The sequence below is a fragment of the Neovison vison genome, chromosome 5 (genome assembly GCF_020171115.1).
Source record: "Neovison vison isolate M4711 chromosome 5, ASM_NN_V1, whole genome shotgun sequence".
NCBI lineage: Eukaryota > Metazoa > Chordata > Mammalia > Carnivora > Mustelidae > Neogale > Neogale vison.
The window spans coordinates 144740734-144884912 of NC_058095.1; the positions used below are offsets into that span (position 1 = coordinate 144740734).

Sequence of the window (144179 nt, forward strand, 5' to 3'; positions counted from 1 at the left end):
AAGGCAGTCGTCCAACCAACTGAGCCACCCAGGCGTCCCTAAATAAGCTTATTTTTGAGAATAAATCTTGAGCAGAATTATTCCATAGATCTTCCAACATAATACAATAAATTTATCAGACAATAACAAAATTACCAAATTATATTCATTTTATTGCATCATTTCACTCTAAAATAACTTCTGGTTTTGACATTAGATATATGATCACATCAATCACACCTTGTCTTATTTGCACAGAGGAAGAGACACAGAGAGAAATCTGATCCCATATGCACCCCAATAAGAGATGATTTTCTAGAGAACCATTTATCACATTAAGACCACACCCTTCTCTGGACCACACCCTTCTCTGGTCCTTGAAATCTACCTACTTAATCATTCCCTGATTTCCCCATACCTCTTCATGAACTCACTCTAGATTTATTTATTTTGCACAGAAATTTTGCAAACCAGGGCGCATGCATTTCCGTTTATATGCTATCTGCATGCAGTATGCCCAATGTTAAATATGTTGTTTTGGGGATGTGTGTGTGTGTGTGTGTGTGTGTGTGTGTGTACGTGAGACAGAGAGACAGAGAGACAGGGAGAGAGAAAGAGAGAAATGTTCCTTTGGTGGGGTAGAGGTAGGGATTGTGGCATGATTTGCAATGAAAACACAGCACTGAGTAGGTACAGTTGTACTGAAATCATAGATTGGTGGAGAATCAAGATTAATTTAAGTAAGTTCTTCCTTTTTACACTTTCTTTGGGCCTTTCCACAGGGATATCTCCACTTTGCCACACTTCTAGAGTTTTTGGTTCCTCCAGTCATTCTCAAGACCTCTGTAGCTCTTGAGATACCTCTTGATGTATTTTTTTAAAGGTATATTAAGAATAAACAACCAATATGCAGAATATAGGAGAATTTTCATTAGTTATATAACTATGTAGCAAGTAATCATCACATGTTTAAAGAAAGACAGTTAAATCTGAATATATCAAATGCAGTTCTAAAATGAAGTTGTCAGTCGTAGTATAAAGAACACAGTTTCAAAGTTTCAGATTATTGAAAAGATTTTTACAAATCTGTGGTATAATTTAAAAGTTGAGAAAAATTTAATGTTACCTTGATGCCTGAAACAGTGCAAGGGATGGTCATATTTGACTTATTAACTATTATAACTATTAAAATATTATAGTATCTATTTTTCAAAAAACATTATCATTTCTCTATTATGGTTTTTGATTTTCTAAGCTTAAAAAATAAAACTATTTTAGAGTGGAAATCAGAAACTGAAGTTACATAAGAAAAGACACAGTACCTGCATACCTATTCAGAGACACATATCACAGAAAAGTATTCAAACAAAACAGACTAATGCTTAAAAATTCTATTCTGAAATAAGTCAATCAGAGAAAGACAATTATCATATGATCTCTCTGATATGAAGAATTTGAGAGGCAGGACAAGGGGTCGTGGAGGAAAGGGAGAGAAGAAAATGAAGCAAGGTGGGACTTGGGAGGGAGACAAAGTATGAGACTTTTAATCTCGGGAAACAAATTGAGGATTGCCTGGGGGGGTTTGGGGGGGTCGGGGGAGGGATAGGGTGGCTGGGTTATGGACATTGGGAAGGGTATATGCTATGGTGAGTGCTATGAATTGTGTAAGACTGATGATTCACAGACCTATACCCCTGAAGCAAGTAATACATTATATGTTAATTTTTAAAAAAAGAACCATCTATTAAAAAAAATTCCATTCTACTGTCAATAATGTACATATGACTTACTTGGTTTGTTCTTGAAGTTTACAGATGATGTAGTAAAAGAATATTTCGTTAAATTATTTCTTATAAGGGTCTCTTTCATAACAGTTGTGATAAATTCATGCTGATAGGGAATTATAAGAAATTTCCCAAAATATTTTTAAAAGGGAAAAAAAAGCCAATTTCCCTTTTCCTCTCCTCCATGATTTCTTTTTAACACATTAATGATTTTAGATACCTGAGTTAAATGCTATCAGTATTTATGAACAAAAGCATTCAATTTTTTCAGTTACAACTTCATGATTTTGATATGCAGTAGGGAAAGAAATAGGAAGCAGTACATCAAATGTGTAGAGCCACAAAAATTAAATTGTAATCATTCAAGGGGAAAAAAGAAGCACGGAGGAAGAGTGTAGCACAGTCTCCTTTTGTCTTTCAAGTCTCTGTGATTTTGTCTCTGGTTTTCAGTCTGTGAGATCCTTCTTCAATCCTTTCAGCTGGACAACTGCTCACTCCAGGGATTAAGTCCATATGGGTTCAAACCTTGCAGTGTGCAGAAAGAGAGTCCCTTTTCTCCAAAAGTCTCACTCTACTTTTTGACTGGGGGGTTGAGATGGGGGGAACCCACCTGACAATCATCCTGAGAGTATTTTTTTAAAAAAGGAAAAATTTGACTAGAAGGAAAAAAAATACATAAAGATATACTCTTCCCCACTCTCCCTTTAACCAAAGATTTCACATTTTTGTTGAGAATCACCTAAAATATCATTTGAGGTTAAGTCAAAATTTATCCTGTGGATTAAGATAAGAAAAATTTCTAAGAGACAGAACTTAACTTCAAAATTTTAACTTCGGACAACAACAAAAATTACTTATTTATCCAAGGCATTCAGAAATACAGTGTCAAAAATAAATAAATCTTTTATAAAAGCATTATATGATTTCACATTATAATTAACTATTTTGAAATATTATGGAGATAGAAATTTGTGTAGAAATATACACAAGTAATATAAATATGTGTTTGCTTTTTTGACTTTTTTGGGTATTATTTTCTTATATAGGAAGCAGCAGCCTATAAGGTTTTTATCTCTGTATAAATAAGAGGGTTTTTTTTTAAAGATTTTATTTATTTATTTGACAGATGGAGATCACAGAGAAGCAGGCAGAGAGAGGAAGAAGCAGGCTCCCTACTGAGCAGAGAGCCCAATGCGGGGCTTGATCCCAGGACCCTGGGACCATGACCTGAGCTGAAGGCAGAGGTTTTAACCCACTGAGCCACCTAGGCGCCCCATAAATAAGAGTTTTAAACAACACATTTATATCATGTCTTGGAAAATATCAATGAATTGAAATTTATTAGTGGAGGAAACTGGGGATTGTGGTTCTGGTCTGTTTGGTTACTAGGAAAATTATTCACTAACACTTAGATGTACTAAATAAAAGAACAATTAAAATTGAGCAATCTATACCATGCTCATGGATGGAAAGAAATAATGTCATTACTGTGGCTTTCCCCACAAATCATTCTGTAAAATGAATGGGATTCCAAAATCAAAATAACTTCTGTAACAGATTTTCCTAAAAGCTTATATGAATAAATGAAGACCCTCACATAATTAAGTATGTTTTATTAAAGGTTTAAAAAGAGTGACTAGGGACCCCTGGGTGGCTTCAAATAGAAACTTAAGTTCACTATTGTTTAACAGATGTTTCAAATGTAAGATCAAGGTCAAAATAAGCATCACTCGGCATTCACAGCCCTATTTGTTTTTGACTTCTGAGCATATATACTATTTTTTTTAAATGAGGTTTCTTTTTTCTCTGTCCTCAATCCATCTCTCACTTTCACCATATTTAGTGATTATATTTGTGATAAAATCAAGTGCCATTCTGCAGGACACGGAAGTCTTGCTCTGTTGTTAATATACTTTGTGGTAAACAATCCAGATTCTGACAAAAGATTCAGATAATAATTACTCTTTTAATTTATTATTATACATATTCTAGAGGACATGCATGAATAGATGAAATAAGTACTAGCTACATACTATTTAATTACATCCACTTTTTCTCTTCTGTCTCATTCCCTCCATTACTGAAGTTAGTCTCATGCTCACTTTTATTTTCCTGTAGGTTGAATAAAACTACGTGAATGCAGTTTTAAATATGTACCTGTTCACTGTTTTGAGAAATGCCATATTTAATACTGGCTATGCTGGGGGAAAGCAACCCTAAAAATCGTAGCACTCTTATGAACTTGGATGGAATATCATAAAAGGCTAAATTTATCCTTCTACTAAGTTATATTTTAAATCTTTTATGTTCATGGCCCTGAAGACAGTAATGTAATTAGTGTCAAAATTTTCAAACAAGGCTATTTGCTATTAACTAGCCAAAGGGTAGTAATTCCTATCAGTCAGTGGTTAAAATAACAATTATTCTATTCAGCAATACTGATCTCAAGTTTTATACATCCCTAAGTTGTAGTAATGTAACAGACTTAAAAATCCACCTAGAGTATAATGCTTACACTAATACAAAAATGTCTTGGAAAAATGAACATTTTCTTTGTGAAACACTACAATAGCCAAGATCTGGAAACAATCTAAGTGTTTATGGATGGATGACTGGATAAAGAAGATGTGTTATACATATATAAGGGAATACTACTCAATCATAAAAGAGAATGAAATCTTGCCATTTGTAACACCATGGATTAATGTTGAGGGCATTATGCTGTGTGAAGTAAATCAGGTAAAGAAAGACAAATACTGCCTGATTTCACTTATATGTGGAATCTAAACAAAGAAACAAAACATAACCCAGACCAATACAGAGATTAAGAGAGTAAGAGAGTTGGAGAGGGGAGCAAAATGGGTAAAGGAGATTAAGAGGTACAGAGTTCCAGTTTTAAGATAAATAAGTCATGGCAATATAATGTACAGTGATAAATTGTATTAATTTTAAAAAGTGACAGTGACAAATGTTCCCAAGACTTAACGGTGGTCATCATTTCAAAATGTATACAAATATATACAAATGTGGAATCACTGTGTTGTATACCCAAAACTAATATAATATTTTATCTCAATTATACCTCAATAAGAAAAAAAAAAAAAAACCTCATTGAATGAAAAAAGAAAAAAAAAAGATGCACCTTGGTTCTTTAGGATCAAAGGAGGTATAATAGAAGACATGATTTATGGTCTAAAAAAAACAAAATTTGCTTTTAGCATTTCCAGAAGAACCACATTTATCCTCTCCTTGGATCTGCATTAGCTTTTACAATAAATTTTATTATTTGCTTAATTCTATTATATTCCTGGTCTAATGCCATGATGAATTAAACTTTGTTTATTGATATTCTAGTGCTTTTCAAATATCTAATTATAATAAACACACTGAATTTTGTTACATCTCATCTCTTTTCTCAGAGAGTGATTAAGAATGCAGATTAATAATATGAGAAGATAACATTGTTCTAGTAGGTCTGATGTATATTCTTTTTTTCTTTAAGAATTTATTTATTTATTTACTTATTTTAGGGAGATGGAGAGAACGAGTGAGAGTATGAGAAGAGGGGAGGGTCAGAGGGAAAAGAAGAAGCAGACAGGACGTCCCACTGGGGACTTAATCCCAAAACCAGACAGATGCCTAACTGACTGAATGAACCACCCAGGTCCTGCTTGATATGTATTCTTATTCTTATGTTTTGGGGTGGAACATAGGGAATTGGCTAGATTTGGAGACAAAAAAAAAAAAAAAGCCATAAAAAAATTGCTTTGACTAATGCCCCTTGTACCTGGTACTTCCCATCCCCCACCATTCAAAGCTTGACTCCAATGGCTCATCATCTCATTGTCTATTAATGTGATCTCACCAGATTAACTATACTGTTTCAGTTTTGCTTTAATTTAGGCCAATTAACCAACCTTCTGTATGTTCTAAGCAGCTATGATGACCACATTATTTGTAAGAAACTGTCCTTACATGTATATTTGCATTTTATTGGATACTTTCACACCTGTCCTTGTCTATCCCAGTACACAGCTGTTCTCATCTATTCTGAGATCCATATCATTCCTTTTAAAAATTACTCTCCTCTTAGCTCCATGAATATGTAATTCTTTCTAATTACTCCAGTTTGTCTAGGACAAAAGTATTATAAATGATTAATTAATATTTGATGTTTATTTTTCCAGTAAATGAATTTTCAACGTTATTTTATTTCCAGATGGTAAAGGCAATAGCAAAAATGAATGAACAATATCAAATGAACTGCAGATATACTTCTACTGTGTATGCTATGGAAGGCAATTTTGCCTTTTATGTATTTATATATTTCTTGATAACAGATTTTTATGTTGGAAAAAAGTTACAATTTTATCACATGATATTAGCAGTCAGTTTGTTAAAACTTCAAGTGGTTTGCCTCTCTAAATATCACCACCAGATTCATTGAAACCATTTCTAATATCCATTAGTTGGTATTTCCAGGTATTATTTTATTTCATAGATTTTATCTACTTAAAAGTAAAAGCATATAAGAATTTCCATTTTTAATCTGCACTATAATGAGGAAAACTGAGAATAAAATACATTTTCATCCAGAATATATAGAGGTAAACTTTATTTTTTAAAAAATTTTTACATTTAAATTCAATTAGCCAATTTAATTAGCCATCATTAGTTTCAGATATAGAGTTCAGTAATTCATCAGTGCATGTAACACCCAGTGCTCATCACATCGTGTGTCCTCCTTAATATCTATCATCTGATTACCCCATCCCCCCTATTGACTCCCTCTCCAGCAACCCTCAGTTTGTTTCAATAGTTAATAGTCTCTCATAGCTTTTCTCCCTCTTTGAAGACTTCCCATTCATTTTCCCTCCCTTCCCCTATGATCCTCTGCACTGTTTCTTATATTCCACACATAAGGAAAACCATACGGTAATCGTCTTTCTCTGACTTATTTTGCTCAGCATAATACCCTCCAGTTCCATCCACATTGATGTAAATAGTAAGTATTCATCCTTTCTGATGGCCGAGTAATATATATATATATTACTCAGTACATACATATACATATTGCTATTATATTATATATATATTTTATATATACACTATATTTATATATAATATAAATTATATATTTATATATATACTTATATATATTTATATATAAGTATAATATACTTATATACTCATATATTATACTTATATATATTTATATAAGTATATATTATGTATACTTTATATATATTTTTATATATTATTTATAATATATACTTATATATTATACTTATATATATTTATATTTATATATACTTATATATACTTATTATATATATATACTATATATTATATATGTACTGAGTAATATATTACTCAGTACATACATATACATATTACTCTATACATACATATAGATACAAACATATATATATATAAAATATATCTATTAGTCAGTACATACATATACATATTACTCTATACATACATATAGATACATACATATATATATGAATATATATATATATATATATATATATATATACCGCTTCTTTATCCATTCATCTGTTGATAGATATTTCAGCTCTTTCCACTGTTTGGCTGTTATGGATAAGGCTGCTATAAACATTGGGGGTACAGGTGGTCCCTCAGATCAATACATTTGTATCTTTGGGGTAAATACTTGGTAGTGCAATTGCTGGGTGGTAGGGTAGTTCTATTTTTAACTTCTTGAGGAACCTCCATACTATTTTCCAGAATGGCTGCACTAGCTTCATTCCCACCAACAGTGTAAGAGGATTCCCCACTTTCTGCATCCTCGCCAACATTTGTTGTTTTCTGACTTGTTAATTTTACCCATTCTGACTGGTGTGAGGTGGTTTCTCTTTGTGGCTTTGATTTGCATTTCCGAAGCCAAGTGACATAGAACATTTTTCCATGTGTCTGTTGGCCATTTGTATGTCTTCTTTGGAGAAATGTCTGTTTATGTCTTCTGTCTATTTCTTCACTGGATTGTTTGTTTCTTGGGTGTTGAGTTTGTTAAGCTTTCTACAGATCTTGGATACAAGCCCTTTTTCTGATATGTCATTTACAAATATCTTCTCCTATTCCATAGGTTGCCTTTTAGTTTTGTTGACTGTTTCCTTTGCTTGCAGAAGCTTTTTATCTTGATGAAGTCCCAATAGTTCATTTTTACTTTTGTTTCCCTTTCCTTTGGAGACATGGAGATTAATTGACCATAGAGTTGAGGGTCCATTTCTGGGTTCTCTATCCTCTTCCATTGATGTATGTGTCTGTTTTTGTATCAGTACCGTACTGTTTTGATGATTACAGCTTTGTAATATAACTTGAAGCCTGGAATTGGGATGCTTCCAGCTTTGGTTTCTTTTTAACACTCCTTTCTGGTTCCATACAAACTTCAGGATTATTCCTTCCAGATCTGTGAAAGATGTTGATTGTGTTTTGATAAGGATTACATTGAATGTATAGATTGTTTTGGATAGCATAGGTGTTTCAACAATATTTATTTTTCCAATCCTGAGCATGGAAGGTTTTTCCATTTCTTTGTGTCTTCTTCAATTTCATTCATAAGTGTTCTGTAGTTTTCAGGTTACAGATTTTTTACCTTTTTGATTAGGTTGATTCTTAAGTATATGGTTTAGGGGCATTGTAAATGGGATTGATTCCTTAATTTCTCTTTCTTCTGTCTCATTTTTAGTGTATAGAAATGTAGCTGATTTCTGGGCATTGATTTTACATCCCACCGTGTTGCTGAATTCCTGTATGAGTTCTAGAAATTTTGGGCTGGAGTCTTTTGAGTTTTCCACATAAAGTATCATATCATCTGTGACGAGTGAGAGTTTGACTTCTTCTTTGCCAGTTTGACTGCCTTTTAATTATTTTTGTTGTCTGATTGCTGAGGTTAAGACTCCTAATACTATGTTGAACAACAATGGTGAGGGGGGCATCCCTGTCATGTTTCCTGACAGAGGTAAACTTTATAAACAAATATCACATTTATTCCTGAGAAAGAGAAGAATGGATTTTTCAAAGAGATAACTATTTCCAATCCTAATTACTTACATATCAACACCATCAAAAAGTTGGGAGCAAACACAAACACATGGACACACACACACACAGAAATATAGAATTCTACGTTCTTCCCAGAAATGAGTAAGCCTGAAGTAAGCGTCTGATTCACAATGTGTTTGATAATAGTGTTTCTAAAAAGGGAATAGGTTATTTTTAAGCATGGATGCTCCTCTAGATGACATGAAAAAAAATTCAAAATGAAATTTTCTGAAATATAGTATGGGTACTCCTTTTATTTAAATGTGCTCATATACTCAACTAATTTTTATATGTTTAACTGAGCAATGTATTCTATAATAAAATTACAATATGAAAACCCTTGCTTTTTAGGAATAATGTAGCTAAATCTATTTTATCATTGTTTTGATTATTGAATATGAGAATTATTATAAAGTGCATTAAAGGAATACATTATAAAATACATGTTGGGTGTATTCTCCACATGTGAAATTAATTATTCAAAAAATAAGACACCACCCCAGAGTAGGGAGCAAGCATTATATTTCACGTGATTTCTTTTGAACTTAAGCTTTGGGTGCCTGGGTGACTTGATTGAGTGTGTAACTTGGTTTTGGCTTGTGTCATGATCTCATGAGTGGTTGGATTGAGAGCCATGTTGGGCTCTGCGCTTAGTGGAGAGTCTGTTTGAAGATCCTCTCCCTCTGTACTTCATCACTCTCTCTCAAATAAAGAAATAAGTCTCTTAAAAAATAAATGAATTTCAGCCTTTTTAAATTATTTGGAATGTTAAACAATATTCTCTGATTTCTACTTTTTAAAACTTTTCTAGCTTTAGTGAGATATAATTGACACAGGACTTGATTTTTTTGAATGGGGAGTGTATTAGCAATGCAATATATTGAATATTGAACATACCATCTAATTTATTTTATGATCTTTTTACATTTTGAAAGGTTTACTGGAATTATTTATCATTTTTAAGTGACTTTGGGGATGTTTAACAATAACACTTTTCCCTTTGTCCTACCAGCTCAGATGGGATCATTTGGAACTCTTTATCATAAGTACCTGGTAGAGTTATTTGTGGTAAACTTCATGAATGTACAGGGACCCCTAAGACTATACCTCCAGGAGTTTCTCATTTTCAATTTAATCCACATTCATCTTTCATAATATTTGTAAAATTATAATTTATGTGTTCTTAACATTTTATAGTTCTAGGAAATTTTGTTCCAGGTAAGCAAAATCTCAGTTGTATTTTTTTGGATATGTATGTCTCTCCAAATGTTGGGATGACAGTTTCCCTTTCACCCCAGATCCCTGAGGTTACCAAGAGAAATTATTGGCTTTCAGTTTGACTTTTTTCCTTTTTGTAAGAACAGGATTAATGTCTTCCACGTTCTTTATATATCAGAGATGAAACTGGAAGTGTGTTTTATTTTTCATCACTGCTATACAAAACAAAATGTATCAGCAAAGGGTTTGAATGTTTTGATTTTTGTTATTAAATACATATATTTGTGCTCTTGTAACTGTTTATTTTTTATTTTTTTATTTTTTTTATTTTTTATTTTTTATTTTTTATTTTATTATTTATTTTTTATTTATTTTATATTTTATTTATTATTTATTTTTTATTTTTATTTTTTATTTATTCCTGAGAAAGAGAAGAATGGATTTTTCAAAGAGATAACTATTTCCAATCCTAATTACTTACATATCAACACCATCAAAAAGTTGGGAGCAAACATATTTTTCTTAGCAAGAAAGAATAAATTTTACTGTTAAATATGTAGATCTAAATATGAGGAAAAGTGAGTAGATCAGTATTGCAGCAATCTAAGTGTATTTTTTATTATTAAACAATGCATGCTATTTTAATGTTGAATAACCAATTTTGGTCACATTTTGAAACCACAAAATAACACTTTATCAGCGATAGTGGCTGATTGACTCATTGGGTATTTACTATACAAATATGTTATTTCTGGGGAAACAAGATTCCCAGGAAATAAAGAGAAAGTTTTCCAGAAAATCAAGGTACAATATATGTGTGTCATATCACTATTTAGGTAGACTTTAAGGTTGGTGTAAGAATGTTAAAAAGTATGCCCTGAGGTAAGAGTTATTTTAGAAAGATAGAAGAAAAGTGGATAAATAATAAATCTCAGAAAATGAGAAAAAGTCATTAAAAATACTAATGAATAGGATGATTTTCAGATTACTATCATGGAAAAATACAATAACCATATTTTTCAAATATGTATCAGTTAACTAATTTTGGTTTTCAGATATTTTTGTTTTCATAGACGATGAATACTTAAAAAGTCTTCCCTTTATCATCATATGAACTAAATTTAGTTTTGTCTAAATAGTTTAAATCTATTAATGCTAATATTTATAAATAAAATTTATAATTTCTAAATTGACAAATCAAATGTAACAACTTTTTTTTTTTTAAAGATTTTATTTATTTAACAGACAGAGATCACAAGTAGGCAGAGAGGCAGGCAGAGAGAGAGGAGGAAGCAGGCTCCCTGCTGAGCAGAGAGCCCCATGCAGGGCTCGATCCCAGGACCCTGGGATCATGACCTGAGCTGAAGGCAGAGGCTTTAACCCACTGAGCCACCCAGGCACCCCTAAATGTAAAACTTTTTAAAAGTTGTTTAATTATTCTTATATACTGTTACCTGGGCATTAAATATATTCTGTCTTCCTTATTCCCAGGAGCTTAACCTATGTATTGTTATCCAAATATTTTCAGTCAATTACCCTCATGTAACACATGATCTGGACTAGTTGAATCAGAGCACCTTCATTCCCTAATGACATGTTAACATGGGTATTAAATCTGGCAATTCGGAGACAACCACAGGACTTTTACTGGGAATTATGTTTCACATACAATTTCCAAGCTGATGGTGAGTATGGCTGGATATTTGATGGGTATTCAAATTTATCCTGAGAACTTTAAAGGTAGGAAAAAGTGAAATTACAGAAAACAGATCAAAGAAATGGAAAGAGTCTGGAACTGGAGTGACATTACTGATCACTTTTGATCTTTTGAACACACAGATACACTGACCAAAAAATTGTCCATAATTTCTATGCATATTAAGTCAGTTTGAATTGAATGTCTTGCTATCAAACATATCTGTCAAAGATGACTATTTCAACAAAGATAAAATTATGACTTGCCTCCTACAGATCTGAAATGAACATGTATTAAAAGTTTTCTTTTTAGCTCATTATAAAAGATGAAATGAAGCAGGTGTTTACATAAAATTTAAAGAATGCAAAAAGAAGACACAATTATGGACCAAGCATAGTAAACTAAACTTGGTAATGTTTACTGAACTTTTTTTTTTTTTTTTTTTTTTTCCCCTCTGTGGGGATGGAGTGTGAATCTCTTCACAGGACAGAATTATTTGCATCTGCATTGCCATTAATTTTCCACAAAATACCTAGTTTAATATAGCTCAAACCAACAGAAGTCTAGAAGCTGGTAAGCCAGAAAAGTATGTGGCCATTATAAACAGTGACAGATTTTCCACTGCAGATATTGTAGGACAAATGAAACTTACTTCTCCTTTTATAACTTCATAGAACACTTCCTCTTTCTCCATCCTCTTGAAGGGTTTCCTTGTAGACATAGTGAATCTGACTATAACACTGCATATAGAGATACATCTCATTAAAGATTAAGCCCAGTCTCCAGTTTTTACAATCTCTATTTATCTCAAGTTTTCAGACTAGATTAACTTTTAGATATGTAAAAATGCTCCACCAGAATTAGCTCTGAGGAGTCTCTAAGGAGATGTACCAGAGACTATCAGGAGGCCTTTGTCTCTTGAGAAGAAAAAGAAATTTCATTGTTCTTTCTTCTGCTTTATTGTTTAAATTTGCGTGATTGTCTTTTTTATATGAATGCAAATATGAACGCTTACTGAGTAATTAACTGTTTCTTTATTTCTCTTCTACGTTGGTACAGAAGTGTTTTTGCTAGCAGAAATGATTTATCCAAAAACACACAGAAATAATTTTTGCTTATTCCATATTTACTTACATATCTTAGTGGATACATATGCTATAGGGATTATAATTTTCGGATGTCTTTAAAAAAAGAGAGAGGTGATGATGGATCAATTTTTACCCAATTTTTATTTTGATGTAGTTCTTTAAAAATTAATTTACTCTTTTGTTATTTATTAGTTATGATGCTCTTATTTTGATTTAATTTTATTCTTATATGTATGAGAAAACAATCCCTTAATTTGAGATACTCAAATACATTAATCTAGAATATACATTTACTAAAATATCATATGTTCTATTTCCCATATATGCATACAAATATAGCTTTTTTGTTGCAACTTTCATCAAATTTTGTTGTGTTCTTCCTCAGTCATTTGAAAGAGACCACATTATTTTAAGTTCCATTTCTATCTACTTAAAAAGTTGATTCCTTGATGTTCATTTATTGAATTTTCAGAGTTGAAGTTGAAAACTTGTTTTATTTCATCCTTTACACAAGTTTATTATATTTTATTTTCCATCTGTCCTGAAATTTTAGAGCTAAATTTTTATAGTCTTTATGGATTTATTCTTGTTATATTATTTCTGTCAAGAATATTTACTCATGCACATATTTATTAAATAAGATTCACATAAAATATTCAACCTTTTGCTTTAGAATTAATTCAGTGCTCTTTGCATGTCACTGTATTCTAAGACTTTGCTATTCTTAAGTTCTTTAGTTCTTTTTTTTTTTTTTTTAATGTCTGATCTATTTGCTACTCTTAGAAAATCTAATTTTGGGGGCACCTGAGTGGCTCAGTCAATTAAGTGTCTGCCTTCAGCTTAGGTCATTATCCCAGGATCCTGGGATCCAGCCCCGCCTCAGGCTCCCTGCTTACTGGGGAGTCTGCTTCTCCTTCTCCCTCTGCTTGCCATTCTCCCTGTTTGTGCTCTCTCTCTCTCTCTCACTCCTTCAAATAAATAAATAAAATCTTAAAAAAAAAAAAAAGAGAGAGAGGATCTCATATTTGACTGGACTCAGACTTATAGGTAAAAACTTAGTCTCTGTCTCTTGGTGATTTGTTTCTGGCATTTTTCTTTGGCCTCCGTCATTCTCTTGGCCAGAAGTTTAGCATATTCTGCAGTCTTTTCCTTATTTTTCTTAGTATGCTGTTTCTTCAGAGTGATATGCCGACATTTGTGTTGGAGGACAGGTGAAGTAACAAGATGCTAAATCTTGGGCCCTTTGGTGCTAGCTTTCTTACCTTCTTTGTTTAGGGATTTTTCTCACAACATACAGGCAGATGTCATCTTCTTTAGAAAGTTTGAAAATTTTGTGAATTCAGCTAGCTTTTTTGGATCCCAGGCAATGAGGCACAGTAGTATCAGTGAGTCCAGGTATATCCTTCTCTCTCTCTCTCTCTTTTTTTTTTTTTTTTTTTAACAATGATCAAGTTGAGAACACTGAGATTGGGATCCACTATGCAGTCTCATACAAATTTGGGCTCGCGTTTACCAGTCCTCCCTGGTCTGTAGCAGGGATACCCCTGACTCAGGAACAGGTGGACATGGGCATGGGTTAAGACACTCTGTTTCATGAGGAAGCCTTGTTTGTTGTTGCCACCACTGATTCGGACCATACAACCCTTCCTTTCTTCACCCAGAGCATCAGCAGCAACTTTTGTGCCATACACTTCTCATAAAAGTTGTGAAGTTTGGATTTATTATCCAGTTCACTGAATTTCTCCAGAGATTCAGAGGCTGAGAAAGAGATGCTGAGCTTTATCCTAAAGGAGTCTATCACTTCTGAAGTGCTGTAAGAAAGAGTTTTAGTTCTTAATTTTACTTCATCATACTGTAGTATTGAATTAAAAAATATGTCAAGAGTTCAAAATCTATTTTATGTTTCCTTTTCCTTTTTTTTTTTTTGGCCTGGAATATGGTAAAGCCTATGAATCTACATTAATTGTTTTTTTTTTTTAAACCAGAAAATAATTATTTTCATTAGAGTAATAGTATAAATACTTAAATGTATAATAATAAAATACAACCAGAAAGATTTATAACGAAAAATAGCAGGCATTCCTTGTGCTTTTCAATTTTTGCTCTGCAGGTGAAGCAGTGTGTGATTCTTTTTATATTCCATGTGACTTTTGTTTCTTCTATATTTTCAATATTGTGTTTAGATGGCTATTCCTTGTATTTTGAATTCTCAACAATACTGACTTTTTTTTTTAAAGATTTTATTTATTTATTTGACAGAGAGAGAGATCACAAGTAGGTAGAGAGTCAGGCAGAGGCAGAGGGGGAAGCAGGCTCCTTGCTGAGCAGAGAGCCCGATGAGGGGCTCGATCCTAGGGCCCTGAGATCATGATCTGAGCCGAAGGCAGAGACTTTAATCCACTGAGCCACCCAAGCACCCCTCAACCATATTGATTTAAAACAATGAATGATAAGTAGTATCCCTCATAAACCACCCAGTATTGTTTCTCACAGATTTACAACTTCCTTATATTTAATTAATATTTTCATGTACTAATTACCAATTCATCAAAATACCCAATATGCAGTGTGTTTAATATAGTTAAAATCATCTATAAACTACTTGATTTCTTTAAAAATATCTTTCCTACATCTTTCCATCTTCTTTTTTTTTTTTTGTTTTCTTTAAATATTTACTTATTTGACAGAGAGAGACACACAGTGAGAGAAGGAACACAAGCATGAGGAGCGGGAGAGGGAGAAGCAGGCTTTTCACTCAGCAGGGAGCCTGATGTGGGGCTGGATCCCAGGACTCTGGGATCATGACCTCAGCCAAAGGCAGATACTTAATGACTGAGACACCCAGGCACCCTATTTTTTTTTTTAAGATTTTATTTTATTTACTTATTTGAGAGAGAGAAAGATAGCATGAAAGCAGGGAGAGGGAGAGGCACAAGCAGACCCCACGCTCAGCATGAAGCCTGACTAGGGGTTAGATTCCACAAGGTTGAGATCATAACCTAAGCTGAAATCAAGGTTCGGATACTAACCAACTGGGATTTTCGATTTGCTAGTTTTGCTGATTTGCTATGTAACGTCCTTGACCTAATACTTTAGAGAAAGCTGTATAACTTTAGCTAAAACAGTAATTCTCAGCCTTAGTTATTTGACTCTTAAGACATAATGTGAGTTGATTTCTCCTCTTTGAGAATCATGTGAGCCCGAACTTTCAAATTGTTCTATTGTCATTACTGCTTTTAATATATCAGTAATGAAACATTTCCAACTCATTAACATTTGTAACTTAGTGGCTTTTAGAGTTAAACCATCTGGTATTTTCATATTTTACTTAACCAACTTCACATATTGAGATTACCTCTAGAATGGTTTATCCTCTTATTTATTATGTTTTTTTTATCTTCATTTCCATTAGTATTAGACAGTACCATTAAAAACGTTTATTTTTCTTTCAACTCACTCCAGTGTTAAAAGAAATACACTAATCTAAGCAATCTTTTAGTGAATTCTAGTAAATAAAATGAGTACAGGTGATTCAAGAATCAATTTGTCACTGTGTCCCACCTTTAGGAGTATTTGGTGCACATGTGTGCTTGAACTGTGCTTTGGAAAAACAAATGTTTTTGCAGTGTTGGTGTGAAGGATGTTTCTAGAAGTACCAGACACTGTAAGTGCCCTGCCAACATCTCTGGAACTTGCTATTTTTTTTTTTTTCTTCTTGTGTACTGGTCAGAATCTAAATTCTAGGACCTACAAATCTTTGTCTGAGGTTTGGTCTGGCCACCCAAGTCTTGCTGTTTATAGAGAAGTCTGGAAGTACCATGGGTTTAACCAATTATTGACAAAATTTTGGGGGTAAACAATCTAGCTTCTTCTTTCTCAGAGACCATTACAATTAGAACTCTCATCTGTGTTTAATTAGGACGGTACCCAGGTAGGAGGAAATACACTGGGATGCCTGGGTGGCTCAGTCAGTTGAGCCGCTGCCTTCAGCTCAGGTCATGATCCCAGGGTCCTAGGATCGAGTCCCACGTTGGGCTCCTTGTCCAGCAGGGAGCCTGCTTCTCTCCCTCTGCCTGCCACTCTGCCTGCTTGTGCTCTCTCTCTCTGACAAATAAATACAATCTTAAAAAAAAAAAAAAAGAAGAAAAAGAGAAAAAAAGAAGGAAATGCACTGGCCAGTGTAATATTTTTGGAATTTTCCAAAAATAAAGAATATTTGAAAATTCTCATAGACAGCTAATTTTCTTTACTATCATTAACAAACTTAAAAATAAACTAACTTACATTGTCAGATCAGTCAAATGCCAAGCCAAGGAATAGTGTGACAGTTAAATAGATTTTATATAAACATTGAAAGTTCCCCTCTTCTTCAGTGACTAGAGTTAACTATGATTAAAAAAAAAAAAAAAATCGGCTGAGGATCTCATGATTGAGTATCTAAATTGCTGCAATGGTTGAATTCACAGCCCTGCAAGTCCCTATAGAGTCAGTCCCTAATAAGGAAGGAGTGCCTTTCTGCCACATGGAATGCTGACATGTGAGTGAATGTGCTAGATATCTTTAATTCCCAGATTCCCCTGAAACCTCTGGGTAAGCAAAAATTGCAAAAGAATAGTTACCTTTGTCCAGAGACTATATAGAGGTATTTCCTCGGTTTAAATAACTTTCTAGATGGTGTTTATTTTATCAAGAATTGTGAAATGTCTGACATTTCTCCTATTTGCCAGCTAACATGTCAGTATACCACAGTCTTATGGATTCTAGTAAAAAACAAAACAAAACAACAACAACAAAAAAACAAAAAAACCCACAAAATTCCTGTATCGGAGACAAAAGTTTGTATTACTCAAACCATACTAAGTATGAATGGATTTCCTTCTTTCTCTCAGTAAGACAAAAAGAATACTCTGTCTGTATACCTCAGAATGTTTAGTTTTCTACTCTACTGTCAGAGCCCTGAGAAGATTGTTTTTCTTGGCTCTTTATAATGGGAAGCTCATGGAATTCCTGGAGCTAAAATCTACAGTAGTTCGTGTGTATGAAGTGTTGCTATGGTGTCAGTCCCTTGGAGTTTTTCATGCTAGCCACACTCAAGCCTCCAACAATTATTGAGAGTTCTGATTGAAGGTTCTTAACAGTTTATAGCTCCAGAAGCTTCTCTGTTCTAGGTAAGCACCTCATAGCTATAATTCTTTTTATTCATCTATCCTTGATTTTCTGATAGGTCCAAGAAAAAGAAATCAAGATTTTTTTCCTTCAACTTTCTCAGTTTTTTTTTTTTTCTTTCTTGTTTTGAGAAAAGGAGTGACAAATTCCAAGCTCTAACATGTCAGCACTGAAACCAGTACTATTTATTTATGACTTGCCTGAACTTCAGCAACAACTTGCTAACTAGTCTGTTTGTACTCTTCCTGTCTACCCTGATTTTGCAACACAGAATCTAGAATTGGCTTTCAGAATCATAAATTTCCAATGGATTCTCATCATACCTATAATAAATATAAAATCCTATCTGCAGTCCTCAAGACCTGCATGGCCAGGTGTCTTCATACCCTACTTGTCTCGCCATTCACCAAAATATTGCTTTGCTGTGTTGAACAAGCCAAACTTGCTCCAAATTCTGGACTATTATACTTTCTGTTTTCTCTACCTTGAATTCTGATCAGGTAACTCGGGCCCTCATTTCATATGGGTTTCTCGAAAGTTGTCTTCATCACCATAGTCTTGCTATCAGTTCTACCTAAAATCAATACCCAAATAAACCCACTGCATCATTTACTGTTTTCTTTTTCTTCATGATATTAACACTTTCAGAAATTAGATGATATAATGAAGTATCTATGCATTAAGCCCTAGGAGGGTAGGGAACTTTTCTTTCTTGTTCACTACTTATTGCAAACATGGCATCTAAAGTATGTATGACATGGTAGGTGATCAATAGTATTGATTTTATAAATGAATGAATCTCTGACATCCAGAGTAGTGTGCTTTAAAATGTTGGTCAATGAAATTGATGGGAACATAAGATAAGTAAAAGGCCTTTATATGTGAAATATTCTGAGTTTTATAAGATTAATAGTTTTGTAAATTATTCATCATTCCTTTGGTGTCTCTGTTGCTTATTATAGGATTTGGATTTCTACAGTGATTTCAGAAGTTTTAACTAAAATGGGATTGTAAAAATACATGACAACACAGATGAATTAAATAAATACAAAGTATCATACTACTCCTTTGAGGCAGGGTTTTTACTGTTACTTTTCTATCTGCTTCTGTGGGTTATTGAATTAGTAAATCATTCTAAGATTATGCAGCTTAAATTGGCCTTGTCTTTTTGTTAGCCCACAAATATTAGGTAAAATATTTTAAAATTCCACCATCACATTCAATGAAGAACGTATGGTGGTCACATTTAAAAATTGTATAATAAACTATTTGTTTTATAGATATGTCTTGCATAATCAGAACTCTGAAGGGAGAATTTCAAATGTTGAAATACTGGATGTGGAAATTATAGTATAAATTTTTGTAATTGTTCAAATTTTTATTTCTTTACACCCATAAATTCACAGTTTGTCAGTGAATTTGATTATTTTAATTCCTTAGACTATACTGCTCTGCTTTTGACACTAACATTATTTCATTTATGTCTATGTCATTAGAATTTATAGCTGATTTCATCAGTTTTATTTAAACTATAATATGCCATATGTCATACCTGAAAATATTATTAGTTTTTAAAAAATGTAGCAATGAAAACTATAGCTTTCCATTTTTTGACGAGGTAAAGAAACAATATCATTCATGCTGTCATTTCTCCAACTCATTCTTGAAGAGTTCACGGAATTCTCGAAGAGACAAATTTGTCAAAATAAAATGAATGTTAGGGGAAGATTTAGGGAGCTTTAGAAAGTGGATGGGTTGACATTTATGTGGTAACTGGTACTCGGAGAAGATGGAAGAGTCCCATCGATAGGAAATAATGGAAAGAGTGGGCAAATGTGTTTTAGGTAATCCTTTTAATTCTTTCTGGTAGTGACTAGAGGACATTCAGATAACAAACAGCTGAGTACCTGGCAGATTTACCAGACTGACCTCTGATTTATTTATTTATTTTTAGCCTTGGAATTGTGTCAATGGTTGACAACATGAACATCAACACTGGCTGTCCCCTTAGTATTCCCTTCCACCTATTAACTTACATATTTTAAGAATTAGAGTTATATAATATATTTCTACAATATTTTTAATGTCTGTAAAATCAATCCAAATATTAGCTGAGAAATTTGAACTAGTCTTTGAAAGCTCTCTATTGTTTTATAAAGTTAAGAAAATGAATCTTTGGACCATTGGGGGAATATGTTAATTTCTCTTTTATTTCTTTAGAGATAGGTAAGAGCTTTGCTGGAGGGCAAGCAGCTAAGAGTGAATTAGAATTGCATAATGACTATTCCATTAAGTTTCCTTTGATGATTTGATTTTAATTCTTCAATATTAATATTGGTTTTTGATGTTAAAAAAGGAACTAAATTTTTCTTGGAAAATACTGCTAGAATATTTGTCTTTACTTATAGTCTGGCTTGACACATTGAATAACTGATTGGTGAGTATGAAATAAATGCAACTGAATGTTTGGAGAATGCCTACATTCATTAGTTATATCACTAAAAATAGCCACAGGAATTTACATATGTCCTTTTCCATATCCATTTATCGGAAAATTGATGATGAAGAACCTAACACCATCTAATTCAACAATTCTCATTTTTTAAATTTCATATAGGCAAACAACAAATATGAGATTGTTTGCCTCTTCTCATTTCCACCATATACAATGTCACAATCCTAATATTAGCTTTGAATATCTGAGAGAGAAATAAGAAAAATTGGGATATGAGTTTAGATGGTGATATGTCCCCAATTTTAAGCAGGTCATACTTATTTTCAGTTCTGGCTTTGACATACATATTGGTGGTTTGATGTTGAGTGGTTTATTTAACCTACCTTAACCTCAGTTACAAATTTCATTTGTCAAACACAGAATGTGAGTCCAGTTTTCAGAGTTGGCAGGCTCCAGTGAGATTAGTATGGCAAAATAAGCACAAAATCAGGCACTTAGAACTCAAAGCATGCAAATTAAGGATGAGAATTAACATAAACTAATTAACAAATTATTGAGCCAAAAAATGGTTTTTACATGTCAATAACTAGACATTATAGTTAGATTATGTGTGTATAGTGAATACCCTATCTTGGAAAAGTGAAATAATTCACTGTCAAAAGTATAAATGGAAAATTATTGCATTTAAATTTTATATAATCAATACATGTAAACCCAAAACACTATTACACATTATGACATGCTGCATGTTGTGACTTTTATGATTTATTTAGCTGATAAATTTTTATTAGAATCAGAAATAGTTTCACAAATCTTTCGTTTTTCTATTTCTTGGCTGGTTGAAGAGTACATTTATTTATTTTGGTGTACTTGGGAGCATGCATGATTACTTTGCCCTTAATAAATATTTCACTATAGTAACTAAATTGGCACCTTTTTTGTTCTACTCTTAAAATTTTTTAGACTATTGACCCTTCTAGGTTGATTGTCCTTTTCTGACAACCTATCAATATCAAACAAATACTGTTTCATGCTCTTTGTGGAATGGTCAAGATGTATTGGTTAGAAACACAAGTATATCTATAAACTTCATATGACCTTAACTTGTACCAATAATATGCCATATAGTTTATGAAGAAATGTGTTTATGGATTACATAGAGTTATTCATATGATATTGGATGACATGAAATTTTTAAATAAATGCCTCCAAAATGTCACCCATGCTGTGTGAAGACATGAAAGCAAGCTCATTTTTCCATATCTGTATTTTTACTAGTGTGAGCATGTAGGTTTGCCCTTTGGTACTTAGTTCTTTATCTTGTTCTGTTTGCTGATTATTTTAGAAATTAGATATTACTTAATAACCCAAGATAATTTTGTTCTTATGCCTGGAAACCAGGTGATTTATTTTTCTCCAGCAGTAATACTTTACCAAAATATGAGCAAATACTAGGGTCTATCAAAATGAAATGACTTTATGGATGGTAAAAGGTGACGTTTTGGCAGCCAAATAATTTTTCCTATGTGTTGATGTAATATGTAAAACTTCAATTCTTTTCTGTTTGCAAGTAATCATCTTCTTACTGTGTCCTCATATGGCAGAGAGAAAAAAAGCTCTGATCTTTCTTCCTTTTTTATTATACACCAATCCCATCATGAAGGCTCTAACTTTATGACCTTATCTACAACCTAATTACCTCCCAAAGCCTCACTTCTAAATGCCATCACATTGCAGGATAGGGCTTCAACATATGAATTGTGGGAATGGTGTTCCAACCTTCAGTCCAAAAAAAAAAAAAAAAAAAAAAGTTATTATGGGATCCCAGAAAAAAGGAATACTTTAAGACAAGTATTAATATATCAGATAAATGTTTTGGAATTAGAAAGAGATTTATGGGCACACCCAGAATGGCTAGATAATCCACACAGAATAAAATGAACAAATAGAACAGACATGACACTGTATGGGCTGTTCAAGGAATAAGGATAATTTGGTATGTCATGAGCTATTTATGCATGGGAAAGAGCACTGGCAGGTTTTGTGAAAGGGACCCCTCACTGTGCTAGAACTTTCATAACTCTTATATATTAGTCTATTTTCGAATTTCCTTAGTTCTCTACTTATGAAATCCTGGTTTTTCCTTGAAGGAATCTGGGTAAAAATAAAACCTTTCCACACTCTTTCAAAAATGAAATTCAAATAATTTATTTGTGTTATCAATTGCCATGTACAATTAGGTTATAATATAGATTTTCTCTACCCTGGTAGTAGGCAGTGGAGGAATGCTCCAGTCCTGGTTAAATACATAGGGATAATTTCAACCTCTTTAGGTTTTCAATGCACTTCTTATCTTAGGCAGAATTATAAGATGACCCCTCAAGATCCCTTTTTTTCTTGTGTACATACAGTTTTTCTCTACATTATTAAATCAAACAGCAGATTAGGTGCTGATATGAAGGGATTTGAGGACATCTTTCAAGTCACAAATCAGTTATTGATAAAATATAATATTATCCTTGACAGGTCTAACCTAATTAGATGGTCACTTAAAAGCAACTTAGCTCCTCCTAATGAAAAAGATGTAGGGGTGCCTGGGTGGCTCAGTTGACTGAGCATCTAACTCTTGGTTTCACTTAGGTCATGATCTCAAGATCATGAGGTTGAGCCTAGGGTCAGGCTTTGAACTCAGTGCAGAGTGCACTCTGCTTCAGATTCTTTCTCCCTCCCACTCACTCTTCTCTCTCAAATAAATAAATAAAATCTGGAAGGAAGGAAGGAAGGAAGGGAGATTGGGAGGGAGGGAGGGAAGGAAAGAAAGATGCAAAGCATGAGAAGGAATGAGTAAGAGTAAGAGTCTCCATTTCTGGCTATTAATATCACATGACATTAAAGGGGTCACATGACAAGGAAGTCCCATAACTGCTAGAGACTGGATTTTGACAACTTGAATGACCTTAAAGTGATTTTTCTTATTGCCTAAAAAAACATGGACTGGTCTTCACCGTGATTTCAGCCCGCAAATCTTTGAGCATAGAGTCTAGTTATCTTGCGACCAGATTCTTGACCAACAGAAATTATGAAATAATAAATGGGTGTTGTTTAAGCCTGTAAAGTAATATTTCTTTGCCATACAGCAATAGAAACCTAAACTGTTTATCTATGTTCTTCACAATGCACAGTGTTAGGAATGATTTTTTTTTTTTTTTGGTAGTGCCTGGAAAATAAAATGTTTTATTTTATATACTTAATATATGGAAACTAGTGGTAACAAGTTCACTAGTGACTAAGTTTAAACCACAAATATTAGAGATATACTAGGGATGGCTCATAATGAATGGAATTTTGATGGCATGCATTATGCTATTTGTTTCTGTTTATCCTAAAGACCAACATAATCAATTACTTAACTCTTGGGAGCCTCATTACTATTGGCTATGCTCATCACTATTTATGTATTAAAGAATTGCATTAGTGAGTCGCTTGGGTGGCTCAGTTTTTTAAGCATCTGACTCTAGATCTCAGCTCAGGTCTTGATCTCAGGTCCTGAGTTCAAGACTCGTCTTAGGCTCCATGATGAGTGTGGAGTCTACTTAAAGAAAAAAAAGAAAAAAAGAATTGCATTAGCACTAATCACAATCAATTGATAGTAACTCTTTGGCAATTAGCTGACAAAGTAAAATCATGACTACATAATCAATTTGTATTTAATTACCAAAAATATCAACTATCAAAATATCACTTCCAGATATATAATGAATGAAATTACCTTGACTTCAAAAAAGAACTCTGCTACTATTTTGTTGAAGACATAGATAGTATAACTCAAGGAAATGGTTGTAAAATGGTTGTAATGGTTGTAACTGTAGCTAAATATTTATATGTCTGGATATGCTCCCTTTCTCTTTCTCCATTCATATGTAGTTTTTTTGATAGTCTTCCCAATGGGAGATGCTATTGTTTAATGACATGTATTTAGCACTAAAAAGAGATTAGCTTTGTTTCAGAACTTGGAAACTAATCAGGATCCTACATTGAGTTTGGAGAGGGGTGGGGGGAGAGAAGAATCAGTACGACAGTAAATTTTCAAGTCAACGTTTCTATTAGTCCTGCTTAGACAATGTAAATAAGCTGAACTTATTACTTACTGACCTGGACTATATATTGCCATCTTGTATAAATAAGTAGATTCCTACCTCTTCTTTCTATAAATTCATGCATTGTTTGCATGTCTGTTTCTCTGATTCCCCAGAAAATGGTTTCACTTTTGCTCTACTTTTTTTGCTCTATCTTCCTTGATAATACCACCTCTTCTAATATTTGTAAAGTTTTTAGAGGTATTCTACTTTCAGATTTACATACAGTTTCAAATGTTAATTGTTTATTGACTCTGTTACTGTTATGTAATGCTCATTTTCATTTCAAAATCTCCTTTGTTATCTATGTACATATTTATTCCCTGAATTATATACTGGGTGAAAAACAACTTGAGTGTTCCTTACATTTTGCTCCACTCACTGGTAATTAATGTCACTGCCTATTTTCCTCTGGTCATGGTCTTCAAATAAATATTTCCTCTGACCTCTAAGTAATAACAGGAAATACCTTTCTTTCTGTCTTCTTCTTCCCTTTTTTTTTCCTGGTAGAAATAACACATTTCAAGAAAAGGAGAAGTTAGAATGATAAACTTTTTTTTTTATGATACAGTCTTTGAAATTACTACTTTTTCAAAAATTCTAACTCCCATTCCAAGCAATAAGATAAAGGGGCAACTCAACTGTATTTAATGAGTTGAAACAAACACACAATCTCATTTTAGTTAAATGAGATGCAAAGTTAATTATCATACTTCTAGTCCTCTCTGATATTCTGGGAGTTATATTTACACAATGCAAACAGAAACAAAGCAAGTTGAAAATTTTGGTCCATCAATCTTCAAGATGATTTCAAAAATTGTTTCTGAAAAATAAAGGTAATCAAATGCACTCTCCAAAGCCACCTATAGTTTTTGTATTCTTGTAGACTGGTAAAATTGGTTCAAATAAAATTAAGTCTTATAAATTAAAATCTGGCCAGTACCAAATACCAATTTTAATTATTTTATTTCAATTACTTCAACAAAAAGTTATAAATTTATTCTAAATCAAAAGAGTTATGAAATGTGGCTTAATGTTTAACTAAAATGTTTAATTGTTTAGAGTTGATATTTGGTACCTTCATATGTATATTTCATATATATATTTATATTTCAAATTATATATATACACATACACAATACTTTTTTCATATATATGATATTTGAATATCTTTTGACATTTTTGAAATGTAAAACACTTAAATAACGTTTGTTTTTTTCAGTCTTGTATGTCTAGTACAGTATATAGGACATAGGGCATTTCAGCAGATATGATCTTTTATTTAAAAAGAATTACTGCATCTCTTAATATGTTTTTTAAAATGTGTATTTGTGACGCAGGTTGGCAGTTTGACTCAGAATATTTGTAAAAATAGGGAAATACTTATGATTTTTTTAAAATTTACTTTCCAAGTCTTTAACATGTTTCTCACAAAATCTAAAATAATCTCAGTAGTGCACCTACTGATATGATTCTTAAAATAGAAACAGGTTACCTCAGAAATTTTCAGTATATTTCTTCCAACAGATGTATTACATCAAACAATTAAAATAAATGTCAATTAAGTGCAAGGAGCAGACAAGTATTTTCCATATATATGTATAATTAGTATGTTAATCCCCAATCAATCTTTTAGTTTATGTCATGCTCTTTTTACCCCTCCAAAAGGACTAAACATTCCTATTATCCCTATTTCACAAGTTTCATTTTCAGCTGAAAATTCATTATGTTACTATGTCCTTATGACTTCTGATTTTCATTAGAGATCATTATACTATGGGGAAATAACCATATCTCAGAGACAATATAAGCATGGTCTTCTTAGCTTTGATTACTTAGCATTGTGTTTTTAAATTAATGTCTAAACACTGAGATCAATTAACATTTTCAAGGAAAATATTTTCTGCACAACAAATTGCATTTAAATTGTCTTGTGGGAAGTTCATTGTCATAATGTGTAATTTAAGAAAATTCTTATCACTGCTTGGTTATGATAAAATGGAAAGTCTGATAAACATTAACTCCTACAAACAGATAAGAAAGTAGGAAATGAAAGTTCTCTTTAAGTTGTTGAAATGTTTTAGAATTGATTTTCATGTCAGATGATTAATGTAATAACAAAGTATGGCAGAATGCTTAAGGAATAATAAAGAGAAAATAAAATCGAGTGTCTTGCTTCTCTGGAACGTATTGTACAGTGGCTAACACAGCTTTTCTTAGGCAGTAATAATGCTAAGAAAAAATTCAGTACTTTTTTCGGATGGCTTATAACAAGTAGGAACGTATATTTAACATATTTGGATCAGAGAATAAAAAATTATTGAGAAAATTAAAAAAAAAAAACAGCCAGAAACTAAAAAACAAAAGAAAACAAAACAAAAAACAAACAAACAAAAAACCCCACCACATTTTACCTAGTTATATATGAATTCAATTCTGCAGCAACCGTTGGTCCTTAGGCTCCAATGAGCAGATGTTTCAAACATATTTGGGAAACTTAAGTAACTCCGGGAAATGGATACCTCAGCTTTTCACATCCAACCCATCTTCACTTTTGAACCGCAAATTGCAGTTCTGATTATAATTGGGAAAAGTGCTTGTTCCTCCAATGACATGAATAGATACTGAAAACAACACTGAGGATGATGCTGAATGATAGACTGAAAAATAAACCCAAATATCAGCCCCGTGGCTCAGCCTGATGTTGGCTTCCAGTGCAAGCACTTCCAACTTCACCATAAGGAAAAATACCAAAGGTGAAAGTGAGTAAAGCATCTGATAATTAGAAGCAGAGGTAGTATTAAAAACTAAATGCACATGAAACTGCAACATCCTTTCTAGAGCTGACAGAACACATCATATATCATTGACACCAAACATCAGGCAATGCAGATGTTGTCTGGATCACTGGAAATAATTAAAATGCTTTTTAAGAATTCTACTTATATTTTCATCATATGTTGACTGTTTTTATTCATAAAATATATCTGGATACGGTGCATCTTTTGTTGGTTACCCCAACAAATACATGATGTTGTTAGCTCCTTATGGCCTGATCTACTACATATTTTAGATATATACTGTTCTTTGTAACAGGTATATTGTAACTTCTAAGTTACATACGTAAGTCACAGACCTAGGTATGCGAGTACTGGATTTGACTAAACTGTTAAAGGTAGAACTGGTTAACTGCCAACATATTATTTTTTCTAAATTTTATTTATTTATTTATTGGATTTTTTTTTTAATTTATTTTTTTGACACAGACAGAGAGGTAGTAAGAGAGAGAGAACATAAGCAGGGGGAGCTGCAGGCAGGCAGAGGGAGAGAGAGAAGAAGGCTCCCCTCCAAGCAAGGAGCCAGACCTGGGGCTCAATCCCAGGACCCTGGGATCATGACCTGAGCCGAAGGCAGTTGCTTAACAGACTGAGCCACCCAGGTGCCCCTGTGCCAACATATTTTTAAATGGGAAATATCGAGTGCATATACATTTATAAAGGGTTTGGTCTTAACTCTTTGAATGATAAAGTTTAATATTTCATCAGAAAAATAGAATTTTAGAAGAAAAATCTATAATTCAGGAGTCAAAGCATATGAAAAATATTTGCTACTAATGTAAAGACAACATCGCTGTTTGTAGATAAAAATACTGAAAAAACAGTTACTTTAAATATATTAATCTATTTTAGTGACATGAATGCTATAATGAAAAGTTCAGTGGGAACAAAAAGACCTGAGTTAGAATCATAGATCTGTCTGTAACATGCTTTATAAAACTTTGCAACTTAATTAACTTCTCTATACCTCAGGTTTATTATTATTATTTTAAATGGTAATGAGGAATCTCACCTCAAACATTTGTTGTGAGTAAATCATGAATTCATGTAGAAGAAAAGTCCTGGTGGCTATGAATGTGTAAAAGCATGTGTTTGTTTCCTCTCACAACGATAAAATGCTGCCCTAGAGTCACTTTTTTTTTTTTTTTTAAAGATTTTATTTATTTATTTGACAGAGAGAAATCACAAGTCGGCAGAGAGGCAGGCAGAGAGAGAGAGGGAAGCAGACTCCCCGCTGAGCAGAGAGCCCGATGCGGGACTCGATCCCAGGACTTTGAGATCATGACCTGAGCCGAAGGCAGCGGCTTAACCCACTGAGCCACCCAGGTGCCCCCCCTAGAGTCACTTTTTAATTTAAAAAAATCATAAATATGGGGCACCTGGGTGGCTCAGTCAATTAAAGCATCTGATTTTAGCTCAGGTCATGATTCCCTCTAAGTCTGCCTCTCCCTCTCCCTCTCCTTGTGTTCTTTCCCCACTTGTGGTCTCTCTCTCTCCCTCTCAAACAAATAAAATCTTACAAAAAATCATATATAGGAAAGGTAAAATTAAATTAAACTGAAGAGATTTAAAATAATCCCATATATGAGTACATAATACAAAATAGATTATTAAAATGCAAGCAAGCACACACAAATAGTTGCTTTATTTTTAAATTCATTTTATATAACTTTTCTCCATATCATTCTGTATATTGTCATTAGAAATGATTAATGAAATTATGTATTTTTATGTCAGTTTTTTTGTTTTGTTTTGTTTTTCTTAAAGACTCCATGCATTTATTTGACAGAGAGAAATCACAAGTAGATGGAGAGGCAGGCAGAGAGAGAGGGAAGCAGGCTCCCCGCTGAGCATAGAGCCCGATGCAGGACTTGATCCCAGGACCCCGAGATCATGACCTGAGCCGAAGGCAGCGGCTTAACCCACTGAGCCACCCAGGCACCCCTTTTATGTCAGTTTTAAACTATAACACATAAAGTGAATAAAATATTACTTATTACAAAAAATTAAAGAGACCATAACTTCAAATTTTGAATTCAGGTTTTTTTAAATATTTTTATTTTTTTATAAACATATAATATTATTAGCCTCAGGGATACAGGTCTGTGAATTGCCAGGTTTACACACTTCACAGTACTCACCATAGCACATACCCTCCCAATGTCCATAACCCCAACACCCTCTCCCTTCCCCCCTCCCCTCAGCCCCCCTCAGTTTGTTTTGTGACATTAAGAGTCCCTTTTGGTTTGTCTCCCTCCCGATCCCATCTTGTTTCATTTATTCTTTTTCTACCCCCCTAACCAACCCCCACTGCATCTCCACTTCCTCATATCAAGGAGATCATATGATAGTTGTCTTTCTCCAATTGACTCATTTCGCTAAACATAATACCCTCCAGTTCTATCCACGTCATCGCAAATGGCAAGATTTCATTTCTTTTGATGGCTGCATAGTATTCCATTGTATATATATACCACCTCTTCTTTATCCATTCATCTGTTGATGGACATATAGGTTCTTTCCATAGTTTGGCTATTGTGGACATTGCTGCTATAAACATTGAATTCAGGTTTTTATTTGTAAGGTTTCCCTCTTGAAAGTTGCAATTCAAGTCTGTTGGAATATTGTATTTGTGGAATTTACATTTGATGGGTATAGTTTTATAGATTTGTATCAAATATGGAATGGATTAGAGAATAGTTGGCTCTATCAATACTGAAACTGTCTTTCTCATAAGTGGTAATATACTGGCTCTATTAGGTACATGGATATGTAAAGAACTAAAATTTCCATGACATTTTAAATGAAAATAAAGTGGGAGCACTCTCCTACCAGAAACCAATAAAAACATGAGGTTGATTTAGACCTCTTGCAGACAAATTCATATCCAGATTAAGTGTTCATTTTATTAAGTACAAAATGCTGCTTCTTGCATAATGGAAAATGGTCCATTATAATCAACATGCCTTCAGGTAGCTGGCCAGTCACCCCAGGAAGTGGTGTCTTACTGGGGGCTCACTGTTGGTTGGTCTTTGCTGCTGACAGATTGATGAGGCACTCAACAGTTAGCCTTGGTGAGTGAAAATCCACGTTGCTGAACCCATGCAAAACTTCCATTCTTGCCACCAGTGCCAGTTTGTTCATCAGCCCAGTGGGTAATAACAGAGGTGGCTGGGAAAAGAGGACAATTTGTATCCATGAAATGGATCATCCTAATCCCTTGATTATTAAAATTATTAAAATTATTAAAATTCTTCCTGCTGAGTTCACTTTTTGGTAAGTATTTACAAAGACACAAATATCTTCATTTTTTTTCCCCCAAGTCAAAGCCATTCCACAGAACTCTTGCTCAAATTTCTTTGTCACATATTCTCCAGTCATGCTCCTTCCAAGTCCCTGACTAACCAGTCAAGCTAAATCATAACGTAAATCAATACAGTAATTGTGCATCGGCTATTTCTCATTTGAAACAAAATAAATAACCAGTAGTCCTGCCTAAAGTTCTGCCCACTGGGAGGACTTCTCTGTACATCATCTGCAGCAGGATCTCAGAGGTTGCTATCCACCTTCAGGTGGTGCCGGCAATCCAGTAGAACTGATCTGTAGACCAGGTTGAAGTCTTCTCTTCCTCTGTCAACTGGTTGTAGGGAGCTCTCCATGAAGTGTAGTGTAGGCTGGGAGAGGGCAGTGTAGGCTGGGAGAGGGCAGTGTAGGCTGGGAGAGGGCAGTATTTTTAACAAAAATGGAAAAGATGTTATGGAAGAATTTCATACTAAGGGTATTGCTTGGCAATACACAAGAAGGTCAAAGGGCTTTCATAGTGGGCTGAGCAGAGAAGCTTGTTATGGGAAGGAATTAGTTCAAGAATGCTAAGAGCTCAGTGGGATATCAGTAAAAATACTAATAAAGATAGATTATTGTAAAGAGTCGTCCTTGAATTTTGATTGAGGAATCAGATATTTAGGCAAGCATGCATGTGGATAAAAGTAAATTAACCAGTCAGGCTTTCCAATATTTCTCAGATTCTCTGACAGCAGTGTTGAAAGGAAAATGTGTTTTGTAAGAGCTAAAGGAGTTTATATGATGGAGAACTGAGTGGGGATTGGAAGCTAGAAGAAATTCCGAGTTAGGTATATAACTACAGAGATTAGCTTGGACTCTTGTCACAAATAGTCAAGAGGTCCAGAAATATATGCCATAGACTCAGCATTTGGAGATCTTGGAAAATGAGAAGAATTCGTCAAAGCTATAAATTCAGAGGTGATCCTTGGAGAAGAATTGAAATGATCTCCAGTATCCTCAGTTGGCTTTTATTTGTTTTTTCAGAGGAACTGAACAGAATGCTAACTGCAGTTAAGGTACCAAAAGGAGAAGAGACAAGGGTTTACAAATGAAATAATGGGATAGAGATTTAATTAAATCTTTGCAAATTCTTCCTTGCCGGATGTGGTGCTCTGCCGATGGTTCATGGTAGACACTGAGCTGCCAAGCCTTACGATACTCATCGCTCCAATCACGAGTTCATGGGTCTTGTATTGCCAACATAAATTGTATACTTTCATATGTTATTTAATCCAAATTCTGTTGGCTATAATAGTATTATAATTTATTATAATTCTATATTAACTGATTTATATGACATCATGCAATGGATTATTCATAAATTTTAAACAATGAAGTAATTGACAAGTAATTTTACTTACTAAAATTTGAAGGGTAAACTTGTATCACTGAGACTTAAATTCAACTGTTAAGCTCACCAATATTCAATTTTGTGATTTAAGTTACAATTTTCTAGAAAGGATGATTAGTTCATCAAGGATAGATGGAATGATCCCTACTCATTAAAGAACACAAATATTTCCAAGTGACTTATTTGAATTTTAAATTTAACTCTATGTCCCAATATAAGAAGCGAGGTGCTGACATTATTTTTTTTTTTACCTCTTCATTGTTTTATATTTTTGCATTCTAAAATACACAGCTCGTAGAGGAATATAGTTTTGCAAAAGATTCAAACAATATGCACATTGGCAGATAAAGTAAATTGTGACCATCCCCTTGGTTCCCAAGCTACGGCCTTCATTCTCGTTTCTTTCTAGAGGGATACTACTGTTAACAGTTTGATGTGTATTCCTTCAGAATTTTGGGAGGTGCTGACATTTTTAAGCTTCAGTTATCTTTATAACTCTTTTCCTAACCTATGAACCATAAACAAAAAGTAATTAATGATATGGAGACTGAAGTTCAAAATTATTTTTTACATGATTTAAAATTGTAGCCTCAAGCTGAATGTTTACATTTTTATTTAATATGTGTCATGTGCCAAAAATAAAAATAATAGCTGTATGTTTACTTATATTGTTGAAAAGCAAAGTAGCTATGTGACATTAAGCAAGTTGATTAAAGCCTTTGGGCCTCTGTTTCCAAATATTTAAAATAGGGATAATAAGATAATTCTTTTATAGGGTTATCCTCAGTATTAGAGCAATTAATATTTGTGAAATGCTAAGAAGTGTGTCTAACAAATGTTAATTACCAAATGCATTAAAACAGATAAAAAAATAGGGGCACCTGAATGGTGCGGTCATTTGAACAGCTGACTCTTGATTTTGGCTCGGGTCATCGCAGGGTTGTGAATTGCTGAGCAAACAGTCTGCTGGGATTCTCTTTTCCTCTTCCTCTGCCCTTACTCCCCACCTCAAATGAATACATCTTAAAAAAAAAAAGACAGACAAACAAATATATCACTTGAAGATGCTTTTTGGTTTCAGGTATTTACTTAGCAAACCAACAACACTCAATTTACCAAAATCAAAATAAACCATACTTTGTGTTTTCTATGATACTATGGTGTCAATATACTACTATGATATATTTATTATAGTACACAAAATATGAAAATACTTTGCAATGATTTACAAACCAGTTTCTTAACATCCATCTTTTCTAAATGTAACTTATATAACATAATATTAACTTGGGGAAAAAAAAGACAAGGTAAAATAAAGTAATTAAGAATGTTTTCTTTAATTAGAAATGTTAACCCCAATTAATTTCCCTTCATGGGGGAAATTAGAGTTGATAAAAACTGCTACTACTCTTTATTAATTTGGGAAGGAAGAAAGGAGAATTTTTGTTTATTATATACTTACTTATTTACATTTTTATCCTTAATAGATAAGACCATATTATTGTACATGTTTTAAATGCTATAAAATTTGATCACTGTTCTACACAAAGGATATCTTTTAATACAATAATATAATGACTCAAATTAATGCAGTAATCTAATACATCCATTAACTATCCCTGACAGAATGTTAGTCTCATTTCCTTTCTACTTAATCAACCAAATTTTGCTCACAGTAAGGATATTTATATATACATAAATGTTTTATGCAGAAGGCCTATCTGGCCACATTTCTAGGGATCTATTTGAATGAAGGATCAAAGTGTCTTCAGGGAATAGACGAAGAGAAGGAAAAAACCATGGTTCACAGAGTTTGCTAAGCACAATGGGCCAGTTATAAGAAGGGAGGTTACTTTTAAAAGCTTTTGATGTGCTATAACTTTAAACTTACATCAAAATTGCAAGAATAACACAATACATTTTCATTCACTTTTTACAATCTTATAATTTTTAGTAGTTTGTCTCATTTGTTTTGTAATTCTATTTCTAAATTTACATGCATGTTCATATTTAGTTTTCAGAACGATTTAAGAGCAAGTTGGAAGTATTGTGCCCCTTTATCCCTAAATAATTCAGTTTGCATTTTCAAGAAAAGAGGGAAATCTTTTACATAAATAATTTTTTAAATTGGAAAACTTGACATTCAAATGATACCATGAGACAGTTTAGAGTTCGTATTTAAATATCAATTTTCCAAACAAACTTTATGACTTATCGGTCATGTTTTACTTTCAGGATCCCATACAGAATCACACAGAATTTAGCTATGCTATTTCTGTAGCTTTCTTTAATATAGAACAGTACCACACAGCCATTGTTTCTCTTTCTTAACCTTGACATTGTTGAAAAATACAGGCAACTTATTTTGTACAGTGTCACTAAACTGACTTTGTCTGATGTTTCCTAATGATTACATTCACATCATGCTCTTCATTAGACATACCATACCAATGATACTGTGATTTTAGTTTTGATCACTTGGTTAAAGTGATGCCCACAGGGTTTCTATTCTTTAAAGTTAACTGATAAGTACATTAACCAACAAGCATGCTGGAGCTGTCTAATTTGAGATTATATCAATACATTGTTCTTCATCAAACTTCAGTTTGAATTTGAGGATTTACATATATATATATACATACATATGTATATATACACATATACTTAATATGCATGTTATATATCATATGTGTATAATATACTACATATCATATATTAAAATGTAATGTATATTACAGAATCCTCAAATAAGATAAATTAAATGTACTAATATATAACATAAGCATTATATATAATACATAACATATAAGCATATTAGAAAATCCTCAAATTAAATATATAAGTGTATATATGTAAAATATTATATTCTATAAGGAAGATCTTTTTTTTTCTTTTTGTTTAATGAGTTATACAATACACTGTGACATTATTTACTTTAATGCTCAATTTGTGAGGAACATTAATTCATAATAATGTTCTTAGTATTAATAGAACTTAGTATTTACCCCCAAATTATTTTCTTCCCCATTTTCCATGGACTATACTTGACTCTAGGTATCAGACTTTGCAAATGATAGCTAAAAGGATTTAATGATACTGGTTTCCCCCCCATCAGAAAGTAGAGCATTCCTATGAAAACTTTGATAAGCCTAAATGGCATAAAGTGAAGAGTATCCCTCTTTCAGAAAATCCCCGTCCTGGCACTTCACTTTTATGAAATTTGCACCTGTTTTTGCTAGCTGAAAGAAATTCTAAAGATTTTGCTTTTACAAAAAATCCCTTTACTATACTAATGAAGGTCTTTCCTAAAAGCAAGCTAGCATAATGTGAACATTCAGAAAGCAGGGATACCTGTGTTTGAAAGAATAAAGGCAACATATCTTGACCATTTCGCTGAAAGAATATTTCCAAAGGCTGTAGAAAAGAGCTCTGGCTTCCAAAGAGGAAGAGAGGATGAGGAGGAGATGAGGTCATCGCACACCAAAGGACACCAGGCTGATGTCTTGGATAGCAATAAGGGTACCGTTAGACAAGATACTAGTTCCTTTGACATCAAGCTTTGATTGCCATGAAACAAATATGGAGAAACTTTTATTGTACATACGTCTAGAAATCACCTGAACTCCATTAACAGTGGCACCTCTAGCAATCATTGCCATTACTGCCATTTGGGGGCCTTTGCGGTCACTGCCATTTGACTATGAACTGTGAACATAGTGAGCTAAATAAAACGAAAGAGAAGAAAATCAGAGGCAGACAGTAGTGGTATTAACAGTAACTCCAAGGTCTAAAATTCTACATTTATGCAGATAGGATACCAACAAACAAATGAAAGAGGAAACATCAAAATATTTGCAAAAATCAGCAATTTGGTTGTGAAACATATTGTGTAACCATTTTGTGAAAACATACGTTTTTTAATCAAAGAAGCCATTGCCTCAAGCTCCACTTTCTGCAAAACTACCTCAGAAAACATGAACGCCTTTACAAATATTTTTAACTAGCTTGGATTTAATCAGCATGAACAATTTTAGTTCAGATAAGATGTTGAAAATAGGGCATAAGCTACACTGAAGATTTTTTTTTAAATTCATTGAATTCTTTTTTTCCCCTTTTCCTAAGATATTCTTTTGACATAATGAAAAAATGCATGACTAATAAGTGGTCTTTTTAAAGTGCCTTTTGCCTTTAATCAGTATTGTACTAATTATGTTTCTGAGTATATAATTGTCTGCTTTCTTTTAAAAGAAAAAAAATCAGCTTTCATGAGACAAAGATTTTGTCCCCAAATGTGAAAAAAACCCCACAATTTCTTTAAATTCCTCAAATTATAATCATATAGGTTTCTTTGCAAACCATAATTACACAGTGTCCCTATAATTTCTCTCAGTACAGATTTAGATCAAGTCATGTGTATGATCATTGTAGAGCAATAATACAATAGTTTCTCCTCACGTGATTCTATTGTGGCTAAGATTCCATGGCCCACAGTTGCAAAGAAGTCATGGGAAGCCAAGAAGCTGGAAAAACCAAGGACATGGGAGTTATTATTATTTTTTTTAATTAACAGTTCTGCAAGCCACACTTACATTTAATACTTGCATCTCTTATAAAAATACCCTCTTAGGGTGCATACTTTTCTGAGTTCTTTTATATACAAATCTTTTATTTTAATACCAAGTTTTTAAAGCAGCTATGGAAAATAAAGAATTTTGGGTATAAAAATAGTTGCAGCATTTCTTATTTTCCTCTCATTGAATAAATTTATATAATGTTTTAAAGAAGTACAGACTCTAAGAAAAGCACACTAACTTTCCTGAAAGAACATGAGCTGCTTTATTAAAATAAGTTAAAACTTAATTATATAAGCCTCCTGCAAAATTCATATTAAAATCTATTTTGTCATCTTTTAGTTCCGTGTCATACCAGCAGGTGGCAGAATTAGGCACATAATTTCTGAATCTTTGAGAAAGGCAGAAAAAACACTTCTTTTCAGTGTCTGGGGATGGTGGTTATTTTAATTTCTGTTCATTCAGGTGACTCAACTCATCTAGCTCTATGCCTTAGCTGATGCAGCCCCTTCCTTGAACTAGTTGAGGCTATGATCACAGCCACAACTTGATCACAAATCATCACTGTGCTGCAATAATGTTCAGCCTTTACCATAAAGCAGGTCCAAAGCATATGGACACATAAATGTAGATCTTTTTAATACTAGGTTACACCAGGCACACTTTCGGGAAAGCGATTCTCTTCATAGGATGAAGAATAGACTGAAGTTAGACAATCTCTCCTTTTACAGTCAAAGATTTTTTTTTTTAAGTGAGTTGAGCTTTTTGCCTTATTTTTGAACAAACTAGAGCATAAATGAATAGATTACATGACTTTTGGAAAATGATTAAAAGGCTTAGAGTGTTGTTTTTTTCCACTGAAATTCTCTCATATGTCCCTGCTTTTCTTTCTTCTGTCAACAAATGCACACATGTGTTGGTGGTAGAAACATTACTGAGTGGGTTTTCCTATGTTGAATGGGCTACATAATATCTATATTTTCTTTTACATTTATATTCTCTGAGTTCTCTTATTAGGTCACTTTTCTTAAATGGATCCTCATCCCTCTATATCTTCCATGCAATCCTTCTGAAAAGTGCATTATCAAATCAGAATATAACATGATATACTAAACTAATATATAAATCGCTCTGATGAAAGTATATTTAATAATTGATTGCTAATTAAAGGAATTGAGATAAATTACATTTTACTATTACCAAGTTCTAAAATCTTTGCAAAAATTTGCCTAAGGATTCAAATGAGATGGTGAGTTTAAAATGCCTGGACATAATCAATATATACATATGCATTACATTTTAATATCTTTCTCCCATATTAAGTGTATATTCAAAATTCTTATTTTACTGGAGTTAAAAAATGGTCTTAAAATACCATAGAAAGTAGTTAGCCATATACTTTCTATGCTATAAAATAAAAGGACAATACCTTGAAAGGATTAACTAGACGGCTGTTCAGGTGTTCACAATATTAGCAATTGCAATATAAGACAAATGCATATGGTAAGTAAAGAAAAACAGTGTGAAGATTTACCCAGTGGTCATTGTGAGGAGGTCGGGGTAAAAAATGCATAAAGTAATGAGAGACCAGTACACAAGAGAACAGCAAAGCACTAGGATAAGAATATTTTAATATAAACTTTAATGGATTTCTCATGAGTCACAGCACAGAAGGTAGAGATATTTTCCTCAACTTAATTAAACAAAAGGTCTCTGTCATAAAGTAATATATCAATTATCACCCAATCTACAGAAGGAAGGATGGGTATTGAAACCTTGGTGGATACAAGTAAAAGCTGCTATTGTTTCCTTTTTTTTGCCAATGTCACCATTCTTGCTAATATGTAGCTCTGTATTCATGCATTTACTTTGTATTCTGGTTTTTATCCCTGCAATTTCAGCCAAACACTATTTAAATTTCAGCTTGAACTTATTTCATATGAATTTGTTTCATAATAATAATGGCATTAACATTATTAAAACTTCCTGTTACTCCTTATTATAATATAATGCAGTTACGATTAGCAAAATAATAATATTATTAGCATGCAAGAGCCATAGTTCTCATTTTAGTTTTAGTTTTATGAACATTATATAGTTCAGTTCTTGCAGCAGCCCTATTGGGTAGCACTGTTGTTATCCCCATTTTACAGTCAAGGCTTGTGAGCGCAGAGAAATGCAGAGCCTTACCAAGATCACACAGCCAGAGGAGAACAAAAATATGAGTACAGACTGAGTCTTCTGTTCTGTCAAAGGAAATCTCAGTAGTTCTGATGCTATGTTTGTAGGAATTATTGGCGGGGCATCTTTTGTTAGACCTGATACTCTGAGACGGCTTCCAAAAGAGTCAGGCAGTCATCACAGTAGAATTTGCAGTCAGGAAGGGGAGAAGAAAAGGTAAGATTAGCGGGAAGGGGCAGAAAGGAGGTCACAGTTGCCTCACGTGGAAGAAGAGTTATATGACAAAAGCATGAAGCAGATGACTGCCATGACAGTGAACTCCATTTTTTCCACTGTTCTGCCCCTGGAAAATGGCTGGGGCATTTGATCAGGAAGAAAGAAAAGAATCATTGTCAATCTTAATCATGTGGTAATCTGACAAGGCAAGCTGTGAAATGTGACTTCTGAACCAGTGTGTAACTGGTTTTATAAATAATAAGAAAAAACTTTCCGCGGTATAAACTCTATCAGAATAACCATGCTATATTTAGTCCATGTGACATTCTGTTCTAAAGTCACTTTACATATATTTTTCCTACTTTGGAGAAGTAGTGTAATTATTGTTTTTCTGCATCAGAAGTGTGGTGTCTGAAGACAAAAAGTAATTTTTAAAATTTCCTTTCATCATTTTTCCCTAAATTTTCTTCTTTTTAAATTTCTAATGTCAGACTTAAATAATCCCTCAAAGGAACATAGAAATCAAAGAAAGTCTTGCTGGCATTTGAGAGTATCTAAATGCCACAGGATATAAGAATAATGCCTAAAGTTGGTATTTACGAAACAGTGTATGATTGTTTTTAAATTTTTGCTTGAGCTGGCTTGCAAAACTTTTGGGAATTCTGAGTCCCTTTAGGTTCCTAGAGACACTTAATTTTAGTAATTTCAAGCCTAGCAGATTTGACCTTAAATATTTCCAGTTTACTTACATCTAAAATTTTTCTTCAATAAATTAAACCTATCAACATAAAGATTTTCAAGATAAGCATAGGTTAATATAAATACATTCCTTATAATGATTCTTTTTTATCAAGAAGCAGTGTGAACATATAAAAACAAATCACAAGTGAGAGGCACATTCAGATGAAATTCTTATATCCATTAAAGTTCTTGCTCCGAGATTATCGGGGATGCTCCAATCAAGTATTTTCACCAGATTTTTAAACACATTTCATATATCATAGTAAACTTTCCAGGAGAAAATTAACAATTCATTATATGGACTAAATCTCTAATTATATATATTGTATGTATATAATTATATAATAGATGTGCTAAATCTGTGTTTTAACCATTCCCTTTCTGTCTGGGCTCTAGTAGAATTATAGAAAATCTGGAAGGAATGAAGGCAAAGACCATAAAAATAAAGTTTAGAGATATTACTATAATCTTTATAAATACACCTTTAAAGGACAAATACTGATGTATTCTGATGCTACAGATGTAATTTAAAGAGGATAGGAAAATATACTACCTAGAACAAAATTAAAAGATCAAAAGGATTTTGTTTTCTTCAATGTGACTAAAACTATGTATGAATAGAAAGAACATTTATCACAATATATCGATATCAGATTTCTGTTGCAGGTAACTGATTTATCAAAAGAATTTCCTTCTCTCACCTAAACACAACAATGCCTTGGTTCTGAGCAATCCAGGATGGACGGTGTAGCTTGATGATGTCATCAACATATCTGTACCTTGTGTCTTTTTATTCTTCCTACATTCATATGGAGGTTATGTCCTCATATTCACAAAATGATCTGGGATCTCTACTTTGCTACCACATTCCAAACGGAAAGAATAAAGAAGGATAAAGAGAGAGAAAATGCTTGCTGACTCTACCTTTCAATCAGGAGAACACTTAGGTTTTCTTGTAACCCAACCAGTAGACTCCACTCATATCTTATTTGTCACAAGTATGTTGCATTTCCATTCATTATTTCATGGAAAACTAGGAAACTGTTGATCTGGGCCCTTTACTTCTCCAAAGAAATTTAGGATTCTAGTATTAAAGAATAAGGAAATGATGGATGTTATGAAGGCATATAATTGGATTTGACTCTAAATAGCTCTCATCTGTAAGATTAAAAATATAAACAGAATGTGAAAACAGCAAACAAATTCATAAATACCTGCATGTAATGAAAAACATAATAGATTTTGTATGTCTTGTTATGTAAGTCAATTTCTCTTTCTTTTTAGTTGTCTCTTATCTTGATTTCATACTTGATTATAATAAGTATTTTCTTCATAATTTTAAAAATTGTTAGTCCTGACTTAAGTTGTATTTTTGTTTTAGATTCAAAGTAGGTAACATCTATTCCATATAAAATAGATTTTTTCCCCCCTTGGAGTATATAAATTATCTAATATTCTGTACATTCAAAAACATTGTATGTTACATTGGGTCACAATGAAAATATAGCGTCAAACATGTAGCCATTTTAGTTACTTAATTTCCCTGAAACTTAGTTTCCTATAGACAAATTGAATTAAATACTAGATCATATGTTTTCATTTATCTATTTTACTTTTTTGTGGTAAGAATACTTAACTGGACATTATCATCTCAATACATTTTTAAGTGTCCAGTGCATTATTTTCTACTTATAGGTACAGAGTATGCAAGAGATCTCTAGAGTTTATTCATCTTACTTTTGAAACTTTATGCCTTTTGACTAGTAATACTCCATTTCTTCCTCCCTCCAGCCTGTAGAAACCATCATTCCATTCTTTGAGCCTATAAATTTGACTAATTTGGATAAATCATATAAATGGAGTCATACAATATTTGCCTTTTTGTAACTAGCTTATTTTCTTGATGTCTTCAAGATTCATTCATGTCATATACTGCAGAATGTCTTTCTTTTTAAAAATTGAGTATTATTCCATTGTTGGTATATATGATTTTTTCTGTGTCCATTCATCTATTGATGAGCATTTAGACTTCTTCCACATCTTGACTATTGTAAATACTGATGCCATGACTATTGTGAACAGAGCTAGTATCTATTTGAGATCCTGATTTCAATTCTTTTGGACACTAGACAGCAATGATTCATGAATTTGACACCAAAAACAAGAATAGCACAAACAAAAATAAACAAGTGAAACCACATCAAACTGAAAAGATTCTGTACAACAGAGGAAATAAATCAACAGGGTGAAAAGACAACTAATGGAATGGGAGAACATATTTGTAAACTGTATATCTTGATGAAGTATTAATCTCCAAAATATGTAAGGAGCACATGCAACTCACTAGCTAAAAAAAATAATGACCCAAATTAAAAAATGGCTAAGGACTTGAGAAGGTATTTCTCTGAAAAAGACATACAAATGGCTGAGGATGTGGAGTAATTGGAACCTTTGAAGACTTTGGTGGGAAGGAAAATCTGTGCAGCCTCTATGGAAAACAGTATGAAGGTTCATCCCCACCCTTCCAGAAAAAAAAGAAAAATTAAAAGAGAACTACCTAATGATCCAGCAATCCCACTTCTGGGTATTTATCTAAAAGAATTGAATTGAATGTTGATTTATATTGAATGTGCTCAATGTCTCTGAAATCTTATTATTAATTAATCATTTTTGAATAACCAAACTCTTCTATCGTGCTGTCAGTCCTCTATCTACTTCTCTTGGGAATATTGTGACACCAAGCAAGAAAGCACATTAAGAGATTTATCTTCATGTCTTTGAAGAAAAACACAGAGACTTATTGAAGTTAAAATTCTGTACCAATCTTGAATATTATTATATCTCACATTTATCAGAAAATATAAAAATACTATTTTACCTCTTGTTGTAGTCAGACATATAATAAATATTTGAAATGTTGAATATTAAGAAGAAAAAGACAGGGATATGGTGAAAGAGATGGAAATAGGGAAAAAAAGAGTAGGAGAAAATGAGAAAAAAAAGTAAATAGTTTTAGGAATTTTTTAAAAAAATTTGTGTCCTTGGATAATATTACAAATATTTAATTTTCAAACTATTTATATGAGCACAAAGGTCATCTTTTGTTTTACTCTTGAATGGGAGTTCTTAGTCTTGCAAACAAGACACTTCTTTCACTATGCATTTTGACATGCACCTCTAAGCTTTTGAACACCCAACACTTTCGAAAGAGTGTAAGCATTCATATTTCAGCAAGATTTTTAAAAATTTATGTGAATTTAATGCCTTATGAATTATGCTATACCTTTGTATGTTTTGTATAATTTGCTTTTTTGAGGGTCTCCTTTATTTATTTCACATCACTGTTACTGTAACAACTGATTACTGTACTATTTAGTTTTATGGGTTTTTTGAGAAAGCTATCTCCAAATTACAGCATGTCTAGAACTTGCTGGATAATAATTTAACTTTCACCGTGAAGAAACAACATATTAGTTCTATCTTGGCAGATTTATATTGGCTTCTTGTTTCAACTAGAATTATCTCCAAGCTATTAATTCTGGAGGAATTTTATTTTTCTTTGGGTGATTAACTGGACTAGAATCCCCATATCTGTCAGGCTGTCCAGAGAAAAATATTATCTCTGCAACCTTACCTTTCTGATGAATGTTTTTATGAATTATATTTTCAGCTAGAAAATGTGTGTCTCAAAGGCTTTTTTTTGTTGTTGTTGTTGCTGTTATTTTTTTAATTTACTTTGGAACTCTCATCTTCATTAAACACAAAGTAAGAATTATTGGTCATTCATATTTTAAAAGAAAATTTCTACTACTTTGAGTATCACTAGATTTTCATATGCATTATTAAAATGATATGTTATGCTGAATGATTATTTTAGTTTGAGGGGTTTACTTAAACACAATATCATAATCTCAAATTAAATTGTCGTATGAGATATTTCATATGACGTACGTATGCAGTCTTAATATACAGAAAAACATGTATTTGAAATCCAGGTTACATGTAAGTGAGGGAAACACCAATTGTCAAGCTCCTGAAACATTTTGTATGTCCAGAAATGTCTACAAGAACCACACTTAACCAGAGAATTGTGCCTTATTGCCTAGACAGAGTAATGGAGACTTAGGTTTATAGGAATGTTAACCATATTTTTCTACTTTGTTTGCCTATTTTAGAGTACTCGTGACTTTTGTTTCTCTTCCCTTTGAGCTCATTTAAATAAATATTTAGAGATCATGATAGAACAGATATGGCTCTATTATAGAATAATGGTTTAGCCCAAATTACAATTAGTTCTGGGTAAATCCTGTACAATGCAAACCTCATATGAGCCTTTTTTCCCATTCTACTCTTTTTGGGGAAAAAAAAAAAAGATTTCTATATTCAATAATGATAAAGAAGTGTGAGGAATTTGTCTACCTTCCCTTCAGAGATTGCCAAAAGAATATAGACAAGTGAGAGCAAGAAAAGTTGAATTACAAAAGTTATCAAAGGAGGCTTGCTGTACTAGCTTACAAAAATAAATAAATACATTAGGTTAGGTTAGGTCAGGTTTACTGAATTTATTATTTTTTTTTAAAGATTTACTTATTTTAGAGAAAGTGAGCGTGTGTGCATAAGACCATGGCAGAGGAAGAGACTCTCAAGCCTACTCTGCTGAGCACAGAGGCTGACCCAGCTCCATCTCAGGACCCTGAGATCATGACCCAAGCCTAAACTGAAACTTGAACTTTAACCTACTGCGTCACCCAGGCAGCCCAGGTTTACTGAATTTCTCTATTTTGTCTGTTCGTGGTGAAAAAAAATGACAACTTTCTTCCATGATTATGATACTTGTAAAGGTTGTAACATATCCTTGAACACCAGCACTGCAAAATGGTTGTACTATTTTGTCAGGAAATTTGTTCAAGATTCTAGTCTGTTCTGTTTATTTTGGATACAGGAATACACATTTGATCAAGTTTGTTTTTGTTGTTGTTTTGTTTTTCATTTTGTTTTGTTTTTATTTCTCTGAGAAAACGGCTTCTTTTTCTTGTATCTGGGAGATGCAATATACACGTTTATACAAAATGGAGACAGGACTAAGTGTCAGTTTTATATTCTCATATATCATTCTGTTAATTTCTCTCTATTGTTTTGTTCTTTTTACTGCTGTCCCAATTTTGACACGGATAGGTGCTCACTCAGTCTGTAGCTGTTCATCTTCTGGATATTTTGGACAAAGTGCCCTTGATAGAATGCTGATCCGTCTAAACGGATGTCAGCAGAGAAATTAATATTAGGCTGGGTTTATACCCCTTTGTTATTCCTTCCTATTTTTCACATGACACACAAAGGAAGACTAGTCCCTTCAGATTTTACTGAAGTTTGAGGAAACATGAAATTATTACTTAGATAGTAAAAAAAGGAATTATAGGTTAAATATCATTTATTTTGTATTCTAAATAAATTGAATTGTCTAAGTCAAACTATCATTCTCACAAATGCCTCCGCTGCAGACTTTGTACTTTGTCTTCAGGCTTGCCTGAGAGGTCTCTGAAATCTTTTAACCTCAAAAGATCCCACCTAACATAGAAACCAACCTCTTTTCAACTTAGCTTAAACACTGTAATTTCTTCGTCTCACAGTACATTTCTCTTAATTATTTGTTGCAGAATTTCTCTCAAGACACTCCAAAAAAGATTTTCAAAATGATAAAACAGACATGGATATGTATATCCAGGTCACTTTATTCTTCCAATAGGCCAGAAGGTAAATAATAGGAAAGACAGATATACACAAGTACACAAAACAACCCCAGTCCCATCTACACACAGACAGACAGAAATACACACACATATACACAACAGTCTCAAAGAAAAATATTCTTTAATATAATAAATATAATAGAATTCTCCACATGGAGGACTTAACATCTGATTATAAGACCTCTTATCAAACTAGAATTAGTTCCTAAAATGAATGTTTGTCATGAACATCTATCTACCCTCTCTTGTAAATCATCCCATATTTTTATAGATTTGAATTTTTATACCTCACTTTCAAATATAGTATCTAATAAAGAGTATTTTCCTAAGTCTTTCCTGACCTAAGTTCTACCAGTCAGACCCACTTGTGCTTTGGCTTACATGGAGTTATTTAAGGGTAAAGATTCTGTCAGGGCATTTGTGTACTGAAGGGAGATGCTTTGAGGAGTCTGATATCAAAACCATTAATAGAGATTATAGTAACATTTTATAGGAGTGTTAGCCATATTTTTTCTATTTTGTTTGACTATTTCAGAATATTCATGACTTTTTTTGGGGGGGGTATACATGACTTGGCTTTCATCAAAGGCGGTTTGTAGCATTGGCTTGCAAAACTTGAAAGAAAGAAAGGAAGGAAGGAAGGAAGGAAGAAAGAAAGAGAAAAGAAAAGAAAGAAAGAGTTGTTAGGTTCACTGAATTTCTTTTTTAAGGCCTCTTCCTTTTGAGCCCATTTGGATAAATATTTAGAGATCATGATAGAACCAATATGGCTCTATTATAGAATAACCAAATTATAATTAATTCTGGGTAAATTCTGTACATTATAAACCTCATGCTGCCCTTTTCTTCCACTCTACTCTTTAAAAAAAATCAATTTCTATATTGAATAATGATAAAGAAATGAAAGGAAGCTGTCTAATTTCCTTTCAGAGATTACTAAAGGAAAATAGGTGAAAGAAAAAACAAATATTTTGTCTCATTATCATATTTCCTGGGAGTTGTAGAGGTTTTATGAAAGTTGCATTATAAGATCACCAGTAGCAAGACAATGTTATCTTTTAAATCAGTTCATGGTGTTAATTTGACTGTCACTTATTGAAGTTTTCAATGGGCCTTGTCTAGCTCAAATGATTCTGTAAGCAAATACACATTAATCAATTTATTTCTCAATCAGAATGTCTTGAACAGACTGAAAGTCAGACTCCTGACACAAGAATTTATTAATAAAATTATTTTAAGAAACAGATCAAGGGCACCTGGGTGGCTCCGTTGGTTAAGACTCTGACTTCAGCTCAGGTCACGATCTGTGGGTCCTGGGAGCAACCCCTGGATCGGGATCCTTGCTTCTCCCTGCACCTCTCCTCCCACTTATGCTCTCTCTCCTTTTTCTCTCCCTAATAAATAAAATCTTTTAAAAAAAAAAAAAAGAAAGAAAGAGATCATAATGAAAATGGAAACATGGATTGGTAAACTCAACTGGTTAAGTTTAAAAAATAGTTCTTATGAATAAATGTAAGCATGGTGATCCATAGTATATAGTAGCAAAACATCTACTGAAATAATTTCCCATAGTTATTAAGAGTAAAGACCATTTTGAAACTGAGAACTTAGTTATCCAAATACATAGTCATTGTCATGAAACACTCTAAAGACAAAAAAATAGAAGGTGGAGTGAACTGATTCTTCTGATTATACTGAGAACTTAAAAAAAAAAAAATGTAAATCACATGCCAGAAATTTAAAATTCTCAGCTCAAGAAACTCAGTATTTAAATAAGAGCTCCAGATGAAATCACTCTTGTCTCATTATCATGGAGCTAAAATAGTTAAAGTAAATTTATAATTAGACTTTGCAGGTTATAAAATTATTATATTAATTGAATTTAACACCTAATCAGCTCCCTTACATGAAAGAGAATTTGTTAGAAAAAAAGAAATGTGAGAATTAATGGTAGAGACTTTGGGGGGAGATTTGGAATTATGGAGATCACCCCAATTCCTAACCTGTGTTGAGACTCCTTTACCAGCTGAAGGCCTTTCTTGCTTTGATAGAGGCAGATGTCTCTACCTCATTTGTGGACTTTTACTATTGCCTGAGGCAATTGTCTTCTGAGGGAAAGATAGCTGCCCTCATTTCTTATCTCTACCAACCTTCTTATTCAGAACTAAGCATTCAGAGGGTCCTCATTTTGATGTAAACCCTAAAGTTAAGGTACAGTATTATGCACTGTATTACTATCCGGTGAAATCAGTAGAGCCTCCAGTGGTTTAATCACAATTTCCCATTGCCACTTGACTCCAATGGATAAGGCCCCTTAGCCAACGACCCTCTTTATTGAAAAGACAAGACAAACAAAACTTTAAAAAAATGTTATTTTTTAATAATATAGAAGGATTATCCTAAATACTTTGACAACTAAAATGATAAAATTATTTACTCACTCCCTAGCTATGGCCCATGAGAGGGACCACAAAATCTTCATTACATCAAAGCACTAAAAAGGATATTGCTGAGAAAAATGTCAGTTTCATTGAAAAACAAACTTTTGGCTGCCCTTCATAGACCAGAGATGATTCTGCCATGGAGATGGATTTCCTAATTTCAGTGGGAAAGATGAGACACAGGTAGCACAATCCAAGTAGCTGGAATTAACCTTCAAAGGTAAAGTAAGAACACTAGCTTAATTGACAGTTAGATTGGGAATTAGAATTGTTTTAACTGCAGATATTTTGATGGCAGTTAATTGTTCATGGCATCCCATGACTGAAAAATCAAGGAAGTTTGTTAAGGCCTCATGAGACCTGTGAAATCAAATGAATTTGGTTCTGTTAAACAAACATTGCTTAAGCCAATATGATATATGAAAATCATGATGACTTATACAATTTCTAGTTCTGAATCAATAACAGATCCTTGAAGTAAATGAAGACCACATGCAAGTAAGGAAGAAACTTGCAATAAAATCACAAGGATATATGGTAACTGTCCCTTCTTGTTTTTCTAAGCTGTCTAACTCCACACTGAGTAAGGGGAAATGCGCAGAAAATTCAGATGTAATTGAACACTGACCTGAGTTAATGTCAATATCTAGAATGAGAACAGTACTTCAGTTGCTGTTGCTCATAGTTGGAGCTTTGAAGAAGATCACAAAATAAATGCATTTTGGCCTTAATTTGTATCCTGGTTGATTTCGTGTTTCTTTGATTACTTTCCTTGTAACTGACTGATTGAGCAGTGTACTAGAAATGCTTATCATATCTCAGAAATGTAATACTAACCACCTGACCAATGGAGTGTAGATTCTTACTGAAATGACCAAATAGAAATCTCTTGACATCCTCATTCCTATCAAAACAAATCAAATTTTTAAAAAGCATGTATTTTAAGAGACTGTACAAAAATAAAAAAAACAGACCCTGTTTATTTTTTTTTCACAAAATACATTTTCCCAAGTCTTCTTCAGTTTATTTAAAGACAATGGACAAGAGTTAAGATGGTAAGCAGTAAAGGCACACTATTTTGCCTCATCTCTTGAACACAGCTAGGATAATATCAAATAATTCTTAAAATCCGAGATATGAATGCTAACAGAACAAACTGCAGAAGTAGAGGGAGAAAAGTAGCCACATCACAGCAGGTAGGAGGTGCAGAGACATTATTCTGGGAAGAAAAGAATCTCAAGTGATGAGGATTGGAGGGAGTCGTGATATCAGAGAGAGGAGAGAGAGAAACAGAAAGCAGTGCACAAGGGATAGCACAAGAGGAACACTTGCCTAAAACTATTGACTAGAAAAAGGAGAAGACCTGATTATTGCAGGTTTTTACAAGCAGTGGAGCTCAAAGTCTGAAGTTTTAGAAGTCTGTGGGGTCATGCTTGGCAAGCTTATTGGTGTTCATGTGGGGAAGGAGGCCAGAGGCTTGGCAGCAGACAGTGTGGTTTGAGGATCCCCTGGGTCATACTGGTAGAGAGAGTTCCTCCTCTTGGAGTGCAGTTGGTGGCATGGTATTGAAAGGGACAAAAGAGCTGGCAGGCACCAACATGCTGCCTCATTCATTAGCATAAGGACAGAGACCCCAGCTAACGTGGTCAGCTAAGCTTGATGCCAGCTTTTTGCTGAGCTTTAACATAACATACACATAAAAAAATGGTGACCAGACTAAATGGTAAGACAGGAAATCACGCCCTACCAAAAAAAAAAACAAACAGGAAAAAGTCATGGCTAGGAATCTAATCAAAATAGATATAAGTAATATGCATGAAACAGAATTTAAAACAAGAATCACAAGGATGCAAGCTGGACTTGAGAAAACACAGAGGACACTAGAGAATCCTTTACTGCAGAGATGAAAGAACTAAAAACTAATCAGGCCAAAATAAAAATTGCTATACCTGAGATGCAAAACTGGATGCAGTGACATTAATGATAGATGAAGCAGAGGAACAAATCAGTGATGTAAAAGATAAAATTAGAGAAAATAATGAAGCTGAAAAGAAGAGGGAAATAAAAGTATTGGATCACAAATGTAGACTTAGGGAATGCAGTTACTTCATAAAGTGTAATAACATTCATATCATAGAAGTTCCAGAAGAAGAAGAGGGGGAAAACATGCAGAATGTCTATTTGAGCAAATTATAGATGAAAACTCCTTACCTGGTGAAGGAAACAGTCATCCAAATCCAGGTAGCACAGTGAAATCCCATCAAATTCAACAAAAGCCAATAAACACTAAGATGTATATAGTAGTAAGATTTGCAAAATACAGAAGTAAGGAAAAAGTTCTGCAAAATAGGGAAACAAAATCTCTAACCTACAAGGGAAGACAAATCAGATAGCAAAAGAATCTTTCCACAGAAACCTGGCAAGCTGGAAGACAGTTACATGATATATTCAACTTGCTGAAGGGGAAAAGTATACAGCCAAAAATACTTTATCAGTGAGGCTGTCATTCAGAATAGAAGGGAAGATAAAGAGTTTCCCAGAAAAACAAAAACTAAAGGAGTTTGTAACCACTAAACCAGCCCTGCAAGAAATAGTATAGGGGTGCCTAGGTGGTTCAGCGGGTTAAATCCTCTGCCTTCAGCTCAGGTCATGATCCCAGGATCCTGGGATCAAGCCCCACATCGGGCTCTCTGCTCTTTATTTATTTATTAAATAAATAAAATTAAAAAAGAAAGAAAGAAAGAAAGAAATAGTATAGAAGACACTTTGAGTGGGAAAGAAAAATCAAAAGCAATAAAGATTAGAAAGAAACAGAGAAAATTCTCCAGAAACAGCAAGTTTACAGGTAATACAATGGCAGTAAATGCGTTTGTTTTTTTTTTTTTTTTGTTTATTTTATTTTATTTTATTTTATTTATTTATTTGACAAGCAGAGATCACAAGTAGGCAGAGAGGTAGGCAGGGCCGTGGGGGGGAAGCAGGATCCCTGCTGAGCAGAGAGCCCAATGTGGGACTCAATCCCAGGACCCTGAGATCATGACCTGAGCCAAAGGCAGAGGCTTAAACTCACTGAGCCACCAAACACCTCCAATGGCAGTAAATCCTTATCCACCAATAATTACTCTGAATGTAAATGGACTAAATGTTCCATTTAAAAGATACAGGGAGAATGGATTAAAAAATAAATAAGACCCATCTATATGTCACTTACAAGAGACTCATTTTAAACCTAAAGACATCTCTAGACTGAAAATGAGGGTATGGAGAACCATCTATCATGTTAATGGATGTCAAAAGAAAGCCAGAGTAGCCATACTTCTGTCAAACAAACTAGGTTTTAAACCAAAGACTGTAGGTTTTTGAGGAAGGGCATTATATCATAATAAAGGGGTCTATCCACAAGAAGATTAACAATTATAAATATGTATGCCCCAAATTTGGGAGCACCTAAATATATAAATAAATTAATAACAAACATAAACTCACTGATAATAATGCAATAATAGTAAGGGACTCTATCACCCCACTCATTGCAGTAGACATATTATCCGAGGATAAAATCAATAAGAAAACAATGGCTTTGAGTGACACACTGGACCAGATGGACATAATAGATATACTCTAAAGCAGCAGAATACACTTTCTTTTCAAGTGTACATGGAACATTCTCCAGAACAGATAACAAACTGGATCACAAATCAGACTTCAACCAGTACAAAAAGACTGAAATCATACCATGCATGTTTTTAGATCACAATGCTATAAAACTTGAAGTCAACTACAAGAAAAAAACTTGGGAAGACTACACATACATGGAGGTTAAATAACATTCCACTAAAGAATGAATGGGTTAACTAGGAAATTAAAGAAGAAATTAAAAAGAATATATGGAAGCAAATGAAAATAAAAACACAATGGCCCAAAATCTCTGGGATGCTTCACAGGTGATTATAAGAGGGAAGTCTATAGCAATAGAGGCATACTTCAAGAAACAATAAAAGTCTCAAATATACAGTCTAAACTTACAACTAAATAAGCTAGAAAAGGAAGAGTAAATTTAGACTAAAGCCAGCAGAATAAGGGAAATGATAAAGAATAGATAAAAAATAAACAATATAAAAACAAACAAAAATAGTAGATCAATGAAACTGAGAGCTGGTTCTTTGAAAGAATTAATAAAATTGATAAACCCCTAGCCAGACTTATCAGAAAGAAAAGAGAAAGGACCCAAATACATAAAATCATGAATGAAAGAGCTCATGACCAACACCAAAGAAATACACACAATTATAAAAGAATAGTATGAAAAATTATATGCCAACAAACAGGATGATCTAGAAGAAATGGATAAATTCCTAGAAATATAAACTCCAAAATTGAAACAGGAAGAATGATAATTCGAGCAGACCCATAACCAGGAAAGAAATTGAATCAGTTATCAAAAATCTCCCCAACAAACCAGAGTCCAGGGTAGAATGGCTTCTCAGGGGAATTTTATCAGACATTTAAAGAAGAATTAATACCAATACTTCTCAATATATGTAGAAAAAGCATTTGGCAGGATACAGTACCCATTATTGATAAAAGCCTCAACAAAGTAAGGATAGAAGGAACATGCTTCAGTATCATAAAGGCCATATATGAAAGACCCACAACTAATATCATCCTCAATGGGGAAAAACTGAGAGCTTTTCCTCTATGGGCAGGAAGAAGACAGGAATGTCCACCCTCACCATTGTTATTTACCTAGTACCGGGATTTCTAGCCTCAGAAATAAGACAACAAAAAGAAATAAAAGGCATCCAAATAAGTGAGGAAGAAGTCAAACTTTCACTATTGGCAGACAACATGATAGTCTATGTAGAAAACTTGAAAGAACCTGAAAGACTCCACAAAACAATTGCTAGAACTGATACACGAATTCAGCAAAGTCACATGATATAAAATCCACGTACAGAAACCTATTGCATTTCTATACACTAATAATGAAGCAGTAGAAAGAGAAATCAAGAAATTGATCCCTTTCACAATTGCACCAAAATCCATAAGATACCAGTAATAAACCTAACCAAAGAGGTAAAAGATCTCTATGTTGAAAACTATAAAATATTTACGAAGGAAATTTAAGAGGACACAAGGAAATGGAAAAATATTCCATGTTCATGGGTTAAAAGTATTATTTTAAAGTATTAAAGTATTATTTTAAAGTATTATTAAAATCTCTATGCTACCCAAAATGACCGACGCAGTTAATGCAATCCCTATCAGAATACCACCAACATTTTCACAGAGCTAGAAAAAACAATCCTAAAATTTGTGCAAAACCAGAAAAGACCCAGAATAGACAAAGCAATTTTGAAAAAGAAAAAAACAAAATGGGAGACATCACAATTCTGGATTTCAAGTTATATTACAAAGCTATAGTCATCAAAACAGTATGGTACTGGTTGCTGTTCTTGAGTGGCTTTGTTGGATAAACATCCAAGTATTAATTTCAGCTCATGATCTCAGGGTTGTGAGATAGAACCCTATGGTAGACTCTGTGTTTAGCAGGGGGTCTCCTTGAGACTTGCTCTCTCCGTTTCCCAAATAAATAAATAAATCTTAAAACAAAACAAAACAAACAAACAGAAAACCAACAGTATGGTACTGGCAAAAAAACAGACACACAGATTACTGGACAGAGTAGAAAACCCAGAATTTGACCCACAACTATATGGTCAACTGATCGTTGACAAAGCAGGAAAGAATAGCCATCAGAAAAAAGACAGTCTCTTCAACAGAGAGTGTAGAAAAGTGGACATCACAGTAGAAGAATGAAACTGGACCACTTTCTTACAGCATGCACACAAATAAGTTCAAAATGGATGGATGAAAGACCTAATTGTGAGATAGGAAACCATCAAAATCCTAGTGCAGAAATGAGGCAGCAACCTCTTTCACCTTGGCCACAGCAACTACTTATTATACACATGTCTGGAAGCAAGGGAAACAAAAGCAAAAATGAACTATTGAGACTTCATCAAGATAAAAAAATTTCTGCACAGTGAAGGAAATAATCAACAAAACTAAAAGACAGCCTATGGAATGGGAGAAAATATTTGCAAATGATATATATGATAAATAGTACTCAAATCCATAATTTATCAAACTCAACACCCAAAAAAATATAATCCAGTTAAGAAATGGACAGGAGGCATGAATAGACGTTTTTTCCAAAGAAGATGTTCAGATGGCCAACAGACACGTAAAAAGATGCTCAAATCACTCATTATCAGGGAAATACAAATCAAAACCACAATGAGATTCCTGACAAAATGGCTAAAAGTAACACCTCAGAAAACAACGGATGTTGAAGAGGATGCAGAGAAAGAGAAGCTCTTACATTGTTGGTGGGAATGCAAACTGATGCAGCCACTCTGGAAAATAGTATGGAGGTTCCTCAAAAAATTAGAAGTAGAACCACTCTATGACCCAGCAATTATAATACTACTTACTTACCCAAAGAACACAAAACCAGCCAAATGTCCATCGACTGATGAATGGATAGAGAAGGTGTGATTTTATATATATACATACACACACACACACACACACACACACACACACATATATATATGTACACACACACGTATATTCATACATGGGAATATTAGTCATCAAAAAGAATGAAATCTTGCCATTTACAATGATATGGATGGATCTAGAGTTTATTGTGCTAAGTGAAATTGGTCAGTAAGAGAAAGATAAATACCATATCATTTCACTTCTGTAGAATTTAAGAAACAAAAGAAATAGTGGAAGGGGGAAAAAGAGAGAAAGGGAAGGAAAGCATAACAGAATCTTAACAACAGAATAAATTGAAGGTTGACAGAGGAGAGGTGGGTCAGGGATGGGCTAAATGAGTGATGGGTATTCAGGAGGGAGTATGTTGTGTTGAGCTTTAGGTGTTATATGTTAGTGATGAATCACTAAAGTGATGAATCACTAAATTCTACTTCTGAAAGAAATATTGCACTATATGTCAACTAACTAGAATTTAAATAAAAATTTGGGAAAAAAGACAATGGACATAATTAGTTGAATACTACATGGATTTTCATTATTATTTAGGAAGATTAGATTTGGTTATGAAGCAGTAGATAACACGATTCATTGTATTTTAAGGTTTATATGTGTAGGAAAATCATACAGTGTTAATTAATGTGAAACTTAAATTATTAACTCTAGTCAGTGAAAATATAATTGTTTTTATTTTTTGATTTATTACTAGTGAGGTTGCACTATTCTAATTATTTTTTCTAGCTACTGGTTTATATACTTTTCCTACAAATATATTATGGGGTGCTATTTTTCTTATTAGCTTATTTTAAACTGAGAAATATCCCATTATAATTTCTCTCCAGATACTCATTTGTTTTTGTTTTTTACTCTGTTAGTTTTTTCTTTTCTTTTTTTTTTTAAAGATTTTAAAAAATCCATTTTAGAGAAAGAAAGAGAGCATGAGCTGGAGGGGAAGAGGAGCTGAAGGGGTAGAGGGTGAAGGAGAGAGAACCTCAAGCAGATTCCGTGCTGGGCCGGGAGCCAATACAAGGCTTGATCTCATGTTCCTGAAGTCATTAATCAACTGTATCACCCAGGAGCCCCAATGTTAGTCTCTCTATAAAAATTGATTTAGCTGTTATGTTGTGAAATCTGTCGGATTTTCTTAACATAACTTAATTTTTATTTTGTTTGGAAAGGCTTTCTCAACATAAGGTTTTCAATAAGATCACTGAAGTCATCTTGATAGTATTTTTTTATATTAAATCTTCAATCCTAATTCTTACCAGGAAAGTTAATACAGTGTGGTGATTTTACTTCACCATATAAAATTTTTCCCCATTCTTCTTTAGCAATATGAACTCACTCAGCAGAGGCAGATTTAAGGCTATTACTAAACTCCCTATTTAAATCAAAATAATGGTTATGATGAAAGAAAAATACAAATTTTCTTTAAAGTGAGTATATAATTTTTAAGACTGAGAGATTGCTTTTAATTGGCTGATGTACCATTTAGATGAGTGCAAAACAGGCTCTTGCTGAGAGAGCTGTAACTATTATGAAACTAAGGAATTACTCCTATAGGTCTGATTAAAGCAGATATTTGTGATTGAGAAGACCATGTTCTTATGTGCATATTTATAGTACATATATATTGGGTTTATGAAATTATCTTTCTGTGATCTCAAGATTTGGAGAGCACATAACTCTAAAATATTACTAAGTGGAAAATAGTAATGCATATTTCTTTGATGATCTTTTTGAGAAAATTGTAAATTAAAATTTTAGGTAGTCTAGGGGCATCTGGGTGGCTCAGTGGGTTAAGCCTCTGCCTTCAGCTCAGGTCATGATTCCAGGGTCCTGGGATCGAGCACCACATCGGGCTCTCTGCTCTGCAGGGAGACCGCTTCCCTTCCTCTCTCTCTGCCTGCCTCTCTGCCTACTTCTGATCTCTGTCTGTCAAATAAATAAATAAAATCTTAAAAATTTTTATTTTTTTAGGTAGTCTAGGAAAATGAATGAATGACATAGACCTCAGATAATGCTCCAAGAGTATTCCTTCATGAAACTAATCTTTTTAACATGAGGACAAAGGAATACTTTAGATTTTTTTTTACCAAGTGTAATTTTTCAATTTAGTTCATAGCTTTGTGCATTGAGAAATAGTAAGTAAAAGCTGTTTGACCACCAATCTTAAGGTTGAAAAGATCTAGCCAATACATATTTAGAAATGCATAGCTTACCAAACTTCATAGAGAAGTGTAGCTAGAATTCTGCAGAGTGAACCAAGATTCTAAAAAGGAGCATGTCTATAACAGTTTTGATTTTGAATCAATGTGTGTCTGAGATGTTCTATGAAAGCAATAATTTTAGTCTGAAACTTTATCTAGTGAGAAAAATACCTTACCACAGCCTTAAAATCATTGTTGCCAGTTTTCAAATCTACCATAAAGGAGCCTTTAGAAAAATCTTATCTCCTATTTTCCAATGTTGCCTGAAAACTTATTAAGTCACATATCAAATCTGCTGCATCCATGTGCTAATTAGAAATCACCTTGTGCTGCGTCTGGAAATCCACGTTATTTTCATTAGCTGAGTCTAACTCTACTTTCACTTGCTCAATGAAATCTTCTCAGAATACTTAAAGCCTTGTTTCCCACCTCAACTGAGCTTTTGATGAATATATTCTTGCATAGCACACACAGACCTTGATTTTAAATTGCAATGTCACATCTAGCATATAGTATTGCATGAAATGGATGCTCACCATATGCTTATGAGTTAAGCTGAATTTTAATAGGATCAAAAATTTACAATTGCTTGATATAATGGAACACTTGTTTTGTTCACCTCTGTTTGATTTATGGTTCTCTTGACTTCTGGTATGGAATAGGAGTCAGAGATATGCAATGATATTTATTCCATGTATTATCTCCTTTTTTCCACATTAGCACAAAGATGAATTTATAGCAGGTTCTTGATTATTAATCATTAGCAGATTACAAAATAAGTAAATAAATATTCATGAATAATAAGCACATTTGATTCAAGATATTGTTACAGTAGAAAAATATGTAATATTGAAGAAATTGATATTATTTCTATTATCAGTTCAATTTTAGGTTATATAAATACATCTTAATGTATCTTACCTTATGAAGTTTATCAATAGGACATATTTAGAGTATGAATGGCATAGCAGCAAGTGAGGGAAGATACTTAAAAAATTTATAACTAACATAGATGTCATGTTTCTAACTCATAAAGAGGCCTTGCATATAAATAAATTCAAGACAGATAACAACAAAAAGAGTACAAAAACCATGAACAAGCACATAGCAAATGTTGCTATCCAACTGGTCAATAAACATTTGAAAACATGCTCAAACTCAAGATTCATCAAGGGAATGCAAAGTGAAAACTGGGGAATACTATTACTCATTTACACAAATAGTTAAAGATTAACTGTTAGAGGTAACTGGGTGGCTCAGTCAGTTAAACATCTCAATCTCAGTCAGGTCTTGATCTCTGGGTCATGAGTTTAAAAAAAAATAAAAGATAAAAAAATAAAGATTGGGAGTATGAATTGGTTTAAAAATTTTGGAAATCATTGTGACAGTTCTACTAAAATTGAACATATTCATAACCTGTCAATCAACATTTTTACTCTCAGGACAACAGAACAACTGTACAGGTATGCTCATAGCAGAATTACCCATAATAGAAAAAAAATCTGAAAAAAAAAAAAAAAACCCTACATCTCTAACAGTAATTAAATAAATAAATTTAGTACTGAATGGTAGAGTGTTAAGCAATGAAAATTATTTAACCACTGATATACCAGCACTATGAGTGAATTTCGCAAGCATAATGTTGAAAGAAAGATCCCCAGATATATAGTTCTAACTGTGTGGTTCTAATAGCTTTGGAGAACAGGAGTGATTAGCATTTGGGAGAGCTTTGGAAGGGAGAAACTGAGCTGCTGGACTCATGTGGTAGTTTATACTAATTCATCAAGCTGTACACCTGTGATATGTGTACTTTTTTCCTACACTTATGCCACACAACAGTGAAATAGTTAATATAACAAAATGAAGAAAAATATATTATGTGACAGTATAAAATAACCTCATAGTTCAAAGTGCAGATTCTGGATGTATTATGAGTTGGTTGCATCCAAGTTCTGCCATTTACTATTTGGATAACCAGAAATGCATTCTTCTCAACTTCTTCACCTCTGTCACTATATAGAAACTGAGGGTAAAGTAATTCATATTTGTTTTGAAGATTAAATGACTTAGTACCTGCAAAGCCACTGCACAATACCCAACACATATAAAGCTCTAATCAAATGTTAAATATTTCTGCTTATTAAGATTCAACTCTAACAGTTCCACTCTATTCAGTGGAATAATTTATTGAGTAAGTCTTAGTAAGGAAACTGATTGGTTGAGATTTCTTCTCCAGTTGAGTCTATTAGAGAATGGAGGCTATAAGGAGGGTATGGTACTGGCATTAACTGGATTAAAAAATAGAAATAGTTTTTCTGCCTTTATGGGCAGGAGAGTGAAAACAGGATAATCAAATAAGAGATTGGAGCCACTCTGGTGACCACTGATTCATCCAGTCAAAACACATGTCTCAAAAACTCCCCAAACAGTACTACTGGCTTCACAAGTATGTGACCTGTCCAGCAGCACCATAGGGCCCCACACATGATTCAATATTGCCCTCTTAGCATCTTTAAATTACTAATAATTTTTAAACAAAATCCCTGCATTTTCATGTAGCAGCTGGTCCTGCAATTTATGTAGCTTGTTCTGCTAAGAAGTGTGTGGTCATGTGCGTAATCAATGTCACATATACTGATTTATGTGCAGAAATATCTATGGAGTAGGGAGAATGTCTAGAGTTGAGGAGAAATGGTTACATATTCTGTCTATTTGACAATTAGTCACCATCTCTATCCACAGCCACCTGTAAAGAATCCTAGAGCTCATGAAAGAGTATGCATGCTCTTGAATACCCTCTTTTTTTTTTTTTTTCCCCTCTTGTTCTTTTTTTATTATTATGTTATATTAGTCACCATATAGTACATTATTAGTTTTTTATGTAGTTTTCTTGATTCATTGTTTGTGTATAACACCCAGTGCTCCATGCAGTACATGCCCTCTTTAATACCCATCACCGGGCTCATCCATCCCCCCCTCTCCTCTCCTCTCTAAAACCCTCAGTTTGTTTCTCGGAGTCCATTGTTTTTCATGGTTCCTCTCTCCCTCCAATTTCCTCCCCTTCATTTTCCCTTCCTTCTCCTAATGTCCTCCGTGCTATTTCTTATGTTCCACAAATAAGTGAAACCATATGATAATTAACTTTCTCTGCTTAACTTATTTTACTTAGCATAATCTCCTCCAGTCCCATCCATGTTGATGAAAAAGTTGGGTATTCATCTTTTCTGATGGCTGAGTAATATTCTGTTGTATATATGGACCACATCTTCTTTATCCATTTGTCTATTGAAGGACATCTTTGCTCTTTCCACAGTTTGGCTATTGTGGACATTGCTGCTATAAACATTGGGGTGCATGTGCCCCTTCTTTTTTTTTTTTTTTTTCTCCCAATTTATTTATTTTCAGAAAAACAGTATTCATTATTTTTTCACCACACCCAGTGCTCCATGCAAGCTGTGCCCTCTATAATACCCACCACCTGGTACCCCAACCTCCCACCCCCCCGCCACTTCAAACCCCTCAGATTGTTTTTCAGAGTCCATAGTCTCTCATGGTTCACCTCCCCTTCCAATTTACCCAAATTCCCTACTCCTCTCTAACGCCCCTTGTCCTCCATGCTATTGGTTATGCTCCACAAATGAGTGAAACCATATGATAATTGACTCTCTCTGCTTGACTGATTTCACTCAGCATAATCTCTTCCAATCCCGTCCATGTTGCTACAAAAGTTGGATATTCGTCCTTTCTGATGGAGGCATAATACTCCATAGTGTATATGGACCACATCTTCCTTATCCATTCATCCGTTGAAGGGCATCTTGGTTCTTTCCATAGTTTGGCAACTGTGGCCATTGCTGCTATAAACATGACGGATTCCCTGGGGAATTCTACCAAACCTTCCAAGAAGAAATAACACCTATTCTCCTGAAGCTGTTTCAAAAAATTGAAGCAGAAGGAAAACTTCCAGACTCTTTCTATGAAGCCAGCATTACGCTGATCCCCAAACCAGGCAAGGACCCTACCAAAAAGGAGAATTTCAGACCAATATCACTGATGAATATGGATGCTAAGATTCTCAACAAGATCCTAGCCAACAGGATCCAACAACACATTAAAAAGATTATCCACCATGATCAGGTGGGATTCATCCCTGGGCTACAAGGATGGTTCAACATTCGTAAATCAATCAATGTGATACAACAAATTAATATGAGAAGAGAGAAGAACCACATGGTCCTCTCAATTGATGCAGAAAAAGCATTTGACAAAATCCAACATCCGTTCCTGATTAAAACGCTTCAAAGTATAGGGATAGAGGGAACATTCCTGAACCTCATCAAATCTGTCTATGAAAGACCCACAGCAAATATCATCCTCAATGGGAAAAAGCTTGCAGCCTTCCCGTTGAGATCAGGAACAAGACAAGGATGCCCACTTTCACCACTCTTATTCAACATAGTATTAGAAGTCCTAGCAACAGCAATCAGACAACAGAGAGAAATAAAAGGTATCCAAATTGGTAATGAAGAAGTCAAACTCTCTCTCTTCGCAGATGACATGATTCTTTATATGGAAAACCCAAAAGACTCCACCCCCAAACTACTAGAACTCATACAGCAATTCAGCAGCGTGGCAGGATACAAAGTCAATGTGCAGAAATCAGTGGCTTTCTTATACACTAACAAGGAAAATACAGAAAGGGAAATTAGAGAATCGATTCCATTTACTATAGCACCAAGAACCATAAGATACCTGGGAATAAACCTAACTAAAGAGGTAAAGGATCTATACTTGAGGAACTATAGAACACTCATGAAAGAAATTGAAGAAGACACAAAAAGATGGAAGACCATTCCATGCTCTTGGATCGGAAGAATAAACATTGTTAAAATGTCTATACTGCCTAGAGCAATCTATACTTTTAATGCCATTCCGATCAAAATTCCACCAGCATTCTTCAAAGAGCTGGAGCAAATAATCCTAAAATTTGTATGGAATCAGAAGAGACCCCGAATCGCTAAGGAAATGTTGAAAAACAAAAATAAAGCTGGCGGCATCACCTTACCTGATTTCAAGCTTTATTACAAAGCTGTGATCACCAAGACAGCATGGTACTGGCATAAAAACAGACACATAGACCAGTGGAACAGAGTAGAGAGCCCTGATATGGACCCTCAACTCTATGGTCAATTAATCTTCGACAAAACAGGAAAAAATATACAGTGGAAAAAAGACAGTCTCTTCTATAAATGGTGCTGGGAAAACTGGACAGCTATATGTAGAAGAATGAAACTCGACCATTCTCTTACACCGTACACAAAGATCAACTCAAAATGGATAAAAGACCTCAACGTGAGACAGGAATCTATCAGAATCTTAGAGGAGAACATAGGCAGTAATCTCTTCGATATCAGCCACAGCAACCTCTTTCAAGATACGTCTCCAAAGGCAAAGGAAACAAAAGCGAAAATAAACTTCTGGGACTTCATCAAAATCAAAAGCTTCTGCACAGCAAAGGAAACAGTCAAAAAAACAAAGAGGCAACCCACGGAATGGGAGAAGATATTTGCAAATGACAGTACAGACAAAAGGTTGATATCCAGGATCTATAATGAACTCCTCAAACTCAACCCACACGAAACAGACAAACACATCAAAAAATGGGCAGAAGATATGAACAGACACTTCTCCAATCAAGAAATACAAATGGCTATCAGACACATGAAAAAATGCTCATCATCATTAGCCCTCAGGGAGATTCAAATTAAAACCACATTGAGATATCACCTTACACCAGTTAGAATGGCCAAAATTAACAAAACAGGAAACAACATGTGTTGGAGAGGATGTGGAGAAAGGGGAACCCTCTTACACTGTTGGTGGGAATGCAAGTTGGTGCAGCCTCTTTGGAGAACAGTGTGGAGATTCCTCAAGAAATTAAAAATAGAGCTTCCCTATGACCCTGCAATTGCACTCCTGGGTATTTACCCCCAAAATACAGATGTCGTGAAAAGAAGGGCCATCTGTACCCCCATGTTTATAGCAGCAATGGCCACAGTCGCCAAACTATGGAAAGAACCAAGATGCCCTTCAACGGATGAATGGATAAGGAAGATGTGGTCTTGAATACCCTCTTGATTGATTGATTGATTATGTTAGGTTAGTCACCATACAGCACTTCATTAGTTTTGATGTGGTGTTCCATGACTCATTATTTGTGATTAACACCCAATTCTCGTTGCAATATGTGCCCTCCTTAATATCCGTCATCAGGCTAACCCATCTTCCCCACTCCCTTCACCTCTGAAACCCTGTTTGTTTCCCAGAGTCCATAGTCTCTCATAGTTCTTCTCCCCCTTAATTCTCCCTTTCATTTTTCCCTTCCTTCTACTTATGTCTTCCATGCTATTCCTCATGTCCCACATACAAGTGAAACCATATATAATTGTCTTTCTTTGCTTGACTTGAATACCCTCTCTTTTTATGGTAAAATGGCTAATTTCCAGGAAAAAAAAACTAGGAGTTTTTTACTAAGACCTGATTATTAAAACAGACTATATCCTGAATATAAATCTTGGGTTTTACAGGAGCAGGTGTAGAGAACATATCTGAATTTATTTGATTGATATGTTTACTTTTGTAAAGATTGCTAAACAATGTGAGAAGTTCAGTGAGAAATAGTGTGAATATTTCCTTCATAATAAGTTCCAGGTAGTAATTAGAACTGACTCTATAACAAGTTTAGCTTCTTTATGAATGTAGTATTTCATCAATTATTTTGATATCATAAAAACACAATGAAAATCTACAAGTTCACACAGTTAAGCTCTAAAGAATTACTTACATTTTGAAATAAGACAGAGGAACTTAAAATCTAAAGAATAACTTCTTGATTTCTAATTAAGAAACTGAAATCTGCTCATGTTTGTACAACCTCAGTATATTATTGCTTAAACTTTGCCAACGAAATTAAAAGCTATAATTTAAATATCATGTTTATTAGTTTTCTAGAGCTGTCATAACATAGTGCCACAAACTATATGGCTTAAAACAAAATCAATGTATTGTCTTATATTTCTGGGGTTGAGAAGTTTGACATCAAGGTGTCAAGAGGTGTGGCTCCTTTGGGAGACTACAATCCATGACTCCTTACTTCTGGGAGTTAGCAGCAAAACTTGCTGTTCTTTGGCTTGTATAAATATATGACTCCAATCTTTGTCTTTGTCATTACATGATATTCTCTCCTTCTGCATCTGCATGATCTCTTCTCTTTTTATAAGGACACCAGTTATATTGGATTTGTACCCACCCTAATTCAGTGTGACCTCATCTTGAACTGATTACATCTGCAAAGATCCTATTTGCAAATAAGGTCATATTTACAGGTACTGGGAATTGCAACTTCAGCATATGTTTTTGGTGTACACAATCCATCCCACAACACTGTATTCTAATCACATAATAAAAAGTAATACCCAAAATAACAGTTAACACACGAGTGTATATTATACATCAGAAACTACTCTGAACACATTACATATAATATGAAGAATTTCTTACAATAAATCTAAAGAATGGATATTATTATGATAATCCCTATGTTATAGTCAAATAAAGGACTATGTAAGAATGCTTATTGCCTAAAGTCCCAGACTTCATAGTTTCACAATAGATGTGACCTTAATATCTATATCATATGCTTCTCAAAATTTATAGATAGCATTATGCTTATGTCAAAACCTAGCAAAACAGTTTTCTAAGCAAGAAATATATCTAAAAATCAAAAGTGTTATATCTAATATTAAATCTTACATTACTTTTTTCCAAATTTTTATTTAAATTCTAGTCAGTTATCATATAGTGTATATTGATTTCAGGAGAGGAATTTAGTGATTCATTACTTACATATAACACCCAGGGCTCATCTATAAGTGTCCCTTTTAATGCCTATCACCCATTTAACCCACTTTCCACCAGCCTCATTCCATCAACTCTCAGTTTGTTCTCTATCATTAAAAATCCCTTATGGGGGGCACCTGGGTGGCTCAGTAGGTTAAACCTCTGCCTTCGGCTGAAGTCATGATCTCAGGGTCCTGGGATGGAGCCCTGCATCAGGCTCTCTGCTCAGCAGGGAGCCTCCTCCCCTTCTCTCTCTGCCTGCCTCTGCCTACTTGTGATCTCAGTCTGTCAAATAAATAAATAAAATCTTAAAAAAAATAAAAAGAAAAGAAAAAAGAATACCTTATGGGAGCACCTAGATGGCTCAGTTGAGTGTGTAACTCTTGATTTTGGCTCAAGTCATGATCTCAGGGTCATGTGATTGAGCCCCATGTGGGACTCCATGTTGGTCATGGAGCCTGCTTGGGATTCTCTCTCTCTCCCCCTCTGCCCATCCCGCCCTGCTCTGCCCATCCTTCCCTGCTCATGTTTCTCTCTCTCTCTCTCTCTCTCTCAAAAAAACAAAAAACAAAAAACAAAAAAAGTCCCTTATGAGTTTTTCCCTTTTTTTAAAATTTGCCCTTCCCATATGTTCATAAATTTTATACAGTATTTATATCTGATTTATTATCTGTAATTATTCTTCCTAAATAACATTGTTTTGTTCAGACTAAGTTTAATATTAAAGTGTATTTTCTATGTTGACTATATAATGAGAGAAAGAAAAATTTGGGGTGTGGACAAATAATTTAAAATTACAAGGAAATAGAAGTCAAAAATTTTGAGTCTAGGATTGAAACAAATATATATATATAGTTGTGTGTATGTATGTATATACGATTGTAAAATTGGAGAAAATATTCCCAAACCCAATTAAGAAAACATAAAATGTAAAACCCAAAGTGAACACAAGGTACTACAAACCAATTTGTATAATAAAACATGACTGGCCAGAAATTCAATTGGTCACATATATCAAATTGAAGCTTCTTCCAGAATAAAAAAAAAAAAAATCTGAATACATTCAACATAAGAGATTACATTCTTAAAATCTACAGATAAAAGAAAATGCTTAAAATTTTATGTTGCACTGATTTGGGATGAAATTAAATTTCCTCAATAATTGACCAAGGTACTGTCAAACCCAAATCAGCAAACAATACATCGTGCACTTCAAAAGAGAGAGGGACTTTTCAACCAATGAATAAAAATGTCTTATTTCAGCCAAAATATGAGAAGATATTTTTATATGAGATTGTTCTTTACTTGCCAGTCTGTCTGATTTCTGGTGATGGCCAGTTCTTTTGTCATTATCTAAGGATGAATGTCACTGGAGAATATTAATGAAAATATTTTGCAAAGCCCCCATTTAAAATTATAACTTATTGTTTCTTCTCAAAGAACCAATGCAAAATGTGAATATAGTTTCTTAATTTTCAATGGAAAATTTCAGGAGTTTACAGTCTCTGTAAAAACATTTGTGTCTTCAGTCACACTACAAATTTTTTTTTTCTATTTTCCCTGAAGGATATTACATTACAATAAATTTTCCTTCTCAACAGCTTTTGACTGATGAACGAAGATATGAGTTTTTTTTTTTTTTTTAAGATTTCATTTATTTATTTGAGAGAGAGAGAGTGAGTGAGAGTGAGAGAACAAGCGGAGGGAGGTTGGAGGGGCAGAAGGAAAAGGAAAAGCAGACTCACCACTGAGCAGGGAGCCTAACATGGGGCTCAATCCTGGGACTCTGGGATTATGACCTGAGCTGAAGGCAGATGCTTAATAAACTGAGCCACCAAGTACCCTGATGAGTTGGTTTAATTTCATTTGAAAACAGAGACGATCTTACTGTAATTGAAACGGGAAACAGCCATAAGTGTCCTGCTTAGTTTCCTTGTACTGAAGTAAACTGGGTAATAATTGTAAAATTTTCCTGAAAGAGGGACACTTTTTTTTTTTAATTATTCTTGTCAGTAGATGTGAAAGATGAGTGGTTTGAAAAATATATATATATATATATGAAAAGGCAGCATAAAATTAGTAATTTTCTGACATAACTAGTATATATTTTCCCTATTTTTAAATCTTCTTAACTTTTCTTGGATTACAAAAATTCTCTCATGGTTCATTTTAGTTATTTTTATATAGACAAACCAGTCAGGTGTACCAGAAACCCACTGAGATGTCCATGAATCTCAAGTTCTGAAGCTTTGAATACATAGTCCTTTTGAAATATATGCAATTAATAAGAAGCACACCAGGTAATGTGGTCAAAAGATAAAACCTAAAAAACAGAAGGCAGGCTTGTGGCTGTACTGAGAACTGTTTGAATTTTATCAAATAATTAGAAACCTGGCATGTATTAATTATGTTTTATAAATGAATTGCAACTTGGGTTCCAAACAAGGATATTGTATATACATAAGGATCATTTATTAGAACTAGTGAAAATTTTTTTAAAGCTGCCTAGCTTTCATGACTCATAAACAAAATTATGTGGAAGGGGAAAATAATTGAAATACTTAGAACTAACACCCACTCAGTGAGAGGTGATTAATCCTGTTTCAGAATAAAAAATAATATAGAATCTCAGAACTGAAGGTCACCTCCAGACACAGTTATGCTTATCTACTTGGAGCAGATTTTTTAAATCCTATATTTAAAGATATCTCTGATTGATATCTCATACCTTTCTTTAGAAACATACCCTCTATTTAGTCAACTGTCCAATTAATAACATCTCCTAAAGGTCTAAGGGCCTTCAATTTTATTAGATATGAGTCACCTGAGAAGTCTGTTAAGAATGTAGATTGCCAAAACCTGCTCCAAGAATTCTGTTTCAATTTAATGGATTTGGAATGTACAATAGTAGATATTATAACCACTTCTCAGGTGATTCTTGTGTAGGTGGTTTGTAGGCCATGTTTTGGGGGAAAAAATGCATCAGGTTATCTCAAACCCTTTTAAAACCCTGACCTACTAAATTTCTGAATCTGAAATATAACCAGATTAAATATCCAACTATCCTTTATTACCTTAAGTATAGGTATATTACAAAGACAAAGGAAGCTGTGATACTAGTGGGAGGTATATTAAACAACTTAGATAAAAGACCCAGTGACTCGGCTTTAGGACAAACTTGCTCTTCTCCTTTCTTCTGTTGTAATTTTCCATTTGCTTCATTCCTATGATCAGTTTCATCCTTGTATCCCATTTCCAATATTTCCAATGTAAATATTAAATCCTCTACTAACTTACCGAAAGGATCTAGTATGTCTTGAACTTTAGGTCTTCCTCTCTTTTTCTAATGACCTCCTATAAGGTTGAGCTTGTATTTGTTATTGAGTTATTGACAGATCCATTTCCATCAATTCTCAGTGGCACAATATTGACCACCTTTAAGCCAGGAACCCAACATATTAGCATATATCAACGCTGGCTAAATATCCCTCCTACAACCTGAAATGATTCCCAAATGTTATCTTTACAAAGCCCCAGAATTCCATGTATGTAGTAATATGTTTACATAGTACTTCTACCAAAAGTTATTTTATATGATTCCTCAAATCAGGGTCATGGAAGTAAGGTCAAATACCTTCCTGAATATCATACAGTTTGTTTTGAGAAACAGGCTTTATTGGGTCACAGGTAATAGAAAGTACAGGTCTTCCAATCCATTTTTCATCCCAAAGAGGCATAAATTCCTTGGAAAGGAGTCTGTCTCGATACCATTGTTCTACCTTCTTATGGGGTAGGCAAGAAAGTGACCTTGTCTATCAGAAGATTAACAGAATTCTTGGGTACTATGTGTTTAGGTATTTTTAGAAGTTGTCACAAAAAATCCAGCTGCCCAGAATTTGGAGAATTTGAGGTGCATGGGAAGTGACAACTGTTCTTACTATAGAGGAGAAAGCCATTAGAAGTGAAATACCATTATAAGTGAAAGAATGTGCCTGACTTTCAAGAAAAGGGAGTAGCTCTGTCCTAGTTAGGTTACTCTGCAAGTAAATCAGAATGATCTACTATGGTCATTTAACACCATTCAGTAAGCATTGGTTTGCTCATGTTTCACAGACTATCTTCCATCAACTTTAGGAGAATTGGGACAGGAAATTTTATAGATCACAGTACTTACGATATAATGGACTTTTAATTGAATTTATTATATAAATTATATAAATTAAATAAATACATAGCCACTATGCTTTTTAAGTGTACATTCAATAATCACAAAACCTTTCCAATGTGCCAATTAAAACTCTCTTGTTCATAACTTTTTTGGAAATAAACAAATGGTTGAATAAACAGAAGACTAAGAGGCAAATATGTGACCTCTAGATTGAGTTGTACATTGGAATGTAGATTTCAGATCACCTGACATTTAAAAAATTTTATTTAAGTTTTTAATAAAGGGACCAAATTGGATTTTATGTTCTCACAATCACTTCAAGCATTATATTGTATGCCCCTTAGTTGACCTGTTGTTAATGTAAACACCTAAATTTTCTATATGTCAGTTACTAACTGGTATTTTTCTTTTTTTTTTTTTTTTTTTTTTCTAACTGGTATTTTTCACCATATCTTTAGTTGCTTTGATATGCCTTCATAACCAATTTCTCCAACTTCCATAAGATTTTTTTTTCCCGGTATATATCTGTATACAATATAAAAGCTCTACCCTATCGGGCATTCTGATTTTCAGTTACAATTCCTTCTAAATTGGTTTATTTTGCTAGCAGCTATTTGTTCATTCTGAAACACTTTGAGTGTTTTTTTCTTATTCAGCTCTATATTGAGATTAATAACAGCTGACTGATCTCCTCTTCCTTAATATTTTACATGATTGAACTAGTTAAATCACCCATTTTCATATTCATCTTGAGGATAAAAACTCTTGACTCATTGAGATGTTATGGACCATTCTATTTCACTAATTTATCAATTTAAACTTACCTATTTCCTTAGGGAAAAATGTGAAAAATTAATATTCTAGTGAGGATTTTACAATATAAATTATTTTAGTGACAATGTATACTACAAATAAACTACCCTAAGTATTTAAAATAGTGAGAATTTAATGTAGATAATTGGTTTCATATGTGATTTAAGTGATATTACTAGAGCTCAGAGGACAAATCCAACAGGCAAAAGCTCTAATTACAAAAATTTGCTTGGAGATCTACTAGTTACAGAAAAGAGGCAGTGATGACAAGACTCTGCTAGATACAAAGAAGAGAAAACAACAAGCTTCTCTTATCTTTTCATGCTCTAAAATCCTACCAGCACTTCACATTGAACAAACCCAGACTGAAATGAGTTGGCCTGGGCTATTGGGAAATGCACTGGGACACATGGCCTCTAGGGTCTCCACACTGGGCTGTTAAGAACAGGTAATAGGGCATAGAAAGTATCTGAGAACAAAAGGTTCATATCTGTCACACAGAGTATGCATAATGCCACACTCTCATAATTATTAGTAGATACAATGATAATAATAATTGAATAAAATGATATTTGTGATTACAAGACTAATTTCAGGATTTTAAGTTATTTTTCTTGTCTTTTTAAATTTTTTAAAAAGATTTTATTTATTTGACAGACAGAAATCACAAGTAGGCAGAGAGACAGGCAGAGAGAGAGGAAAGGAAGCAGGCTCCCTGCTGAGCAGAGAGCCTGATGCAGGGCTCAATCCCAGGACCCCAGGACCACGACCTGAGCTGAAAGCAGAGACCTAACCCACTGAGCCACCCAGGTGCCCCTTTTTAGTTTGATCTTAAGCAATTGCATATAATATTACTGTTTATGGGTAAAGAGAAAGCTAATGGAAATACTCAAACAATATAGTTATGAGATATTTGAAGGAGACAGGAAAATCTGAGTTAAATCTTCACATGTAATTGCACAGCATCAGTAGATATTGTATAAATTTGCCAAATCAATAGCTGATGGTGGTGGGTATATATTATCCACTTTCATATATACATTTACACACACACACACACACACATCCATATATGAAATGTAATATAATATGTAATCTAAAAAATTTGTCATTAGTACTGAGTCATGTGGAGGGCTCATCTAACAAATTTTTTTTCTAGTAAAAATGGCATAAAATTTATGGTTAAAAAATACATAGTACTATATAATGAAAATATAATATTGAGAGAAATTCCATAGTGACAAGTATCAAAAGACAACCATATTGAACTTTGAAGTGGGGGGATCTAATAGCTCCAACCTGTTACTGCTCTTCCTACGTATTCTAAGATCATTATTTCAATATTTTGCTGGAATGCACTTAAAAGTAGCTTTGTTTATTTCTGAGAATAGCTTTTTGTATTTATCTATCTATCTATTTATTTATTTTGAGAATAACTCTTTTTAAATTAGGTTTGGAAATGGATGGGATTTAGAAGTTAAATTAAACCCAGTTGGCATGTACACTGTTGAGCCTTCTTGTCAGAACAGAACTGGAAGACTCGGCAGTCAGAGGGCAGTGAGAGTTCACAGGGAAAAGCATCAGAGAGGAGAGAGCTGCGCAAAGCTAGAGCTGCCCAAGTCTGCAGGGCTTGGTTCCCCCTAAGTGGAAAGTGGGCAAGGCCAATGAATTAATCAACAGAGTCTACTTTAAGAAAATGCCAAGAAGGGGTGGATAAGACAGCAGAAATTTGTTTTCTGACCATTCTAGAGGCAAGAAATCCACTGGTTTAGTTTCTCCTGAGGCCTCTTTCTTTGGTTTGCAGACAGCTGCCATCCTGCAGTGTCCTCACATGGACTCTTCTCTGTGCACACAAATTCCTGATGTTCCTTCCTCTTCTTAGAAGGATACCATGAATATTGGGTTAGAGCTTCACCTTTACAAGCTCATCTACCATTAATTGTATATTTAAAGTCTCTGTCTCCAAAAATAGTCACATTGTGGTTTAGGGATTCGGTAAGTGAGTTTTGAGGTAACGCATCTCAGTCCATAAGAACAAGGGAAAGAAGCACCTAGAAACTTGAGAAGGACTATAGATCACTCAGGATCAGGAATAGTTCATATTTCTTATAGCCAGAGTAGAGAATCTCCTAATTCATGTGGTATCAGATAGAATATTTAGAAAAATAACACCTCATTAGTAAAACAAAATGGTCCTAGACAAACAAGGTTTAAAAGTAAGCCTACCATCATCAAATTAAATTTAAATAACATATTCATATCCCAAAACAAAGCTCTAGAGTATTTATAGGATACAGTATATCCAATACTCAAAAAGTTGAAAGTGAAAATAACTGTCATTCAATCAAAAATCACCATGCATGCAAAGAAACAGAAAAATATGACTCATAATGAGATTAAAAAACCTGAAAGACACAGAAATGACATAAATGACACAATTATTAGGAAAAGGGATTTAAAAACTCTTATAACTCTATTCCTTATACTCAAAAAGGAAAAGGAATATATTAAATAGGTATATAGAAATTACAATAAAAGAACCATCACATGTCCAGAGACGATAAATAGACTGGATGGTATGGTAGTGGGCTAAATAGTAGCTCCCAAAATGAGATGTCCCTATCCTAATCCTTGGACCCTGTGAATGTTACCTCATTTGTAAAAATAAGGTAATTCAATTATATCTTTGCAGATGTTATTGAGGATCTTAAGGCAGTCATCTAGGCAATATGAAATCCAATGACAAGTGTTCTTATAAGAGATGCATAGAAGAGAGAGTGGCATGAGGAAGAAGCAGAGATACTCAGAAGCCAAAGAATGGCCATAGCTACAGGAAACAGAAGGAGGAAAGGAATAATTCTCCTGTAGATCCTCCAGGGGCAGTGTGGCCCTGCTGACATCTTGATTTTGGATTCTGGCCTCCAGAGCTGTGGCAAATTAAGTCTGCTCTTTTAAGCCACTTGGATTGTGGTAATTTATTACAGGAGCCTATGAAAACTAATACAGGTGTTAGCGGGAGATTATATACTGAAGAAAAAAACAAGCCTTAATGAGAGCAATAGAAATCTCCCAAAATGAAACAAATACAAAATGGAAAACAAACAAAATAAAACAAACAAATTAAAAAAAATGAGAAAACATCAATGGCTTCAAATAAATTCCAGATAAACTATTATGAGGATTTCTCATCCTCATAATATCCTGAAGAAGTAGTTTTGCATATCTGGGGTTTAATAATGATGTCAGAAGTAGTTTCACATACTTTCTCAGCCCAAAATGCAGTCTTCAGAAGGAAAATAATTTCATTTCCAAATTTAAATTAAACTTATTATAAACAGAATGGGAACATAAGTAGTAATCTGATAATAGAACCTAAAAAACACAGAACTAAAAAAAATTAAGAAAGAAAAAAAAAATAAGCCTACAGATCAATATTCCTATTCAATGCAGCAATTCTTAACAAAATATGAAGATACTGAGTGGTGTAATATATTGTTAAGAATATAAGTATTTATCATATTTCAGTGTGCAGGAGAAATGCATACTATATCGACACTTTTTTTTTTGTCACAACCAGTATTTAAAAAGTAAAGATCCAGAATTTGTAAATTTAATAATTTTAGTACTTCACTGGGGACATTTAACATGTATTGACTTTATTTGTGATGATGGTGTGATCACTGCCTTCACAGCATCAGTGTAGACGTCAGCACCATGAAAAAAGCAAATAATGTTTTAGTATTATTATGAAAATAATTTTGACCTCACACATTTCTTAAAGATTTAGTATTTCCTTTAGGCAGAAACACTTCTCTGAAGCACAGTAATTTGATCAGACTTGTTTTAGTTACTTTTTAATCCCCCACATTCTGATAAAAATATTTGCATTTTGAAACAGCAGTTTTAATGTTCCTCTCTTCAAACTTTTTTTTTTTAAACATCTAAATATATTTATCTGCCTAGGCAACATTATATATAAGTGATCCTAGTAAGTTAATGCTTCTTATGATGAAAAATTGTGCTTTTTTTCTCATCGTTAAGAATTAAAATGAGTTTTTTTTTTGTTTGTTTTATTGTCTTTGGTTATATGCATTGAGAAAGGAATACTTCTACTTTTATAAAAGATACCATCGTACAATGTTGTGGAAAAGAACCTTGCAGAAAAACAATAGTGATTAGGCATGATATATAACAGCTACTTTTGGTAGAAGTGTTCTGAGAACTTGTCAGCCCAGCATGATTATTTCAGTTCCCCGATGGACTGAAGAGTATCACAGCTCAATTCAGAGCCAGCTGTGTCAAGCCCTTCGGACTTGCTTCTCATTTAACAACTAAAGTTATCTAAATTGGTCTATTCCCACTTGCCACAACTGATGGCCAGAAAGCGTGTTTTGGCTCTTCCTTTTCCCTTTTAATAGCTGCATTCATCAAACATTTATTGCATCTACTGTTTACTAGGCACTTTGCTAGGCGCTAGGGATGAAGAAATCAAATAAGGCTTTGTCCCTGACTGTGAAGAGCTTGTAACCTAATTTACAAGTTGGAATATGAGTTCTGAGCCCCATAACCCTATGGTTCCTCTCAGGATAAAAAGGGATTAACTATGTTCTATCATATAATTCATCATAAGACTGCTTTTGGGAAACATGAGTTTAATCTTGGGAGTCTAGTGGTCAATAATTAGTAACCATTCATTGCATATTTTCTATGTACCAGACATTCTGCTAAGTACTTTACATTTTTTTAATATTTTATTTTATATTTATAAATAACCTTTGAAAGACATTTGAACCTCTTGGTTTTCATCAGTGGAAACTGAGACTTAAAGAAGAAAATTTTCCCAAAGTTGCCTAACAAATGCAGAGCAGGTGATGTCTAGCTTCTGTTCTGCCCAGTGCAGGCTCGCCTTGTCCTATCCTCCTGTCTAGTTGCACAGTTGCTCGGAGACAACCCCCTTATGCTAATGAGAGTTAAGCCATCTCTAAAATATTAGTGAAGATTATTTTAATCCTTTACTCAATATGCACCAGGAATGGGGAAGAAGAATAGTCACCAGAAGCAAGTTTGTTATTGTGATAGATGCAAGGTAAGTGTCGGAGCTAAGAGCCTTATCAGAACCATTTGGAATACAGCTGACATCATAAGCATGTTGTTTGCAATCACTGGATTTCATATAATTCCCCAATATATATGTATTTGGAAATAATCTGAAACTGAAGATTACATTAAAGCTTGGAAAATCACTATTTCATTCTGGCTTCAACCTGTTCTTCAATCAGATTGGTGGATAGATATAAATAACATGAAACCATGCTTGTTTTCTCATTGCTTCTGTCTTTTGGGTTTTTGTTTGCTTATATGTTTTTTATCTTTTTTTGATCAGAGGCCATTGAGAAAACTGATTCGCAGGAATGAAATTCATTCCAAAATCTTACAAATTGTGGTCTATGGGGACTTTAAGACCAATTCTATTTTCACTCTTTTTAATCAGTTTTAGCTGGTTTATTTTCCTCATTATTCATAAATCAGGCCTTGATTTTTTTCTCCTGCCTTATTTTTAAAGTTCTCTCTCTCTGTCTCCCCATTTCCTTCTTCCCTTTCTTTCTCTTTTTGCAAAATATGTGTTCTGCAAACTATTTAATGGCCAACTCAAGATAAACCTGACCTCTGATATCTTCTATGATCTATCAGGACTCAGACAGAGTTCTTTCCTAATTTACATCTATTACCACTTCCTCAAAACCTTTTCTTTGTCTTTGAAGCCTGAAGTTATTTCATATATGTGTATTTGATCTACCCTAATACATGAATTCTTTTTGATATTTGCTATCTTAGGATGCTTTATTCAGTCAATGAAAATTCAATAGATTCCTAGGAAGTACTCTTTACAAAAATGACTTAAAAAAAACCCCCAAAATACCTATCCACGTTAATAACTATTCAACATTGTCCCAAATGTTCCATTTTTATTATGTTCTAATTCAATTTAGTGAAATTACAACTTAATTACTTCACTTTATAATTTACAAACTAAAACAGGTTTGCATATATTATTTCAATTGATCTTAGCTAAATTTCTGGACACTAACACAGGTAGATGTATTTCTTTTTTTCAGTTGCGTAGTTTATGGGACCAAAGGAAAAAAAAAAGGTCAATTGACTTCTCCAGAGTCATATAGTGCTTAGGTTAAAAAACTGGCACAAGAAATCAGATCTTCCAACCTCGAACCCAGACAAGTGTCTTTGCAATTTTCTTTAATGCTCTTCACTTCTTCAGGGATATTACCATATTTTTGGTTACCTGTTACTCAGTTTATAAAACATGAAAAACATTTAAACATAGCTTTGTCTTAAAAAACTTTTGTACATGGGGGCTTAAGTGGGTAGGAGAAGAATCCATGAAACAAGATGGGATAGGGAGGGAGACAAACCATAAGTGACTCTTAATCTCACGAAACAAACTGTGGGTTGCTGGGGGGAGGGGGGTTGGGAGAAGGGGGGTAGGGTTATGGACATTGGGGAGGGTATGTGCTTTTGGGTAAATTGGAAGGGGAGATGAACCATGAGAGACTATGGACTCTGAAAAACAATCTGAGGGGTTTGAAGTGGCGGGGGGGTGGGAGGTTGGGGTGCCAGGTGGTGGGTATTATAGAGGGCACGGCTTGCATGGAGCACTGGGTGTGGTGAAAAAATAATGAATACTGTTTTTCTGAAAATAAATAAATTGGAAAATTAAAAAAAAAAAAAAACTTTTGTAAACCGGTATCATGAAACTATATTTTACAAATATTATAGGTTTGAATTAGTAAAAATCACATCAATAAAATAAAATACTAAAACTTTCATTATAGATGTAGACTACTTCATTATAGCCAACCACTCCCAAAACTGGACAATAATTCCATTAAAATGTCAAATGCTTGTCAATCTTTTCATCATTCCATTAGTACTGGGCCAGGTAGATGTAACCTGGCAGCTCAGCTTTTATAGTAAGGCACTGTGTTTTCCTAATGGTGAGAGTGAGATGTGAGAAAACTGTTATCTTGCAAAACTGCCCTTGGATAAGTATGATCAAAAAGAACTGACACCATTTGATCTTATAGCAATACAAATCATTTATAAAACAAACTGCACTACACTGACAAGCACATTTGCAGATTCTCACCTTCAGTTTTTTTCATTTGTGTTTATGGACACAACACATGAGCTATTCTACATTCACAAATGATACCCTAAAGGGAAATTATCTGAACCCCTTTCTCAAGGAATCTCAAAGTGCTGAAAAACTATAGCTTTAGCCTTTATGAGACTTAGTTACCCTTAAAATGGTGAATCCTTGTTTTGTTAAAGATAAGACATGATATTAGAAATATATCAGCCCTTGGAGGCAGGAGAAGTTTTCTGTCAGTCAGTCACTGAAATGTACATGTGTTCTAAATCTAGTTGGGAAGATCTAAACTAAAAAGGGATTAAAAAAAAAAGCCCCACTCTCTCAAGGAGCATGGACTAACAGATGAATTAATAAGAAATGTATATATAGAATTATATACATACTAGAAGGTTACAGATTAGGTATTATAAAAGTTCAGATAAGGGAGAAAGCACAACATTAGGGATTGTGGGAAATCTTTGGAAACAACAAGACAGTTATTTGGTGGGCTTAAGTCATATATTAAAAAAGGAGTAAAAAGGAAGAAGTAAAAGAGTAAAAAGAGTAAAAAGGGGAATTCTAGATAAAGATAATTAAATAAGCAGAAGAACAGATATATGAAATTGTGGGACATATTTGGTGGAAAGTATGGAAGTCGATTTGACTAGTAGAAAGTATGCATAATGAGGAGATTTAGACTTCAATAGGGTCAGTTAGGACAACAAATGCAACAAAGTTCTTTCACAGAGTGAAAGAATTGGATCTTACCTTAAAAATAAGGAGCCATTGAAGGTTTTGAACAGAACAGAATTGATCTTAGGGAAGTCTTGTCTGGAACTGACATAAACATTTGTTTAAATGAGTTAGAGAATGACAGTAAGAGAATGAACTTTGAGCCACTACAAATTCATTATTACAGATTAGAGATAAAATACAGAAGAAGAAGGGTGCTGAGGATTGGTCTCTAGAATGTTCTGGAAGGAACCTTGATAATGCAAGGCAAAAGATTGAAAAATCACAATTCTTATTTTTTTGTTTTCTTCACCAAAAATCTGGTGGAATTTAATATGAGACAACAGGAAACAAAAAAGCCCACAAAACAAAAGAAAATCACTAATTATTAATAAAAATGGTTGTCACTCCATATTTTTATAGGCCAGAAACTTTGGTAGGTATTATACATATATTATGAAAAAACTATTATTCTTATTTTATAGTAAGGAAATAAGGATTCAAAGAGAATAAGTATGTTGCTCACATATCAGAAAGTGCATATCACAGATCCAAGATTCAATTTTCAGTTTTTCAATCCCAGAAAAAACAAACAATGTTCATTCTGACCCTAACAGGTTATTTATCCATGAGTACTCTTTCCATCCATCTTTTAAGCAGACTGTCCAATCAATGACTACTAATCTGCAACACCAGTTTTGACAACCTTTGTACTATGATTAATACTAAGTATTTTTATACCTTCTATTTGAACAGTGAACAGCTCTCAGAATAAAACTGTACTTGACCTTTCTCAATCTTCCCTATAAAATCTGAAATCCCTCTGTGTCCCCCATGACATTCACTTTAGAGCTGTTCTTATGTTGTAACATTTTAATAAAGGCTTAAGCTAGTGGCTTTGGTTGGTTTTTCTCTTTCCCCTGTCTGATTCCAGAATAGAGTTTCCTAGAGAAAAAATACTGAAAAAAGAGACAGTAAACACAATGAAAGGAAGAAAGGGATTTGGGATAGAAGAGGTATTATGGAGAATCATGCTGCTTGGAAGCTGACTTATAGAGATGTTCTCCAAGAAGTCTGAAGTTCATGATATGGCATTTCAAATAAAGTGAGCAACTTTAGGCTTATATTGGGAGAGGATTAATACATAAGACTATGCATTCTACTGGAGTGTGAGACAGAAAACAAGAGGTTTCAAAGGTAAGAGCATGATATATTTGGGCATATGGGAGCATCATGATCAGAGGTGATCATTTTATTTAGAACAAGAAACTAGAGAGCCAAGTTCCTATGAATGCTTGATATCTGAACTAGTGGTCCTAATGTTTTGTTTGAATGTCTGATTTTTAAGGTCTCTTTATTTTCTCTACATTTGTGTGAGTTAAAGTAACCACTTACATTTGAGTCATAATATTTAATTTTTTGCTTTTTGTGATATATTTGCAAATCCACTCTGTGTTCTATTTTGTTAGCTCTATTAACTTTGACCATTACTGCAATTGAATTTCCACAATTTGAAACAAACTTTAAAATGAATGAGGAGACAAATCTGAAGATTCCAGAATAGTATACATGTGTTAAAATTTTTCTGTGAGTATATTAACAAGACTTATTTTAACATTAATATTTGGATTTCATTCAATTTATTGAATGGGTAAGTTGGTCATCTTCTATAGACATATATCCTTTGATTCACTTGGCTAATATAGGTTCCATCATAAAGACAATTTTCTTTTATAATGGAAAGTCTGACATTTGCCATTGTGAAAATGGTGGAAAAAGCATCAGCCCATTCAGAGTGATGGACTGGTAACTTAAATGTATAGTTTGGATTACTCAAATGGCTTCATTATTGAACAACACAAGTTATAAGTTTACTTTAAATATAATAATAATAGTTATTATATTATAATTGCTTCTTATTCAGGCTTTGTTTGTTTAGTACTTCTTTTCAATTTGTGCAATGAAAACTTTATCCTTTGGACTAAAATAATAGGAAATTCTACTTAAGTGTTTTGTTTCTTTTTTTTTTTCCCCTGAAAACTCTACCCAAAACTTATCTTATCAGTAGATAACTGAACCAGATATCAAATCAGTAGAAAACTTTAACAAAATTGAGAAAAAAAAAAAATCCCAGCTTTCTTGACTAGATTAAATAAGATAATGTCCATTATGTCCCATTAAATTAAAGCTATACACTCAAGATAATGTATTCTCCAAATAGTGAAGATTTTTCATTAAAATTTTGTTTTTCTATAAATCCCTGAAAATTATTTTGATAATAATTGATTGATTGAAATTCCTGTTCCTCCCCCTAGGAATAATAAAAGATCATATACAATTGATAAAGGGACTGGCCTAGTTATCAGCAATATATTTTATGTATTGTAAATAATATTAAATAATAACATAGTCTTTAATTTTTTAAATAAAGATCTCAATAAAGTAGAGAAGAATTCTGATGTTTCAAATTCAGTAACTATGGAAAGAACCTAGATGTCCATCAACAGATGAATGGATCAGTAATGGCTTCAAATTGTAATCCACTTATTTACTCATTCTAATACTCATTAACACATATTTATTGTGAATATCTAGGTACATTTTATTAAAGCAAAAAGGTAACTGTTTTCATGTAATTGCAAGTAATAAAGGAATAAAATATTTAACTTACAGTTAAAGCAAAGCATAGTATCCAGTTGTCATGACATTTGCTAATTCACAAAGAAAACAAAAGCAAAATCAAAGATTGCCAGTCTGGAATAGAAAATAAGGTTCAAGTATGGCTTATATAGTTTTAAAATTGGATACAAAATATTGAAATTAAAATGATGAAAAATAAATACCAAGCAAATCTTAACTCAAAGTTAAACCTTATACACCTATTAGACAAAATATATTATACAGCTATAGCTATTCACAGCAATAAATAGTGTAGCTATACAATGAGAAAATATAGTTTGTCATCACAAAGAAATAATAATTATACAACGATATGGTGTCAAAACTTTAGCTGCAGATATGTAAAGAAAAAATGACAGAACTGAATGGATAACTTTCTGTACCTTTTTGTGGCTTTTTTGGGTATTTTTCCCAAGTTTTCATTTAATTCTGGTTAGTTAACATATAGTATAATATTGGATTTAGGAGTAGAATTCAGTGATTCATTATTTACATATAATACTCAGTGCTCATCACAACAAGTGCTAAATAGACAATATTTTGAATCACCTATGCTTGGTCATATTTGGAAGCATCTCTATGGATTAAGGAGATAAACAAATGAAAAGGATAGAGATTTGAAAACCTCTTGGCAGTCTTGACCTAATGGATACATTGAAAACCATATCCAACAAATGGAGATATTTTTTACTAGTTACTAGCTAAATAAAAAGATATTTTACTAGATGTGAACGAAAGAAATGTATGTCACCAACCACCTGTATTATTCCTCATTTTCCTTATATAGTTGCACAATAAGATTTTCTCATGTAGAAAACATATCCATACTTTTCAAGTAGATGTTACTGATGGTTGATGATTCCAAAGGAACCAAAATAGTATTTGCAAATGTCATGAATACAAGTATAAATTATATTTCATACTGGAAGAACATTACAACCTAACAAATTTGATATTTAATAATAAAAATAGTACCAACATTTATTGACCTCTTTCTCTATGGACACAATCATAATTGACCATGTTTCTGGTGAATGTTTTAACTTTATATAGCAACTATATATACAAGAAAAAAATAATTTCTTAAGTTGTGCTAATGCTGGTATTGAAAACTGAAAATATATTAAGGTGAAATAGAGATTGACTGATGTATGCACTTACGGGTGTGGCCATGGAAAGACTGATGAGATAAGCCTGAAGGAACTGAAAGAACATGCATCTAGAAAAAGTTGATAGCATGATTGTTATGTCTGAGTGACAAAGAATATGCCAGGGTAAGTGAAGGAAAATGAGTACGTAGGAGTGATAGCCCAGTATGTGAAGGGGATCAAAGTATAGGGGAAAGACTGTGTTTTCCTCTGCTTAGATGGGAAACAATACCAGGGGGTGGTTTGAGCAAAATGTAGGTAATGAACAATGTTCTATGGATGTTACCCTAACCTGCTGTGAGGATAATTAAATCAAAAGCAGCAAATGTGGATGAAGAAATACTAATAAGCATTTTTTTTTTCATTTTGTATAAGTAATGATGTTGACTTAAAGCAGCATTAGGAGAATATGATGTCAAACTGCCAAATCTTCATCTATTGGATGATAGATCTCTAGAATTTGTTCATGGGTTAGATCTGGATGCCTGAATATAAATATGAGAAAGAAGCAAAAAGTCCTTCAGTGTGAGTACATAAAAACAAGGATTTATAAGTTTATGAAAATGGAAAACTAAGGGAGAAGCAGAGTAAAAACCAATACAAGACACTTCTGACCAAGGTGAGTTAACAGGGAAGAAATTCATGCTATTACTTGAAACCACTGAAATGTAAAAACTGAAAAAAAAAAAACAAAACAAAACAACAGTTTTTAAATTTTGTAAATTATGGACTGAAGGACAGTGATTCTGGAAAGACAGGAAACACACAAGATGAGCCCCATGACTGGTAAGCTTATTGCTTAAGAAAGTTTCCAGAGCATGGCTCACAGTGATATAACCCAATGAATTCCCTGAGTTGAAGAGACCTAGTTGATGAGTGTAGGGGCAGGAAGGCAGACTGTAGAAGAGTCTACTCTTCTACATCCTCTCTAGAAGAGAAGATTGTAGAAGAATGAAAGTGAAGAAGAAGAAGAGTGAGGCAGAGAGGGCATGATGAAGATCTGGAGAGGCTCTCACACAATTACTCAGCAGAATACTGTTAAGTACATGCATGTGAAAAAATACTCAAGGATAAGGGGATAGAAAGACAATGGAATTAAAGGTGAATGGAATCTAGAGTTAACATTCATATCTTATAAAATGGCTGGATCATAAAATAGGTGAGTATATATTTTTTCTAAGAAAAATCAAACCGTTTTCCAAAGTGCACATATATTTTACATTCCCAAGAGCAGTGAATGAGTTCAAGTTTCTCTGCATCCTCGCCAACACTTGGCATGATCAGTCTGTAAAATATCAATTATTTTATTAATTAAAATGGTATCTCATTCTGGCTGGAATTTGTTTTTCACTAGTTGTTTTTCTTTTAAATTTTTTTAAAGATTTTTAAAAAAATTTATTTATTTGTCAGATAGAGATCACAAGCAGGCAGAGAGGGGGCGGGGGGGAAGCAGGCTCTCCGCTGAGCAGAGAGCCTGACGTGGGGCTCGATCCCAACACCCTGGGATCATGACTTGAGCCAAAGGCAGAGGCTTTAACCCACTGAGCCACCCAGGTGCCCCAAGTTTTCTAAAATTTAAACTTAATTAGCCAACTTATAGGACATCATTAGTTTCAGATGTACTGGTCAGTAATTTTTCAGTTGCCTATAACACCCAGTGCTCAGCACATCACATGTGCTCCTTAATAGCCATTAGGCAATTACCCCATCCCCCCACCCACCTCCCTCCCAGCAGTCCTCAGTTTGTTTATATTAAGGTTCATTTCAGGACAGTATTTGTCACAACAGAAACACACACACACACACACACACTTTGGTGAGTGTCTGTTCCTACAGAAATAAAAGGCAAAAACCAATTCTTTTTTTCTGTGAAAATTAATTTTCCTATTTTTTTCCTTCTTTTGTGAGGATGAGAGTTTTGAAAATTATTGCCTGCTTCACTTAGTCAATTTCAGGGTCCCTAGCATAATGATTATTTAATTACATTAAGTTTCTCACAATATTAAATTGTTCATGGAGCTCAATATTTGTGGTCCCTGCTGGATTAGAAAGCAAGGTGTGTGCCACTAGCATCTCTCACCTCAGGGTAAATCCGTCTCATTCGGATTGCAGACAGGAAAGTTAAGAAAGAAAATCTATTGCCTCAGATCAAAGCTTTTGAGCCTGAAGGCAGTGTATCACTTTTTCCTAAACTGGTACCCATTACATCAGAAAATCATCTGCCTACCTCCTTCAACTGTAGACATTTGTCTATTCAAGCTTGGGCTTGCATCTTAATTTTTTTAATTATTTCATTTCACAGCAGCAATAAATATATGAATATGTGTGTGTGAAAATAACTTTCTTTGAGAGAGCTTAAATTTCTATGTGCATGCAAACACATATGTGGAGCACACAAGTACACAGTTCACTACTGTACAACAGATTAATTCATTTTTGAAAAACACTTGCAAATATCTAATTCAAATTATAGAAATGTTGTTAGTAACATATTTTCCCTTTTTAATAAAAATTACCTAAGATTTTACTAACTTTCAAAATCAATTTATAAATAATTTGAATATAAAAATGGTTTGCAATATATACATACAAACACACACAAATATGCACACAGAATAATGTCAAATGTATGCACAGCTTTTTTTTAAAATTCCAAATTCATAATAGATTTTTTTATTCCAAATTCATAATAGTTTCTTTGAGCTTTTTAATCATATATGATGATTAATAACAAATTAATGTCTAGATCTCAAAGAATATACTGATCAGTGTTCTTTTTAAATACTTTTCCCAACATTTTTCAGAATTTCAAGCTACAGATGCTTCAACATTTTAACAAAGTATTGGACAGTTCAGTGAAAAGTTATATTTTGATTTTATTATCTGTATACAGCTTGTACATTTGTATTTGTTTAGCTCTTTCATAAGAGCAAACCGAATATAAATAGTCAGATGCAATTGACTTCCATTGGGATGTCTGTATCAAGCTTCTGTCTTAGAGTCCTATTTCTCCACCCACTAATGGGTTAACAGTCTATGTATTCTTTTTCTTCAAGGTTAGAATTGAACTGAATGAAATAGCTTGTGGTAAGGTACAAGAAATCATTTGCTTATAAAGCTTAGATATTAGGGGAGAAAATTTTTATTTGTTAAATTGTTCTTGTTAAAAATTTATTTACTTCTTTATTTTTAAATTTTAATTCCAGTGTAGTTAACATATTGCTCTATTTGTTTCAAGTGTACAAGATAGTGATACATCAGTTATGTCCATTACTCAGTGATTATGAAGGTAACTGTACTCTTTAATCCCCAATGCCAATTTCACCCATTCCCACCAACCTACCTCCTCTCTGGTAACCATCAGAAGAGGAAATTTTTTTTTTTAAAAGATTTTATTTTTTTTATTTGACAGAAAGAGATCACAAGTAGGCAAAGAGGCAGGCAGAGAGAGAGGAGGAATCAGGGTCCCTGCTGAGCAGAGAGCCCGATGCAGGGCTCGATCCCAGGACACTGGGATCATGACCTGAGCCGAAGGCAGAGGCTTTAACCCACTGAGCCACCCAGGTGCCCCCAGAGGAGGAAATTTTTAAAACTGAATACAGACGACTGAACAGCAGAGTAAGCAAATTTCTTTGAGTTCTTCTGAACAGCCACAGTTATTTCCAGAAGCGGATACTTTTACTCTTCCATGAAATAGGTGAGATTAACTAGAATCTTCTTATAAATTCTAGTTTTTCATAAGTGAAATAAAAGTTAACTCCACAATTTAACGCAGAGATTTTTTAAAAAGATTTTATTATTTATTTGACAGATAGAGATCACAAGTAGGCAGAGAGGCAGGCAGAGAGAGGGAGGGGAAGCAGGCTTTGACTGAGCAGAGAGCTAGATGCCAGAGATTCCATGACCCTGAGATCATGACCTAAGCTGAAGGTAGAGGCTTAACTCACTGAGCCACCCAGGCTCCCCTAACAAGGAGATTTTAATTAAAATCATAAATAAAAGGGGAAAATCATCATAAAATAAATATAACTATAAATTATGACTGTAAATATTAATAAGAAATTAATTCTTAAAATAACATTGTGAAACTGCATATGTGCTTTCTTAATTTTCTTTCAAAAAGTATGATCATACTACATAGACTAGTATACTGTCACCCAAATTTTTTTACATAACTTCATAGTTTATGTGTAACAATCTAGACTATCTTTTTATGTCCATAAACATAAATCTATATAAATAATATAATGTCATATTATTGCATTGCATATAAGTACCAATGATAAAAAAAATAACAATTTCTTACTGTTGGACATTTGACTTCCTTTCAATATTATTTTATTATCATTATAAAATATATTACTACAAAAAACATTGAAAATGAATCTAATACTGAATTTTGTCCAAAATGCAAATGTTTAATTCATTATTGAAAGAAAAGGTGTTAAAAAAAAAAAGATGTAATAAGGTAAAATATAAACATATAATGTCATTTTAAAATTAGGATACCAATTTACATTTCTAACAATAAGACATAGAATCATTTAATACATCATTTTTAGTAGTAATTATTTTCATTCTTTTAAAAGTTTCGCTAACAGAATTTGTTGAAACTTGCATTGGAATGTTTTTTTTTTCTTTAATTACTCATTAGTTTGAAAATATTTAAATATCTATTGGCTGTTGTCTCAAATATGATCTCTTCGTAACTTTTAACTATCTTCTTTAAATTCTTTTTCCTATATATTTCTTAAAGTGTGTGCATATTATGGATACTAACCCTCACAGTATAATTTGTAATTTAGTATTGTAGTTCAACAAACATATGAAATTTGTTAATTTTCATGTAGTCAGACCTATCAGTCTTTTTTTTTTAAATTTTTGTTTAAATTCCAGTTAACATACAGTATAATATTATTTTCAGGTGCACAATTTAGTGATTCAACACTTCCATACAACACCTGGTGCTCATCACAGCAAGTACACTCCTTAATCCCCATTACTTATTTAACCCATCCCCCTCACACTCCTCCCCTTTGGTAACCATCAGTTTGTTTCCTATATTTAAGAGTCTGTTTCTAGGTTTGCATCTCTCTTTTATTCTCCTATGATCATTTGCTTTGTTTCTTAAATTCCACATATGAGTGAAATTAGATGGTATTTGTCTTTCTCTGACTGGGTTATTTTGCTTAACATTACTCTCTAGCTCCATCCACATTGTTGCAAATGGCAAGATTTCATTTTTTTTATAGCTGAATAATATTCCATTGTGTGGCCCACACTACATCTTTCTCCATTCATCAGTGGAAGAACATTTGGACTCTTTCGATAATTTGGCTATTGTTGATGATGCTGCTATAAACATTGGGGTGTGTGTATCCCTTTGGATCAGTATTTTTGTATTCTTTGGGTAAATAAATACCTAGTAGTGCAATTGTTGAATTGCAGGGTAGTTCCATATGGCCAATTAATCTTTCACAAAGCAGGAAAGAATATCCAATGGGAGAACAACAGTCTTTTACAAAAAAAAAAAAATGGTGTTGGGAAAATTGGACAGCAGCATGCAAAAGAATGAAACCAGAGCACTTTCCTACACCATAAATGAAAATAAATTAAAAAATGGATTAAATACTTAAAGGTGAGATAGGAAATCACTAAAATCCTAGAGGATAACACAGGCAGTAACTTCTTTGACATTGACAGACCTATCACACTTACTCATTTTTATTGTTTTTTTTTTAAGCTCCTGTCTTTAATGTGAACTTATATCAATTATTTGTACACTACCACTCTTAAGTAAGAAACTAGACCCTTTAAAACAATGAAAAAACTATCTCAAGATCATATGCTTAATAATTGTTTTATAAGTGTATATATATGTCAATTATATTCTGATAATTTATTTTGCATTTAAATTTTTAAATCTAGTTGATTAATTAAACTTAATTAAATTTAAATTTTAAATTAAATTAAATGTAATTTGAAATTAACTTTGTTAATATGTCAGGTAGAAGGGTTATTTTATTTCCTTTTCCCCAAGTACTTTTATCAATGTTCCAAACACCATTACTAAATTTGTATTTTTATTCTATGCCCCAATCTCATTGGTTTGCTTGGGATTTAATATGTTAATAAATACTCCAGTGCATTTGTAGATTAGTTGAAGGATGGTTGGCATTCTTTGAACATTTGATCTTGTGAGGCCAGAGTGCAGAGTGCATAGCTATTTTTTGTGTCCTTTGTTATATTTTAATAGTACATAAGTGTGTCTGTACACATGTATTGTCTATTACTCATTATTTAATCTGAAGATTATGTGGGTTTTTTCTTGTTGTTTAATGTACACTTGGCAGTTTCTTTCACCTGGGATGTGGAGTACAACTAATAGCAATGAGTCACTTTTGTTTTCCTCCCTTTTAATAATGCCCTTTTAAAAGCCCTTTTAATAATGGCGGGTCTAAATCTCACACACAGTGTTAATGACATATTGCTATCTTCAATTTATGCCAGTATAAATATTAATACAGGGCAGCTGATTTATTTTCCCTTAAAAGTAATGTTATTTATCAGTATATATCTCCAGAATAGTTATAGAAATCTATTTCTAGGATATACCTGCTAGACACTGCTAACTGTTCAGTAAGTAACTCTCAAACTAAGCCTCTACGGAGGTTCTACATGACAATCAAGTTCTACCTGAACACTAGGTGTTGTTTCCCCACTTCAGCTAAGACAATGGAATCTGGGGAAAGCCTGTACTGCAAAGTGAAGGAAAAACATCTCATTCTAATACATCAGTCCTGAAGCAGTTTTGCTTGCGCCTAACTGTTGTAGAGAATTTTTCAAATACACCCTTCTTTCCTTCCCTCTTTTTTAATTCAAATGGTTATTCATATATCATTAATTCATTATCTTATTAATTCTCCAAATCATATAGGATTCTGATGATTTGTATGACTTAAAAGCAATTTAATGGCAGCCATCCTCCACAAAATGACCCACCAACAGTACCTGTCCCCCCTGCCTCTAGCCCTGTGACTAACAATTTCTAAATGAACCAAAGTAACATGTTGAGTTCAATGCTTCTGTCTTAACATTTTGTTTTGCTTTTTTCCTTTCTCACAGGGAAGTTTCCAGTCTCTTGTTATGACATCCTATCAGCGTTCAATATATGTCCAGACTCAAAGCAGTAGACAAGAGGTTGTTTGATCCCCTGATATATTCTTTGCCAGGCTTCCAACAAATTTTCCTGAAGTGAACCTACATGTTTGAATCTCACTTATGCTTGAGATATACCTGTTTTTTGTTGTTGTTGTTATAGTATTATATTTTAAATATATTTCTCAATTGGGTAGAGTATGTGAATTGAAAAACTGTTGCTTTCTGTATATCTGGTTTAAGGAGAATGATTTGCTGAATTATTAATTCTAACATGTGTTTTTCTATTTTTGTAAATTATACTTCCTTGTATAAATTTGTTCATTTTCAGTTGAGTTAATTAATTTGGAAGTCATTTTGTTGGTGGTGAAAGATGAATCTACTTCCAGGTTTTCCATTTTAGAATTCATTTCATTTTTGCCTCTTTTACTGATTGTCTTCATATATTAAACTCTCTCTCCTGAAATACAACAAAGCAATAGTTAGGAAATTCAATTTTTGCTACTAAGAAATACCTCTTGTCTCCCCTCTATCCTTCTGTCTAATTAGACATTGAAGTTCAAATACTTCTGTGAACACAGCTATGAGACTCTACATGTTCAAATGTTGTACAGTGTCAAGAAAAATTAAATAAAAATGGTTAACTCTTTATTACATTCAGATAATGCCATTGGACTCTAAAGATAAAAGGTTATCAATTTTGTCTTATTTTGTAATAACATATAAGGGAAAATAAATCAACTGGCTTCAGTTTTCTCAAAACCAACATTCAATATCACAATCCAACTAAGCAATTCCTACTAGATAGAGAAGGAAAGTGTGATCCATGGATTTTATAACCAATACAAAATTCTTTACATACCAAACCAATATAAATATGGTTTTAAACATGAAAGAACTAATTTTGTGCCCTTGAGTTTGTGGAGAAATTACTGGAGAATGAGCTTCAAATAATGAAGAAATGACTTGGGAAATTATGGCTAAAGAACTATCAGTGATAATTGAATATATTTATATGAAGAGTAAATATTAAAACAAACACGAGTATTAGAGCAACAGAAATATTGCAAGTGTTATGTCTTCCAACCATGTAGATATGATCAAATTAATACAAATTAGCTGAGGAAGAACAAAGAAAATGAGAAATAGTCCACAGATTGTTTCATCTATCATTTAGATAGAGTCAAATGATATCATTTAGCTGGAATACCAACTATTGAAAGAATAAAAAAGAAAAAAAAAAGAAGAAATATAAACGTACCTGTATGAACATTTTTTGTCCTGGTTAGACACACAAGATTGTAACTGTAGTATCTCTAATTTTGAAAATGTGCTTGAGATTTGTATATCAAAAATTCATGCATCGACATACTACTGTGTACTTCGTTTTGTATTTATCCACTATAACCTTGATAAGGTATTTCTATTTATAATAGATATATAATAATACATAGCATATATTATGCAAATCACATACCATTATAACCATTATAACATGTGATTAGTTTATAGTTTGAGCTATTAATATGTATGCCTCTAAAACATTCTTGTACATGTCTTCTTCTGCACCTACATATAAATCTACATGTACACATAGGAATGGAGTTACCAGGTGAAAGAATAGCTCTATATTCTCATACAAAACAGTATTCTAAAATAGTTGGATTTGGTAAAACAGTTTGACAATTATTTGAAAACTGTACTAAATTTCACTCAGTTATTTTCATAATAGATATGTTATACAATTGAAATAGCAAACAGTGGTTGATTACTTACTGCATGCTGAATGTAGCTATTACAGAACTGAATAAAATATGGTGCCTTCAAGGAGGTCACAGATTTGTTGCAATTAATGGAATTACAGTAATGTATTCAGGCCGCATGTGTCATTAACATGTTTTCTGTATTATTAATATAGCTATTCACTGTAAGATCTCAAACAGCAGACAGTTATGTGTACTAAAACTAGGAATATTGACACGAATAAAAAAAATTTACATTTGTTCTAGGTGCCCACTTTTTACAAACCATATTACGTCATATTTCTTGTTAGATTTAAATTTTGGCATCTTTAGTTACGAGCCTCGAGAAAATCAGCAACAAAAATAAAGAAATAATAGCTAAGCTATCGATATATAAATATAGCTGGGTAGAAGACAGATAACCTCATACAGAGAAGATGAAAGTACTCCATCTGAAAATAATACTCCATCTGAAATTCAAACCTTTATGTTCTATAGCACTATTTCATGATTGTCATGATATTTAATATTGAAACTATTTAACTAAGCCTTGAAAATAATTTAGGAAATTAATTAGACCCACAAAAATTTTATTAGCTTTGATATTTTTCATAAGCTTCAGTTGGAATCACAACTAGTCCTAAGCCCTGTCAGATACAGGCACATACTCAGGCAAAAATATATTACATGGAGACATATAATCTCATACATTCCCACCACTATGTGAGAGAGCTACATTTCGTCCACATCTGTCATCTATCTGCACCAGGGAGTTTGCATATTTCAGCTGATTAGCAGAAAGGAATTCATTGGGGGTGACTCAGATGGTAAAGCAACTGACTTTTGATTTTGGTTCAGAATGTGATCTCATTGGTGAGATCAAGCCTGGCATGGGACCCCATACTCAGTTCAGAGTTTGCTTGGGATTCTCTTTAGCCTCCCTCTCCTCTCCCTTTGTGCACTCTCTCTCTCTAAATAAATAAATAAATAAATTCCTTAAAAAATATAAAAAAGGAAAGTAAATTCATTGGAATCACCTCTAATTCAATGTCTTAGCTTGACACCTCCCTCTTGACTTTTGTACAATTATAATAAATTCCTGATTGATCTATTCTCTACAGTGTTCCTTTCCTCAACTTCATTTCTTCATATCTTCTGGTATAATCATTACAAAATACAGGTATGATTAAGTTTTAAGTTCTTAAAATACGTGAGCAACTCCCACTTCATATAAACGTTGTTCATACTCCAATGCTTCACACAGTTTGAAACACCAATTATGGATAGAAAAATAGTTTCTAGAGGAATGAATGCATTTTATCTGGAAAGATAAACATGGAAAATACTTCCTAATTATATTTTTCATTTTGAATTTCAGTCTCTCTCATATAACATAAAGAATTCAAATTCTCTTTTGGCTGTTCACCTTACAGAAAAACTTTTCAATTACTGCTCAATTCCCAGGTAAAACTTTACTGCATGCCCAAAATTTGATAGCATCAAAATTTCAACCTTTGTCATCTTTTAGACAACACTAAGTTAGACTATGATTAGCATTTGTATATATATTTAACAATGTGCTTATAAGTACTATGTTATAAAATTGAGTTAGGGTTGTGATTTTTCCTAAAGTCACATTTTAAAAAATTTTGCAATGGCTTTGAATAAGAATACTGTATGCCAATGGTGTTTACTAGAATTTAGATAAGATCAATCATATTTAGCATATCTTGTGTAGGATGTTGAATCCATATTTTATGCTTATTAACTTATGCATTGCAGAGATACTAATTGAGTAGTTACTGTGTATCAGGCATTATCCATGTCAGAATTCATACTATGATTGAGCACTTAATTACCATAGTAAGTGACATCTTTACATCTCCAATCAGAATCAGAAGAAAAATGCAAATATAAATATTCCCAGATGCCATGAGCTACAAAGACTGGGGACTTCACAAAAACATTAGAAAAGTAATTTCCATGTCTATAAATTTCTATCATTTTATTCTATTCTTTGAATTATAAAGAGTTCAGACAAGCAAAAATTCTTTATCATCAACCAACAGTTTTTCTCTAGGAGGTATTATTTGTTATGGTTATTTTTAAAAAATTATTGTTCCAGTTTGATTGCTTTGAATATGGCAGGAGGTTCAGATATCTGAAAACATGTTAGGAGGGAAGTAAAGAAGAATCTAATAATAGCACAAACTCAGGGAGAGGATTATTGATTTGATTAAACATTTAGATAGTTTTAACAAAATAATTTGCAACTCCCAAAGCTAAAAGAGGTCATTAGTTTTATGGATGCATAACAATTGGAATTCATGTGCCAAATTTTCACAGCTGTTACTGTATGGTTCGCTCTTGATCTATCTGTGTAACATATTATCCCAGTTGTTTGGAACTGAATTAGAAAAATATCCTTTTGCAAAAGCTGGTTTTACATTGAAGTTGGACATATTCTACTTATATTTTTTTCTATGTACTTTCATCTTCACAGCTGAAGGATTTACTAAATGTCACTGAGACTAAAGTGAAAAAAGAGCATGTTGATTATATTTTTATTTTATTATGACTGAATTATTTAAATTTCCCATATGCTTATAATGGTGAATGTTACCAGCTTTGAGAAATAAGAATATTATACACTATTCAATTGCTTTAATACAAAGTTTATTTTAAATGTTGCTGAGTATTAATATCAATTTTAGCTGTAATTTGTCATTTAAAAATACTTCATATTAAAGATAGTTGAGATGTTTATCTTCTTGTCTTTCACCATTTTTGCAAAATTTTTTACTTGATCATCAGATAGCTAAGAAAGAAGACATATACTAACCTCAAGTTCTTATATTTTCATTTTATTCATAGAAAAATAGTAATTAAGAAATACACAAATTCTTGTAGACCAGAATATAAATAGTTATATTTATGTTATAGCTGAACTGATGTTGTTTTAATTACTTATAGAAACAGTGCTAAAACTTCGAAATTTTGTGATTATACATCTTAATTTTTAAATAAACAAGAGCACATAAACTTTATAATAGTACTCAATTTATTAAGGCATAAGCAAACCTCTACATATCAAAAACATTTACTATAGCAGATGATGAAAAACTTTTTTCAGAGAAAGTTAAAAAAAAACAAAAAGTAGAAGTCCACTACCCCTCTTTTGGGAAAAGGAATAAAATGTATAATCCTATATTAAACATTTGTCAACATCATCAAAACTACAGAGCTTTTTCATTTGGTATCTGTACAATTAGACAAGCTTCTGACTCTCAATGATCCTCAATATCTTAATTAGAATAATCTACTTTTCCTGAAATAAAATAACTTTTCATTGGACTAAAATAAGGATTAAAAGAAATAATGTAAGTAAGCCACTTATTAAAAATTAACATGTATGGAACATTCAATCAATATTAGCTACTATCATTAGTATTATTATGGATCACTATTTTGTTGTATGTTCATTACACTTTGACCGATGAAATATTGCATTAAAATGAAATATAATACACATCATTGTTTTAAAGTACTTTAAAATCTATTTGGAAACCAAAATATTAATAAATAAATAAGATTGCACACTAACACATATACCTGAGCACAAGAATAGAAATATTTGGTTAATAGGTAAATGATGACAACCCTGCTAAACACACGAAGTATTCTAAAAATTATTGCAGGTTCTAAAGTTACATGGTATCCAAAACATTGTTAAGGAAAAAAATATGCAAAGCATGTCATAATTCCCATTGCTAAATGACTATGTATCTGTAAGTAGAAAGCAAGAAATAAGGCTAAGATATTTTTTTGGTGGTGGTGGGACAGGGGAGGGAGAGAGAATCTTAGGCAGGCTCCATGCCCAGCAGGGAGCCCAATGGGTGTGGAGCGGAGAGCTCAATCTTACATCCCTGTGATCTTGACCTGAGCCTAAATCAAGAGTCAGATTATTAATGAACTGAGCCACCCAGGTGCCCCTAAGAGCGTGTGAATAAGTTTGAAGGTGGTATATGGCTTGCTTGCTCTCTCTCTCTCTTACTATTATATATATGTGTGTGTGTGTATCTATCTATCTATATATCTACCTAGATCAGATAAGTGACTCCTTAATTCTTACTGTAGAAAAAGAAGTCACTCCACCTGGGCCATTCAGCAATATTGGATAGCCCAAAAAAGATAAATTTGAGGATCCTTATTTTCTAATAAGTAATGCATCATGGTATACTCATTCTTAATCTCTCTGTAGTCTCACACTAAAACCTGAGGGGTGAGGCATTGCATTATATTCTAACCTCCTCTATGACTAGACAGAAGGTACTGCTTATACAAAGGAGTGGCTGTTTTATTCTAATCACAATCATTTTTGTATTCAGGTGTTTAAATATACAAAAAAAAAAAAAAAAAAGAAATGCTTATGTCTCCCAAGAGATGATCATTATTGGCTCCTGGCTAGATGTATTGAGAGGAGTTGGAACGTGTACTAGTACTGAAAAAAGAATAGTATATATCACAGACACATGGAATCACATTGTGAATGAATTCTAGATTCTAATTTTCTTTTTTTTTTTTTTTAAAGATTTTATTTATTTATTTGACAGAGAGAGAGATCACAAGTAGGCAGAGAGGCAGACAGAGGCAGAGGGGGAAGCAGGCTTCCTGCTGAGCAGAGAGCCCTATGCGGAACTGGATCCCAAGACCCTGAGATCATGACTTGAGCCAAAGGCAGAGGCTTAACCCACTGAGCCACCCAGGCACCCCTAGATTCTAATTTTCAACAGTATTGTAGAACCTTCAATCTCTAAGGTTTCATACTACTTTCATAGTAGACATATATTCACAGATGACATCCAAGTTTTGATTTTGTTAATATTTAAACAGATTTTATATATAACATTGAATCAAGTTAGTTGTTAATAACTTTTTTCATATTAACTTTAGCATTCTGTCCCCAAAACATATTTACTCCATACAGTTTCAATATAGTATCTAAAATTCATGAAATACTACCTTGGTTAAACTACAAATCTTGAGCAACTAGACTTAATTTAGCTATATTTATACCAGTTAGCAACCCACCATAAAACAGATACCCAAAATAAGATAGGTAATTTGAGGTGTCATCTGCAAAAGATTGGATGGGGTATACTTTTTAAATTTATTTATTGGGGCACCTGGGTGGCTCCAATAAATGATTTAAGCAACCATTGAGGACTCAGGTCAGGATCCTGGAGTCCCAGGATCAAGTCCTCGATCGAGTCCCACACTGGGCTACTTGCTCAACCGAGTGTCTGCTTCTACCTCTGACCTCTCCCCTCTCATTCTCTCTCTTTCTCTCAAATAAATAAATAAAATAAAAAAAATTTATTTATTTATTTGAGAGAAAGAGAGACAAAGAGCACACAAGAGAGAGCACAAGCGTGGGTGGGGGAGGGCAGAATACAGCTTGCCTATGGTGATTGCACAAGAGAAACTCATGGAAATAAATAACTGAATCCACACTTCTCCCTTACGTTGATATTCTTGTATGATGTGTTAGTTCATTCAGGAGGCTTTGTCAAAATGTAATAGACCAGATGGCTTATAAACAACAGAAACACAATTCTCAAGAGTGGAAATTCCAAGATCAATCGATTAACAGATTAGGTGTATAGTGACAGCCACTTCCTGACTCATAGATGACTGTCTTCTTACCTAGGGGAATGCTCACTTTTTTGAGCTAATCACCACCAAAAAGCCCCACCTCCTAAAAACATTACACTGGGAACTAGGTTTCGACATAATGGATTTAGGGAAGGAAGGACACAACCATTCAGTCTGTAGCTTTCTACTCCTGCTACCCTCCCCAACCCCCCCCCAAATATTCATGTCCTTCTCACATGCAAAATACAGTAATTCTATCAGAATAGCCCCACAGTCTTAACTCATCCCAGCATGAACTCAAAAGTCTAAAGTTCAAAGTCTCTAAGTATTATCTAAAGCAGATATGGGCAAGACTTAAGGACTGATTCATTCTGAGGCAAATTCCTCTCTGGCTGTGAATGTGTGAACCCAATGTTAGGTGCTTCCAAAAACAACTGTGGAACAGGCATAAAATAGGCATTCCCATTCCCAAAAAAAGAATAGGAAAGAATAAAGGGCTGGCAGTTCCTAGAGAAACCCCAAATCCAAGGAAAAACAGCATTAAACTTTCAATCTTAAGAAGATCATTTTGGCTGGATGCTAAGCCTTCCAGGCACACTCGGGTTGTCACCCCACTTCCTTAGGTCTTGGGTTAGAGTTTAGTATTGGAGGTTGGGATTCCCCTTAGGTGATTATTCTGTCTCTGTGGCTCTTCTGGCACCTTAGTTCATCAGGATGGAATGGTGAAGAGGTGATTCTTCTGGTCTGGACTCTCTGAGCTGGCCCTCCATTTCTAGGACTCTGCAGAATCTTTGTCCTCTGAAATGGTCAGTTCAACTTAAGTACTCTGTGTGCCAACAGAAAAGGCATCACAAACACTGCCACAGTTTGCTGCCTGCTCCCCCTGTAGTGTAGTGTCTGTGCCATAAGGAGGCCTGCAGAGCCACCGGTTGCTCTTTTGCAGTTGTTTGAGATGCAGGGAATGGAGTCCACCATGTGAGAAGGAGCCATGAATGCCAGCATCCTTCTTTTGGAATCACTCTGCCCGCTGGACCTTACACTCAGAGCCTGTGATCGGAGGAACAGCACTGAGGATCTGTGAATTGCATTTAAGGTCATTCTTCCAACACCTGGAGCAGTAGCTTCTGGCTTCTGGTTCAGATGGCTGATTAATCTCCTTATCAAATGGTCATTTGGCCACATCCTTGTTGTTCTTTCCCAAACAGGCTTTCCTATTCCTTTCAATAAAAACTGGCTGAGAATTCCCTCCAGATCTTTAAGTTCTGGTTCCTTTTTGGTTAGTAATTCCATCTTTAAGCCATTTCTCTCTTATCACATTTCACTACAAGCAGTCAGGAAGAACCAGGTCACATCTTCAACACTTTGCTTAAAGATTTCCTCAGCCAAATACCCAATTTCATTTCTTGCAATTTCTATTTTCCACAAAGCATCAGAACATGAACACAATTCAGCCAAGTTCTTTTTCAATTTATAACAAGTATCGCCTCTCATCCAGTATCCAATAACCTCTTCCTCACTGCTGCCTCAGAACTCATCAGAATGTCCTTTATTGTCCATATTTCTTCCAACATTCTGTTTGGGATTACTTAGGTATTCTCTAAGAGCCTGAGGATTTTGCTACGGCTGCCCTCTTTTCTGCCTGGGGATTCATCAGAGAAGTGTTTGAAGATCTGTTCAGTGTAATGTAAGCTCTAGATGCACCTCCATACTTCTCCAACCTTGATCAAGAATTTGAAAGCTGCTTCCACATTTTTAAGTATTTGTTACAGCAGTATGCCCACTTCTTGGTACCGATGGCTCTCTTAATCTTTTCAGGTCTGTAACAAAATGCCGTAGTTTGTGGCCCATGAACAACAGAAACATTTCTCACAATCCTGAAACCCAAGAGGTCTGAGATCAAAGCACCTACAGATTCCATGTCTGGTGAGTTCCTCCCCCATCCTTCGTAGATAGCCCTTTTTATCCTATGTTCTTGCATGACAGCAGGAGGAGGAAGCTAGCTCTCTGGGCATTTTTATAAGGGTACTAATCTCATTCTTGAAGGCTTTTCCTTCACCATCTAATCATCTCCCAAAGGCCCTACCTCCAAATATCATAACACTGGGGATTAGGTTTCAACAATGTACATTTTAGGGGAGACACAGTCTGTAGCACAGAGTTTCCTGTTGGCCAAATAAACTGGGATCCAGAGAGTAAGGGTGGTAGTTAATGTGACCTATATAGGTCAAACTCTAAATACATAGGAAATAATGAAAGATCCCAGACACAAAAGGAAAAAATCATGGAATATCATTTTTAATTACAATTTAAATTATCACTTCAATCAATAATATCAGTTTATAGATATTTATTAAAAGTTAACAATAAGCAAGTTACTGGATTTGACTAAATAAAAGATTAGCATGTGGTATTCTTACTTTCAAGAAATAGAAAGTTCATAAAGGAAATGTAACAAATATAAGTGTTATAAAACTAGAGGTGTAAAAATACTGTGAGAACTATAAACAGAATGTGAAAGAACTGATGACAGAGTAAATAAATCCCCATGTATAAGTAGCAAAACACTTACAATAGGGAGAAAGAAAACTGAAATGAAAATTTCTTAACAATTTTAAGAAACATTAGGAATTTGAGAAGAAGGATAGCAAAATCAAAAGAACAGAGGTAGAGCTGCAGTTCAATGATGTATTTACTCCAATACTAGCTTTCTACAAAATTATTCCTATCGTGCTTAATTTACCTGCCTTTCCAATCTTCTAAGATGCTAGTACTGTCCTGAGTCCTACTTTCCTCAGCTCTCCATTCTATAGCTGGACATTCACTACATAATCAGAAATAAATTAATACTAGTCCCCTTGACTTCACTATCTCAGTTAGCTTCCCATTTGTCTCTGTATAGCTGATTGAATAGCTTTGAGTTGAATAACATAGCCATAAAATGAAAGTTTGTGGTCCCTCAAATGCATGTGTTAAAACCCTAGGCCCCAACCTGATGTATTTGAAGGTGGTGTCTTTGGGAGGTGATTAATTTATGAGAGCTAAACCCTCATGAACCCTCAAGATCGATGTCTTTATAAAGAGACTCCAGAGAGCACTCTTCTCCCTTCCATGATGTGAAGGCACAGAATTAGAAGGGCTATCTGGGAACTGTAAAGTGGATTTTCATCAGATACTGAAGTTACCAGTGCCTTGATCTTGGACTTCCCACATCAGGAACTTGGAGAAAATAATTTATTTTGTTTACATGCTATCCAATCTATAGTATTTTTTTAGTAGTCCAAACAGACTAGGAAAGCGATATTTTCTTTAGAGTTGGGTTTTTTTGTTGTTGTTGTTGTTGTTGTTTTTTTTTTTTTTTTTTTTTGTGAGAATGCTTCTGTTGACAGTCAGTCTTGTCTGCCATGCTGGTAAGTTTTCTCCCTATTTTCAACAAATGTCATGGAATTAAAACTTGCCAAGTTGTGATTTGTTCCTTTTCTGGTTTTATCTCCTGTATCCGAATATTTCACAACTTCTGCCAAAGTGACAATGATGAGAATATAGAAATAATCTCAATTTTGATCCAAAGAGTTTGTAGTTAATTTATCAGGTAGTAAGGAAATACATAATATTTTGAAGTCATGTTAGGAGCTAACATGTTAGGAGTTAGAGAGATGGATAAATTATTAAGTGTGTAGAAAATGTTGAGTTAATGCAGAATGGAGGTTGGTAGGGAAACTGTAAATCAGGGAAGATATGATTATGTGACAGCAACAACGAACACACCAATCTCAATGGATTAAAACAACTGCAATTATTTCTTCATACCACATTTCTATCACAGATCAGCCACAACTATCTGTTTATCATGGTCAATCAGAAATTCAGGCTGACAGGCTTCATCTCAAAATATGTTACCATGATTACAGAGGCAGGAATAGAGAATGAAATGAGCAACACCCAAGGATCTGCCCTAAAGTATCAAAATTTACTTCAGTTCATAGTTTATTAGGTAAAGAAAGTAACATGACTAATTCTAGTTCTTGTGGGAAAAAGTAAAATTAAATGTTCAAGAAAAGAAGAATCAAGCAGAGAATGAGAAGAATTAATGACTACTGCACACAAGTAATAAAAGGGTGTTGACTGTATTGATATTATGAAGAATAAAATTGAATAGGAATTTTTAAGGTAGGATCTATAGGACAGTTAGAGATGAGATACTGTTTCCATTATTGCTTACATTTGTTTTTAGTAAGGTACCTGTATTTTGTCTTTTGCTTCTTAAAGATTTCTAATGTCAGCATCTAATACAGACTTGACTATCTATAGGATGTGACTCAAATAGAACCAAAGTAATTCAAAAAATCTTTGCACTTCTAAACCCAAGGATCCAAAAGATTATTGAAGCAATTTTTTTAAAAAAGAAAGCCATAAACAAGAAGTTGATTTGAGAAAAACATTGCTATTTTTAGGCATCCAAATTGAGATTGAAAAAAAATAAAACAGGATATAGATTTGAATCTAAAGACAAACATTTCAGAGTCAGCAGTCTCACAGAGATGTTGAATCTCTGATAAACCAAATGACTATGTATCCACAATTTAAAATGTCATTAAGCAATGATATGGAAATCTAGGCAGAGATAATGAACAATTGAATTAATGACCTACAGTTCTGTCATTTTATTTCACTAAAAATGGGAAGGAGAGATTTCTTTATGTTGAAATTAAACCATAAACTCTGACCAGAATACAACAGGGGAAAATGATGTGAATCACAACTCTTATCCACCTTCTTGCTTGAGAATTAAACAAAATACTCTTAAAAGGTAAAGATGACTTTACTTTCACATTCTAATTTAATACTCTAGATAGTTGAACCCCTTGTTTAATGTTAAAAAAAAGTTAGTAAGGAGCAAGTATAACAACTGAAATTATAATTCAAAATTTAGAAAAACATTGTTTTTTCATTTAATTACTATTAAAAATCTTATTATTACACCTTTTTAAAGGTACTGTATAATGACAATAACAATAACAAAAAAGCCATCTGATAATCACTCTTATTATTTTATTTTATATAATCATTGCTAGTTAATTAGTTCCACTGAAAGCCACTTACTTGGCAGTAGACAGTATTTAGGCCATACTTTAGATAAACAGTAAATGACAAGAAAATGTATTTCTTAAGCTATTAAGATATATTGATTTAAAAAATGATAACATGACATAGCATTCCTTTCTAAAGAAAATGGTATTTGAAGCTATTGCTTTAGTGTTTGGTGTAGCTTTTATTGAATATCTAACCTGAAAATTTTACATATACTAAGCCAATGCAAGCACTGTTTGCTTTCGATCTTTTCTCTCCTAGGCTACATTCCTCGTGAAGAAACTTTCAAACATATGTAAAAAGCATAACCTTATTAATTTATTAAATTGGGTTTCAAACTCAATTAGGCCAGTTTTTCTATTTTTTACTTTTTCTAATGCACTTTTAGAAGAAGCATACTTATTCTGACAGCACAGTAAATGTAAGAGTAATGCAGGTCAAGAGAGGTGTAAAGTAAAATGTTTAGAGTTCTGTATAAATGTGAAAACCTGGAGGTAAGACAGAATAATGCATTGAAAGGTATCCAAAGAAGCTAAAATATGAAATATGGTAGAATTATTGATGAGTTTTTGTGCATGTCATGGTAAATAATTTGACACTTATTCCACATGAAAAAGAAAAGGAGAACTGCAATTCAATCCAAACTTTTATAACAAAATATTAATTCATCTACTTGGAGAAAAATTAATTGAAGAGGAATAAGACTGTTAAAGACAGTAGGGAAGGAAGCAAAGTAGAGGGGTTAGAGAGATTCTGAGAGCTAAGTGACAGAACTTGGTGACTGATTAAAAGGAGAAAGATGAAGAATAAGATGGTGTCAAGATGGGGTTTTTGTTTAAATGTTAATTTGTACATCATTTGATGAGAGAAGGGACCCTAGAATGGACAAGTAATGAGCAAAATATTAATTTAATGTGCAAAGAGTGTGAATTGTGGGGTATATAGTTGGAAAGACCTTTGTGCTGGACATGTGCATTAGGAGCCACTATGTGGCAGTAAATCCATACAAGAGGGTATTTTTTGTTTAGGACGTCTGTGGAAAGTAAAATTTAAAAAGAGAGAGAGAGAGAGAGAAGAGTCCTGGAAATGAGCTTCTCATTATAGCAATATTTTCAGAATGGATAAAGGCTGAAATATCAGCAAAGTAGAATGAATATAAAAGTGCTTCAGAGATAAGAAAGGAAAATCAGGAAAATGTAATCAAAGAAATAAAAGTTGATAGAATCATGAAGATAGATACAGGGTTGTGTGTCCAAATGGCACAAGGCTCAAAGTAGACATCGTATTTACCAATGGTAGAAAAATCAACCTCTTGGATACTGCCTTTCAACCAGAAGGGCAGAGCATGAAGTGGAGCATGTTCATTAAAAACAAACAAACGAAAGAAAAAAACTCCAAAGACAAAAAAAGCATGGAAAAATTTATCCATAGAGTGAAAAAAAGATGAGCTCAGTTCCAACTAAAAATATGAAATCCACAAATAAAAATATTAAATCCAATGTTATCTCAAAGTCAAATTTATAATTATATTTCTTATAGTTTATAATGTTTAGATCGTTGGTTTCCATAACAAAATTATTGTTCAGTAATAGATTAAACAGTGTACCTACAAAAATGAATAATTAAATGCTATTTTTCCATCAAATTATTATACCAATAAATAGTAACAAACTCAAGTTACCAAAATTATCTCAATGTACCTAATGTGATGGGCAATTCTTATTGAGTTACTAAGTTTTAGTATGAAAACTACTTTCCACTAAAATGAATTATTAAGGATAATTAATAACCAGATTTACAGTTAACATTCTTACAGATTATCAATCTGTGTGATATATTTGAGTATGTATAATTCATACTTGATTCTTTTTCATGTACAAGTTACAATGAAGACTTTCATTTGATTGAAAGTTCTATACAAAATATCAAATATTTGAGCTTGAATCTTATTTACCTAAATGACTCTCATCTTTCCACGAACAATAATGCCATGTGTACATTTGTAGGGATTTTGTAAAATCCAATATAGATATTACAAAGTGTTCAATGAGCTGTAATGTCAAGCACAGAGACAAATGTATACAAATATACATATTTATGTATTATGTATTACATATTTATGTAAATATACATATTTATGTATGTATTATGTATACATATTATGTATTATGCATTATTTGTTTTAAGTGTAATAAAGAAATATAAGGTACAATGTCACATATATTAATTTTTAGATAAATTTTTTAAATGCAGTAATGGCAAATATAAAAGTATAAAATTACAGTGAAGTCGATATTTATAAAATGCTTTAATACTGAAATAATTTTATTTTATTATATGATTTATAATTATAATGTAGGACATTCGTTGATGATAAATGAACAGAAGTAGAAATTTCAACATTCTAGTTCTTATTGATGAAAACTGTCAATATAAATGCATGTTTCCAATCTGCCTAAGCAAAGTCAGGAAAAAAATTATAACTTGCCATCTTTATACACAAATCCGCTATCACTTATTTATCATTCTAGACCTATAATGATTATGAAATGATTACTTATTAGCTATTGACTTTTAAAACATTTTTAAATGTTTTAAATAATAAACAATTTTTTTTAGCCACGATAGCCAATTTTTATTTTTAAATATGGTATAAAGAGTAGAAATTGAATTGGTATTGCCTACTTTCTCATTTGCTTTAGATTATAATTAATTCCCAGTGCCATATTCTGTAAATCTGGGCTACTGAATATTTGTGGCTTTGAGAATATGGAAGTATAGTTCAATATATATATATATATTTTTTAGTTTTTTTTATAAATATATATTTTTATCCCCAGGGGTACAGGTCTGTGAATCGCCAGGTTTACACACTTCACAGCACTCACCAAAGCACATACCCTCCCCAATGTCCATAACCCCACTCCCCTTCTCCCAACCCCACTCCCCCCAGCAACCCTCAGTTTGTTTTGAGATTAAGAGTCACTTATGGTTAGTTCAATATTCTTTTATGTTGAGAATAATAAGTGTCATTGCTAAACTTCACTATCTTTTTATGCACTGCAAGTGCATTATTTATAAGCTCTGTGCAGTGTAAAAGACACTGTAATTAAGTAGCAAAAAATTGCTTAATGATAATTTATAAATCTTGAATAGAATAGTACAAAATATAGAAACATTCCTTATTAGCACAGAATTTTTAAAGCAAAATCTCTCAATCTATGATATATGGGGGACAAATTGTGAGAGCTATTCATGAAATCACTGTGAAAAAGAGGATTTCACAAACTGGTAAACAATACATATTCTATCCCCTCTCGAAAATTTATAAAATTCACTTGCTACTGGGACGCCTGCGTGGCTCAGTTGGTTAAGCAGCTGCCTTCGGCTCAGGTCATGATCCCAGCGTCATGGGATCGAGTCCCGCATCCGGCTCCTTGCTCGGCAGGCAGCCTGCTTCTCCCTCTGCCTCTGCCTGCCATTCTGTCTGCCTGTGCTTGCTCTCTCGCACTCTCTCTCTGATAAATAAATAAAATCTTAAAAAAAAAATAAAAAAGACTTTCTCATGTAATTCTTTAAAAAAATTTACTTGCTACTATTAAATACCATATGATTTCATTCATATGTAGAATTTAAGAAACAAAACAAACAAGCAAAGGGAGAAAAAAGAAAGAAGCAAACCGGGGTGCCTGGGTGACTCAGTGGGTTACGCCTCTGCCTTCAGCTCAGGTCATGATCTCAGGGTCCTCAGATGGAGCCCTGCATAAGGGGTCTCTGCTCAGTGGGGAGCCTGCTTCCCCCTCTCTCTCTCTGCCTGCTTCTCTGCCTACTTGTGATCTCTCTCTCTCTCTCTGTGTCAAATAAATAAATAAAACTTAATCAGAAAAAAAAAAAAAGAAGAAGCAAACCAAGAAACAAACTCTTAACTATAGAGAACAAACTGATGGTTACCAGAGGGAAGGTAGGGGTGCGGTGGGTTAAAAATTGATGGGGAGTAAGGAGTGCGCTTCAACGGAAGTGTTGAATCATTATATTGTACACCTGAAACTAATATTACACTATGTTAACTAACTGGAATTTAAATAAAAAACTTAAAACCTATAATAAATCACTAGACAAAAAAGATACTCAACATTGTTAATATAGTACTCCCAGAAGAGGTTTAGTGCAGAATTATTTTGTCATAATGTGACTGGGGTTATTTTTAGAACATTATTTTGCTATCTTATAGGATGACAATTTCAAGGATGGTTATTTAAAGCTGATTTTTAAAAAAAAATCAACATATATTTATGAGGTATTATATTCCAAATATTATTCTAAGAATTTTGGAAATTTTATCTGTTTAAGTCTGGTAACATAGCTATGAGGGAAATAGAATTTAATCTCCACTCTACCAGTGAGAAAAGTGATGCACAGACAGCTAAATTAAATTGCCCTAGATCACAGAAATAACAAAATTCTAGATTTAGGGTCTGAACCCAGAGGATGTGGTTCTGGAGTCCAGGCTCAATATAGTTCACTGGATAGCACTTCCATTTTATTTTTGTTTATTTCATTTTACAGACTGTAGAGACTAGAATTGAGTCTATCTATCCACACTTGCTTCCCTATTGGGAGGGCACTGCATCTGCACATGGTAATTCATTCCATGGGAAAAAGTAGCTTCAAATAGAGCATGGATTGAAATGGTAAGAAATTCCCATGACAAAAGAGCAGTAGCAGATATCACTGGCACTAAAATACATAGTGAGAGAGGTCGAAACTCTTAGTATGACTCGGAATATGAGTGGGCACATTTGTGATCCTGAAAAGGACATCCCCAGAAATTTTTAGAGTGGGGATTAAGTAGGAGGCTAGAGATTCAGTATTAAGAGTAAGAAAAGCAACCAATAAAACACAGTGATTGCTATCTGCACGCGACTGTATTCATCTTCAAGGTAATTTGTGGAGATTCTAGTGACTTATTCATCTTTATTCTTCTCAAACTAAACCACAGTTAAAGGGAATAATGTTCATAGGTGAGGGAGGTATTAATTCTAGTCTTAATTAGAAGGGTGTTAGATGAAATGCAATAGAAAAATGGATTATGGAGAGTTTTGTTTTGTTTACAATTTTACTTGCTTATTTGAGAAATAGAGAGAGAAAGAGTGAGCACTTGTGCACAGAAGTTGGGGGCAGCGGAGGGAGAGAAGCTTCAAGCAGACTCCCAGTTGAGCATGGAGCCCAATGACATGACCCATGAGATCATGAACTGAGTAGAAACCAAGAGCCAGATACTCAACAGATTGAGCCATCCAGGTGCCCTGGATTATGCAGGTTTTTAAAATGAATACAGTGTTATTCCTATTGAACCCAGTCTGCCTGGATTGACTTGTAATTAGATTACAGTGCTAGCAGTCCAACCTGCTGGGCAAAAATTGAGGATGTTCTTCTTATGAAATAAATAGGTCAATAATTTATGAAAAAGTTAAATTCACCAAACTTGGATTCAGGAGACTGATTTTTTTTTTTTTTTTTTTTTTTTTTGGCGGGGGGGGATGTTAGATCATTCAGTTACTGGTGATCTGATTTATTGATATGTTATATAATTCTTATGTTATTTTATTCCTTCTCCTTAGAGTATGCAACTATATAATTTCTAAAGTATTTGAAAAGCTTAAGATTGTTTTGGGGTCAAATACTAAAAGATGCACTCATGTGTTTGCAATCACTTGTCCTCTCTACAAATGGCCAGGCACCAAAGAAGATTAAAAGGAAGTTCCCTTGAGTGTCCTGTGTTGAGACTCAGTGTGTTTCATAGAAATTGTCATATACAGTAGTGGTTAGGTTAGGTTAGGTTAGGTTGCCTCCCATGTACTAGGTATTATTTTAGCATTAGAAAAACATCAGCAAGGCAGACACAGTTCAACTTTCATTATAGCTCCACAGTGTTTGTGAAATCTGTCACATGAGATTTCACAGCCAAGAGCCATCAATGCTAAGATAGGGATAAACACAGGGGAAAGGTAGATTAGGTAAAATGGCCTGGGATTTATGAATCACTAAAATTTGTTTCCATAAGTAGTAGCATAGAAACTCAGACATGAAGGGTGCATGAGCATTATCCAGGTGAAAAAAGAAGGGCACTACCAGATGAGGAAAACAAATGCAAAGGCCTGGCTATAAGACAAATGAGGTATTTGGGAATTACTATAAAAGTTTGGTCTGAGCATTATGTGTAAGAATAAGAAATGGTACTGATGAGACAGGATTTATTGGCAGGATCTAGACTGTCATAGAAATTTCCCCAGCAAAGGCATTTAATGCTGGAGAACAGTGACAACACTTGCTCTTGATTTCTAGCACTCTTTCCAAGACATATGAGGCTGAAAAAATTAAGATCTGTCGACATAGAACATTACTCCTTTTCTTTTTTCCCTCCTTCCAACCTTTTGTCCTAGAAATGCAAGACTTTTCATGGACATATCTCTGATGTTTTTGAATGTTCTTTATAAAGAAATGGATGTGATGGTATTGGTCTCGCTCATTAATGCCTGATTGCCTAGATTGCTTCTGTGTCCCAGGCATAGTTGTCTATTGAGCACACCAAGGAATCTTGTCTTAACAGGAAATCCCTGGAACAATCAGGGGACCTTTATGAAAATGGTCTCAGGTGCTCGTTTAGTCTGGAGACTCCACTACTGTTTCTTCTTATCACAATGGGAACATTCTAAGATTCTTCAGTTTAGATATTCTTATTCTCTCAAGTCCCCTTTTCACATTTACTTATGGAAAAAAGATTTGAAACTGACCACATTTGTTTGATATATTACAGTTTCTTAAAATTTCACTTCACCTAAGGTGTTACAAGGCATGCATACCATTTAGTCTGTCAATATTTTCCTTACATTGTCTCTCCCAATTTTGCAAGTAAAATATTGATAATTTTAATCAAGTATATTTTATCAAATATGAATAATTCAAGCAGTGGGGCAGTAGAGAGAATTATTGCTTTATAAATCCGTTATTCCATTTTAATCAGACATATGTTTTATAATAATCACAATTCAGGGGTAAAATATATAAATTAGTCCAAATTTCAGGAAACACTGGAGAGATTAAATACTTTTAAACACAATTGATTGATTAATAATGATCAATTGATATTTTAAACCTGATTGGGTAGCATAATTGCTACTTATTATATAAATATAACGATTCATGATGGCCTTAGGCTCTTTCAGGGAATGAATTTCTTCTTTGATGGAAAAATATTTTCTTACCCTAAAAATATTCAAAATAATACATTTATAGAAGAAATTAGACAGAAATTTAAAAAGCTCTGATGAAAAGCTGACCTATTTATTTGGGTCAATATATTCTTCTAAGTATCTCTTTGAAGAGGGCAATACTCTAGGAAACTGAATTTACCAACTTTTGGTGTCAAACATTAATATCAATAATTAAAATGTTAAAATGCATTTCATATAAATGTTCTTTAGAAACTTGCTCAAGCATAAAGAAATGAAAGGAAAAGTTTTACTTTGAGATGTCAATTATAGATTCTATTGAAAATTCTACATAGCTTATTAAAATATTCAAAATCTCATTTAAGTTGAGATTATTATGTAAAATGTCATTAAAATCAGCAGCTCTCATGGTAATCAATGTTCAATGGAGGAATGGATAAGCTCAACATTTAAAGAATCTTTCAATTTACTGCCAATCTTCAAAATAAAGACTTTTAATTATTTTGGCACTTCCCAATTTATTATTCAATACAGAAAAGAAAATGACCTGTATAATACAATTGGTTCCAGTATCTTTGGACATATACAGAGGGAGTATAAAGTATGAGAAGTGGCAATTGTTAGGATTCTTAAAGCAAACATTAATAAGGAATCTTAGATTTTTCTTGGGTCCCAGCAAAATAACTTAGCTTTGGTGTTTCTTAATCTGCAAAATGAAAGTGACGAAGCTATTTAATAGGTCACTCTGAGTTTAAAATAAGAAAGTTTTATGAGCCACAGAAGCAAACTATATGATTTATTTTTATGACAATTGGTAAAATGAACATACTGTTACATGGTAGGCTAATTTTGAAGATTAAATGAAATAAAATAAATAACAAGTGTCTGACATACTTATGTGCTAAATAGAAGTATCTGTTACATTAAGACAATGATAACATACAACTTTGAACTTAATTATATTGTCATTTTTATAAAGACAAAACATGTTAAAATATAACATACGCTATTTAATGAAGGTAGACTGTATTGTTGAGAATGAATTCTTTAGATTTATTAACTTAAATTTTCTGTGTAAAACCTAAAAAGATCCATTTGCCAGGGCCTACAATTTGTTTCTGCATATAGTACTTAGCCTTTCTCGTAGTCCTTTTTGGTGTCTGTCACAGACACATTGATGTATACTGTTTAAAAGATAAATATACCAAACTCAGATCAAGATTTAACAACTATCTCATGGCTAATGTGTCTTATATCTCAGTTAAGAATAAAAGACGCATAATAAAGACGATATGAATTGTTTGCTATATTGCAAACTGTTATTTAAGGGAGCGGATATGAAAGCTATTCTGTAATGTATGCAGAAAAAATGTTTAAAACACATGCAATAAAGATGGTTATAAGAGAGAAAAACATTAAAATTTACATCTCAGTGTTGTTTTAAATGCATACTTGAAAACATACCCTTTATTCCAATAAATACTGAGACACTTAACACACAGGGACTAAAGGAGGTAGGAATAAAGTTGCTCTCTCTATCCATGTACATGAAATATGAGTTTGCCAAGGAATTAGAATAGTTCTGGGTTTCTAATCTATCTTGAACAAGTTGCATTTAAATTTGATTAGACAATACTGCAAATACAGAAAAAATGTAATTTAGCCAGTGGGGCACATTCCCTTAAAGTTGAAAGGCCTATTAAACATTGCATAGCACGAATTGCATGGAACACTATGTGTTATACGTAAACAATGAATCTTAGAACACTACATCAAAAACTAATGACGTACTGTATGGTGACTAACATAACATAACAAACAAATTGCATAATGTAAGTGTGAAGCAGTCTATTAAAGAGAGAGAGAGAAAGAGAGAGAAGTTTGGGGTGCCTGGGTGGCTCAGTCGGTTAAGTGACTACCTTCAGCTCAGGTCATGATCCCAGAGTCCTGAGATCAAGTCCTGCATTGGGCTCTCAGCTCCACAGGGAGTCTGCTTCTCCTTCTGACCTTCCACCCTCTTGTGCTCTCTTACTCGCTCTCTCTCTCCCTCAAATAAATAAATAAAATCTTGAAAAAAGAGAGAGAGAGAGAGAGATTTCTGTTATGTCTTCACTGCCCTAAGAATGATTTTCAACATGGCTCTCTAACCACTGACTTCAAAGTCAGGTCAGAGTTGGATCGGTCTTGTCTTTCTCTTCTCTGGTAGAGGAACATTTATAAAACTAGACGAGAATCTGATCTGAAGTGACAATTACAATTTCAAAGTGCAAAATCCAGTAAAATAGGTACTGAATAAAGAATTTAATAAAGCCAATTTGTTTTTAAATTAGTTAAAAAAGAGAAACTACAAAATGAACAATGAAGACATTCAAGGTTAGAAAAGAAGTTCGTCTGAGCTTTTTCTTTGAGGGTCACAGTGACTTTCTAGTTCTAGCACAGTGATAAACAGGGATTATGAAATAAGTGATGATAAAAATCACAAGGAAAAAAAAAAAACCTTGTCACATTTGCCCTGTCTCTGTCCCTTATTTTATATCTATCAGACTCACCATAAATGACAATAACAGACAGATATTTTGCTGAATGTTTCTTCTTTTGTGAGAAGTAAAAAAAGGTAGGGAATAAATATGAATAACTGGACTGAAAAGAGATCAAAATGATAGATTTTTTTCAAGATTTTATTTATTTGGCAGACAGAGATCACAAATAGGCAGAAGCAGGCAGAGAGAGAGAGACAGAGGAAGGGAAGCAGGCTCCCTGCTGAGCAGAAAGCCTGGGATCATGACCTGAGCCAAAGGCAGAGGCTTTAACCCACTAAGCCACCCAGGCGCTCCAAAATGATAGATTTTGAGCAAGACACTAAGTAAGTCCTACTAAGGATAAGGGTCTCTTAAGAATTTTCATTAGTACGAGTTAATAAGACAAAAGGGTCCATATTAATGTAACAATTTTTAGACATACATTTTTAATATCTGAGGAAAATAATAGTAAACAACTTGAGCAATGGGATTAAATAAAATCTCAGCTCTTTGTTAGTCTTTTTAAATACATGTTTGATATTTTGTAAAAGATGTTAAAAAGATCGGGTGTCCGTTATATTATGCCACTCTATTAATGAGAAAGCCCTGAATACACTATGTAAAATATACAATTAGAGATTCAGTTTACTCTAAAGATTTTTTTTGGAGCGTGGTAACTGGTACAAGATTGTGAAACTGGGTTAAAATTTTCTACATCTCTGATTGTAATTCATGTACATCAGTCAGTGGAAACAGCCATTATTAAAACCCCTGAAGTTTAAATCATTCATTTAGAGTTAATTATGCCTTAAACTTCATCAGTGCAATGCTAGGTCTATGGATAAATAAAGAAAGAAGAGGCCCTGTTCATAAATGACTCAAAATATTATGGAAGTGAAAAACAAACACAAAATGAAAATGCTGTGTAAACAAGGATGCATGAACAAGAAAATAGCTCAACATGGAAAGAAATGCATGATTTCAATCCACAGTGACCTCTAATGAGTTTAAGATAAGTCACACATCATCAATATGGCTGTCAAGGTTCTCCCTGATTTGGCCCCCAAGTGATATGATCCTTGGTTATCATTTTAGCTGTATTAAATTATATGTACTCACCAATTCCCAGCCACACTGTCTTTCTGTCAGTTGCCTATTCTATTGGCTAGGTTTGTTTCCCTTACGTGGAGCTTTTGCATTTAATATTCCTTTATACTAAAATAATTTCATTACAATTCTTGCCATAAGTGGTTCTTTATTTTCCTCCAGGTCTCATTATGAGTGTCAAATCCTCAAAAAAGATTTCTCCACCTTGTTATTTGAAGCACCACCTCTGCCTGTTATTTTGTACCTTTGTAACCTTTTTGTTTATCTTGAAATTCTTTGTTTCCTTACTTGTTGGTGTTGGCTGTCTTCCCCACTAGAACAGATGAACTGCGGAGCACAAGAACATATTTGCATTCTTTGCCATGCTATCTTCAATTCCCAGTTCCCTCATCTGTAAAATGGGGATAAGTTATAATTTGATTTCATGGAGGTGATTTTGTGAATTAAATAAGAAAATGCATCCAAATATTTAAAAGAATGCTAGCCTATAATGGATGCTAAAAAGATGTTAGTTACATATTTTTTTTCATACTTAAAACTTTGTATTGATTAGCTTCTACATGCCACAGAGGGGAATAAATATTATGTTTAAAATACACTCAGTTTATAGAAATACAAAAGTTTCATATTTTATATATAATGATACAATGGTATTATTTATAGACATAATGGAAATAATTTGTCTTTTGCTAAATTTTCAATTTTAAGATGACTTCTTTTTATTATCAGAATTTCTGTGGAAATTAAATGAGTATAATGGTGAGCAATTACAGAATGAGAGATCTTTGAGAATCAAATTAGGCTTTATCATTCCTGCTTTCTTGAAAAACAGATGTTAGAATAATACAAGAACCTGTGGCGATCTTCTGATCTTGGGATTACAAAGGAAAAGGCAAATGAGAGCAGTTACAAATATTACACTACTTGTCTCACAAGAAATAAAAAGAAAAAACAAGATGCAATTAAAATAGTAAATTTGAAGAATAGAAAAATTCCATTACTTTTTAAAAGGGCTTTTTATAAAGAAGGGCATAATTTCCATTACTGTACCTTATAATTACCTTTGAAATTCACAAAATAGTGATTCTAAATGGAAGAGACATTTAAAATGAAGAAACAGTCCTAGGTTCAAATGATGTAAAGCAAAACAGGGGACTCTTGTAAGGACAGAATGTTAGTAATGGGGCTGGGGGAATCGAAGAAAGATTTGTGGAAATGCCTTAAATGCACATTTTATAACAAAAAATTCTAAGCACATAATTAGACAACTGGCTCTGAACAATCTTTTCTGAAACCTAATGCTTTACAATGTATTCAAGCTGTCATTCTTTCATTTGAACATTATTAAAGTCATGGCATTTAATTTTCCTAACTTCATAAAAAGTAATGAAATTAACGACATTCTGTGTTTTATCTTTTCCCCATCTTCACCTCTATCATAGTTCACATAATCATTTCCTAAATAACACTCTTTACTTCTGTTGATTGCTCTCTCAATTAATTAAGTTTTCTTAAGATTTTAAGTATTGGTTCTCTATGCTTCTTTGTAATTTTATGCTCCATTTTCTCAATTAGTAGTTATAGCTATGGGCAACATGCCATTGCAAGGCAGGTTCATAGGTCACATATTATGATTTCCTTCTAACTGTGAGCTGACTGTGTAGATGCCATCTGCATGGTAAAAAAGAAAGAAGGGTTGGATTTATTGTAACCTTTTTGTGTTTATATCTTCCTTCAGGTTTGTATCAGACTTAATTATGTCAGTACAACAAATACTTTCAAGTACAAAAATGCCTTTGAGGAAACTAGGAGAGAAGCAATTGATAACTTAAAAAGTCAGTCTAGTATCTACTTTTAAAAAAAAATTTTTGCCTAAACACCCAATGGTATATTAGTTTCAGGTGTATGATATAGTGATTCAGCACTTCCATACATTGCTCAGTGCTCAATCATGATAAATGTACTCTTAATCCCAATCACCTATTTCATCCCATACGCCTGTGCACCTCCTCTCTGGCAGCCATTGGTTTGTTCTCTATATTATTTATTTTTTAAAAAATCAACATTTATGGAACTGGAACAATGGGATGGAAATCTTTCCTTTATGGAATCTGACTTTGTTAATCTGAAGCCGACCTGATCATAGAGTTTAGGGTAGCACTCTTTTTCTTTTTAATCTCTGTAGAATTATTTTATACCTCATTTTAAACTAAAATGGAAACAAAGGATCATTGCAAGTGATTTAAACAATGCTTTACTTCATAAGGAAAAAAAAAACTTTTGTTGAAAATAGTGGGCCATTCACTAAATCTGTGGCAAAGCTCAAATTCTGACAGGAGCTAGAGATCAGAGCTTGTAGGAAAAACTCATCATAATGGATAAGCACCAAACATTTTCAAACTCATTTTCCTGAGAAAACCCTTTCATCTTCTTGTATATTTATTATTATTATTATTACTATTATAGTTCTTCCCACTGTTCAAGAAAAGAAGTGTACCTTGATTAACTTCTTTTGAGGTATGCACAATAGAGTGAAAAGCAATTCTCTACCTAAGAGGAAATTTGAATATTTTTATCAAAAGATAACTCAGGGCTAGTAAAAATAATTCACTAGCATAATGATTTCTCATTTTTATACATCCTTTCAAATTATCATCTCTGGTATCTAATGAATGACACAAATACTTATTCTCTTGGTGGTTGTAGCAAGGTTTTTAAAAATTTTTTTAATTTTATTTATTTATTTATTTTTACTGTGCAGTCAGCATAAAAAAACTCAGATAAATTCAGCAGAAAATAACCTCATATGTTATTGGTGAATTAACCAAAATACCAGTAAGCCAGTAAATACAAAGTGTCGGATGTGAGTTGATAGAATTCCGTCCAAAATAATACCAAGCAATTAGTCTTGTGAAGACACAATTGCAACTAATGTTGAACTCTGTACCTTGCAGATTTTACCAGTTGAATTAAATATGAAATCCTGCTGCAGACCACAAACTGCAACCCACAAATACTTGATGCTTTTGCAAGAGCACAGATACGCTATCAAATAGACCAGCAATCAAAGAAAAAAATGGACAAATTAGATTACATCCAATTTAAAATATTTTGTGATTTAAGGGCTACCATCAAAATGAAAGAAATGCTACTATCAAAAAAGTGAAAGTGGGAATTTTTTTTTTCCCAAACCATCTATCTTGTAAGGGACTTGGATACAGAACATATAAAGAACTCTTACAACTCAATAATAAAAAGACAGACCAATAAAAAAAAAAATGGGCAATTGATTTGAATCAATGTTTCTCCAAAAAAGAAATACAAATGACCAGAAAGAACATGAAATAATATTCGTTGTCATTAGTCTTCAATGAAATGCAAAGCAAAACAATGCAAATGCTACTTCACATGCACTAAAATGGTTAAAATCAAAAGACAGAATATAACGAGTGTTGGTGACAATGTGGAAAATTTGAGACATTCATACTTTACCAGTGGGATATAAACCTATGCAACTAAAATGGAAAACCATCTGACAGTTCTTAAAAATGTTAAACCTAGGATGGAGCAGTTCTACTCTCAAGTGTATATTCAAGATAAAGGAAAGCAGATGTCCACAAAGTGTCTTGTACACAAATACTTATATGCCAATTATTCATACAGCATAAAAGTGAAAATAATCCAAATGTCCATCAGTGGGTGAATGGATAAACAGAACGTGGTATACCATATGACGGCATGTTACTCAGCAGTAAAAATGAATGAAGTTCTTACATACACTGGAACCTGGATGCAGGGTTCAGGAACTCAGTCAAAAGATGGTATAGTGGGGACGTCTGGGTGGCTCAGTTGGTTAAGCGGCTGCCTTCGGCCCGGGTCATGATCCCAGCGTCCTGGGATCGAGTCCCACATCGGGCTCCTTGCTCAGCAGGGGGCCTGCTTCTCCCTCTGCCTCTGTCTGCCATTCTATCTGCCTATGTCCTCTCTCCCTCTCTCTCCCTCTGAAAAATAAAAAAATTAAATCTTAAAAAAAAAAAGATGGTAGTGTATAATTGCATTTATATGAACTTTCCAGAATAGGCAAATCTATAGGGAAATAAAGTAGATTTCTGTTTGCCTAAGGCTGGAGAGAGGATATAAGAGTGACTGCTAATGGGCACAACAGGAATGATCAAAATATTCTAAAATTAGGTTTTGTTTTTTTTTTTTTTTTTTAAAGATTTTATTTATTTATTTGAGAGAGAGAGACAGTGAGAGAGAGCATGAGCGAGGAGAAGGTCAGAGAGCGAAGCAGACTCCCCATGGAGCTGGGAGCCTGATGTGGGACTCGATCCCGGGACTCCAGGATCACGCCCTGAGCCGAAGGCAGTCGTCCAACCAACTAAGCCACCCAGGCGTCCCTAAAATTAGGTTTTGGTGATGATTATACAACTCTATGAATACAGTAAGAAAATATAGAATTGTATACTTTAAATGACTTAATTTTATAGTATTATATATATTTCAATAAAGATGTTAAAAAATCACATGGTCTATAAGAGGTCATTTATTGAAAAGATATAAAAATAGTATAATACTACCTTATATGGTATGCAAAATGTGATTTTAATCTTTCTGTAATAGATAAAGAATATAATAAAGCATATTTGTAAGCTTGTTAAAATAATTAAATGGGGGCACCTGGGTGGCTCAGTCAGCTGTCTCCCTTCAGCTTAGGTTATGATGTCAGGGTCCTAGGACTGAGCTCCATGTTGGGCTCCCTGCTCAACCGGGAGTCTGCTTCTCCTTCTCCCTCTGCCTCTCACCCCTACTCATGCTCTTTCTTTTTCTCTCTCTCTCAAATAACTAAATAAAATCTTAAAAAACAAAAAAACAAAAAACAAAAATCAGACTTATGTACACAATGTTATTTGTATATAGATCATTTCTGTTCCATCTTCCTGATGAATAAACTCTTTAATCCTTATGGAATGACTTTTTCCTCTAGAAATATTCATTTTGGGGCAACTGGGTGGCTCAATCAGTTAAGCAACTGACTCTTTTTTTTTATTTTTTTTTAAAGATTTTATATTATTTATTTGACAGAGAGAGATCACAAGTAGGCAGAGAGGCAGGCAGAGAGAGAGAGGAGGAAGCAGGCTCCCCGCTGAGCAGAGAGCCCGATGCGGGCCTCGATCCCAGGACCCTGAGATCATGACCTGAGCCGAAGGCAGCGACTTAACCCACTGAGCCACCCAGGCGCCCAAGCAACTGACTCTTGATATCAGTGCAGGTCATGATCTCAGGGTTGTGAAATGAAGTCCCGCATACTCCTCCTCCGTGGGTGTGAAGCCTGCTTGGAAGTCTCTCTCTCCCTCTCCCTCTCTCTCTGCCCCACCCCCTAAGCCCCCTCATGCACGTGTGCACTGTCTCTCTATAAAAAATTAAAAAAAAATATATTCATTTTACTAAGTCAGTTTTATTTGACATCAGTTTAGCCATTCTAACTCTCTCTTGGTCACTGTTTCCATGTTATATAGTTTCCTATTCTTTTACTTTCAAGCTGAGTATTAGGTTTAAAGTATATCACAGGTAGAAAGGGTAGACAATATACCATGAGAACATGGTTTCATATTTATCCAGTCTGACAACATTTGCTTTTTGAATAGATTTATTTTTTTACTTTCATTTGATGTAACTACTTGTGTATTTGAATATTTGGTTCTATATGTATAGACTATATGTATTAGGTATATATACATATTCATATACATAAACGGTCTTATATTTGCCAACATGTGAATGACATTTCTGCTGTTCTCAATTCTTTCCTGTGGATTCCAATAAAAATCTCTTTTCTACAATTAACTCTTCTAACCTTATACTAATTTTTAATCTTCCATAAACACCCACACCTCTTGCACATTGGATTTCTTGTCATTTTTAAAATTTTGACTAGTCTTATTTTAGATAAGACTTTAGATAAGACTATTTAAAAAAGACTTTGACAACTCTTATTTATTCGCCTCTCCAAGTTGGGATGCAGAGGGAGTATTCACATCATTTCATAAAATTCTGTGTGCACTTCAAGATTCAGATCAAATATATTTCGTTCATTAATACTCACAAATCCTCAGAGGCAAAATTAGTCTCACCATTATTGTACCCTTGTAGTAATTTATTTGCATCTATATAGCATTACTTATGTTTGTTGGTCATGTTTGTCTATATTACTGTCTTTCTTTTGAAAGCAGGAATAATACTTTGGCTCTCACTTTTTATGGGCTGTGTATTTCATAAGAATCAAGCAAAACACTGTAAAGTTCAATAAATTTGAAGAATTAAATCCATCATACCCATACCCAGTATTAACACATCAAGATACATTATCTCATACCCACAGCACTCAATAATGTTAGTTATTATGATGATTATCAATGTGAATCTGATAGTGAGGAAGAAGAACCAAAAATGGAGCGGGAGGTATTGAGGCTACAAAATCCTTTTCATTCAGTTTGTGAAACATACATAAACAAACAATGCAAGACAGTGTTTGAAAAGCTACTCATAGGGTATACAGGACGCTAAAGTAATACGTTTTCACTTCTATTGGTGTGTGGATAAGCAGTAAAACTTCATAAAAGGAGAATTTTTGAAAGATGAAGAGGATTTTCCAGCTAAAGAAAGTTAAGTCATGGAGCAATATAATAACATGACATATTTGAGGTACTGTATGTTAATGATTAAGGATGGTTACAAGCAATGGATAATTATAAAATCTTGTACACCATAGTACAGAGTGTTTATTATATTGTATTTTTCATTACCTGATCAAATTTCCCTCTTATTAAATAAAATTTCCCAATATAAACTGTTAAATTAAGCAGGTAAAAGATGAAAGATATTAAGGTGTTTTAGAAAAGAGACTTTTTTAAAAAAAGAGGAAAACCAAGAAACAGACTCTTTTTTCCCCTTTACAAGTTTTTATTTAAATTCCCATTAGTTAACAGACAGTGTAATATTAGTTTTATGTGGAGAATTGTGTGGTTCTTCACTACATACCACACCCAGTGCCCATCACAAGTGCCCTTCTTAATGCCCATCCCCCATTTAACCCATCCCCCGCCCACCTCTCCTTCAGTAACAAAACCAAGTTTGATCTTTATAGTTAAGAGTCTGTTTCTTGGCAAAAACAGAAGAACATAGGGGAGAAAAGAAGATAGAGGCAAATCAGGAAACAGAATTTTAACTATAGAGAACAGAGAGATGCTGGAGGGGAGGTCGTTGGGGAATGGCTTAAATAGGTGATGGGCATTAAGGAGGGCACTTGTGATGAGTACTGGGCGGTGTATGTAAGTGATGAATCACTAAATTCTATTCCTGAAATTTATATTACACTGCCTGTTAACTAACTGGAATTTAAATAAAAACTTGAAACTATAAAAAAAAAAAATTGTACCTGATTTTCTTACAAGTTTCTGTCATAATGTCCACTTTTTTCAAATTTTATTTTTTAATAACTTTTTTGCCCACTTGGGAATATCTTAATGTACACTTTATTCATAAATACTATACATGCTATAACTGTGCTTTGAAAAAAAAATCCCCTTTTTAAAGATACAGGATTTATCCAAAATTTCTTAATTGAAATAAGGGATATAATGAGATATTTCAGATATGTAATTGAAACAAAATTAATCTGATTTATATTTTTAAAGAAAGTAATATCACAATGTTCATTACCAGGCAGTGGCATGAGATAATTTATTCATAAACTTTTCAATGATTTTAGTTTAAATTAAATGTACATCAAATACCTTTTTAAATCATTGGTGAGTTAATCTTTTCCAGAAATACCCTCACAGACATACCCAGGTATGTTTTGTTAGCTTTCTGGGCATTTCTTAGCTCATTCAGGTTGATATACATAATATTAGCCATCACACTGCATAGTTATTTGTTTTGTTTTGTTTTGTTTTAGAAAGGGAGGACAGGGGGTGGTGCAGAAAGAGAGGGAGAGAGAGAATCCCAAGCAGGCTCCATGTTGAACACAGAGCTGACCCTGGGCTAGATCCCAAGACCCTGATATCATGAACTGAGCTGAAATCAGGAGTCCGATGGTTAGCCAACTGAGCAACTCAAGTGCCTCACATTTCATAGTTTTTTATTTTTCTCTTTATAAAAAAATTGTTTTGGATTATTTCCTTAAAATGAATTCCTAGAAGTGAGATTATTGGTCTAAGCACTGTAAATATTATGTCTTTTTAAAAATTTTAACCTAACATTTATACTTATTCCTCAGTATTGAATCGTCTTTCTACTTGGTAGTCCTTTTGCAATCAGTGTCAAATAGGTTGAATGAGCATATTATTCAAACTAAAGTGTTTTTAACAATAATATTTTATATGCTAAGTTATTTAAATATTTTCAGATATGTATTTTTTGGTATATAGTTTCAGTGTAATGTTTTTATAAAATATAAGAAATGCCACCTATGACAAATTAATAGGATTTATACTCTAGCTTTCCACAAATAGCTACAGCTTTACAGAGTAAAAAATATACTTTGTCTAGGTTTATCTCAAACTTTGTAATTCATATTATAAGTCTATGTGAAAAAAATCTTATATTTTCTAACAAATACTTATAAATTCATATTATCTTATTTCTTATTCCAGAAATGTATCTGGATTTATTTTTTAAAGAAGTTCAGCATAAAATTATGTGTTTTGTTTATATGCCCTTTTGTTCTAAAGTTGTTGACTTCAAAATTTATTTTCTTAAATAGTTGATTTTAAGAAGATACATTGAAAAAATGCAATACAAATTGCACGTTGTCCTTTCCTATTTACTGTATCAGGAGTAGAATATTTTTATTGTTATTTTCTTAGATTTTTCTCACAAAATAAAATGTGACTTGAGACTGTTATGAATGTGAAAAGCTAGTAATAAGCCATTTAAAACCATTGGGACCTCTTTGAGTAAGAACAAATATTTATATGAACAACTAGGTTTATTTGGAGCTAATCAGTTGATTGTAAATTATTCATGTATAATTTTGTTATTTTAAATTTTAATTAGATGCATATTTATGATATTTAATTTGAAGTATTATCATCATAATACTCTGAATTTTTATCACATGTCTAAGAGATGTCTTGACTATAAGGATATGTTCCACAATATTTACATATAAAGATAATTTTACTAACAATTATATTTTAGCTTATATCTCATTTTGTATTTATATGATTTATTTTTGCAACAAAAGGCAGTTTTTAGTATAAACAACAGAAAGATGTATTAAAATGAACACAATGTAATACATGTATTTTAAGGAGAGAATAATTGATTATTTTTCTTATATTTTTCACTAAAATAGTTTTCTTATATTTTTTACACTTTGTATCTGTGTAGGTTAATATATGTGGGTCTGCTACCTAGAATGCAATAGATGTACAGATCCTCATATTATTCCCAGTTCTCTAATGTAAATATCTAGGTCAGTTCCTACTCTACAATAACAAATACCACTGCATTGCATATCCTTATAACTGTCTCCTTGTGAGAGTGCCTGATCTCCAGGTCCTAGGATAAGCCCCCCCTAGGGTTCCCTATTCAGCAAGAAGCCTGTTTCTCCCTCCTGCTCTGCCTCTCCCCTCAGCTGTTCTCTTTTGCAAGTAATAAATAAATAAAATCTTTAAAAAAATAAAAAACTGTCTTCTTACAAATGGGTGCCTTTGGTTCTCCTAAGGATGAATAACAGGAAAATTGATTCTTGGGTCTCAATGGATAAATGCATGCCGTAGACTATGTATTTATAGAATTATATGCTCTCCTGAAGCAGTTATCCCAAATTTTCATTGATATTTGTCATTATTCAACTTTTTTACTTTTTTTTTTTTCCTGACTCCAAATCTCTTATTTATTTAGAATTCTGCTCAGATGTTCAAAGGTTTAAGATCTCATTTATTTTTTATTTTTTTTCCAATTTATTTATTTTCAGAAAAACAGTATTCATTATTTTTTCACCACACCCAGTGCTCCATGCAAGCCGTGCCCTCTATAATACCCACCACCTGGTACCCCCAACCTCCCACCCCCCCGCCACTTCAAACCCCTCAGATTGTTTTTCAGAGTCCATAGTCTCTCATGGTTCATCTCCCCTTCCAATTTACCCAAAAGCACATACCCTCCCCAATGTCCATAACCCTACCCCCCCTTCTCCCAACCCCCCTCCCCCCAGCAACCCACAGTTTGTTTCGTGAGATTAAGAGTCACTTATGGTTTGTCTCCCTCCCTATCCCATCTTGTTTCATGGATTCTTCTCCTACCCACTTAAGCCCCCATGTTGCATCACCACTTCCTCATATCAGGGAGATCATATGATAGTTCTCTTTCTCCGCTTGACTTATTTCGCTAAGCATGATACGCTCTAGTTCCATCCATGTTGTCGCAAATGGCAAGATTTCGTTTCTTTTGATGGCTGCATAGTATTCCATTGTGTATATATACCACATCTTCTTGATCCATTCATCTGTTGATGGACATCTAGGTTCTTTCCATAGTTTGGCTATTGTAGACATTGCTGCTATAATCAAAGGACCAAAGTCTGTATCTTTTAAAAATTTTTCCATACAAACTTATAAGATTATAATCTCTTTATTGATTAGCTTCATAGCTAATCTATGAACTCTATGAACAGCTAATTCACATTTACTGCTCACTTTTTATTCTTTTATTATTATTTTTAAAGATTTTATTAATTTGAGAGAGAGAGAGAGAGTGCATGTGGAAGAAGCAGCATGAGAGGGAGGAGGGTCAGAGGGAGAAGCAGACTGCCAGATGTGGGCCTAGATCCTGGCACTCTGGAATCATGACCTGAGCCTAAGGCAGACATGTAATCAACTGAGCCACCCAGGTGCCCTCATTTTTTATTCTAATTTATTATGTTATTTAATTTTCAGGAATTTGTTGGATAGTGCAGATAGCAATATTTTATCAATTATAATTTTTTGTAAGAATTTCTTTGTCTACTCTGCTAAGGAGCAGAAACACAAAATGTGGGACTGGTATACTCGAATGCTTATAACAGTCTACACCAGTTTGAAACACCACATTCATACTGCCTTAGCATGAGTCCTTACATAAGAAAAAGACACACAAAAACAAATTATCTGTTTTCTATTCAAAGGGAACATTTTTTTCCTCCTCCTTCCACTGTCTCCCAACTGAAATCCTCTTGTGGTTTTATTTAACATGAATATAATATATAATATTGCTCAGAAATCATTAATCTATTTGAACAACTTTACAAGGCCTATGTGTTTAATTAGATAAAATGGTGTATATATGTGTATAATATATATGAATATAAACAACATATACATTATTTAGGATACACACAGACTTTATCCCTATGGCCATCTATAGTCTTGAGATTTCTTATTTCTTTCTCAGATAACAGTACACATAATCTGGGAAAGTTATAGTAAAATTTCTTAATCATAGCAATGTAAATTTAGTTATGTATAAAATCTTAAATATAACTAATAAATAAAAATTATGTGACAAAATTTGAAACATATATTGCCAGAAATCATGGTGGCTCAGTGGGTTAAGCCGCTGCCTTCGGCTCGGGTCATGATCTCAGGGTCCTGGGATCGAGTCCTACATCGGGCTCTCTGCTCGGCGGGGAGCCTGCTTCCTCCTCTCTCTCTGCCTGCCTCTCTGCCTACTTGTAATCTTTCTCTGTCAAATAAATAAATAAAATCTTAAAAAATTAAAAAAAAAAAACATCATACACTATTGAGGTAAAGAGGGACTTTTTAACATAAATGACAGAATCTGCCAAGGTAATACTTAAACATACTAAAAATTAAAGTTTTAATTCCTATTTTGCTTCCAAATTAAAACAATATATTTCATATCATTTAAGCTAAAATGATCTTTTAAAAATAATTTCATGTAAACCTATCCCTAAGCCAAACTATGTCAAAAGCTTGGTGTATATTCCATTATGCATTTACTCTATGTACACAAATCTTCCTTGACTTACAATGGGGTTGTGTCCTGATAAACCTGTCATTAGTTGAAATGCACAAAACCTACAGAACATCACAGTTTAGCTAACCCTACCTTAATGAGCTCAGAACACTTACATCAGCTTATGGTTGGGCAATTCACCTAGCACAAAACCTATTTCATAATAAAGTTCTGAATATCTCATAAATTTATTGAATATTGTACTGAAAGTCAAATATAGAATGGCCACATGGGGACAGAATGGTTTAACTGCACAGGTTGTTTACCCTTGTGATCCTGTGGCTGACTTGGAGCTGCAGTTGGCCACCCACTGCCCAATATCATAAGAGAGTATTATTACTATTATTTTAATGATAAGTTAAAATGCTAATTTTTGAGTGAGAATTCAGTTATAAAAATATTTTTAATTCCCTTACAATTTTTTTTTATACACTGTAGTTGTTCCTTTGGCAATATATATCAAAAGCCTTAAATGTATTTCTATCCCTCTATCCTTTCTATTCTATCCCTCATTTGATTAGATAAATGGTGTATGTATGTGTATAATATATATGGGATTAAATTAAATTATTAAATTATAGGAATATTAAATACCAAGTTGTTAATGGCACTGAAAAATTATAATGTTATATTTTAATTAGTAAAAGTTTATATAAAATTCAAACATTTTCTTTAAATTATAAAATACAATTATTTTTATTACCCCCCCCATGGTCTATGATCTCAGCTGAGTATGCTGCACCTTTTCTCAAAGACCTCTCACTCTACCTCTCAGGAAGCAGTTCAGTTGAAGACTAGGTGAGTGTTGATTTAGAGGAGGCAGCTAACAAAACATTTTCTATTATGGCTCAGGCTCTCCTGATTGGCGCATATACAATAAAATGTTATCTTGTTTATTGACAAAGACAAACAAGCAAAATATTTCCAGTATTGAGAATAACAGTATAGAATAATGACCCCATGGAGAGACTATGGACTCAGGGAAAGAAACAGTTTTAGAAGGGAAGGGGGTGGGGGGACAGGTGAGCCTGGTGATGGGTATTAAGGAGGGCAGGGATTGCATGGAGCCCTAGGTGTTAAACACAAGTAATGAATCATGGAACACTACATCAAAAATTTATGATGTACTGTAGAGTGACTAACATAACACAGTTAAAAAAAAAAAAAAGAATAATGACCCCAGCATGTATATGGTGGCCGTCATGTTATTTTAAAAGCAACACTCAAGGGGCGCCTGGTGGCTCAGTGGGTTAAGACTCTACCTTTGGCTCAGGTCATGATCTCAGGGTCCTGGGATGGAGTCCTACATGGGGCTCTCTGCTCAGCAGGGAGCCTCTTCCTCCCCTCTCTCCCTCTGCCTGCCTGCCTACTTGTGATCTCTCTCTGTCAAATAAACAAATAAAATCCTTAGGCGGGGGGGGGGGGGGAAGGGGGGGTGGGAGGTTGGGGTACCAGGTGGTGGGTATTATAGAGGGCACGGCTTGCATGGAGCACTGGGTGTGGTGAAAAAATAATGAATACTGTTTTTCTGAAAATAAATAAATTGAAAATAAATAAATAAATAAATATTTTGTTTGAAAAAAAAAGTTTAATAAATATATACTTTTCTTCAGTAAAAAAAAAAAAAAGCAACAGTCACCATTTTGTGAATTTTTTATTTGTTTAAAGCTTAATGTTTAGCACTTTGTATAAATTGTATCGCACTTTTTTTTTAATAAATGTAAAGATAGAATCAAAAAGCAAAATAAAATGTGTAATGGTAGTTTATAATTTATTCAGATTCTCTGTTGCTCTAATAGGTGTTGAAAATTAATGGAAGACCTGTCTGACTATACAGTTCTATTTTAAAACTTTAATTATATCTATATAATCAATAATATTTTTGTTATTAATATGCCTACCTCTTACTTTATTAGTACGTAAAACTCTTGGTGGTCCAGAGGAAAGCTCACTGAAAAATGACCCAACTAAGCTAGCAAAAATTCCAAATACACAATTCATACATTATTGTATAATGCATACATATAGTCTTACAGTAGTCTGTAAATAGAATATAAATTGCTATCATAACCCATTACATATTATTAAATACATACTGTATTTTAACTTTATAAATGCTATATTATTTATTGATTCCTTTTATATAGTATGCCATATTTTTCTTTTTTCCTTATAAAAGTGGGGCTTGAACTCACTTGCCTGAGATGAAGACCTAAGCCCAGATCAAGAACCGGACCCTTAATCAACTGAGCCACTCAGGGGCCCCTTTTATTTCTTTATATATAAAAAAGAATCACTGAAAATGATCAATGATCTAGTTGAGCAGTAAAGAGTACTGGCTCTGGAGTCATATTTTGTTGGTAGGATCTTGGCTTTATGCAAGAAATTGACCAAACAACATGTCTTTCTTTGCTTGGTTTTTCACAACAGTAAAATGGAATAATATTTTCTGAATCATGGAATTGCTAAAAATGTTAAATCATAGTTAAAAATGTATAAAGAAGGAAGAGTATATAATATTTCTAAAATACAGTAAGTATATCCAGAGATAAATATTTCAAGTAAGGAGACAATTATTTTACTTAATATTTGCTGAGACATAGGAGCCTCGCTTATTATATACATACCTTAGGTAAATGAACACTAATCTTTCCCATTTTTTATGTTCTTTTTCATACTCAGAAAGACACTTCCTTCCACTCATAGTGTGCAATGAGTCAAACAAAGTGACTTTTTGCATTCTAACTTAATTAGCCTCTCTTGAAGTGTTTGAAAAAGAGTAAAGAGTTACTCATGTGAGATTTAACAATAAAAATGTGATTTCTCCTGTGACTTCTTTCTCTAGCTCTAAAATTTGATGATATTTCTGTGACCTAAAGATCTTCTCTAAATAAAAGTCGTGGCAAATATAACTGAACCAATATGAACATTTAGATTTTACTTGTACAATACAGAAAGAAGGAAATATGAAACTGAAATTAATATAGCAACGAAATAATATTTCTTGTGAAAGGAATTTCCAAGTTTATACAACAATTGGAATCTCTATGAAACATTCCTTAATTTAACTTAAATTATTATAGAAATGTTCTAAGGGAAAGAAAGATTGACTTCTAAGAGTCTGTGTTCTAACATATTATGTGGCTACTTAATTCACTTTTTATTCCTACTAACTTTATGTTTAAGATAACTTTTAACATGGAGGAATAATTGAGACACTGATAAAGATTATACCTAACCCTCAAAACAGGGATAGAAATGAGACGAAATATTTTAAACTGTCCCTTCCCAGTATAGCACGATTTCCCCAATACCTACTACCATCACAAAGCTGGCCCTTAGGGCTTTTGTGTATTTTTCTTCAACTTTTTAAATCAATTTGTGAAATTCAAGTTAATTTAGGTACTAAGGACTAGAGAAAGTTTTAATGTGTTTTTTGTTCCATTTATATTATCACTGTTAGGAAAATTCAAGGTACCAGCGGAACAAAAGAATGTTGTGCTGTCTACTTTAAAAGCCAAAGAAAACCATATAGGTAGTTTTTTATCCAATATAAAATGGGACATAACCTTACTTACCTTAACAAATTGTTTCACTTGTACTAATTCTTGGAATGTCTCTGCTTTAGAAGTTGCTTCTGCAATGCAACCAGTATCAATACATGTAAAAATGTGCAAATTTCAGCGATTTGTTCTTGTTAGTTTATTACTTTCACATAGTTAAATAGATATTTTAATTTTATGTCTCACATGCCTGCTATATTCTTTCACATGAATCCTCTGGGAATTAATAATGCATTTTTCTATTGAAAACTTCTGTTTTTCAGGTGACTTGAATTAAAGGAGGATTTAAGCAGCATGATCTATTTCATTAATGATGTCAGCAGGAGATAGCTATTAAATTATCCATGACTAAAAACAAATTAAAATTGTCAACAGTACATAAAAAGTGTACACTGACAAAATATTTCTAATCACAGAAATATTAACTAGAAAATTTGAATAATTGTGTTTAAGGAAGATTAACTATGAGATAAAAATTCATTTATACCCATTTTAAAATGAGAGCTAAATAATATAAATTACATCCTTCTGCTTCAGAATAGAGAATAAGATGAATCACTTATTGCTTAGCCAGTTTATATCTGGAATACCCATGGCATACTATATGAATTTCTTCATTAACCGTATATTATCTGCTTGTCATTATATTTAATTTTCTCCTATAGAAGGAAACATTTCTTTTTCATACTTTATTTCATCTCTTATTTTCTTTTACTCCTTAGTTATATCTGACACAAGTAATTGCTTAATAAAAATTTCAGGAAAAAAGTGCAGTTCATTTCTGCCTCAGTACATTTGTCTATGAATGTGAGATCAGAGTTATCAGAAAAACTATATTCTATTTTTCTAATCTGCAAGGCTTTGTTCCAGCCTTAGGGTAGACTTGTTCTAATTGACAGTGGTTTGAGATCAGTCTTGAGCTTATTGTGATATCTCACAATTTTTATCATCCTATGTCTGCTTCCATGAAACTTTGTGGCAGGTTAGGTACCTGAGTGAGTGTTTCCTGAGATTAGAATTTTGCTTTTTAATAAGAGCTCATTCTGAAGTTTAGGCATTCTCTGTCTTAGGTATACTGAAACTCTGATTCTCACCTAGGTATTTTTTATATTTATTCTCTATTTTGGGAGGAGGGAGTATTGGAAAATTTGAACCCCATTCCCATTGTCTTCAGCTATCTAGAAGTCCTTCTATGCTACTCTGATAGGAGAATCTAAAAATTATAAAGAAAATACAGCTTTAACAGATGGAAATCCTGGAATGTCTTAAAAATAACACCAAAATTAGGTTTAAAAAGCAGTATGAGAAACTAAGAATTTGCATAAGCTTACCTTTACAAAATGGCACATTATATTATATAGTGCACATATATAGGTATGTTTATTTTTAGTTTTAGAAGTATCTTCCTTAAGACAAGAGTCCCATAAATATTAAATATAGGACATGAAAAAATGTAAAGCTCCTTATATTTATTATCATATTAGAAGGCAAACAGGTCCAGAGCTCTTTTGTATTCCTCCAATGCCATTTATTACATGTAACAAAACATACTCTCTTTTTCTTGAAAGAGAAGCAAGGTTCCTAATAATAATTTGTGAATGATGATTTCAGAATTTAAATGTTGATACAAAAAATTATAGTATGGCTATTAGAAAAATAATCCTTATTTCAATACAAAATGTTCTTTATATATTATATAAAAAATCTGTGTTGGTTTTGGGTATTATCTTTCATCATTTTGTTTCAGTAAATGTTGTTACTAATCTTCAGGCATACAGAAGAATATTACTTTTTTGGAAAACATTTTATGTTGCAACTAACAACTGATAATGTATCACTGGTAATATAATATATTGAACAAATTTTTGATACCTACATATTTTTTAAAGATTTTATTTATTTATTTGACAGAGAGAGTGAAAGAGCACAAGTAAGGGGAGTGGAAGGCAGAGGGAGAAGCAAGCTTCCCACTGATCAGGGAGCCCGACTTGGGGCTCTATCCCATGACTCTCGGATCATTACCTGAGCCAAAACCAGCCACAAAACCCACTGAGCCACCTAGGAGCCCCTGTATCTACATTTTAACAGCAATCTAATACTGCTGATTTCATGCAATAAAAGCCATTTAAATATTTTCAATTGATTATCATCTACTATTAATTATAGCCATATTTATAATTTTATTTTTGTTTTTTTCTTAAATATATATCACTACTCTATACCTGATAGCAATTTTACTATTTCATAAAAAATAAAATATTATTTTTCTAGATCAAAATGTTTTACCCTAAAAAGTAAAGCAAATTTCTTACATTCATTTTGATAATAATCATATAGAAATTCAAAGGGAATATACATATTTGTATATCTCATGCTTCATAATAAAATCACATTAGTTTAGTTATATCTATACATTTATCCATTAAATCTCTTGAACTTGAAATAATTGATAGTTCTTTCAAATTAAGAAAATAATGAAATAAAACTCACTGGTATATGAGAACATTAATTTATTTGTTGCAATTATAGCTAAAATAAATTTTAGTAATGTTTGTCTGGAAAATCACTATCATTTAGCAAAAATATATCCCTGGGGATTTGACTTTGAATTTGACTTTCTATATTTTTTAACTCTTTATAGCTCTGTAGAAACACAAACTTTTTATTTTATTACTTTTTATTTTGTTACTTTTTATTTTATTTTATTTTATTTTATTCACAAATGGAAATGATTATTTTCCATATGTCCTATGATAAACAGATTGGTTTATTCCTACAAGATACACTATATTTTGTCTTCATGTTGCTTCATTTAGGGCTATGAGCTTCTTAAAGCTAAAATACATATCAAGTCCATGAGGGTCCATGAAAATAGCACAAAGCAATATCTTGAAAAAGTATGACATTTTATAAATTCACAAAATATTGATTACAATTTATTATATGTTCTCCTTTCAATTCATGTAAGTATTTATTCAAATTATTTAAATAAATTTATAAAACAAATATTCTAGATTGTATTTAGTGTAAGGTTGTGGCCACTCTTTTGTCAAAAAACTATAAAAATTTAATAAATTTCAAGTAAATGATGAGTGTGTGTCAGGGACCACATACTAGAAAACAAAGATAAATAATAAATAATTGTACTGGACTATGTGAGAAGTTAGAAAAGATTAGAATTGAAGAAGTAATCTCCTAATAACTGAAAATGGGAATAGACAAATACATAAGAGATTTCTACACTCTTCTTTCAGTAATCAAGGTATCTAGTAAACAGAAAATGAGCAAAGATGTAGAACTGAACGTCATCAACCAACTGGATCTAACTGCTGTTTATAATATACCCACCAACAACGAAAGAATACACGTTATTTTCAAGTATACATAAAATGTTCACCAGGAGATATCATATCATGGGTCAATAAATTCTAAATATTTTGAAATCATGCAAAGTATGTTCTCAAATATTAAAAGAATTAAATTATAAATAATGGAAAGCTCATAGAAAAACCTCCAGATATTTCAATATTAGATGACACACAGTTCTGTATAACTCATGAATCAAAGGGAATGTTTCATTGGAAATTAGAAAGATATTTTATGAGACTGACGCGCTACCTACTGTGCTAACGAGGCACCTAGAAAGAGATTTTAATCTAAATGTAAATACAATATATCAAAATTTGAGGAATTTAGCTAGAACAGTGGTAGTGGTAAATTTATGGCAGTAAATATTTACATTAGAAAAATAATAAAGTGTTCAGTTCAGCAATTCTACCTTTGGAAAGGAGAAAAAGCAGAGAAAAATAAACATGAAGCTAGTAGAAGGAAGGAAACAATATGTAGAAGAACAAAATAATCAATGCTATAAAAATAGAAAACAATGTAGGAAAGAAAAAAAAAAAACTTGCCTTATTCACAGATTGTGTAGTTGTCTATGTAGAAAATTCCAAGGTATCTACAAAACAAATGAAAAAACAAACCCCATTTAAAACCAAAAAAATGAGTTTTGCAAGCTAGCAGGATACACGGTCAACATGAAAAGTTCAATCATATTTCTTTATAGTGGTAAATGATGATTGGGAAGTAAAATTTTAAAAAATTACACTAACTCAGAAATGCTTAAGTACCAATCTAATAAATCATGTGCAGATAATATTTATCCCAGATTCTGAATCCAGCTTTCTAAATGTATACACAGTTCTAAACTGCATAAGGAGAACAAAGAGACTAAAATAGCTGAAACAATTTTAATAAAGAAGTATAAAATAAGAAGATTCACTCTATACAATATTAAATTTTGTTATGGTGCCACAGTAATCAAGACAATGCAACATTGATAAAGGTATAAGTGAATAATTGATCAATGAAGCAGAATATGGAAACCAGAAACAGATGAATGCAATTAAGGCCAATTGATTGTCAACAATACTGCAAAGTATTTTCAGCAGGAATAATAGTCTTTTTAACAACTGTTGCTGAAATAATTGGGCATTCATGTACAAAAAACAGACAAAAATGTACGAACATAAAAACTCAACCTAATCCTCAAACTTTATACAAAAAAAACAGTAACTATGATTAGAATGCAAGATACCAGTGCAATACATGAGCATACCAAACACCTAGAAGACTACCTTAGTTCAAGCAAAGTAAATCATGTACCAACAAATATAAAAATGGATAAAGTATATATATATATGTATATAAGCACATGTATGTATTTATGTATATAAGTAACTGTAAATAAAATAATAAGAAAACAAGTGATCTAAAAACATGGGCAAAATATCTGAATTGACATTTTACCATGGAGAATATAAATACGGCAAATGAGCATATGGAAGGATGTTCAACATAGTTAGCTATTAGGGAAGTGTAAGTTAAAATCCCCGGGGGTATAGTCCCACACCCTTTTTAAAGTGGTTAAAAACAAAATACTGAGAATATCAAGTGCTAACAAATTGTTGAGCAACTTGCACTTCCATACATTCTTGACAACTGTGCAAAATGATATAGCCACTTTGGAAAACAGTTTGGAAGTTTCCTACATAATTGCACATAAAGTCACCATGTGAAAAAGCAATATTTAGAAATAAAAACCATGTTCACACAAAAACTTGTGCATGAGTGTTTAGAGCATTTGTATCATACAATGTAATAGAATTCAACAATAATAAAATAGCCAAGTTTTGATACATCCAACAATTTGGATGTATCTTAGATGCATTATGCTGATGAAAAATACAGTTTAAAACAATTACCTGCTGTTTGAAAAGATTCCTTCAACGGCATAATGATAATCACTGCTGGGTGATCCATTTATAGTCCATTTTCTAAAAGACACAATTACAGTGTCAGAGAACCTATGAGTACTTGACATGGATTAACTGTATGTCTGTGTGTGTGTCTTGGGTTGGATGTGATTGCAAAGGGATAAAACGAGGGAGATGTTTTAAGGGATATGTTTTTAAGATGTTTTAAGATGTTTTTAATCATGTTCTGAAACATGATTGTAGTGATGGTTAGCTGATTCTACGGAAGTGTTAATAATATTCATGAACTCTATATCAATAAAATGTCTTAATTTATGGCATGATCTACTAAAAATTAAAAGTAAATTTAAAAGAAATGAAAAAACTCTTAAATGACAACAATAAAAAGACTGTTCCCTTTATTTACATTCTTACCTCTTTATCACACCACTGGGTGGTTCCACAATCAGTTATTTTGAAATTGATATGCTTTTGTGTTGTCATATAGTAATGTTATGCTTTACCCATCATAAATATAAATAATATTGACAACTGTAAATGATCAGTATGACTAAAAAGGGCATTCACCCCAAGTGCAAACAGAAAAACATTAAAGTAACAAAGTATCTTTTTAGCGAATGAAATTGTTTTTATTTGCCTCTGTCTCTGTCATTTTATTCATCTTATTGTTATTCTTCCTGCAAAAAATTGTTTTTCCATATTCTTTAGTATTACTAGATTATTTAAACCAAAATTATTAAGTTTAATTAGTATTACCAAAATGTATATTCTGCTGGGTGATATTTTTATGAAATGTTAATAGATACACCTTACATGTTCAAATACATTTTGCAAATAATCAATTAAAACAAAGACATGATGTGTATTATTATTCTAGTGATATTCAAGGTTTTTTACTTTGTTGCCTTATTTTGTAGAACTTACACAATTTTCTTGGGAATTCTAAAATAATCAATATTTTACATTTTTGTTAGCTGTAATTATAGTAGTCTTCAATTAAAAGTTGTGAAGCATATTTAAAAAAAAATCAAAATGGATATAGTGGAGAGTATGTGTCCCTTCCACACCTTTATTTCATTTATCCAGTTACTCCCTCTGTAGTTAACCATTTGCAGTTTCTTTTGCTTATGACTCCTGAGTATTATATAATATTTATAATGTCCATCCATAATGATATTTCACATATATATATATATCCTTTCCAAAACTAGCTTAGTATATAATTTTAAAGATATATTCAATTTTTAAAAATAAACTTTATTTTAAAAGTAAGTTATGGGGCTCCTTAAGCATCTGATTCTTGGTTTTGGCTCATGTCGTGATCTCGAGTAGTAAGATAGAGACTTTTGTCAGGCTCCATGCTCAGCAGAGTCTGCTTGAGATTCTCTCTCCCTTTCCCTCTGCCCCTCCTGCCCATGCTCCCTCTTTCTTTCTCTCAAATAAGTAAAAAAATCTTTTTTAAAAAATTTTTATTTATTTATTTATTTAATAGACAGAGGTCACAAGTAGGCAGAGAGGCCCGCAGAGAAAGAGGGAAAAGCAGGTTCCCGGATGAGCAGAGAGTTCGATGTGGGGCTCAATCCCAGGACCCTGAGATCATGATCTGAGCCAAAGGCAGAGGCTTAACCCACTGAGCCATCCAGGTGCCCCCAGAAGTAAATCAATCTTAAAAACATAAATAAAAAAAAGAAATATAAAGTTATGAAAACAACCTAAGTCCCCGTCAATGGATTCATGGATAAAGAAGGTGTGAGATACACACACACACACACACACACACACACACAGGAATACTTTTCAACCATGAAAAAAATTAAATTCTTGCCATTTGCAATTATATGGATAGAACTTGAAGGTGTGATGTTAAGTGAAATAAGTAAGATAAAGAAAAACAAATACCAAGCGATCTCATTTGTTTGTGGAAATAAAAAACAACAACAAAAGACAAGTTCATAGATACAGAGAAGAATGTAGTTGCTGCCAGAGGTGGGGGCAGTAGGGGTTAGTGAAATGGGTGAGGGAGGAAAAATGGTACAAACCTTCAGTTATAAATAATTAGTGGGTATGTAATATACAGAATGGTGACTGTAGTTAATAATATTGTATTGCATATTTGAAAGTGGTTAAGCGAGTAGATTTTAAGTCCTCGTTACAAGAAATAAATTTTGTCACTATGTATGATATTGGATGTTAACTGCCTTTATTATGGTGATCATTAGCAATATATACAAATATCAAATCATTATTTCGTACATCTAAAACTAATATAGTGCTTTATGTTAATTATATTTCAATAAAAATTAAAAAAGTATTCCATTAAAGAAGAAAAATCTATACAAGAAAATAATACACAAATTTTAAGAGCACAATTTTATAAATTTTTCACATAGTTTATCCACTCATGTTTCCATCTGCCATGCAAGCTATATAGTATCACCAGTGTTCCAGAAGTTTTCCTTACGACTTTCTACTCATTGACCCTGCTCCTCCTCAGAGGTCAACATCGTGACTTCTAATACTGTAAGCCAAATATCCTTAATTAGTGCTTGATATAAATAAAAAATGTATTGTAATTATTTCACTTTAGACTGTTTTACTCAGTGTTATAAGAATTATCTGTTATGTATACTATTCCTTCATGTTCATACATTACAGTATATTTAGTATTCTACTTTCAACAGGCGTTTGGATTATTTTCAAGTTGTTAGTTAATATGAATAATCTATTAGTGTGTCTTATGGTTAGATTTGGTGTTCATTTGTACATGTTTGTACATTCTGATGTGCATAAATTTCTCTTCAGCATTCACCAGAGTAGCATGTTAGGGCATAGCTTTGGTATACATCAACCTATAGTAGATACTACCAAATATTTTCCCCATGTTCTCAGAAACGTTAAGATTATCAGTCTTTAAGCCATTTAGGATAATGTCAGTGATTTTATTTGTCAAATCTCTCAAAGAATAATGAGATTAATTATCTTTTATATGTTCATTGATCATTTGGATATCCTCACCTATCAAGTACCTGTTCACACACTGATTTTTCTGATTTTTATGACATGTCTTTACATAGACTTAATATGCTTTTTATTGTTGCTCTAAGTATCCAATACACCTACACTGACATGTCTTATTTGTCTTAAGAATGTTTTAGAATTTTGTGAAGAATGTTAGACCTTGAATTTATTATTGTTACTGTCCTTTGAGGTTAGTAGCATTGGCTCTTGGATTAAGAAATATGTATTTGTGCTCATTAAGTATAGATAATGAATGAATTTTTAATTTCCTGTGTTCTAGAAATTTGTTGTTTTGCCTTTTATGTTTAAATCTACAATCCAAATGGAATGATATTTTCAAATGGTGTATAGTGAAGGTTTTCCATTACCCTTCTCTGACTTCCCCTTCCTTTCTCTTCCCTGCCCTTTCTTTTCCTTTTTCCTTCCCGTTCTTCCTTCAACTCTCATTCTTTCCTCTCTTCTCTTTGCTCCCTCCCCCATACATACATATACATGTATTTATTGACCTAGAACCATTTATTTAAAATATCATCCTCTCTTCCACAGCATTAGAATATCACCTTTGTTATACACTGTGTCCAATACAGTTAAACCTTTTCCTGTACTCAGTATTCTTTATTTTGCTACATGGACTGACTTGGCTATTTTTGCACCAATATACAATTCTTAATTCTTGATACATTTTAGTAATTATTGATAATTGGTAATGCAATTTTTAAATTAACCTGGCATTCTATTCATGAATTTTATGTAGCCTACTATTTTTATTTAATATTTTAATGAAATGTTCTCAATAATATAGTATTGGGTGGGTTTGTATATCTATATTCAGAATTATTCTTATGTATAATATATAATTCATCTATTTTTAAATTTTATTTTCTAAATATTTGTTGCTAATACAGAGAATTAAAATACACTGAACTTATAAGAACCAAAGATAAGTTTTAACTATAAATTTCACTCATTATTAGTAAATTTACTTATTAAAATTATTGATTTTTAAACCATTTTTCTAGATTTTTGAAGTACGCAATTCTGTAATAAGAGAATCACATTTATTTCTTTGTTTTTCTTTCTTTGTTTTTTATACATTTAATAGTTTTTCATGTCTTACTACATTGTTAAATAGAAAAGATCGCAAGAGGCCTCCTTGGTTCAATTTCACCTTCAGAGATAATTCTACCAGCATTTGACTATTAATTATAACGTTTGACTTTTTAAAAGCTATTGATTATTTAATTAATGCTGTTTACTTTCTAATTTGCTAGGAGTTGATGAATCCAACTTCATCTCTCTTTCCACTGATGTCAACTGTTATTTTTACACTATAATAAATCATCTTTTCTATTAATCCTAGTTAGTCCTTGTCTTTGTTTTTTAGTCTAAATCTGTTTTTTTATCTTGTTATGATGCTGAAGTTTTTGTTGTTTTTTTTTAAGATTTTATTTATTTATTTGATACAGAGGGAGAGACAATGAGAAAGGGCACAGAAGTAGAGGGAGTGAGAGAGGGAGAAGCAGGAATCACACTGAGCAGGGAGACTGATGCTAGGCTTGATCCCAGGATTTGGGATTATGACTTGAGCCAATGACAGATGCTTAAAACTGAGCTACCCAGGTGCCCCACGATACTGCGTTTCTTGTCATATCTTACAAATACCCTGACATTCTACTCACCCTTCTCTTTAATATTCTTCTTTTCAGATTATTTCTGCATCAGATTGTTTATTTATATTTGTATATGAACTACTTTGCTTACTTCCAAACATACTACTTCTTATATACTCATAAGTGATATTTTTCTAAGTGTTGCTGGCCTCTAATTTTTATTTTACTGCTTTCTTTTTCAGGTTTACTGTCAATGTTGGGTAGCTTACAGGAATTCCAGTAATATTCTTTCCCTAAGCTCTGAAATTACCTAAATATTATATATATATTCTCTAAACATTTCATATAATGTATTTATGAAATATTTCTTATCCACAGGTATTCATTAGGTGTATTAGCTCATTACAAAATCTCTGATTCAGTAATAACGATCAGTTTCTTTGTTTTGGAAAGTACATTGGTAAATTATCTTTTCGTAGGTTATTAAATTCACCTGGTTTCCACAAAGTTGAAAATCATTGTCACAAGATATACTTGATCAATTTTTCCCTTATCTTTATATTTTTATATATGTATTTAAGGGTATGACTTTTATGTTGATTAATGTTTTAAAGTATATTATTGGTTCTTATATGTTATTTTTCAATTTACTTTCTCCTGTCTTAAAACACATTATTTGTGTCATTTAGTATTTTTCTCTGTCACCCAAGAGTTGAGTTTTGTTTTATTATTTTTCTTATCTAATCAGTAAGGCATTTTTGTTTACTTATTTTATTTTTAATTTCTTGTTTTGGTGTTGTTATTAGATGGTTTATACTTTTTCTATATTTCATTATTTGTTGATATTTTATTTATGGACTAAAGACCTTTTAGCAGATTGTCTTTATGTAACTGAGTTGAATGAAATACAATAATTTCAGCTTATATATTGGGAGGTTATCATGAAAGAAGAATGTGGATAGTGTTGTTGATTGCCAGTCCCATGCTGGGTGGATGACTGCATGGTGATTTTGACTATGTTGGTGCTAAGATTTTTAGATTGAGATATGGATATTAGGCTTCCAGAAAATAATTTTAAAAATTAGGCTAGAATTGAACTTATTAAACAAGCTGGTAATATCTTCTGTTGATATGAGAATGGAGAAGACTCACACCCTTTTGCTAAATGAGCAAAGGGAATTAAGTAAGACTTTTCATTTTAACATGTTAATTCTGGAAATTATTCAAGATATAGTACTGAAACCAGATCTGGAGATATAAGGTAGAAGAAGTGTTCAGCACTGAAATGTTGACTATAAGGACAAAGGATTGGATAAATAATCAGTGGAGACATTTCAGATGTCTCCATCTGAAGACATCCTAGTACAAAAGACAACCTAGAAGAGGTTGACTCTTCTAGAGAAGAGAACCTAGAGAAGAGAGACAACCTAGTACAAAGAGAAGACAACCTAGTACAAAACCCTTCAAAATTCCCAAATAATATCTCTAATTGGAGGAACAATCTTGAAAAAAATATTGTATGAACGGATGGCAAGGTAGGTGAAAATCAGAAAATACTGTGTAAAGAAAGGCAATAAAATAAAATATTTTGAGAAGGCAAACCTTAATGTGTGCATTCAACATTGCTTAGAGGGTGAATAAGATGAGGCTAGATGAATGGTTTTGTCAACATCATAATTAGTGGCTTCAGTAAGACCCATTTTTTGCTGTTTCTCTGATTTAAGTCGAATGAGAAAGGCATACGTATAGGTAGAAGTATTAAGAACAAATATAAGTCTTGTAAGAAGCTTGTGGGAGATATAGATCAGTTGCTAGACTGAGTTATGAGTTAAAGAGGGATATTTCATTAAGTGGTGAGGTAGATAAATAATGAGAGAAAATGGAGCATATTTGTGTGTTGATATGAATAATGTATATTAGGGTGAAAAACAATTAATTTTGCAAGAGATAAAGGGATGACTGCTGGAAAAATCTTCCTCAAAGAGAAATGGTATGCAATTCAGTGTGGGGACTTGGCTTTGGCCAGGGCCTGCTCAGGTTACCTAAGAATATAAGGAGAGTAACATCATGTGTCTACAGACATTTAAAACTTAATTTTGATTGTGGTTATATGAAATTTGCTTCGCTTTTCTTATTTTCAATGACATTTAAGCCAAAATTATTTGTTGATAGGCAAGGAAGAGGGAGAGAACATAGAAATTTCCAGTGAAGAAGTTAAAGTTATAAATTATCATTTCAGGAAGTGACAAAACAAAATATAACTAAATGCTGCACTATTGGTGGTAGTGTCCATCTCCATCTGAGATTTATGATAATAAATTAAGACTGGTTAGCAGCTTTGCATAATTTTTTTCAACTGTATTTTCATCTGTATTGTTGTTCATTTGTATTAGGAAATAATTCTCTTTGTACGGAAATGAGTTTGTCCCAAGGAAAATAACCACAAGAAAGATTGGCTAAGCCTTTAAGAATGTTCCAAGGAAGAATTTTAGTAGTTGAGGTAAATAAAAGTCTCTTTCCTAAATTTTGAACCAGTGGTGGGGACAATAGAGTCAGGAAGCTGAAGATAAAACTATTAGCTTTATTATTGGTGAAAGCTGCATGGAGACATGGTTTCCACGTGTGAGACATGTTATGTTTTTTAATAATCCATAGTTTAGATCACAGAACAACACAGCAAAGTGGTTTTTAAGGAAAGAAAGAAGTAGGTGATCTTTCCTTTCGGTGTCACTTACCAGGAATTTTAAAAACTGCTTAAAAAAAAAGTTATTAGAATGAAAAAAATCTTAAAATTATCATCCCTTTCCCTCAGGTAGCACTAAATACCCAGGGGAAAAAATAAATCTCTGAATTTCTTTGAAAAGTCATGTGTTTCCCCAATTGTCATTTTGTAGATTTATTTTCCTTCTTGCTCTAATTGATTGTTTTAGATTAAACTGGATGTTAATTTTACTTCTTATAGGAAACTAATACATAAATTTAGTTTAACTTCCTTCTTTAAACTCAAGTAATAAGATCATCATTCACCCTCCCTCCTTTCTCTGTTTTTACTTCAGATGGTTCTTGCTGCCCATTCAGAAGGCTGTGGGGTGACAAGACCTCAGAACACTTCTGTCATGATATCCATCTATTCCATTTGCACTTGGAGGCTTTGTTTACAAACATATTTTATTTACATACTGTATTTACAACATGGGTAGTCATTTACATTTCTGTTGAGACTATTCTCTTAACTGATAAAATAGACTCAGATTTCTCTTCAGGGTAGATAACTGTGTACCATCAAGTCATTACAAATAGTGATGGGACATCCATAGTCTTGTTTTGAACAACTTCGCATACATGAGAATGAACATATCTGAGTTATGTGTGAAAGCATGAGTGTAGACATTCAATATTTGTATAAACTTGAATATATGCATGTGCACTTGCAGAAGTATTTTGTTACTGTGTCGGCACAAGTACAGCTATCATAAATATAAAATATTATGAATAGTCAGTTCAAGTTTATGTTGATGACATTTACATGCATTCATGTGTGTTTATGTGTGTGTTTAAAAAACATTAGGAAGTGAAGTGGAACATTTTTCTTTGTAGAATTAAAAAACCTACTTCTAATAAAGTGTATAAACTAGGTCATTAAAAGGTTTAGACTAATATTTTGTATATTAACTTTATGTCAAAATAGATGAAATAGACTATTTCATAAAATATTTTCTTAGTATTTGACAAATGATGGAAATATCTGAACATGATTAATTGGAAAATATGACTTAAAACTTAACTTACATATTTATTATTTCTATTTTTTACCTATTATCTATCTTTTTGTGTATATTTGAAACATAAATGCTAATATACAATATATTTATAGCAGCGTAAATAAAAGCATGTTAATACAATGTTTTAAGTTCAGACAGTAAATCACTTAAAGTGAATCACATAGCATGGAGATAAGAATCAGCAATTTTTTCTTTTTTTTTAAAGATTTATTTATTTATTTGAGAGAGAGAGAGAAAGAAAAGAGTGCACAGAGGATGAGTGAGAGGGAGAGGCAGACTCCCCTCTAAGCAGGGAGCCCAGTGCAAGGCTTGGTCCCAGGACCTTGATATCATGACCTGAGCTGAAGGCAGACACTCAACATACTAAGCCACTAGGTGCCCCCAAAATAATCAATTTTTCAATAAAATGTTTATATAGTTTTAAGAGGATCTATATATAGGAATAATCTACATAAGAATAATTTGAAATGGCATCATTTACCTATATGTCATGGGATGTAAACCAAAGTTATCTCTAGATCCTGTCCAGATTAAAACAAATGAAAAATGAACATTAAAAAAATGTGAAGGAAATAAGAGGTATTCTATCAATATAATCAAAATTTTACTTTGATTTTACAAATCAGAATTTTACTCCTGCTATATCCTTTATTAAGGGGGAAAGTAAAAAACAAAAACAAAAAAGTGTGTTTGAGTAATGTAGTCAATAATCATATAGTAAATTATCGTAATCATTGATTTATTTTGGGAGAGGATTAGACCTTTAAAGGTTTTCAAGAAAAATTTACATTCTTCAAGATTTATGAATAAAAATTTCAGCCACACTATAGTAATATTTTCCACTATTTTATCAAATAAGTTATACTTCTGTATGTTTCTTAAGTTTTTGGCCTGTTACAGACTCATTTGGCAGTCTGGTAAGGTTCATGAATTTTTTTTTTTAAGAGTACAATCTAGAATATATATAATTACAAAGAACATTATCTAACATACCATTATTAAAATATAAAAAACTCACAAAATCCTGTATTAATACATCAAATAATGTCTATTAATAGATCAAATAATATGTCTAAAAAGAAAAACTTCAATCGCTTTGATTTCTACTGTTGATAAAACTGTGTCTTTCTAGTACTATTATAGTTTGCTGCAGCATTCATAATTCAGTAAGTGGCTAGAGATTCATAAAAATAAAAGTGTAGTTTTCCCCATCCAAGTCTTCAGATCCCCCAAATTCTGTAATAAACTCATAATTATATTCCACAATAAATCTGTCACCTACAAGGCATTAACAAGAAAATTTACACATGCATAATTAACATATTTCTGGCGTTTTATGATTTACAAACAACAAAATTTTAGATAAGAAATTCCTTAGGCTTTCAGCATTTCTGTCTTCTAAAAATATGTTCCTCAAATCCTATTCCTATACCTCAATAATTTCAATTTATGTTTGTTTATTTTACTTTCTTCATATTTTTTCTTTAAAATATTTTTAAATCTTAAAAATTATCTTCTTGGGGTGCCTGAGTGTCTCAGTTGGTTGAGCATTAACTCTTGATTTTGGCTCAGGTCATGATCTCAGGGTCCTGGAATTGAGCCCCATATTAGGTCCCCCTGAGCTAGGAGTCTTCTTGTCCTTCTCTTTTCTCCTCTGTCCCTCCCTTTGCTCAGGTTCTCTCTTTCTCAAATAAATACATCTTTAAAAAATAATTTTAATGATTTATTTTAGGAAACCTCTGCATGTCTACTAGCTTTTGGAACCCATATCCTATGAGACAAAATCTGTCTTCTTTTTGAGAACAGCACTGAAAGTGAAGGATGTATTTAATACACTTCTTACCTCCTGAAATAAAGTTATGCAAAAAAGAAAACATTATGTAATTTACAGTGATCATTCTAAAAATTAGTAGTATTTTAAGTCATATTTGAAAATTTGAGACTCGTATATTATTTGATTTTTCTACCATTTAGTCGTGAATTCTAATGTAGTTTCATTGCCCTGGCAATACAACTCACATATTTGATGTCATAAGTAATTGATGAAATATGCCCCAATTGAACCACACTTTAAAATATCATATATATAATGTGTGTGTGGGTGAGTGTATATAATTTATATGTACATACAGAATTTAAGAAAATCTATCCACCTTGAAATTACCTATATATTTATTCGACATTTTTTATCTCTCTATCAACTATCTATTTATTGTTTAGTATGTGAGTGAAAATAATGCTGGAGGTTATTAACATGTATTAAATTTAAAAAGTGAAAATATGAGTAGTTACATTTATACATAAAAATACCCTAAATTAGAATTAAACTGGAATATAAAATAGAAATAATAGAAAAAATAAACATAGAATAGGGAGGGTACTGTTAGTAGTGTTGTCACACATTTAATTCTTTATTTCTTGGAAGATAAATAAAAATAAATACAAAAATTAGTGATGCAAGTAGTTTTTAGTAACTTTGAAGACAACATACTTACCTAAAATAAAACTTTGTATGCATAATTACAGTGATATATTCAGAGGAAGATATCTTTAACAGCTTCCTTGAATAAATAAAGCATCAGTTTTCCTAAGGCTGTTTTTAACTTTGATGAATTCTGGGTACACAATCCCAAGAACAATAATATAGAAAGATAATATCTTCTAGATATGCCACTTTCTTCTCTGGTGGATTCCTTCAAACCTTAGATCTAAATCAGTTCTCAAATTTTGGTGTATATAACAATTAAGAGCTTTCTTCTTCAATACAAAATTGAGTTCCATCAATTATTTTTTTCACAAGTGTTTGATGGGAAGGGGAAACTAATTTTTAGTAGTCTTCCCAGGTAGTGTTAATGCAAGTAGTCCCTGAATGTCACTTAAAATAAAAATATCCTGTAGGAAGTGTTGTATTATTTCTCTCCCAAACAAACCTCCATAAATGTAACTGCTCTCAGCTGAGTTTTAGTATTTTGAAAAAAAAGTATGAAAATTCAAAATCTAATAATACAAAAACATTACATTA

The 144179-nt window shown here is 33.0% G+C and overlaps 1 pseudogene; it reads right to left on the minus strand.

Moving 5' to 3' along the window:
* Positions 1–13877: 13877 nt before the first annotated feature.
* Positions 13878–97228, minus strand: LOC122907485 (annotated as a pseudogene).
* Between the last annotated feature and the right edge of the window lie 46951 nt (positions 97229–144179).